A 144,179-nucleotide genomic window follows, 5' to 3' on the forward strand; every position below is an offset into this window, starting at 1 on the left:
TTGTAAAATAATAATAAGTAAATAAACATCAAAATCACTTCGCTGAGAATGAAACACCACTTACCAGCTTGCCACGGTGTTGAAAACAACCTCTAGCATTAAAAAATGCACGTGTGAAGTGAGGGAATCGTTGTCAGGTGAAAGGTCATCATGTTGGTACATTTTTATTTACGGCTAAATTATTATTAATAAATTGTACTAGTATTATGATTGGGCGTGGGCAGGCATTCACAAAAGTGAATGTTAGTTTAAAAAAAAAACTCGAGGAAATTTTGCTTTGACAAGAGGGCACTTAAAGGGTTAGTTCACCCGATAGCAAATTATGTAATTAATAACTTACCCTCATGTTGTTTCAAACCCGTAACTTTGGAACACAGTTTAAGATATTTTAGATTTAGTCCGAGAGCTCTCAGTCCCTCCATTAAAGCTGTGTGTACGGTCTCACTGTCCATGTCCATTAAAGGTAAGAAAAAACGTAGTCCATGTGACAATCAGAGGGGTCAGTTAGAATTTTTGAAGCATCGAAAATACATTTTGGCCCAAAAATAGCAAAACAGACGACTTTATTCAGCATTGTCTTCTCTTCCATGTCTGTTGTGAGAGAGAGTTCAAATCAAAAGCAGTCTGGATATCCGGTTCGTGAACGAATCATTCAGTTCACCAAATCGAACTGAATCGTTTTAAACGATTCGTATCTCTAATACACATTAATCCACAATTGACTTAAGCTGTTAACTTTTTTAATGTGACTGGACACTTCCTCTGAGTTCAAAACAAACCAATATCCCGGAGTAATTCATGTACTCAAACATTACACTGACTGAACTGCTGTGAAGAGAGAACTGAAGATGAACAAAAAGCCTTTTGCACTTGATGTAATGTCATTGGCGATGACTGCCCTTCATTCAAGCCATCGGTTTACCCGCGCTTAAAACATTAGCACAGAATCAGTTCAGAATAAATCACCAAAAGGATCAGACAGAAACGGTTCTCGGTTCAGTGTACGAATAAATGTCGAAATAATTATTATTTATTATTGTTCTGTGTAGTTTGAAGAGAAACATTTTTTTATCTTTATCGGATATATATATATATATTTTTAATCAGGAAGAGAGTGGGGGGTCAAATGGGTTGTCAAGGCATTTTTTGGCAGGGTCTTGAGACCCCCCAAGACCCCCTCTGGCGCCGCCGGTGATTACAGACTTATTTTTTTTTAAACATTTATAAAATCCCACAAAACCCTAAACTCTTGAACAGTAGCGTGGGCTACAATACTGTCTCTCTAACATGCAAATAAATTATTGTATTTAATAAAGATCCACAGTGGCTACAACATCCATTTCTATTTTGCCATAATTGCCCTGGAAGTGGAGATTTCATTCTCTTCAACATGTGCAATGAAAACAGTTCACGGGAACATACGGCAAGTAATGACATTATCATCTCAATGTCTCATGACCACTTACAACTGACATAAAAATCTGTTGTGTCAATTTTTGGGTGAATGATTCCTTTAATTTTCTGCAATTTTGCACATTTCATTTGCTACTGTTTAAACTATAATACAGTATAAAAGGATTCAATTCTAAATCAGCCACTGAAAACCCCCTCTTCTGACCACCAAGCTGAATCACTCTTCTGTTAAACGCTCTTCTGTTTGTCTAAAGGAACTGGGCTACATATGAATCTAGACATAAAATGAGGAGCTGATGGATTTCCTGAAATAATACATGAAACGATGAGACCTTGGTTTTTGAGGTGATAGCGAGCGGCGTTAGTGTGATGAGAAAGCACAAGTTCAGAAGGGAGCCAACTGCTTCCTTAAGGACCATCAGCGGGATTTACCTCTCTAATGGCTGCACATTACTTATGACTAAATAGAAAAGAGTCAGGCCAAAGAAAAGTCCAAGGCCCTTTGTGACAAAATAGCCAATTACTTTTCAAAAACCGGTGGCCGCAGGGCAGGTTTCACAGAGGGTCCGCACCAAGAAAGAGAGGAAAATTCATTATGGTACAATAAACTCCGGCCAGGTTCTGACATTTAATCACCTTCCATCATAGGAAATCTAATCTTTCAACCTCACAGGATAAGTTAGTGCTTTTTACTGCTGTCCATTAACAACACAGCCTTTTGTTCTGTATAGAACTTTTTATGACGCAAAAAAAGTCCGGGTTTTAATACGACAATGGACATTGTCCATTTCTGTGAAACCTGAAAGGCAACATTCAAAAGTGTATTTTTGGACAATATTGGCAGAAATCTTTATAATTTCTTGCCAATATTGAATTAAAGTAATTTGAAATTACCAGTAAATTCCAGAAATTCATTTTCATTACATAATATTGGCAATACATTCATATGAATTTCAGGAGTGATGCCTGATTACTGGATTAAATTAATTAAATTTGACTCAGGTTTCTTTTTGTAAGATTTTATTGTTTTTTGTTTTTAACACCTTTTAGCTTTAAAAATAAAGATTAGTACACAACAGACCAATACAAAATTAAAATTAAAAACATTTGAAACACACTGAATGAAATTGAATTACCTATTTTCTAGTAAGACGTACTATTTTATTTCAGTGCTGTCAAACAATTAATTGCGATTAATCATATAATATATGTATGTGTACTGTGTATATTTATTATGTATACACACACAAACATACATATACAGTATATATTTTGAAAATATTTACATGTATTTACATTTATATATTTATATTAATATATAAATATCTTTAATCTATAACACTGTATAACACTTTTTTCTTAAATATATACATGCATACTGTAATATACATAATAAATATTAACAGTACACTCATATATGTTATCTAAACAAAAACTTTATTTGATTAATCGTTTGACAGCACTATTCTATTTACAACTACATTTTTTAATTAGAGCACATTTTGTATTTCCTTGAAGAAAAGCTCTTCTCAAACCAATCTTAGCTGGTTTGCTGGACTTAGATGGTCTAAACTAGATTTGACTGGTTAAAGATAAACTCTACCACCCTGGCCAAGGTGTTTAGCTGGTTGATTAGCTGGTTTGAGCAGCTAAAATTGCCCAAAACCACTCTAAAACCAGTCAGACTAGACTGAGAGACAAGCCAACTAGATTTAGCAGTTTTAGGATGGCTTTTTGAACATTAAGATATTTTTAAGATGTTATTATTATCAGTATTTTAATGATTAATTTATTACTTTATTAACCGCCCCAATAATAATCTTTCCGCTGAAAAAAGACCTCACCATAATCAAATGCTGATTGGTCAACACAGTCTTGCAGTTGTTCTAAAATACACAATATAGCAACATCCACTTGCTTTGTCAGTGCAATACAATTAACACACAATTATGTGACTCTTGCTCGGCTATCGAGTACAGCTCCTCTTGGTCACTTTCTGATTGGCTAAGCTAGAAAGAGACAGAATGAGTGAAACAATTTCAAGCCCGGTGGCAGTTTTAAATGAAAAACACTCTTTTAATGGATCTGAAGTGGTCTGATATCTCATACCAGTTTGAAAAAGATTCTCGCCACCAGGCGAGTCGGTGGGGATCCGGCCATGCTTGCTTCTGAAGGGTGAACATGAGGATAAAGCATAGAATAAATAAAGAGTTTTCACAAACAAATAAATATGATGAAATTACACATCTTCAATCAGAACGTGCTTTCTGTGTGGTCTCCCTTTAGAGGGAACTATGATTAAAGACCGCCCTACTATAACAGAAAGACAAAGACAAACTTGACAACCATGATTGCCTGGAGAGAACGGCACTGGTTTGAAAGTGACAGCTTTGCTATTTTAGAGCAGCATGATGTCTAGTTTTGAAAGATTGGATGTTCATGAACTGTAAAGACTTCTGCAGAGCTTGTGAAAGACACATTAAAGAGATATTTCACTCCAAAAATGAATTCTGTCATGATTTACACCTCACGTCATTTCCCAACCTGAATGACTTTCTTTCTTCTGTGGTTAGCAGAACGCTCATGCTGCTCTTTAAAACAGCATAGCGTGAAAAATAAGGAAGGACAAAGTCCATTATGACTCTTCTGAAGTTTTACGATAGCTTTGTGTGAGGAGCAGAACAATATTTAATACGTTATTGACTTAAAATCCAGATTTTGAGCGGATCTTACCTTTTGGCCATATAAATATAAGCAACTGCACCAAATGTTTGCTGATATTTTTTCTCCTCGATATTTAACTTGTCAGGCTTTACAGAGTTAAAGGACAGTAATACAGAAAAATCCTGTGAATGTGAACATGTTCCACAGGTGTATGGCTCCAAGCACCAAATACTTCTGACGGAAAGTCACACTGGACCTCATGCAGGAGTTTCCAATAACTGCCGGTTAAAAAAAGAAAAGAAAAAACCTGAAGAATTTTAATGACATTATACAGAGTTTTGATAGACAGTAAAATTCTACATAAAGCAAAATGACTGTATCAAATTCCACAGGACACGTGCATGACATTTAAATATCTGAATTTCACTCTATAGTTTTCCATTCTGCCACAGAAACCTGCAAAAAATATTTATAGTAAACATAATTAAAATACATCAACTTAATGCATTACAGAGTGTTACTGATTTAAGATGTTTTTGTTTAAAATTATGTATTTTAAATGCAAAACTTTCTTCATGTTTTATGTGTGAAATCGTGATTGCTGAACACAGTTTCAATTCCACAATTATTGTTCTTTTACTTGAAAGTGTGATTAAATGCAATCTATTCAAAAAAGTTACATTTTAAAATAGATACAAAAAAATATATTTAAAACAATGGTATGTAGCTCGTCAGTTTTTTTTATTTCAAGTTAACTGAACAATGCATATGTTTCTTTCAAGTAATTATTCTATTTCTAGTAAATAGTCTAGTAAACAAAAATATTAGAAGGAGAACGTAGTTTTCTCTGCTATGAACATTTATTATTTAATATTATAAACAGCTCTATTAGGCTGCTTTTACATTGCAAGGTCTCTGCCATAGACAAAACATTAAATTAAATACAATTAAATTAAATAGCTTTATCTAGGTTGCTGATATGACTGGAATATTCATCTCATGTGAGTGCATATCACTTTAAGCATTTGTCAAAAGCACTAGGTGCAAAACCTTATGTGGAAAAACTGAAAGTAATCTTTCCGCTGAAAAAAGACCTCACCATAATCTTGTCTGGAAAGCTCTCTGATGACAGCTTGTGTGAAGAGCTCTTACCTGACACTGAACGCTGCAATACCTCTGTTAAGAATAAAGGAGACAGAATTAACATCAGCCTCAGTGCTTTGTGTATTCTCAAGAAACTACATCCTCAGGCTGAAAAGGAGAAAGTCTGGTTTGATTTACAAGGCTTATAATGAAGCATTCCTGTCCTGACTAAACATCACTTGCTTTAAAGTATATGTCTAATGACCACCTTTGCTTTGGGGCTTAGTCTATAACATATAAGCTTGAAGTGAGGAATGTGGTTAACATGCAGAGATCAGATGCATAGAACATACTGAACACAAAAGGTTAAGGTATATCTATAAATGTCAAATAATCTCTTTAAAAATAAAATGAGTTTAATGAGCTAATGTTGCGTCTGAACATGCATGAGTCAAACATATTAAACACTTAGTGTTTAGTGTGTACGTAGTTATGTCTCAGCTTTATTTGTTACAATTTTTTTCTTCTTTTTTTTTTTTTACTGTTTGATGCAGTCAAGAGTTCATTTTTAAAACAGATCGTTTTAAACATTTCACCATACAAACAAATTGCATGGGGAAATCAAGCAATAACTGAATAAATGCATTGAATTAAAAATGATTCATAATCTTTCCTGTGCTGTATATATTGTGATGTTTCCCATAGATACTTACAATCAAAACACTAAAAAGTGTGTGTCTGTCTTCCTCTGCCCTTATCTATATTGCTCCTTCCTGAGTGAACATAATCACAGGGAGTTTAGTATGAAATACCACCAGATTCTTCATCTTACCACCCTGGTGTCTGGAGGTGGTGTGATTTTTGAACAGGCCCTTGACAAATCACTTCAGAGGGATTTTTAGTGTCAATCTCCTAAAAGAAGCTGAAGAGTGTCAGACACAAATTATAGTGGAGTTCTATACGAATGGACCCTCTGACCCATCCCTATAACATTTTTACTCTTTTAATGTGTGATATATATATCATATATATACTATTTTCACAATCTAAAAAAAAATGTAATTTTTTAAAAAGTAATTTTTTCTATCTTTTGCTGTAGTGTCAATAGGAAATATCAGTTTACATTTCCAAACATTGATTTTGCCATGAATAGAAATAATCCAGTAAAACAACAGCCAGTGCTATACACATCTAAGCTCATCATCATCCTGTCTGTCTGAAATGGCATGAAGAAACAGAACAAACTGAGACAGAAAACCAACCAACAAATCAAGAAAAAACACATATAAAACACATATAAAAGTTAGAAATTTATTTGCATTTCAGTGAGTGAAATAAGTATTTGTTCCCCAAGCAAAACATGACTTAGTACTTGGTACAGAAACCGTTGTTGGCAAGCACAGACCTTACCTTAACCTTAATCCTCTCAGTGCCAGGAGGTGAATAAGGCATGCAAATTTTTTCTCTGCTTTTCACTGCTTCCTGTCTTTGGCTGCTTGTCTGGCTCTCTCCCATGAAGGCCACCTTTCTCCATCTCTTTACTTTTCAGCAGTTCTACACCATGTTGTTTTTGGCAGTCCTTTTCTTCTCCTTCCTTCTGGACTCCAATCCAAGGCAATAGCACAGTCACTAGTTGGATGTTTCCTCAGCAAGTGTCCAATCCAGGTCCATCTTCTCCTCCTCACTTCATCTCGGACTCTCTCAGTCTCTGCCAATTCCAGTACCCTCTCTTTGGTGACATGTTGTTGCCAGTATTTTTCTGAGGCACTTATTCTTTAGGGTATCCATTTTTTTCACCTCCCTTTTAGTCAGCTTCCAAGTTCCACACACCCATACAGTAGTGTACGAAGTACCAAGGTCTTGAACAATGTCACTTTGGTCTATAAAATTCTTCGGCCAACTTGTGAAAAGATGCACTGGCCAGAGCTATTCTCCTCTGTATGTCAGCTGTGCCACCTCTATCATGGGTCACATTCGCTTCAAGGTATGTGAAGCACTCCACCTCCTCCATACCATTTTGCCCTACTCACAGTGCATCTTTCTTTTTGATGTTCAACTTCATCACCTTACACTTCTGGGAGTACAGTACAGAATCCTACTATTACTGCATTTTATTCTAATCTTGTGGTCTTCGTCTGCAGCTGGTCGAATGTCGATGATAGTAGGGCTATGCTTTCCAAAGGCATCCAACAACTCCATCCTCAATTCTTCTGATCAAAATCATCACAACCACTTTGCTGGATAACAGTAAGAGGGTCACCCTTCTCCAATTTCCGCAGTCTTGTAGGTTTCCTTTCTTTGGGATCTTGAAGATCAGTCCCTGTTTCCAGATATGGTCTAGAATTTGTTTAAATTCTTTACAAGAACCCGGTTTATCCCGGATGCCTTGCCAGTTCGCATAGACTGGATTGCCCTCTTGATTTCTTGCTTTGTAGGCACTTTTTACTACAATCTGAAGAGTTTCTTCCCTCTCACTCTTCATCTTGTGGTGGTTTCTAGAGGACTTTCCCTATTAAGCACTTTTTGGAAGTGCTCTTTCCATCTGCTTAATCGTTCTTCTTTTCTCTTCAGCAGTTTCCCATCTTTACTCTTAACTGCAACCGTCTTCTTGTGTGACACTGACCTGTTTGTATTTCTGTTTTATCACTTGATAGAAAGTCTAAGGTCTTCCCAAATTGAAGGGCTAACTCATCTAATCTGCGGCCTATTATGCATCAAACTAAGATTGCATTTTTTGCATTTTTTTTAAGATTGCAAGTTAGCATTTTTATACATTCGCTCACTAAAAAAATTAATAATTTTGAATCAATAACTCAATAACAACAAACAATCTGGATTTTATGTTTCTAAAAGAAACCCTCATAACTTTAATTTTATGAGTGTCTGCAGGACTGTTAGGAGAAGTGGAGGTGTAGCTGCTCTATTTAAAGATGTCTATCAATGCAAGCAAGTGTCATTTGGTCAGTACTTGTCTTTTGAATATCTAGGGATTGTGTTGAAAGGTCATTATTTACAGGCCTCCAAAATACTCTCCAGCCTTTGTTGAAGAGTTCACAGAAATGTTATCACTGATTTCCTCAGAGTTTGACTCTTTGCTATTGCAGGGGATAATATTCACATAGATAATGCAGAAAACACAATTACAAAAGTAATGATAACTGTTTTAAACACTTTTTACCTGATTCAGATAGTAGAGGTCTAAACAATTCATCCATTGTTATAAAGGATAGCACTATCTGATCACTTCTGTATTTTCTTTGATATATTGCTCTCTGCTACCACTGTATCTAGATCTGTCTCTGTCAGAAAGAGATTAATGAGAACACTAGTGTGCTATTTATGGAGGCTATATCTTTAACACCAAGCATTTCTGCTGACTCTGTTGATCTACTTGATTCCTTTAACTCAAAAGTTAAGAATGTTATTGATGATATTGCTCCTGAAATAGTGAGTAAGAAGTCTGGCAGACAGAAATCAGCTTCGAGAAAATCAACAGCAGTTCAGAGTATGAAAAGACAATGGAGAAGAGCTGAGCGGATGTGGCGGAAGACGAAACTTGAAATTCACTATATCATCTATAAAGATAGCCTTTGTGCTTTCAATGTGGAACTAGCCACAGCTAGACAGAATTTCTTTTCAAAACTTATAAACAGTAACTTAAACAACACTCACACTCTCTTTGCTACTGCTGAGAGACTGACAAACCCCCCAAATCAGACTTGGTCAGGCTTTCTGGGATGGTACTCAAATGTTTCAGGTCATACTTAGAACGGAGGGGTTATTATGTGAGTATAGGAGAGCATAGGTATAAGTGGACGTCCATGACATGTGGAGTCCCACAAGGCTCAATTCTTGCACCACTCTCATTTAGTCTGTATGTGCTCCCACTAAGTCAAATAATGAGAAAGAAACTAATTGCCTATCACAGCTATGCTGATGATACCCAGATTTACCTAGTCTTATCTCCAAATGACTACATCCCCATTGACCCACCCTATGCCAATGCATCAATCAAATTAACAGTTGGATGTGCCAGAACTTTCTTCAGTTCAGTTTCTTCAGAGCCTGTCCTTGATTCTTTCAGATTTTGTGCTGTGGACTTTTCCCTTTATCTCTTTTCTATCATCAATAAGCTGCCACATTGCCTCATTCATCTATGGTTTATCCTTTCATTTCCAGTAACCAAGGACTTCCTCTGCAGCACCTACATAAAGCCTTCCTCTGCTGTTCCCACGTTGCATTTCTGTCCTCACTGTCACCACTCTCATCCTTTATTTTGGTCAGCTTACGTCTGACTGCATCAGTGTATTTCTTCCTGTTTTCCTCATCCTTCAGTTGCTCAATGTCCAGACTTGGTTTGACTTTCTTCTGGTTCCTGATGGTGCCAAGTCACAGCCTTGTTTTCGTTTTCACTAAATAATGGTCACTGTTAACATCAGCACCTCTCTGCACTATGGAGTCCAAGATGGAGGACCTCCACTGCCCACTGATCATAATGTGGTTTATTGGTTTTTCACTGTTCCATCTGCTGATACCCATGTTCTTGTGAGCAAGAGATGTGCCAGTTATGAAGAGATCATTTATCTCACAGAATTCACACTTGCAAGTACAGAGATAAGACATTTTAATAGGTGGTCACCAGGTTTGCACACTCCTCAGGAGGGATTTTGGTCCGCTTCTCATTTGGCAACTCGAAGCTTCAGCTCCTTCCACAGGTTTACTATAGGATTGAGATCTTGTGACTGGCTAGGCCACTCCATGTCCTTAATGTGCTTCTTCTTGTGCCACTCCTTTGAAAAAAGTGAAAGTGACGTGACATGACATGACGTTGCCAAGTATGATGACCCATACTCAAAATTAGTGCTGTGCATTTATCCCATCCAAAGTCCACAAACACCCAGCAGTGATCATACACACCGTGAACACACACCCGGAGAAGTGGGCAAACATTTTTACTCTCCAGCGCCCAGGGAGCATTTGGGGTTCGGTGCCTTGCTCAAAGGCACCTCTGTCATTGTACTGAAGGTGGGAGAGAGTGCTGTAAAATTACTCCCCCCCACCTAAAATCACTGCCTGTAGGAGACTTAAACCTGCAACCTTTGGGTTACGAGTCCAACTCTCTAACCATTAGGCCTTGTTGCCTTGGCTGTATGTTTTGGTTCATTGTCATGCTGGAACACTGTGATAAAGTCACATTAGCTTTAGTCCGGGTGGCACCTTCCACTGCTTTATTCCACTCCTTCTATGGCACGTCTTCAGTGTTCTGGCTGAGCAAAGGAGGTTCTCGTCCAAGATTTTACAGTACTTGGCCCCGTCCATTTGCCCCTCAATGCGGTGAAATCGTCCTGTACCCTTAGCAGAAAAACAGCCCCAAAGCATAATGTTTCCACCTCCGTGCTTGACTGTAGTGATGGTGTTCTTGGGGTCACAATCAGCTTTTCTTTCTCTCCACAGCACAGCAAGACGAGTTAATGCCAAAGAGCTCAATTTTGGTCTCATCTGATCACAGCACTTTCTCCCAATCCTTCAATGAATCATTTAGATGTTCATTGGCAAACTTTATAAAGGCCTGTACATGTGCCTTCTTGAGCAGGAGACCCTTGCGGGCGCTGCAGGATTTCAGTCCATTGTGGCATAGTGTGTTACCAATGTTTGGCTTGGTGACTGTGATCCCAGCTATTGATCATTAACAATAAAAATGTCTCCACGATCAACTTTTGAAGAAATAGCATAGTATCATTCTACACTGCATTCTCGCACCTCTGTCTCAAGATACTGTACAACACGACATACAATCACATCAGTGTTAACTCTGGTAGAGTGGTAGAGTTACTCTTATAGGACACGGTACTTATTCCCACTCACAAAAGTACATTATTTGCATCTGCATTAGAGCTAGGGTTGCCAGGTTTTCACAAGAAAACCTGCCCAATAATTACTCATAACTAGCCCAAAACTAGCCCAATTGCATTTAGAGGGGGTCCTCAGTTTTAAAAAATGCATTCCGGTGGATAAATATCATGTTATTGGAGTCGCTTCAACCTGCGGTCATGAAAATAGAAAATAGACAAAGAATTGTGAAAAAATCTTGATATTTAATTTTAAATAGTGATTTGGTATTTTTGCTGTATCACCCACCACTACAATCTATTGTGGTGACATTCACAAACAAATAATTGAATGCTTTCTAACATCGTGCCATGATCTCCAGAACCCTTATGAGATTCAGAAGAGTGCAGGAGTCTGATCATGATCAGACATCCATGCCTGTGGGTATCTGCTGATTTAACTTTGAAAGAAAGAACTGCATCACATTGTGAAAAAAAAAACTAAAAACTAAATGTGCAGACACACAAGCAGAGAGGAACTGAAGATGTTATCAGAACAACAATCATGCAGTCAGAGCCAAGGTCATGTTGAAAAATGAAAATAAATCATTCAGGCTTACATTACAATTCTGAACTGACAGTTCCATTTTTCACTCAGAAATTACTAGAAAAGTTCACAAACAATTACAAAGCCAGAAACAGCTTGTAACACACTAAATTAATTGTGCAATTTGAAGTAGAAAATCTATATTTTCTTGTAAACATATAATCAATGCTTGGGTATATTTTAAACTTCAAAATTATGTATTTATTTTACAGTGTGGAGTTTAACTCAAATTGCAAGTCACGCTGGTCATGTAATCTCCAACTGGAGTGGCCTGAAAGAAAAGTCACTTTTTTCTTGGTCATGTCTATGACTGTAGTTTCATATCATGTGAGTCTACATCATTTTGCAAAATTAGCATGTTTATCAAATATTTTACTACAGTTGGTTGAAAAAAAAATGACTCAATGCAACTTTAATTAGAGGGATATTTCTTAAGAAAGTACAGTTAGCTTAACAAAGCAAAAAATAATATCTAGACAGATGATGAAACAATAAGAAATACTAAACTTTTGCTTAATCTGGAGATTAAAGCATTGTATGGGCCTGTGGGCTCCTATGAAAAATGCTGATGTTTGAGAAGGTACGAGTCATTGGTCGTAATGGAATACACAGAGTCTGGTGCTGTCCAAAACTAAAGCACAGGCCGTAGTCACAGCAAAACACTAGAGTCCTACGGCAACAGAGCAGCCATAAAGCTGCCCTCATTACTGCACACGGGATATGACAGACAGAGAACGCATCATCATGATCTCCACTGGACACACTGAAACTGAGACAAAACTAAACAGCTGATCTGAATGTGCAGCTATTTCTGGATTTGAACAAAGTAGTATTATTACATTAAAATAAATGAAAAATACTATTAATTCATATTAATAAAGTATAATTAAAATATTTTCAATAAAATAAAACAAACTAAAATATTTAATATGTTAAATATTATTATTATTCAAATATTTAAAATTATTATATAATTATTACACTAAATACACTTAAAAAAAATTAAGTAAAATAATATAGTATTGAGACAAATAATATAAAATAAAATTATTTTATTTTATTTCTGGATTAGGGAAAAATTTAATAAAATAGTATTAATAAACTAAACTAAACTAAATTAAAATCACAAAATAAAAACTTATTCATTTCTAGATTTGGGAAAACTAGCAATATTAAAACAAAGAAAATAAACTAGAATTCATAAAGAAAATTATAAAATAAAGTAGAATTCTTAAAATATATATATATAAAATAAAATAGTTGACTGCTGACCTGAATGTGCAGCTATTTCTGGATATGAGAAAGTTATGAGTTTTTAATGGTCCGACTCAAATCTGCCATAAAAGCAGGCACTTGGATTCCTCAGAGTATTGATTCTGAGATACAGACAGTAAGTGTTTCCCTACAGATAAGAACCAGCCAGAAAAGCAGCATTCTCACAAAGCACTCTAATACAGCAATATACTGCAGAGCAGAAACTGATCTACAGATTCATAAGACCATGATTAATATCTATGCAAATTTGGCAAGGTTCAGGGAATTTAATAATTGCCATATGTGTGGACTGTACAAGCAGTGAGAAAGAGCCAGGCCTTTAATAATGATAAAAAAAGTCAAATGATAATATGCCTTAAATATGTCATCAAACAACCGCTGATTCAAGCTCACTGAGTTTCACAAAGAAATATGTCCTCATTTCTCCAAACAATGAGTCAGATCTATTTGCCTCTAATATTACTCACACAATTTTATTCCCAGCATGCACACTAATGTTTTATTAAACCATTTTATCTATTTTGAATTGACATTCACATTACCAAATTATAAAACATCAGCCAGAACATTTTGTTAACTGATTCACTTTTCAATAAACTAACTGTAGTGATTGTTCACAACAAAAAAATGATTAAGTAATACATTTTGTGATTGCACACAAAAGCAGTAGGCTAATGACAACAACAACAATTAACAGGACAATTTATTAATATTATTATGTATTTTTCCTGACTCAATTAGTCAAATCATACACTTTTTTTTACAGAATGATGCAAAAGCGTATCTTTTACCCAAAACCAAACAAAAGTCTGTTCCCTAAAGGTCTGGCAGAGATGGATTTGAAGGCTCAAGGTGTGGAGGAGAAACACTGCGCTCCAGTGGCCAGACACTCACCACTTCAGAGCTCAGAATCAGCTGGCCAACAGACCTTCGTCTTACGTGAAACCGTGGAATGGAAAAATAATTTTACTTTTCATTAACAATAGCAACAGACAAATATCCTGAGGCGGATCCCTTTAGATCAAAACCAGCAGAGGAACGGAGTCAAACCGCCATCCACAGGGAGACAAAAATCTGATTATCCCTACAGCTGATGTCTAATCGGATTTCTGTATGTGGCCGAACACAAAACAAGGTTTCCTAATTTCAAAAACTGACATTAATTCCACATAAAAATGGCATCCTAACATTATCAGCAAATTCATTTTTTCAGGTTCCATGTCCACATATAAAACTATCCTGGAATGACTCTGAGAGCTATTATTAGACAAAGACAAGCATCCGGACCAGACCCAGAGGAAGAGACAGACAAACAAACCTCTCTATTTGTATTAATAAAACTACATTTGATTTTTAAAAACTTTATAACATGCATTTGTGGTTTAACTCATTTTTATATTCTTTAATTTATTCATTTATTTATTCGTTTTTGTACATCTTCATATAATTATTTGGAAATGTGAAACCATTTTATTCCAAAGCTGTTAACCATTTAGCAACACCCATTTAGTTACCACCAACATAATGCCAGCATCATCTGAAAGTTATAAAATAAATATATGAAGAAAAAAAAAACTTTCCTCTAGAGTGATTTGCATGTGGTATTAATCTGATTGGTTTACAGGAGGCTGTGTTGGTCTGTCCAGGATAGTAATCACATGACGAGAGCATCTTTTGCTTCTTATTGAAGGTTTTGCCTGATTACATCCAAAAACCCTCAAGTCTAATGGCATCTCTGCAGTTTCCACAGTCTCTGTGACCCTGGACCGTGGAAACATTAAAGCTGAAGTCATGGAGCCTATGAGATTTATTTACTTTTTAATAAGTGGTTACAACAAATGAAGGTCTTCTCTAATAATTCAAACCACTCTTCGTGTGTTGTGACAAATAGGATTACACACTATGATGGTGATACTAATGATTTTCTGCCTGGAAAGGTCACAGTCTCGTATCAGTGCTATGAATGTATGAATATGCCACATCAAATGCCATATCAACTGAAAAGCCATGGAAGCTCACGACAAAATCCTTCCCTGCCATGCATTTCAGAGGATGAAGTTTTGTTTTTGCACCTTGACCTAATCTTACACAGGTAGACTGCTGGCACGGTTAGCGTGTGTGTGTGTGTGTGTGTGTGTGTGTGTGTGTGTACTTGCTTCAGTGCTTGAGTAATTAATTCCTGCTGTAAGCTGTAGCACCAGTAGCTCTGGTAATTATTCAGCCTGTTTGTGGCTCGTTGTACCCGAGCAGGTTTCTCATTTCCAGGATTAGTGACTATTGGCTCCTTTTCCCCACTTCCCGTCTTATTTTGGTGTGACAGCTCTGATTTGGGTTATTGCAAGCTTTTATCCTCAGAAACTGGCTGATATGAGGCTGGTCTAAGGATCACAGCTGAGTAAAGCATTCATTATTTTGTTACACTGGACCACAAAACCACTTATAAGGGTCAATTTTTTGAATTTGAGATTTCTATATCATATGAAAACTGATTAAATAAGCATTACATTGATGTATGTTTTATTAGAATATGACAATATCTGTCCAAGATACAACTATATCTGGAATCTGAAGATCACCTTTGAAGTTGTCCAAATAAAGTTCTTAGCAATGCATATTATTAATCAAAAATTAAGTTTTGATATATTAACTGTAGGAAATTTACAAAGTATCTTCATGGAACATGATCTTTACTTCACATCCTAATGATTTTTGGCATAAAAGCTAAATCTATAATTTTGACCCATACAGTGTATTTTTCTCTATTGCTACAAATATACCCCAGTGATTTAAGACTTGTGTGGTCCTGGGTCATATATATACTGTATATAGACACAGTAGGTAAGAGGAATTCTATCTGATATGTGAAAAATATTAAACCGATGTGACTAATAAATAGTGCATGGTGTAATAAATTACTACAATAAAAAGGTGAAAAAAATGAAGCTGGAATAATCTTTTATGTCTTCTTGAGCCTGGCTCATGTACCACAGCCCTGCCATTTCTGTTTAAACGCTCTGGAATATCACATCTCATAATCTCATAGTCAGAAGAGGCCTTCATGCCTCAGCAGGAGAAGTGTGAGTGATATTTTCCAGACAACCGATCAAAACCTGGGCAGTGTTTCTAGCCAGCGCACTCAAAATCACTAGAGGTATGTGGCTGAGGATAAATACAGGTTTTATTCTGCTATTGACTTTCAATCAGAGTGAGGACGAGACATAAACAGCAGTGCTCTGCAGCAGAAGGACAAATGCAGGACGACCCAAACATGATGCTCAAGGTCACAGGTTTGTTCTCTTTCAGCGGCTCTTAGTTGCATGATGGATGTTTTCACAAACACATTTTCTCACGATACAATTTTACAAAGTCTTGTTGTCATGGCTCTTAGTGCATCTTGTTGAAATGAGTTCAAAAGGGGCACTGGAAAGTAATCCAACAAGTCATTCAAGACAAAAGAGCAGATCGATGGCATTATCCTGATCTGACTGCCGGAGAGACCAGAGGAGAAGAAACTGTTCTCCAGGACTTTAGGAAATATGACAGATGAACACGAATGATAAAATGATTAAACCACACCATGATGCCTTTCAGTACAATTTAGACACCATATGGTACTCATAAGAAAAATGCATTGACAGAAACTACAGATTTTTGTTTTATTTTTATTATGAAAATGTACATATTTAATTCTTAAATAAATAAATAGAATAATACTGTCTGAGGTTAATCATATTTATTGGTTCTCTTCTCTTTCTTAAGATAACCAATAAACAAATGTTTATTACATATTATATTTCCTTTATATACGGTATATGACAGTCACACACACACAAACACACACATTAATCTGGTAAATTAATTAACTAATATTAGTTAGTGAATTAACTTATTTTAATATTCTTAAAAATGGCCAGATTCTGAACAATGATTTAACAATATTCAGGTTTATTTGTAATTTATTTTATTTACGTTCAAACATTCATAGAAATATTTAAAACATTTAGATAAAAAAAATTCTGCAAATAAAATTATTTTAATAATATTAAAATAGAAAGATTCTGATTAATTTTTACAATATTTAGGTTGATTTCTTATTTATATTATTTAGGTTGAATCATTCATATAAATATTTAAATGTAAATTATTACATTTTAAAAAAAAAAAATGTTTTATGCCTTTTTTTCCCCGCAAATAAATAAATAGCCAGAATAAACACATCAAGTTAAGTGCTTTCTGGGAAACAATAAACTGGCTATATTTAATAATTTATTGGTTAACTTTCTATTTATTTGTTTATTTATCTATCTATCTATTTTTTTTAATATTTTTATTTAAAAAAATCTGGTAAACCTACAAAAAAAGTGCTTTGTGGAGGACAACTATTTATTTATTTATTTATTTATTATTATTATTAATCTAATTTTAAATTTTTCATAATAGGACAGTGGAGATCTGACATAAAGTGAGGGGGGGGGGGGGGGGGTGTAGGATCGGGAAAGGTCCAAGAGGCGGGTTTGGGGATGATTTAACTAGGTTTAGTAAAAAGAAAAAAAAAACTATTCTGCAACATGAAGTGTCTGTGAATTAAACTGGCATCAGCAAGCTGGGCTTTAAACTTTCATGTTTGGCTTTCATGTCACGCTTCGTGTTTACGTCCTTCTAATCAATCTTACATTTAGATTGAAGCAGCTACACACGTTTCACGGCTGGCTTTCATCACACAAGCCTGTCTGTTATGGCTAATGCATAGATAAATTATATATTCATGAATTTATGGAAGGTATTTGCATCTGATTTCCACAGCGCAAATGCTGCACACGCAAAAAACCTTCCTCCAGCTTGTTTGCCTTATAATTCTGTAATGAATGATTCGAGAACAGATGTTTGCTGACAAAACTGCACAGAACAAATCAGTGAAGTTAATCACAGAGACGGCGCCGCTGGTCCACAGCTCGTACAGGAAGAGAGGTCTGGAATGGAAGAGCATCGCTCCATGAGAACAGATGGCGGATTTAAAGAACAGGCACAGACGGAAGCATCAAAGCAACTGGTGACCAGTGACCTGCACTGCAAAAATGGCTCAATTCTGCTTTACAGACACATTTTCTGTGACGTCTGAAATGGAACCAACCAACTATTTTGATAGCCTCATAATAGCAGGCATCAAAGAGCACAGGAAGGTGCGATAAGACATAACCATTTCACTGATAAGACACGAGGAGCCTTTGAATAAGAGCATAGCTTTGAATTTCTTTATGATGTGCGTCTTCTGCAGGTGCATGAAAAACCAATAATTCATAAAGACCTAAAACGCCTAATAAAAGACCCAGCATATGCATAAATTACTCCATTACACACCTCCATACGTCCTATATTGTAATGGTTTGTTTATTTGCTGACCTGTGGCTACTGGACACACACTGGGACGGGGAGGAACACATTAACCAACTCCTTAATGTTTCCACTCTCAGTCATTAGTGCTCGTTAGAAATAAACAGACATTCAACAGAGGCGACTAGCAATTACCCTCATCTTTGATGTTGTCCTAATTTCCTAAAATGCCCCTCTTGGTTTCTCAAATAAACAAACCCAAGTGATTAGTTTTTGCGCAAGCAGCTCCATGGGATTTTTATATATATGTATATATATATATATATATATATATATATATATATATATATATATATATATATATATATATATATATATATATATATATATATATATATATATATATATATATATGGAAATATTTTAGTATTTTAATATAGAAAATATATTTCTAAAATATACAATTATAATACAGTTGCTGATGTTATTACTTAATTTATATTCATTATTCCAAATATAATATATCTATTAAATTGAGACATTACAAAAGTTTTATGTTTCTTATTCTTATTCTGATTATTTTAAATCTAAGCAAATATGTATGAAATATAACCATATAACCATGTCAAATTTATACACCATATAATAATCATCATCATCAAAATAATAATGAGCTGTGTGGAGAATTTATAATAATAATAATAATACTATCACTAACAATAATTATGGTTATTGTCATTATTTAAAATATTAATAATAAATTATATATAATAAAATCCTCTATGTACTGCTTTAAAATGTATAATAATAATAATAATAATAATAATAATAATAATAATAAACAGTGGGTAATTTATATTTAAAAAAAAACACTGACAATAATAATAGTTATTATAACTATTGAATTATTATTATTATTATTATTGTTGAAAATATTAATAATACGATATATAATAAAATGTATCATGTATAACAAATCCTCTAGGTAATACTTTAAAATGTATAATAATAATAATAATAATAATAATAATGATGATGATAATGATGATGAACAGTGGAGAATTTATAAAAAAAACTTACAATAACAATGGTTATAATTGCTATTGTATTATTATTGTTAGTAGTAGTAGTAGTAATAGTATGATTTTTATTATTATTTAAAATATAAATAATATATGATATATAATAAAATGTATAATATATAACAAATCCTCTATATACTACTTTAAAATGTATAATAATAATAATAATAATAATAATAATAATAGTAATGCCCCTTTGGTTATCAATTCACTGTAAACCAGGGCTTTTTGGGCTTATTGCTTTGATATAACAAACACTGCTTTAAAATATAATAATAATAATAATTATTATTATTATTATAAACAATAAATACATTGTATTTAATAAAATGTATAATATATCACAAGCACGGCATGTACTGTTTTAAAATACATAATAATAATAATAATAATACTGCACTATATAATTCGATTTTTTGTAAAATGATTAAGCAAACATTATTATATGAAGTAAGCAATGAAATGGCTTTATAAAGCTGTAAAAAATTGTTACAGCACTCACAGACATGTATTATTCATTCTGAAATGCATTTTGCAGCCCTCTGGCGCTTTGAAATGCTTTAAAATTAATGTGAGCATCAACAAAACACATGGTTTCACAGCTGAACAGAACTGCAGCTGAGATTTCAGCATGACTCCCGGCTACTGTAATTGAAAATGAGTATTTCAATAGTGGAGCAGTCATGCATTACACACGGTTTACTTTGGCTTTAACCAAGGTCAAGAGATATTGCAATGTCATCAACAGGGTGTAACTGTCTCGACACGCTGCTGAAGGATCTGACACATGCTGCAAGACTGACAGTGGCAAATATGCTTTAATTGTTTTGCACTGGAAGCCCATTACAAGCACGGGATCATGCACAAGGCTTGACTAAAGCAATGCATCTAAATGTCCCTGAACTGGTCCTGAGAAATACATCTTCTATAGCATGTACACCACATTAACCTTTACTGTGCATAGTTATTAATATTCATCTAAATGCATACGACTCATTTTATATTAAAAAAATAACTCTCTGTATGATGTGTCATGGACCTCATTATTCCTAAATTAAGCCCAGGAGAACAAGTCTACCTCTGTTGCATTGCTTTCAGCAGAATAGCATAAAAAAGAGCAGTTTAATCTATCATGATTAGGACCGAATGATGTTACAACACAACATCAATGCCACGCATCTGAGGGATTCTCAGCAGTAAAATTAATATTGATTCATATTTTACTTTAACCCATTCATGTCATTAACAATTTATCCATACATTAACCCTGCTGGAGTTGTGGCATAGTAGTTAGCACATGTACATACTGAGCCCTGGGTGCACACATGGGTGATATACAGGACAAACAAACAAACCAACCAACAAATAAATACTCATTTAACAGTAATTTATTACATATTTATAATGAAAATGTAATAAATATAATACGTTACATGTTTTATATACATATATGTCATTTTGAATATTGCACGCTTAAGAAAAATATAGGAATAGAAATACATCTAAAATATAATAAAAACATGATGTAAAAAGATTACGATTTTTTAATATTTAATAATATCGAAACATTGAAATATACATAACAACATACATATTACAGTTATATGACTATACTTATTCAAAATTCTCTACATACATAAATGTATGACAAAAAGATTCAATTCAACTGACATTATTTATATAGTAATTTAGAAAATTATATTTTAAAAAAATATGTAAAATACATTCATATATAATATTAATGTAAATATTTTTTTAACATTTGATGGTAATATTTTGAAAAATGAAAAATTTATAGACATAAATATATAATAATATATAAATATGTTAATTAGAATTATATGAAGATGCTAAATATGGTAAAATTAAGAAAACATTTATTTTACATAATATTATTTTGAATATTGCATCCTTTTAATAGTTTTATTTTTTTAAATCTTGTTACTAACTTATTTTCATGGTATATTTTAGAATAGTAGTACCATCTGACTCCTTCATCTGTATAGAGTTAAAGTGCTCATTTCTGAACATATTGTAAAATAAGCTCTTTGAGCTCTGCGACAGCACAAGCATCTTTGGGTTTATTCAGAGCAGCAGTCAGGGACCATCACAATACAGAGCTCTTCTGAGCGGATTATTAACGTTCTGTTTCCATGGCGTTTCTTTTCATCCCCAGTGTTCTCCTGGGTGAGTCCACGCAGACGGCTCTCTGTAGATGAGCCAGGTTATCAGCAGGACTGAAGCACTAATCCCCGGCCAGAAATGACTGTCTTCCGAGCCTGTTTGTCTGCTTTTTTCCTTCCCTCTCAAGTGGAAAGATCCACTCCACAAGGTCACGCTCAGAAAAGCATTGAGCCGCAGTCTGGAAAATGACATACCTGAAATATGATGAATGGCCGGCCCGACCAGCCAAACAGCAAAAAGCAGATGGTGGTTAATACATAGACAGGGAATGGATGAATAAGAGAGCAGGAGGAGGGAGAGAACCGGAAAAAGGGCGAGAATGGATACCTTAGGGTGCGTGTGTTTACTCAACTCCAGAACATGACACTAGAAACAAGTGCACGGGAGAATTAGCACAACCTTGTTTAAAAATATTTGAATAAATAAAGTAGGCCTACTTAAATTACCTGTGAGAAATATTTGATGTTCTGTGACTGACACTTTGGAGTCACAGCACACAAAGAAAGAACTCTATGAAATTAATGATGGCTCTAACCACCACAGACAGGCATCTTTTTGCCAGTGATTTCTATTTTTGACACATCTGTGAACTTATAATATCTATATATGTGCACAACAAAGAGTAATCTACACCGATTCCAAATATATATATATATATATATATATATATATATATATATATATATATATATATATATATATATAATAGTGTGGAAGACACAGATATCGTCATTTATGGTTCATACAAATGTTACAAAATGAACATTTGCTGAAAATGTATCCTCAGGCCATCCAAGATATAGATGAGTTTGTTTCTTCGTCTGAACAGATTTGGAGAAATGTAGCATTACACAGGTGCATCTAAATAAAAATTTATATCATTGGAAAGTTCTTTATTTTTTGTAATTTAATTCAAAGAGCAAACTTTCTTATATTCTAGATTCATTGCTCACAAACTGAAATATTTCAAGAGTTTGGTTTTTGTTTTAATTCTGATGGTTAAGACTTACAGCTTATATTCTAATCAAGCTCAGAATGGAATATTCAAATTTTTGAGATACTGAATTTTTTATTTTCCTAAGCAGTAAGTCGTAACCATCACAATGAAAACGTGAAATATTTCAGTTTGTGTGCAATGAATCTAGAATATATAAGAAATTTTGCTTTTTTAAATTAAATTACAAAAAATAAAGACCTTTTCCATGATATTCAAATTTTTTGAGATGCACCAGTTGCTCACCAATGGATCCTCTGCATTGAATGGGTGCCGTCAGAATGAGAGTCCAAACAGCTGATAAAAACATCATCATAATCCACAACATGACTCCAGTCCATCAATTAACATCTTGTGAAGTGAAAATCTGTGTGTTTGCAAGAAACAAATATGTAATTAAGATGTTTTTTGTAACTTCAAATGGTTTCTTTTAGCTAAAATATGAATCCTTTATCCATAATATTGCTTAATCTCATCTTAATCAGGACAGGAATATGCACAGATCAAGCACTGTTCATAGGCGAAAACAGATGCCTTTGAAGCAATGAATTTGTTTCTTACAAACAAGCTTTTCACTTCACGATTAATTGATGGACTGATGGAGTGGTGTGGATAACTTGTGGATTATGATGATGTTTTTATCAACTATTCGGACTCTCATCCTGACGGCACCCATTCACTATAGAGGATCCACTGGTGAGCAAGTGATGGCATGCTAAATTTCTCCAAATCTGTTCTGATGAAGAAACAAACTCACCTACATCTGAGATGGCCTGAAAGAGAGCAAATGTGGGTGAACTATTCCTTTAAACATCACTAAAGATGTTAGTTTTATAAGATACTAGATGCAGCTTTCAGTCAAAGAGAATGATAAAACCAGCAGAAAAATACAATCGACTTACATCTAAAGATTTTTGTGCAATGATAAGTTTCCATGGATTTTAAAGGTTCTTCATGGAACCACGAATGTCAATTTTCACTGAAGTACAGAAACAATCTCAACATTTATGCACTGCCTGACTGCTGAGAACTACTATATGATTTTCTCGACACACACCATGCAGGAGTATTTGTGAGCTCTGAGAGTTTTGTAGACTCTAATCAAGTGTCAGGAATGATCAGGCTACAGAGAGGGCATGAAAAACTGGTGTGAATTAAATCACAGCAGATCTGTTAGAAATGTCAGTACAGCATCATCCTACACACACTTTCTGCTCGGTGGGAGGAAAATGAAAATACAGTATGTGTCTGAAATGAATAGCAATGATGACAACAAACAAGCCAGACTGCCACGAGAAGAAACCTGTAACAAAATGACTTATGACAGTGATACTGATGAAAACTGATGATGCTCTCAACAACAAACCTTGTTTTTCAGATTCGCAACATAGTAAAGTAAGGAGTATATTTTAATTTGGCCTGTATTTGAATACACATTAATGCTTAACTGCTCTGTCAGTGTTGGTTAAACTTGAGTAAAATGGTGAATTAGTTCTGACTCTTGAGGTAATTGGTTTCTGTGAACTTCACTGAATGTATATGTACTCCCTAGGCCATGTTACAAAACAGATGCAGTGCAATCATCTAAAAAAAAAGTAGTATGTCATATAGCCCACACCATGCAATAACAAAAATGTCAAATGGTAGCAAGCTATATATTTAGACAGCCATAAACTAAGACTATGATAAAACACACACACACACACACACACACACACACACACACACACACACACACACACATTTGTATATATTATAATATATATATATATATATATATATATATATATATATATATATATATATATATAAGTTGGCTATATTATATATACACACACACACACATTTGTATATATTATAATATATATATATATATATATATATATATATATATATATATATATATATATAAGTTGGCTATATTATATATAAATCTAACATATTTTTCCTTAAAGGTGTAATGTGTAATATTTACATCAATCTGTTTATAGAAATGCAATATAATATAAATAACTATGTTTTCAGAGGTGTATAAAGACCTTACTTAATGAGCTGTTATGTTTTTATTACCTTAGATACATGCACCTCGGGTCCCCTTACACGGAAGTCGCCATCATCATGTTTCTACAGTAGCTCTACAGAGTGCGTTTCGTAACTTTGTTCTTGCGAATAAAACACCGACACAATGATGAACAAAGTAAATATAATTCCATAATTTAACTTTGCAAAGATATCTCATTGCTCTCTGCTGTCTTCATCAAGGACATCTTTACCTGTGGCGTCCACCGTAACTTCTCTAATATAAAGGGAGGGGTGAGCGGGGGACTGAGCCGCTGGTTGCAGTTCTCAACCTCACCGCTAGATGTCGCTAAAATCTACACACTCCACCTTTAATATACACACATAAGATGTGTGTGTATTTATATAAACATAATAAATATACAAGACACTATAACCATATAGTATGTAAACAAACGTTTACGTTGAATTAGATTAATCGCTCTGCTGAATGCAATGTATATCTTACATTTCTTTAAATAATTATTTTTATTTAGGCAACGATGAGTTAAGGCTATCATAAAAAGAAATTCTGTCTTATATATATATATATATATATATATATATATATATATATATATATATACACACACATATATATATATATATATATATACACACACATATATATATATACACACACACACACACACATTTAGACTGAATTAAAAATATCTACAGTATACATGTATTTTATATCAAATCTTATGTGTAGCCATTTTAACTAATATTTATGATCATCTAAAAAAAGTTTTTAATTTAAGTTTTTAATTTAGTTACCATTTTTATCATAGAAGAATTACATATTACCACTGTTGATATGACATAGTCCAACTGAAATGGAAAGTCAAATTAAGCTAAATATCTATATTGTCTCTTTCACAGCAGATGGTTATAATGCTGTTCTGAACAGTGTCTAACTTCTAACTTTACACAAGCTACTCAAAAGACTTCAAGCTGTGTGGAGTCATTATACATAAAAATGCACAAAACGATAGTGTCAATCAATTAATTACATTTGCATTAATTAATAAAAAAAAACCTGCCAAAAATATGAATGCGTCGGATGTGCAGTGAAAACTTATTAATTCTGCTAATTAGCTAAAACTGCCTTCACTAAAAGTAACGTTTGGCAATTTAAAAGCAGTTTAGAGGTATTTTTCTCATTCAAAAGATGTGTTAAGTCTTTATACAATAGATTCGTTTATTTTAGGTAGCCAATGTAAACAGCACTTTAATGTCGGACACACATTATTAGCCAATTAGCTGTAAAATAGTGAGTGCAGCAACGTCAGTGAAAGAGCAACAGCGCCCCCTAGAGACCACACTCAGACGTGTCATGCAGAACTCGTGCATTTTATCCTCCATCAGTTTATGACTGCTTTGAATCCATTGATCAAACTCATTTCATATCACAAAAACATGGGTTAAATGGCAGAAGAGAAGAGAAGCATGCAGAGATTTCTGCTTTTTACTTTAGCTTTTTTAGTAATGCCACAAATACCATGGTATTGCAGTGCATATATGTCATTTACATACCAGTGGCCTTCACAGACCTGAGGGGCAGGGGCAAAGCGACGATGGGGGTTTCAAACGGTAGAAATGCACTGCATTATTTTTATTATTATTATTATTTATTGATTTATTTAGCATTTAAATGCAAAATATTTCAGTTTGTGTGCAATGAATCTAGAATATAAGAAATTTTGCTTTTTTTTTTTTTATTAAATTACAAAAAATAAAGACCTTTTCCATGATATTAATTTTTTTTGATTTGCACCTGTACATTAGTTGCTCACCAATGGATCCTCTGCAATGAATGGGTGCCGTCAGAATGAGAGTCCAAACAGCTGATAAAAACATCATCATAATCCACAACATGACTCCAGTCCATCAATTAACATCTTGTGAAGTGAAAAGCTGTGTGTTTGCAAGAAACAAATCCATAATTAAGATGTTTTTTGTAACTTCAAATGGTTTCTTATAGCTAAAATATGAATCCTTTATCCATAATATTGCTTAATCTCATCTTAATCAGGACAGGAATATGCACAGATCAAGCACTGTTCATAGGCGAAAACAGATGCCTTTGAAGCAATGAATTTTTTTCTCACAAACAAGCTTTTCACTTCACGATTAATTGATGGACTGGTGGAGTGGTGTGGATAACTTGTGGATTATGATGATGTTTTTATCAACTATTCGGACTCTCATTCTGACGGCACCCATTCACTGCAGAGGATCCATTGATGAGCAAGTGATGGAATGCCAAATTTCTCCAAATCTGTTCTGATGAAGAAACAAACTCATCTATATCTTAGATGGCCTGAAAGAGAGCAAAATAGTGAGTGCAGCAACGTCAGTGAAAGAGCAACAGACGTGTCATGCAGAACTCGTGCATTTTATCCTCCATCAGTTTATGACTGCTTTGAATCCATTAATCAAACTCATTTCATATCACAAAAACATGGGTAAAACGGCAGAAGAGAAGAGAAGCATGCAGAGATTTCTGCTTTTTACTTTAGCTTGTTTAGTAATGCCACAAATACCATGGTATTGCAGTGCATATATGTCATTTACATACCAGTGGCCTTCACAGACCTCCTGAGTGGCAGGGGCAAAGTGACGTTGCTGGGGGTTTCAAACGGTAGAAATGCACTGCATTATTTTTATTATTATAATTATTTATTTATTTAGCATTTAAATGCAATATTTCCTTCGTTCAATAAACTATACTGTGCGTTGGTCAGTAAGAATTCTCTTAGGTGCCTGAAACCTTTAAAAAAGAAAAAATGCAGTGAGAGAAAACTTATTCAGATTTATTCAGATTCAGATTTATACCTGTAAAACAAGTTCTTGTCAATGTGCTAGTTCCTTCAAATCAGTTAAGTATAGTTCTTTGACAAGCATTGACTTTTTGTCAGGATCAAGTCTTGGTGTATCACTATGCCTCACTTCACTATGAGTAAACTTCAGTGTAGAGGATTTATCACTTAAAGTGGTTTGCTTACCATCAACTTGAAACTGAAGGAACATCTGCAAATGAAATATTTCAACTTTTTTATGACAAATGGATAAACATCTCGAGTTTTGTCATCTAGAATTTCCTCATTGGATCCATTGCTTTCATATGCCAACAAGAACAGTAATTCAGGTGACAACATTTTGTGGTCATCTCCCAAATTTGTAACTGAGTTATTCTGAATGATTGATTGTTTCATCTGGTGCACTCTGAGATTTAAATTGCAAGCCAATTACAATTACAACATCATGTTCCACACTTGGATCTTGTATGCAAGGCTTTTGTGAAGAAAAAATAATAATAACGTTTGGATAAGTGGTCAGATTAAATATATTCCACTGTATCAGTAAGAAGGTCAACAGATTAATCAGAAAGAATATTTATTAAAATGTATTTTTGCTCTATGGAAACAGTAATAGTTTATGCCCTGAGTTTGAACGCCAGTACGGACAGATAACACTAATTTGCATAAACCAAAAATAAAATAAAATAAAAATAGGAACACTTGCAAAATGATTTAAAAATACGGACCATTACCTGGAGTTTGACAATTATTTTTTACTATGTGTAGAAAAACATTTGGCCCTTTGTGTTTCAATACATCCTGTTTTCACCACATCTGATATTTTCATAATTATTTATATACTTTATACATTTAGACGAATGTTTCCTGCATATAATAATATTAGAATAACAGAATAACAAATAATAGAATAATAATATTAATGCATCCAAGAATGCGCAAAACTGGCGCGTCGCGGCAACATGACGTACATTGTGCGCCGCACCAATAGGATTGCGGCACTATCGGGTCAACAACATGCGGGGTTCAATGTCACAGATGCGCGTGATGCGCAGCTTTGAGCTTTCATTAATGTAGATCTCGTGGTCAAGAACCGTGTTATTTGAGGTTAGTTTGAGTTCAGATTATCTATAGATGTGTAGCCAATAATCTGCATGTGTTTAATTTATCACGACAGTAAACGAGTAACATTACATTTCTCTGCCACAGCATTGAGCAATAATACGTTATGTGATGCATTTAACCAAGGTTCAAATGTGCATTTACAGAGTTATTTCCAGTAAATTATATTAGAGTTACGCGAAGAAAATTTCTGATCATAATATACTTATATAACCACGTGAAATTGCTACATTGATGGCTATCTAGTCATTTAAACCAAGGAAATATCAGATTTTTAACACGTTTTTCTAGTAAATTTTCAACTAAAAAACATTTTATCTGTTGAAAATTGCTTATTGTGTTTACAGTCTCTATAAAATTACTTTATTGGAATGCATATTATAAATAATTTATAACATTTTAAAGTTTTTTAAAGGGCTTGAAAACCCTATTATATTTTTTATTTAACATGCACTATATAATATTAATATATTATTTATAATATGAATATATAATGCATATATTGTAAATGCAACAGTATTGCATAAAAAAAAATGAATTGGTGAGGTTTGGATTTACTATTTTTATTGCATATTATATGATTTCAGGCTTCAAGCGTGTTGGTCATCATGGCAGCGTGTGGAGGATGTCGTTTTTTTGTCCTGACTTTAAGAACACTCTGTGGAACATCAAAATCTGCAGCACACTTTGCTCTGCCTTTAACTAAGCACAGGACTTTGTCCACCTCACTGAGAACTTTCTCTCTAGACCCATTCCCCTCCGGGTCAAGGAAGACCCCGGCTCAGGTGGGCAAACCAGAGCGAATTTCTCCATCCTCAGGAGGCGTTCAGAGGAACCTCTCTGCTGTCGCCGTGCCCCTGCAGGGACAGTTTCGCCCCCTCTGCCGGTATGATCCTTTAGATTTGGGTGATGTGGAGGAGAACACACAGAAAGCACTGGCCTGTAAACACCTGAGACGGTTCATAGTAGACCCTTCCCTCGCAAGAATCGTGACTGACCACCTCGCTGGAGACATTGATGATGGGAAAGCTGTTATATTTGAGTGTAACCCAGGTGTGTGTTGCTCAACTAATAATTAAATGCTGTCAGTATTTTTAAATATATTAATTTGGGTTTTGTCTCTTGTCCGCAGGTCCTGGGGTGTTGACACGCGCTCTGCTGAACCGTGGGGCTCAAAGAATAGTTGCTCTGGAAAGTGATACAAACTTCCTTCCTGAGCTGAAGGTAGACGTCTGAAATGATCTCATCTCATTCTGCTCCCTCTCAGCTTTTATTTCTTTAATAAATATGGCAAAAATATCAAGGCACAGTATTTCTCAGGCAGGATGACAATCCACTGTCTTATTCTTTATTCTTTTTTTAATGTTGGTTTTTAGACTATTTTGCAAGTTAATCAACTTATTTTCCTATTAAATTCCCTATTTCCCCTACTGAATTAAGTAAATAAATTTTGGATTGTTATTAGAACTACATCAGTTATTCAGAACTCACCCTGATGCCGTCCAAGATGAGTTTGTTCTTCATCAGAACGGATTTGGAGAAATGCATTACATCACTTTCTCACCAATGGATCCTCTGCAGTGAATGGGTGCCGTCAGAATGAGAGTCCAAACAGCTGATAAAAACATCATCATAATCTGCGCAACCCCAGTCCATTAGTTAACATCTCAGGAATTAAAAAGCTTCATGTTTATTTAAATAAGAACCTTAACTTCAAACTGTTGCATCCACTTAAAATAGTCAACTGTCCGTAATATTGCTTTCTCCAGTGAAAAAAGTAATCTCATCTAAATCAGGAAAGAAATATTTATTCACAGATTAAGTGTTGTTTACTAGACGAAGCATTATAATGGATTATGAACTGGTATTTTGACCAGAAGAGATGGTTTAAAAACATCTTAACAATGGCTCTGCAGCTTTTCATTTCGCAAGACATTGTTTTTAAAAGCTATTTGAACTCTCATTCTGACGGCACCCATTCACTACAGAGGATCCATTGGTGAATTAATTTACGTAATGCTAAACCAATCTAATACTACCGTAATGCTAAACCAAAAAAATAAACCAAGACCCACATCCAGCTGCTCCTCCTCCCAGCTGTTTACTTTTATTTGATTACGAAGAACATCAATGTCAATGTAACCGCGATAGATATGAATCAAAAACAGCACACCTCTAAAATAACCTTTGATCTTAAAGGACCTGGAGCACAGACTGGAAGGGCAGCTGGATGTGGTTCATTGTGACTTCTTTAAACTGGATCCCATCGGCCAGGGCAGCATGAAACCTCCGGCCATGTACTCCGAGAAGCTCTTTTCTGACCTTGCCATCTCCGAGGTTCCTTGGTCAGCAGGTTAGTGGCCTAAACATTCAGAGTATTGTGAAAGGGCAGAAAGAAGGAAAATAACATGAGAATGAGGAAACAATCCTTTTAATCAAGGAATAAATGTGTGATTTAAATGTTTTTTGATTTCTTCCCATTTCTTGAGCAGATGTCCCAGTCAAAATTGTGGGCATCTTCTCACAAAGGAATGAGAAGAACATACTGTGGAAGCTGATTTACAACCTGTTTGAACGCCGCTCCATTTTCCAGTACGGACGTGTGGAGCTGATCATGTTTATCAGCCAGAAAGAATACACTGTGAGTTTGCATATCTCCATCTACGATATATAAGTAGCAGTGGTTTGAGCTTTCAAGCTGGATCCAAGTATGAATTAGGATTTATTTCTCTTTCAGAAACTAGTGACCCGTCCAAGAGATTATAAGAACTACCAGGCTTTCAGTGTCCTCTGGCAGATGGCCTGTGATATTGAGTTACTGCACGAGGTGAGACATTTTAATCATTATTAATTATCAATTAATGATTGGTGTGTTTGTGCATGGTACTGTATTTGTGCATTTCTGCTTTTTCATTACCAGGAGCCATTGTCATCCTTTCTAACTGTAACCAAGAAGACTGGAAGGCCCTCCTCAAAGAAGACTGTAAGTATTGGCACACAGGTACTATCACTATTGTATTATTGTACTATTGTGTCATCACATCCTTCTTTCTAATGAATTTGATTGTAAGTCTTCTTAATCAATAACTTGAAATCATTAGTAAAAATTAGTCTGAATTGATCAATGAGTCACTGGTCTGAGCCAGACTGAATGAACGTAGATTTATCTCTCACTCACTTAATTACAGGTTATGTTCACTATCAAAACATGAGCTGAGAAACTCCCAAGTTTTTCATTTACACGTTTTTTTTTCTCCCCAGCAATCCCAGAGTGATAACCTTTGCTTAGTGCGGATAACTCCACGTGAGGACTTGTTTAACTCTCACCTGACTCCCTTGAACGGCAGCACTCTGGTTATGATGGTGAAACAATGCCTCGCCAAAAGGAAAAGCAGACTGATAGAACAAATTAAGTAAGTTTATGAACTCTGGCCTCTATTTCAATACAGACTAGAGTTTGTGATGCTCTAAACCTATAGAAAGGCGGCTGTGTCCATACTTTCCTTTTGTATTCTGTGTTTTCAAAGCTCATGGAGTCCCGGCAGTGGATCAGAACTCATTTCAAAGCTGGGCTTCCTTGACGACACAATGACAGGCGATGTGTATCCTGGTGAGTTCAAGCGTCTGTTTGAGCTAATGGAGCAGTCCGGAAACTTCACTCAGAGCTGGCTTTATGAAGAGACGCTGGAAACCTCAAACACTGGTCACGCATAACACCGCCATGTACAGACATGCAGAGCTAATCATGGATGAAGAACAATAGACATTGTTTTATATGGAAGAGACAGCTAAAGAATTGCTTAAAGAAACTCAAATCCTTAATGATGACTAAAAGCCTATTTAGACTGTCTTGTCTTTACATTGTGTTTGGTCATAAAATGTGGACTGGAGGAGCTGGTTTCATCAGTGCTTGTTTTGGTTGTCGGTGACTGCCTTTCGGATACCTTTTGGATGAGTTTGAAGATGTTTTACGGTATCAAAAATAAAGAAATCGATACCGTCACATTTTCAGAAAGGTATTGTTGCCATGCTGAAGCCATGAAGACACTAACCATTAAGTGTGTTACTACAAGTACACCAAACACCCGCTTGATCTCTGACAGTAAGTAGGAAATATAACATTTGAACATTACAGGAATAAAAACTATTTGTAATTCTAATGATTACATTACCAAACCCATTAACGATGAATTTTTGACTGTTTCCTTGTTTTTGTCTTTTTTTTTTTTTATGTGTGTTGTATTTAAATATATGAATTTTTAATAAACAACAAATAAATTACTACATGAATGTAAGAATTGCTTGGTTTAAAAAAAAAGGAGAAAATAGTCATGCACTTAGTATCTATCTATCTATCTATCTATCTATCTATCTATCTATCTATCTATCTATCTATCTATCTATCTATCTATCTATCTATCCATCTATCTCTCTGTCTGTCTATCTATTTATCCATCTATCCATCTATCTATCAGAATATTATGAAGAACCAAACCTGTAGAAAGAAAGAAATGTAATCAAAGGGGAGTAAATGACTTGCTAAAATAGATGCAACTGTTTCAATAAATTTAATTTAGTTCAGAATTGTCCTTACTTTTCCCTCAATATTTTCTTTTTCTTTTGTTTTTTCATTATTTTTATTTAGATTTTTCACAGATTATGTTATGAAATGTATATAATGTATGTACGTATAATCTCATCCACAAGGTGGCGTAGAGTACTAATATAATGATCAATGATCCCCTACAGATTTACAAATCCTACTATGACAAGACTTGGTTGATGAATAGACATGTATAAATGTATGTATAAACTAATTATTTTATATTTAGGTATATTTTATATTTATTAAATATTTAGGTTCATATACAATACACTTAATATTCATGAGATACAGTCCTTGAGCTGAAGTACCCGGATAGTGGCGGGAGGGAGGAGTTGCGCAGGCGGCTGAAAAACCCGGATGAGTGACAGGAAAGAGCTGCGCAGACGTCCAGCAGGAACACAAGCACACATCAGCCGACAGTCAAGAGCGCGGTTGCCTGTTCATCCGAATTTAACCACCTGCCCTATCGATCTGTAAGTGCTGCTGCCTCTTATTTTGAATACATTATTCATGAAAGATAATATCCGCGTTTAAAAAACAAAATGAAATGTGCACTTTGTTGCAATAAATGCTTGCTTCACTTATGATGCTATGCATGTTAGCGATTGAATTAATGACAGCTCTCTCTGCACTATCCGCACCACTGGCACCTAATGTGATAACACTTTTGATAGAATTTTACACAAATGTGATGTGAGAAATGATGAAAGCGGCTCTTATAGAGCTTTACCCTGCTCTTATAAATAAATGTGACTGATTTTTTTTATGCACGTAGAATCGTGTGTGTGTCCGACCTATAGCTTATATGTGATGATGGACACACTGTATTACATAATATCAACATCTTTTATTTATCCAGCTGCAGAACGACCTGTGTTGGTCTCTCTTAGTTTATAAGCATTATGTTGTGATAGAATATAATCTTTAAAAGTGAATGGTTTCTTAAGTTTAAATAATTATTTCAAGTCGTCATGTGTCAAAACAGAATGATGAGTTTTGTCTGGTTTGTTTTGCTTCCCTGAGCGAGAGATATGCATATGCAAATGTTGTTTATGTGTTAAATAACTTTCTTTGTGCTCCATATACAGGGAAATAGGTCACGATTAGGCTAGGAAAGGAATGTCATTTCAATGCATTGACTCTCCATAGAGGTCACAACCCCTCCCAAAGGTCATATTTTGAGTTTACTGTTTCTAGCCTGGACTTTTCTGGTATTATCATTAATTATTATTACATAATAAGCTATAATATAGAGTCACTTGGCCATTATCATACAATAAACAATTTCGAGGTGATGCATCATGATCCTGAACACCATGACAGGAGTTTGTTTTGTCATAATGACAGCAGCCTTAAACAGAAAATACTCGGAAAAGTTTGTTACTAAAATGTACCATTTAGGCACAAATATGTACACTGTAGGTAATGATAAGTACCTTTAAGACAAATATGCACTCTTTAGGGGAAGATAAGGTATAAATGTGTACCAACATAACAGCTTTTTTTATCTTTTTTTTTCTAAAAGTATAGAATGCAACAGTCCACTTTTTTCTATATCATTGGTTCTGTAGGATTTAAAAAAATGAGTCTTAGTTTAAGAGTTATAAACCTTGAACCAAACTAATTCTCCCACGAGGTAAATCACAACATTACAAACATTAATTTGAAGCAAAAAAAGTATTTGAAAGTCACCTAAAAACAAAAGGTTCAATGTGAACTTAATGGCTTTAAATTGATGAGGAAAAGAATTACAATCCCATAAAACATTGCGAATGGCATAATCAAAATGAATTTTTTAAAATACAAAATATATATATATAAAAGTTAGTTGAAATAAGAAAATAAATAAAATTAGTTGAAATAACACAGACTAATGGCTTTAACAAAAGCATATACCATCAGTTAACAACCTCATATCTCACAATAGGTCTCTCATTAAAGATTTATAAATGATTGTTAAAAATCAATTATAGAGAAAATGAATTTTTTATTTTTAAATCCGGAGCTCAAGTGCTGCACTCTATTGCCGAGACTAACCAATTAGAATACAAACAAATTATTCCATAGAGCAAAAGTATATTTAAATATATATATAAAACATTCAGAAGGAAGTTTCAGTTTTACTTCAGTTTAGAATAGAGGAAGTCAGAATAGAGGACTGATGTTAATTTCACAGATGGTTCTGATGAACACTGTGTGCGTACGGGACACATTTGTTTCTAGCTACTCCAGTCTTGCTTGTTTTTCAGGATGAATAAACCCATCTCTCATCTCTCTCTCTCTCTCTCTCTCTCTCTCTCTCTCATTCACCCCTCAGGCTTTAATGTTGTTAAAGGAGCTAATGAGAGAGTGCAGCTGCCTTTGATTATTAATGAGCTCTCTCTTAAAAGAGGATGAAGGAGCATAGCAGCTCACATACCCAAATTTGTGCTTGCCACAATGTGACTGACCTCATGTTATTGTGGCTGTACCCTTTAAAGTCTCAACTATTAACATAAAGATCTTCTGGTGAGCTTTTTTGAATTTGGATTTTGAAATGTAAGCGGTCACAAACCCGAGACAATAGCTAGTTGTTATCGCTTCTAGTCACTCAGAATTGATAGAAAGCCCACATTCTCGTTGATTTGGTTTGGATGTGCGTAGGTGGTCACACACCGCAGGCACAGATCCAGTGGTCCTCGGCTCACTGAGTCACTGTGTTATCAGAAAAGCCAATGAACGCCTGAGGTCTGCTGTGAGTCAGTCTACACTTCTAGAGCCAAATAACATCAGGATCAGGTCCTCTTCACAAACAGCCAAGTTCTTTCTGTCTGTAGCGCCCTGGTAAATAATGAGTCATTGGTTCATCTTGTGAATTGCAACATAATGGCATTTCTAATGTATATATGCAAGACATGGCACGTTTAATTATAGGCTATATCACATTTTATCCACAATAGTAATTCAAAGTACTTAAAAAATATAAAAGATGAAAAATAAATCCAAATACTACATTAAAAAGTAAAAATAAATAAATAAATAAATAAAAAGAATGTCAGCTAAAAAAATGGTACTGTGTTTGTGGTTTTTAGTCCATGTCTATTAGCTTGTTAGTCATCTATAAAACTTAACTTATATTATTTAAGACTCGTATTGCAGTAGTTACATTCGTTTGTGGCCAGCTCTTAACATTTCCTTTATTTCCTGTCTTTGATATATATTTGGCAAAGAAAAGGTTAAAAAGCAGAAATTTAAATGACTTTAGAATTGTAATTTACTTACATTATTTATCAGCCAAAGCCTTATAATATAACTTTAAATATCTAATTCTCATAACTCTGACCTGAAAACAATTAACACAAATTGACAGTAATTTCAATATTTGAGTGATTTGAGTATTTTAGTGGATTATATTATTGTAATTATAATCATTTATTGTTAAAACAAAACAGTGAATTAAGATTTTTGGAGTGTTTAACAATAAAATAAAAAATATTGCAGTCAGTTTCAAAACTGCAGGTTTAAATCAGTGTTACTTGATTTTTTTATTTATTATTATTTGTAAAAATGTAATAAAAATGTACAATTGCTTCAAAAGAAGTCCTATAATAAGGGTAGTATTTTATTAATTATTCAGTTTTCATTTAGGTTTTAGATTGTTTTAGTAATTTTGTCTTGCGTTTTTATCATCTTTACATATTTCTATTTATCTTGAAGTACTTCAACTTCAACTTTATATTTCAGTTAGTTGCCAACATTTATTTATTTATTTATTTAAATTTTACCTCTTTTTTTTAATACCCAGTATTTTTATATTTGTTGTTGTTTCAGCTTTTTAACAGGAATAGTATTTTACATTTTTAGTTTTTAGACAGTAATGACATTGGATTCAGCTTAGTTTGTTCACTTAATGCACATTGAACTGCCTTAAGCGTTGTCATCATACGCAGTGACCTATAAGTGTTGTAGTATTTATTCATTCATTCAGTCTGCAGCTCCAGAATCCCCCTGAGCAGATGAAAAACAAACAGCAAGTCTGCGTTAAGATCTGTAAGATGCTGGATGATATTGCGTAAGCTCTGTCATGAGACAGAATGGTAATAAGCATGATGCTTTTTCTTTTATAAAAACCCAGTGGGGACTATTATGGAAAATCTCTATGGTGTACGAATTCACTATTCAGGGGAACCAAACAATCAGTGTGTGAGTGAGTGTGAGAGAGAGAGAGAGCATATAGACTTAAGAGCATTTCCTAATTCAGTATATTACAGCTTACACAGGGCAGCAGTTTGGTGATATAATGTATAATTGTATTCCTTAAAATGTGTAATTTTTACAATGTATATTATACATTTTAAAATACATTACTTTTAAATATAATATTTAGCATATTGTGACGAGTCAGCTGCCTCCTCCCTGATTATCACCGGCACCCCGTCCTAAATCGCCGCCCTTCACCAGGCTCCCGACTGGAGTGGGTGTGTGAGAGGAGGGGCGCTGGACGAGTCAGGGCTGGCGGCGTGTGATGGGGCACACCTGAAGGAAGTGGAGCCTCATTACCGCCGCTGTTTAAAAGCCCAACGCGCCTCTCCTCAGGAGACCGGTCTCTTCCCCGTGCATGCACACTGGTGTCCTCGTGGGTCCAGGAAGGGTGCGTTGAGGGACTCCCGCGCCACCAAGACGTGAGCTGCCGGACCCGCGATCCGGATGGGAACCGCACCCGTATACACGGCCGACGGGCCAGGATGCCGGGCCGTCCATCCCCTACCAGCGCCGCGGCCAACGAGAGAGACGCGGCCGCTAGGAGAAGCCGCCGCCCCTCGCGCCCCGGACCAAGGAGGGGAGCGCGTGCGGCCGCCGGACTCCGCCCCTTGCCTGGACCCTTCCTTGATGAACACTGCCCGACCTACACAAATCCCACAGCACGACGAGGACACCAGATTCCCTGTTATTTTGGACACTTTCCCCCTTTTGGCCACTTTTATTCCTTTTGTTTTATGATTTCTGTTAATAAAAGCCTCTCCGAGGCCTGACGCCACGCCCACTGTGTCTGTCTTGTGCTCCTCCCGCGACACTGGTGGAGAATGCGGGCAGGCGGAGCCTAGACAGCGCAGTTGGGAAACGTCTGGTGACGTCGCTCCCTCTCGCTTGCAAACGTTCGTGAGAACCCAGACTGGGACAGAGGAAAACTGGGGACAGCCTCCCAGCCACACAAGGGGTAAGTGACACTTCCATTGTCATTTTACCCTGTGGTTGGTTGAGGCTGTCACTAAAACCCGGTTTCTCTGTCCCTGTTCTGGTGCGCTGCGAGAGGGAGGACCGCCCGGAGAGGAAGCCCCGCCCACTCCGACCGTTTGGAGCCTGGTTGAGGATGGTAGCACTCCCGTGTGGGCGGCGCCCTGATGACGGGGATGTCGCTTGGGAGGGGGAATGTGACGAGTCAGCTGCCTCCTCCCTGATTATCACCGGCACCCCGTCCTAAATCGCCGCCCTTCACCAGGCTCCCGACTGGAGTGGGTGTGTGAGAGGAGGGGCGCTGGACGAGTCAGGGCTGGCGGCGTGTGATGGGGCACACCTGAAGGAAGTGGAGCCTCATTACCGCCGCTGTTTAAAAGCCCAACGCGCCTCTCCTCAGGAGACCGGTCTCTTCCCCGTGCATGCACACTGGTGTCCTCGTGGGTCCAGGAAGGGTGCGTTGAGGGTCTCCCGCGCCACCAAGACGTGAGCTGCCGGACCCGCGATCCGGATGGGAACCGCACCCGTATACACGGCCGACGGGCCAGGATGCCGGGCCGTCCATCCCCTACCAGCGCCGCGGCCAACGAGAGAGACGCGGCCGCTAGGAGAAGCCGCCGCCCCTCGCGCCCCAGACCAAGGAGGGGAGCGCGTGCGGCCGCCGGACTCCGCCCCTTGCCTGGACCCTTCCTTGATGAACACTGCCCGACCTACACAAATCCCACAGCACGACGAGGACACCAGATTCCCTGTTATTTTGGACACTTTCCCCCTTTTGGCCACTTTTATTCCCTTTGTTTTATGATTTCTGTTAATAAAAGCCTCTCCGAGGCCTGACGCCACGCCCACTGTGTCTGTCTTGTGCTCCTCCCGTGACAATATGCATTCATTTATATATATGACCGTTAATGAAACCTTTTTTTTTTTGAAAGAGTCTCTAATGATATCATGTGAAATGATACCAGAGCTGTACAGCTAAACAAAACATTAGCTAAAATCTATTTTGCCTTTGGCCTCTGATTAATACAGCTATAAACAAATGCAAAAATTTCTAAACAGACAAAGGGACAAATCTCAAGTGTTTTGATTCATAAACTGCTCTCAGATAGCCTGAAGTAAGATCATGGGTAAACTATGAGTCAGTTCTCTTAAAGGCCAACGAGCTCTTTACTTTTCATGATGGATCACGTCCATTAACGTGTCCCACTGATTTGTTCTCCAGCGTCGTTGAGTGGCTGCGAAGTCTGCAGGGGTTCGAGTTTATCTTCATGCTCTCGGTCAGCGGGATCTCATGGATGACGGACAGTGGCAGAGCGATGGCCCAGTGAGGCGGGGAGGAGTAACTGACCCCGAGCTCCTAAATGACTCTGACTCTAGCTGCAGCCCGGTTGAGAACCTGAACCGACTGGTGGAGGAAGCGGAGGAGGTCGAACAGGGGCCCCGTGGTGGACAGAGGCCCCTCCGACAGGAAAACACTAACAACAATGGTGATGACGAAGACTATGACAGCTCCAAGGTGGAGGATGAAGAAGATGAGGAGGAGGAAGAGGTGGATAGTAGCAGTAGAGCCTACTCTCCAGAGCTGGAGGGACACATCCGAGACTCACCAGCACCCAGCCCCAGTCCCACAGGTAACAGACAATATCTGAGTTCCAGACCACGGTTTGAGAAACAGCCTGCAGCATTAGCATAGATTAAGCCTTTGTTACTCATATCTGTGTGTGGTTTAGCTTTTACTTCACATTTCTGGAAAATTTCATGGACAAACAACAAGATCGTCAAAATGTTCCCCATTCACAAGGACCCACAAAAACAACTAAAATTTTGTATTATGTGACTTTTACAAATAAATCAGTTTTGATTGATGATAACAGTATCGCTTTCAAAAACTTGCATTTTGAAACCCATTTTTTTTTTTTTTAGAAATGTGAAGTTTCAGGCCTCCAAAATGCTGTTTTCATGTAAATGAACAGCCATAAACCATAAAAGATTTCCATCTTTAGTCGAAAACAGTGTAATGTAAACAACCCCTTAAACTATTTTTAACAAATTGTAATTGAAATAAAGAGGAAATAAATAAATATTAAGTGCTTAACTTCAGGTTAACTAAAAATAAATAAATGAATAATAAAAATAGAAAATAAATAGATTAATTAGAGGGAAATGGTTTTCGTTTAAGATTTATTTCAGCTTATATAATTTCAGAAATTAGAAATGAAATAAAATAAAAAAATAAGTTGAAGTGCTAAAATTACTAATTCCAAAACTGCAATAAAAATAGATTACAGCTAAATAGAAATAATTAAAAATAAATAAAAACAAAAATGACTAAAACCTGAACTAAAATTCAAAATTCAAATTGAGAATATATAAAAAAATTATAATTACAAATTTTAATATTATAATAGTATTGAAATAACACAGAATCAGTATTTTGTACCCAACCCAAAATGTGAATTTATTTAGCTTTCATACAGCAAAATTCTGTTTTTTGATGTGCCATGTGCCATGACTAAACAAATTAATAAATAAAAAACAGGTCCTATAGTACATCAAGGGAGAAACAGCTAATTACACACACACACACATGCACACACACACACACACAATTATAAAAAATAACTTGACTTAATTAACTAACTGGAAATCTTTAAAAAAGTAAAGATATTCAGAATATTAAACAAAAGAAGTGTATAAATGGCACTAAAATAACACTAAACTACATTAATACAGTAAAATAAGAAGTCTATTGGTAATAATTAGCATACAGTTAGTGTCAGTGCCACCACTCAAAGAGGATGTGTTATTTGTGTTTTCAGTGTCAGAGGGGCTTGTGAGTCCTGAAGGGACGCCTCACGCTGATGCTGGATCTCCCCAGGGCTTCGCTCGCTCCCTGCTGGCGTCTCTGCAGGAGCTGGAGGAGCAGGGAGAACACCCTCTTCTGCCACAGTGCCTCCATCAGGTCTCGTACTCCTGTTCTACATCAGCTCCTCTGAGTGTGTGTGTGTATGTCTGCTCCAAATTACTAAATGAGGTGTTAAATCGAAAGGAAATGTGAGAGATTGTGAGAAAACTAAATGTCTCATCATTCATTTGCAAACACTTGTCTGCTACTAATAGACTTTCAAACTAAAAATAAAGCATACGGCAAAAACAGTAATATTATGAAACATTATTACAATTGAAGTGGCTGTTGAGTATATTTTAAAATGCAATTTATTTCTGATGCAAAGCTGAATTTTCAGCATCACTACTCCAGTTTTCAGTGTCACATGATCCTTCAAAAATCATTCGAATATACTGATTTTATTTAATGCGTACCCTAACACTTTTGAACGGTAGTGTACTTTATCTTTAGCTAGCAAAACAATGAAAAATGTATTTCTGCAATATACATTTGACAAAAATATGTAAAAAAAAAACCTTGATTCTGAAAATGATGTGTGACCTAGTAACAGTTTGTGTGGGCATCTGTTCGTTGCCAGTAGATGGTGCAAACCTCTTATAACTTCAGTCTGCTTCGCTATTGTGTGTGTGCCAGAACAAGAGATGAATTCTCCTGTGCTGTTCCACATTGTTCATTAATAAGCTCATGTTAATCTGTTGTTGCTGCTGGCCCGTGCTGATAACACTGACTGATAGCGGTACATGATGAATCTGATAGGAAGCCGGCACCTTAAAAGGTTTATTTGAGCTTGACGTTATTCAACATCTTTTACAAGAACTTCTTTGCTCAGCTGGTTTAGTTTCATCCTGGGGAGAGATTTATGTGAAGCTGCAAGACGACTCTGCTGGAACTGCTCTCATTTATTCCCCCTGTGGATTTTGTTCTTAAAAGAGGTTTTAAAGGCAACAAATTGGATAACTGGATTTTCTTTTGACTTTCTAAGTGCTCTGTGTAAACTCAAACATGAACAACAAAGCCCCTTCCTCAGCTCACCCAGACCACTTATTAAAAGTAAGCTGCAAAAGCAGGTCAGAAATAGTCATATGATTCATAATTATGTTAACATAGGATCAGTAAAGTATATATGGCTGTTTAGGCTGTGAACGGCAATTTGAACTATAACAAAAGACAGGATTTATTTTAATAATGCTTTTCAGTCTCACACTTTGTACACTGTTTTGCAATTCTTTGACAAAACCAGAATTGTTCATTTGCAGTTCTGAGAAGAAAATTGAGAACTGTGAGATATATACTACCTTTTTTAATTTTTATTCCATGGTGGGGAAAAAATAAAGGGTGAAAAACAACAACAAATTTGAAGATGTAAACTCAAAATTCAAAGAGGGAGTGAGAATTTTAAATTACCTTTATTTTATTTTTTTCCTGTGGTGAAAACAGGCTCGCATAATGTACATTTAGATTTTAGAAGATTTTAATAATGTGTGTGTGTGTGTTCTTGTTTTATTGTCATATGAGGACACAACTCTGTATAATGACATGGGTATGACACAGGTATTACAAGGAGAGGGTGACTTATGAGGACATAACCCATGTCCCCATTTTTCAAAACACTTATAAATCATACAGAATTTTTTTTTTTTTGAGAAAGTAAAAATGCAAGTTTCCTGTGAGGTTAGGGTTAGGTGTAGGGTTGGTGTAGGGCCATAGAATATACAGTTTGTACAGTATAAAAACCATTACGCCTATGAGATATCCCCACGTTTCAGAAAAACAAACTTGTGTAATTTTTATTAGTTTTTTTTTATTTAGTAAAAATTTTATTAGAATTATTTTTGATAACAGTATTTCAACCTATTTCAGTAATTTTATTCTGTTTCCTATCATGAGCTGCTATCAGTCAATGTTATCAACACATGCCAACACACTAACACAAGCTTACTAACGAACAAAAAAAGTTTAAAATGGAGTCTGTAAATTAAGCGTTTTGGACTGAATTTATTAAAAAAAACAGTAGAGAACCAAACAAAGAAAAGCAATGTTTTTGAATATCAGTGCTGAAAAAAAAAAAATTCTAGAAAAACAAAGAATTAGTGCCTCGTTTATGTAGATCTCTTAGTCGTGAGCAGCCTCATGAAGATTAGATGGATGAGGAATGAAAGAGACGTGTTACTGCCACCCACTCGGTGAGACATCTCTCATGTCCACACTCAGAGAGATACACGCTGTAGTGATTTTCATCCTGCCTCTTCACTTCAACTTTACCCTGCAAGACGTCTGAAGAGAGCTGATGTCAGGAGTCTTTGCACCTCAGATAACAATAATATACATGCAGGTGTAGCAGAATAAATCACTTTAAAAATGTACTTTAATTAATGACCTGTTTTATTTAATGTAATACATTAGAGTTATTGTACAGTGTTACCTAATGATGCTTTTCATTGTGTAATGTATAATAACTCTGGGCTAAACTCTCTTTTTTACAGATTGCAGAGTCATATATGCGTGAGGAGGACTGTATCCTTAATATTATTGTTTTTCAATTATATGATAATATAGAGGAAATGTGTAATGGTGTGTTTAAACAGCCTTTGACGCTTTTTCCATTATAGCTCCTATTTTATACCCTATTGCCTTTGTTATTGTAACTGAATCGGGGATGCTTGCGATGTTTATGGATATAATGCTGTTTATTGTATTAGATTCAGTGCATTACCGCAGCCTGTCATTGTCTTATATGATAGTATTTCACTGTTGTAAAGTGCACTGGTGCTTTGGGGTTTTCCGCTTCTTGTAGATTTTCCTCAACCAGAGCATTTTCCAGATGAGAGAGCAGTCAGGTTCATACAGTTAGAGAGACTCTATCACGAGCGTCTGCTGTCCAACCTCAACGCCCTACAGCAGCAGTGGGGTAAGTGGATTCTGGTAAACTGTTACCCAGACAGAACACCTTTTAACCTCGTCTTTATGTGATCAGAGAGGAGATGGAGTTTGGTAGGCCAGTGTCAGGACGGTCCAGAAGACAGAGACACTGAGCTGGATGCTGAACACCTGGAGAAACTGAGACACATCTGCAGAACACACAGACAGTGAGTGCACACTGCACATGAACACTACATTAGTCTGCCACACAGATCAGGTCAACATTGTATATTTCTTTATTTGTTATTTTATTACATACTCCATTAGTTAAGCCACACAGATCAGCTCAACACTATTTTATTTTTAATTCACACCTTTTTATGCAGAAATTATTTTCTTTTATTGCACTTTACAATAGGTTAGCCACACATATTAGGTCAAAAATATTTTATATAATTTTATATTTTATAATTTTAAACATTTATATGTGTGTATATATATATATATACAGTATATGTGTGTGTGTGTGTGTGTGTGCGTGTGTGTGTGTGTGTGTGTGTGTGTGTGTGTGTGTCAGCCACAAAGATCAGGGCAACATTATTATTATTATGTTATATTATTATGTTTTTATCTATTTATTGTATTTTAATTTTTTTCATTGCACACATTATTAGTTCAGCTAAACAGATCAAGTCTTGTGATCAACTTTTTATTTTTTATTTACTTTGTTTTTATTATTTTTTTATATTGCTCTCTACAATAGATTAGCCACTTTTTATTTTATTTATATATATATTATATATAATTTTTTTTTTATTAATATTGTTTACATTTTATACTTTCTTTTGTTCCACAATTCATTACTTCAGCCACACAGATTGGGTCAACAATATTTTATTTTATACATGTTTTTGCTTCCCTATAAGTAAGTATTTTTCTCCACTCTTTTATAATGCATAATTTCCTAGATCAGATGTCTTACAGAGCTCTATAAAAATATGTTAGCAGTGTTGTAAATGGAGTACAAGTAAATATTTAACCTTTCGAGCCACTACCAAATTTAAGTACGGGGTAAAAGCTGTGTCTTTCTGTCCCGTTCCTCCGGGCCAGACACTTTCACGGGCAGCCACACCTGAGCTTCTCTCTTTCCCCTCCTAAATTTAGCTCGCCTGTGTCTCATTTCTGTGCTCTGGCTGCAGTTTGTAGTCCTGTAATGGTTTAAGCATATGGCCCTTTGCTGTGCTTTCAGCAATTTGAGACAAGTGCTAGAGTTTCAGTCAGGGAAATGTGCCGCGCTAATATTAGATTCCCGCTGAGCGGAGCGACCTTAGATTTGCGTCCCCTTTTAATGCATGTTGTCCCGCTACGAGAGAGATGGAGCGAGATAAAAAAAAAATACAGATAGCTCCTTAAGATGATTTTGACTGACACTTCACTGTTTCTTGTCTTTTTTCAGACCTGCATGGAGCGCTGAGAAGGTAAGATTGCCTCTTTGATGCTCACTTTTGAAACAGTGTGTGTATATGTATGTAACTGTAATAAGAAAAAAAGAAATCCATGTTTAAAGACCAGAGGGTGAATGTCAGTGTTGTCTGCGTGCGTTCATAGTGCGAGCTGTCCAAAGTGCAAAGGAACAGTGTGATCAGAGAAACACAGGGAGGAGAGCAACACCTCAACACGCAAGAGCTTTCCTACAGCTCAGGTGAGTTTATTTCTTCAATGACAGGCCAGACCATCTAATATAGACCATCAACTACAGAAAAACACATCATCTTGGATTTAATACTTTATATGTGCTAGATATATTTATTTCAATTTAACAGGTTAATTATAAATAAATAAAAAACTACAAAAAAAAAAAACGATCTCCCTACCATCAGAGTAATTTCCATAATATGATGTCTGTATTTATGTATTTATTCAGTGTGAAATAACACCATCCTGCATCATATTTACTAAAGGAAATCCAATACTTGTTTCTTACTAATTTTGGGGTGCTGATTCCAAAAGTAGTTCCTGATTTGCTCAAGAACGAAACAGTTTCTCACAAAATATAATATGAGTCGTCTTATATTATAGCTTATGCAGAAGTAATTCCTATTTTACTCTGATCCGGGTTACAACTATGTCGAATTTTCATATGATTCATAATAATTCTGTAGATATTATTTTATTCTTAATCCTTTCAACTTTTTACTTTTGAAAGGTTTTGTCATTGAAATTTTTCATATTTGAGTGCTCTTGTATATAGGTGTAATATTAAATTTTTTTCAATATTTTTTCTAAAACCTTCCATCAAGTACAGTTTTCACACAGAATAGGTATTAAGATTTAGATTTTACAAAAAGTATGTGCATACATGCATTACATATTATATATTATTATATGCATATATTATTATTTCCAAATATATACAGTACGGTTTTTTAAAAAAATCTTAATTTCTATTTTGTGAGAAGACACGATGGAATTTATATTGTTGGTCTCACTGTGGTTACCTCAACAGTTGTTTCAGAAAAATGTTTATTAAAAAGTAAATTCTTATGGCAAATAAAACTACTTAACATGTATTAAGTACCTAAATTGGATCAGTTTTAATTTTCTTTTAATATTAGTTGTGTACACCTAGTCACCTAGAAAGATTCTTGCATCATCCATGGACGAGGCAAACCCCATGTCCCCTTCTTCAAGCGCACACACACACACACACACACACACACACACACACACACACACACACACACACACACACACACAGAGTTAGAGTTCCCTCCTGTCCCTCCAGATCATGTCTTATTGATGAGACTATCTTTCTCAGTGGCTCTCGCAGCTGATGTGCTGCTGGGGTATGTTACCTGAACACTGCGTTTCTCGCATTGAGTTCCTTGACCCGGTTTCACTTTTACATGCCAGGCATGGCAGCACCACACACACACACACACACACACACACACACATCCTCTACCCAGCCACCTGTTCTGGAGTGTGTTGAGCAGGCTGCTTGGCCGGGACTCCTGCAGCAGGTGCATCTTGTGCTGCACCGGTAACATCCCAGACGCACCAGTTAGAGATTGATTGCATTCACTCGTACTGCTTGTTCATGCAGAATCCTGATCCAAAAGTTCATCATAATATCATGCCCTCTGTTAGATGTCGACCTGAACTATGGTTTCTGATTGTCTGATGTTTAAATTGATCATAAAGTCATTCTAAAAATAAAATCGGTGTTTTTCGACAATTACTGAAAAAGAATATTTAGTTCAATACAGAATATGTGAATATGAATATGTCTTAAGTGTAAATTTTTCGAAATTGAGATTTATACATAATATGAAACCTGAATAAATAAGCTTTCCATTGATGTATCAGACAATATTTGGCTGATACACAACTATTTTAAAATCTGGATTCTGAGGGAGCAAAATAGTCAAAATACTGAGAAAATCCCATTTGAAATTATCCAAATGTACACTTAGCAATGCATGTTACTAATCAAAAATTACATTTTGATAAATTTACAGTAGGAAAATATCTTCATCAAACATGATCTTTACTAAATATCCTAATGATTTAGGATCATTTTGACCCATACAATGTTTTTTTGGGCGATTGATAAAAATATATCCCACCGACTCTAGAATGGCTTTGTGACACACACACACACACATATTAAAAAGCAATTATTTTAATGTTATGGCTATTAAAAATACAATGACCTTTCATAAAAATAAATAGATAACTAAAAGATAAATAAAACCTTAATCTAAAATAAACATGCTAATTTGCTAAAATATTTAACGCAATTAAAGCAGGGGCGGAGCTACAGTGAGGGAGAGTGCAGTTTTTATAAACTGACTATCAGACTGTATCGGCCTGGCACTGGTTGTTGTGTGTCTTTCTCTGATCTCTGACAGTGACCTGTCATCACTTAGATCCTGTCTCTGAGCAGCACAGCGCCCCCTGTGCGTTAATGACCGCCAAGGGAGCAGAGAAACAGTCAACAGTGGAGTCCTGCATTATTGATTCACAGGGCTTCAGGCAGCAGGCTCAGGAAGCATCTATAGTGATTGATCGTCTGCCATCGATCTGTTCTGTTGTACACAAGGCTCTGATGGTCATATGACCACGCCGCCATTCAATCCAAAGAAATCAGACATAGTACACCATACTATTCATGCTATTTTTTCCAGCATTTTTCATATATTTATTATAATTTATTATAAGTATATTAATATACTAATTAATATTTTAATAATATTTATTTATTATTTATTTATTTTGAGTTAAATAATGTATAATTATTGTTTGTTTTTATTTTAAAATAATTGCATTAAAAAAAACTAATATATTCTAAAACGTTATAGTTATATATTAGGGGTGTAACGATTATTCGTTATGGATCGATACATAGATACGATGCATCGATGCCACACCTAAAATATTGATATCTGTCATTTAAATGGCACTGTCCACATTTTCATAAAATGTCCGTCCAACGCGTGCATGCTCACTCAAACTCATTTATCAGGAATCAATATAAGGACTGCCCGAAGGGAAAAGGTGAGCATTAAAACACTCTGGTTTATTGGCGGAGCAGTTGAATGCTGTGTGAGAAGTTTTCAGCGCAGAAGTGCTAGCTCGCAAACAGACAGCTGCATCTAGACCGTGTGAATGCTAAATTGTAAAACCTGAAAAGCACTGTTTATTGAACTTGTGTTTTTGTTGTACTGTATTTATTTTCTGATAAATGATAAATGTTCTTGTTTTATATTTTGGTTGCAGGTGCGAGTTAATAAAAATGTAGATGGTTGTTTATAATAGATATATAATATCAAAATATCGATATCGGTCGATATACTCCTGTATCGAGTTGAATCGTAATCATATCGTATAATATTTTGAGATATCGAAAAATATCATATTGCTGGGTATGAGAATCGATATCGTATCGTGACGAACCATCCGATTTCACCCCTTATATAATACAAAATGTAAGGTTTCTTTAAATAGTTGTAATTTTTATCATATTTAATTAATAATTAGTATATATTAATTATTATAAAAATTAACTTTGTATTGTTTTATATGCAGTATATAAAATAATAAATATATATTAAACAAAAATATTTTAACAATATTCTCAAATAATAGTAACAATAATTATTACAAATATTAAACCTAAAAAAATAGTTTTTTTTTTTATTCAAATTAAATATTTGTAATAAAAAAAAAGTTATAATTAGTTTCATATAAACCATCTTCTCTCTTAATCTAAAACAGGGAAGGTTATGGAGGATCGGAGTACATCTGAGGCACAACAGGAAGTCATCCAGCATGAAGATTGTAACAGCACCGCCCCACAATCCAACCAGAGTGAACAGCAGCATGACCCCCTCCTCCTCCTCCTCCTCGGCTGTGACGGACAGCTCCTCCTCTCCAGCCTGTGAGGATGCAGGAGCAGAAGAAGAGAGTGTAAGCATGGAAGCTTCCCACAGGGATGCAACACCAATGGACACTGCTCTACCAGGCAACATGGAGGCCAAGCCCGTGACGGAGGAAACGGGGGACACTGTGGATACGGGGCAGGATATGGTGGAGTCCGTCCAACACACTAAGCAGGAAGATGGAGGGGAGGAAGAGGAGGCTTTGATGCTGGAGGAAGGAGGAGCAGATCAGCTGCCTCTGGAGCGGGAAACTCCTGAGAAAACTGCAGAGTTGGATCTAGAGGAGAATGGGAACGGGGTGGAGTCGCTTGATATTATGAATGTGTCCATGCTGGATGACTTGGCCAAACGCATACAGGTGGAAGAGGTAAGTGACAGATTTTCACTCAATTTAGTTCAAATGACAGAGGCTTATTTGTTGTTTTGTGCTTGGCATGGCTTTGTTTTGAGAATTGGTTTGATTTCTGACCAGATTAGTTTTAAAGGTCTTTCTAATTAGGCCCTTAAAGCACTTTGCTGATTCTTAGAGTGGTAACACTTAATATTCTGCATATGTTGTGAGTAGTATGCAAATCTAAGAGATATTTATTATAGGGAAAGTGTGTCCCTGTACTGCTAGCGACAGTTTAGCGTTTAGTTTAATCAATAAAAATACAACAACCTATAAATGACTTAAATAACTGTCCATATTGTAAGTTGGGATAATGGAAAGTGTATTCATTGACAGAAAAAAATGGCATACCTCACCCTTTAAAGTGCATTGTTGTGGAACTTGAACTATGAAACTATGATAACATCCAGTGATGTCATAGTGATGTCATCTTACATCACCTCTTGCTACTTTAGTCAATGACTGAATGGAATATTCCAGGTATCATAAATCCCTTTCCAACTATAACAGTATTACCAATGTTAAAAGGACAATTTTGCATCTAATAATATCTTAAAATAAGACCATTTATTTAAATTATCTGTACAAAAAGAATCTAAAGAAGTTCAAGCATAATATTTTTTGTTTTAGTAACACAATTGCATGATTTTATTTAACACAAGAGACATAACATAGACTCATATTATTTATATAATTGATAATTTATTTAGATAATTGTAAAAAACAAATCTGTACAAGTCATAATTGTCTGTGATAACCGACCGCTTGTCTCAATGGTTCTTAAAGTGATAGTTCACTCAAAAAAAATGTTAATTCTGTCATTTACTCACCCTCATGTTATTCCAAACCTGTACAAGTTGTTTTCTGCAGAACATAAAAGAATGTTTTGAAGAACGTTGGTAACTAAACCATTTTGGTGACCGATGACTTCTATAAAGATATCTTTTTTTATGTTCCACTGAAGAAAGAACGTGCAGAAGTGATGACAGAAATCACTTTTTGGGTGAACTGTCCCTTTAACTTGTAATGAACCAAGAACACATCATTAGCGACTCACATAGAAGCGTGATGCGTTTTTGGATTATTTTCTTGGTGTGCTTGTTTTTTTTAAGCTCAGCTTGTATGATCTCAAGTCCCGGCCCCTCTTTTATTTCTTGTAAGTTATGGAGGTAAGAAGGCGTCTGATAAGAGCATACATAATAGATGTCGGAATCTCAGTAGTGATTGGGAGAGCTGGGTGACCTGAAGGGTGACCTTTCCCCTGAATGTCAGAGCTGAATGAAAATGTAAAAGCAGCAGTGTGATGATGTCATAATGACACTTCCACCCTCAATGAGACAATCAACAATGGAATCTGGACCACTGATCTCTGCCAGCACAATACAGGCTTTCATGAAGCCAATATCCTGTGTCTTAAACGCTTTTGTGCTCTGTTCCCAAACATGTGATGTGCTGTTTCTTGGCGGGGGGGATCTTGATTTCAGGACTAGTATATAACGCGGCATCTTGTGTTAGTTTAGTGCTTTCAATATAAAACTGTTATTCAAACGTTTGAGGTCGGTAAGATAAAAGAAAAAAAAACATTTGTGTAACATTTTTACAGTTTAAAGTAACTTTTATAATCAAATATATTTTTACATGTAATTTATTCCTGTAATGTAAAGCTGAATTTTCAGCATCATTACATGATCTTTCAGAAATCAATATGCTGATCTGCTGCTCAAGAAACATTTCTTATTATTATCAATGTTGAAAACAGTTGTGCTGCTTAATATGTTTGTGGAGCAGTGATAAAAAAGTATTAATATCGTAAAAAAAAAAAAAAAAAAAAAAACTTTCTGGTTGCAGCTGTCATAGATGTCACCCCCCCCCTAAATAAATAAATAAAATAAAAGATAAATACAATTAAATTAAATATATATATTTAAAAAAATTATGTAACCTGTTTGACTCTCTTTATTGTGTGGAATACAAAAGAGGATATTTTGAAGAATGTTGTGGTGCCGTTGACTTTTAAGACATTTCTAAAAATATCTTCTTTTGTGTGCAAGAATAGATGTTGCATGAGAGTTGTGATTCAACAATGATAGCGCTTATCAGCACACACGTGGATTATGACCTTCAGCCTGCACCGTCAATTGTCAAATCTGTTGAGTTCGTTAAAATGGTTTGACTTTTGAACATTTGTCTGAGCTTTCCCTTTTCCCTTTTGATGCTTTTTAACCAGATAGAACCTACTGACCTGGAAAACCATGCATTAAAACATGCAATACTCATTATTTATCGGTTCATTTGTAGTAGACTTGTCCAGAACAAGTACACAGCACTGCCAGAGTATGATATCCCATCAGCACTGCTGACATTTGTCCAAGCACATTCAAAAGGTTAGCCTGTGAGATTTGTTTTTAAACGTTTTTTAAATCTCACTAAGGCTGTATTTATTTGATCAAAACTAAAGTAAAAAGAGTCATATTGTGAAATATTATTACAATATTGTTGTTACAGTTTTCTATTTTAATACATATCATCACATGATCAAATAACTGTTCATTCTATCTTTAATTCCAAGTATCTCTGCTGTATCTGTTCACTCAGTAATGAATGATGCAGCAGTGGACATGGATTTAATCTGAAGCTCTACAGCTGACCCAATGTGTTGTAGATTTACACAATCTTGTCTTGCATGTCTGGTCAGTGATGGAGTTACTATGGCCATTTGTGATTTATAATGCTGAATGACCACAGAGAGAGCAAACATTGGTGACATTGGAGCAAACGTGATGTTTTTTCTATACAGGTGCGTCATCCGAGTGCATTCGAGGAGCTGGAAACTTTCATTAGCGATGATAAGCATGTGTTATTCTTGGGCTGTTCTGCTGATTGCTCACAGTTAATGGTCCACTTCGTGATAGGCTCACCACATTGTGGTGTGTTTAGAAGTCTAATTACTCAAGTGTCATTTACTCAAGTGATTAATGCATCTGTAATTAGTCCTATTAATTTGTCACACTGATGATGCACTTTGTACTTCCTAAAATAAGTTATTTTATGAGAGATTTAAAGCAAAACATTTTGAGTTTAACATCCAAGCCTATAGTTAAGTGTTAAAGTATAGTTAACCTCTACTTTGTTACATCAATGTATTTAAGCTTTTTAATGAAACAGATAGTTCTGTCGCTAAAGTTGGATTAGAGATCTTCAAAGAACATTAGAGATGAACAACACCCTTTACCATGGTAAAACACATCCTCATGTGCCTTATTGCTTTAGTAGTTTTATTTTGGACATTTAATAAGTGTTTAGTGGTACAGTGAGCTCTGCTCTCCTGCTTTTTAAAGTCTTTGTGGAATTGAGTCATTCTGTTCTGTTTGGCTTCAGTCTCTCCTGATAAATGTAACTGCTATGATATGATGGAGCAAAAATAGAGAACTATAATTGCAGTGCTTGAAAATTTGTTTTCATTGGGACAGATCCTGCCAAATATGGAAGCTGTCAGGGTGAAATAAGTGGACAGCAAGGGTTTTAATGAAAAACAAGCCTGCTAGTCTTTTACAAATGAGAATGAAATAAGAAAACAACCTAATGGTGTCAATGTAAAGTAGTTCCTCTGTTAATTAAGTGTTTTTTTTTCTCTTTATTTTGTTGTTTACTTAGTGACTCTCTAACTTTTATTTTATTATTTTATTTTACCTTTTAGTAATTTTATGTGCTTTTGTATGTATATATATTTCTGAATTAAAAATATAACAGAAAATAAAATAAAGCTAACAAAATGTAGATTAAAATTTTTATATATATATATATATATATATATATATATATAAATATAAATATATATATATATATATATATATATATATATATATATATATATATATATATATATATATATATATATATATATATATAGCTTTATTTTATTTTCTGTTTTAGTATATTTAGAAATTTAGCGTACACATTTTATTTCAATAAATTTCATTTATTTATTTTTTCCATTTCTAATTTTTAAGTTTTCATTTATTGATATTTTATTTCAGCTCATTTCAATTCAAATATATTTTTTATTGTTTAACTTATAGTTTAAGTTAACAATAATGACACTATGCAGCCTCTCTCACGTCATTATATATTCAGATTTATTCATGGAATTCAGTATTGATTGGTCAGACCACAGCTCTTCAGAATGTCCACTCATTCTCAGTGCTGATTGGTCTTTAACAGTTTGACCTCTCTGTGACCTTTTCCATTCCTTGGTGGCCGATGTATAACATTACTGAATCTCTTTCCTCACCATCTACAATACTTTCATTCTAATGTCTATAATTTATGAAGAGGGGTAAAGCCAATGGATTCCAGCTCTTTCCTGAATAGTAAAGAACATGTATAATGTATTGTTTTATTTTTTAAAACAGCAGCACTTATTTAGTATTATAATTTATTTTATCCCATTAAGAATGACTCAGCATAATTTTTATTCCATTCAGAATATTTACTTAATGAACGATGATTCTGATACATCATTATTTTGTATGTAAAGAGAGTACAACTTGAAATTAAATGTCTCAAAAATGTTTCTAATGTTTTAATGCATTTAAGAAAAAGCATTCATTTTAGTATAATTAAGATACCATTATAGTTTTTGTGCTTTTTTTATACATTTATATTTTTTGTCTGTATATTTTTTATAAATTTATAAAGTTATTTTTTAGTTTTTCTTATGACATCAGGTTAAACTAAGTGTAAATGAGAAATGTAGCCTTGTCCATTTGCTGAATTAAATTAAGTTTAATCAGTGTATTTTAATAAACCTGATTTGCATAAACTCTTTAAAATATTGTCTTTTTCACTGTGATATACAACTATCAAATAAAAGAAAATATTAAATCTTAAATATAAATAAATGTTACAATTATAAACTGTAGATCTTCATGTGGGTTTGTAGTTTTTATATTTATTTTAACATTTATTTATATTTTAGTAAACAAATTAATAAAACCTAAAAAGCATTTATATAAGAAAGTGCTTATTCTATGTAAGTCTGACAATTGGGAATTTTTCTTCTTAAATCAGAAAGAAAAAAAACACTAATAATAGTAATTTGGTAAAACGCTGTATTTTACACACTGAACCCTACATCCAGGCAGCCAAAAAAATACATTAAAAAAGGCTAAGTCTTACATACACGAGCAATGCATTTCCTGCCCACTCAGCTCATAGTGACATCTAGTGGGTGAAGTATGTTAGTGGAGAACACTTCCTAATTTTCAGGATACACTATGAGCCTGTAAATCCAGGAATCTTTCTCAGTAACCTGCCCTCTGTCTTTCAGATCACTCCAGCTGCTGGTCTTGTGTCGATCTTGAAGAGAAGAGCCTCTCTGGAAGGAGCCACCAGCTCTGTCCCTGCCGCCCCTAAACCCATTTCGAAGCGTAAAGTCCGTTTCCGAGAGCCTGACGAGGGCCTGGACCACGGTAAGAACTGCTATTGGTTTCTAAAAACTCATTTTTGCAGTATTCAAACTGACCATGTTCTGATTCTATACTGATTTGCTTATTTGCAATATGCAGATGAGGTGGGCGGAGACTCCTGGCTGCTCCTCCTTTTGTTGTGCTTGGCTACCGTGGTGATCAGTGTGGGCGGGACTGCGCTCTACTGCACTTTCGGAGACGCCCAATCCAGTGTGTGCACAGACTTTTTCCATAACATGGATTTCTACATCGGACGAGTGCAGAGAGGCATGGATGAGCTCAAACACTGGCTGTCCCCGAGCTCATAGCAGGACGGGGCGACTCGTTTCTTCTTCTCTGTAGCCTCCGTGATCTTTAATGCTGAGATATCCTGGTACGTAGGCCTTTGCTGGGTCACGCTGTCACGGATGAAGCCCAATCGAGGCGATGTCCGGCCCCTGGAAGGCACAGGAAACCACTTTGGCCAGTTTTTGACTCAAGTAGCCCACTGTTTACTGCCATCAACTGAACCTCATGTTAAAAGACTTCATTTCTAGTGTCTTAAATCAAAACCTTAACACTTGGTTGACAGAGTTTTGTCTTTTATTCATTGGAAAAGTGAATGACCATCATGGTACTTAAGATATAATAATGGACATAATCATCTGTAGCCTGGACGTAGCATTTTCCTGTGATGGGCTTGAATGGACTTATGGAAAGATGTTTTTAGGTACAGGAAAGCAATACATGTATATTGAGGAATTACAGATATAGATATAGTTATAGATAGATATAAAGTCAGCAAAGAGGCAAATCTCGGTTATCATAGTTACTCAATTATTAATCAAGGGGGGGAAATAATTTTCCAGTAGATTCTACAATATTTTGATCATTAATAAAAAGTTAAATCACTGAAGATGATCAATATATTTTATTTCAAACAGTTGAGCCGGTCATATACCATCCATCAAACTGAATTTCCTTTGTATGTTTTAATTATTATTATTTTATGTAATTATTATTACTGAATGATTTGTATTTATGCGTAATTTATTCGGTGTGCTGGTTGAAATAAATTATGATAAAATCATAACTAGTAAATATTAAAATTAAAATTATATATATATATATATATATATATATATATATGTTATAGTTATGGTTATTGAATTATAAGTGTATTTCATATTTTACATAAAAATATATTTGATCATATTTTATATAAATTGCACACAATTTATTATTATATATATATGTGTGTGTGTGTGTGTGTGTGTGTGTGTGTTTTATGGGGTAAAACAGCCAAATCTATTAAATATGTCACTTTCCACATAGAAATGAATTGGCAACTATGCTAACCAGGATTTGTTTTCTCCGAGTTAAACCAGGCCTCCAGTATATAACCGTATTTGGCAATGGGAAGCTTTTAAGATGAAACTGGTACTAGAACGAGAATGTCATATGATTTTGATATCATTTGCTCAGGCATGTCTCTTAACAGTTATTGCAATCATGATGTTTAAATCCATTTTCTTTTTGTTCTAAACCATGACCTCCTGTGTTATTTCTTCTTTGGTTATTGTTATCAGTGCACCCTGTGTTTATTCTACCGAATCTGTGTCTTGAACTTCTTTTATGTTTCCTTCTGAAGCACAGTCTTACTATGGTAATGTCAACATAAGTCTGCAGTAAATGAAGTTAAATTAATGTGTAGATTTAACACATAGATGTCAGTTTGCTGTGTTCTGCTCAAGTGCATGAACGTACTTGGCGAGAACTGTACAAGTTTATTGTTTTTTATTTGCATGTTGTCTGGCTGGTTCAGATGACTGTTGAATGTCTTTATTGTGTGAGTTTTCAGTATTTATTTAATGCAAAGCCAGGTCTTTTAGAATCACACGTTCTGGTGCATGCACTCTTTTACTGTCTGTACAGAGACAATTTGAGACTTTGCAACTTATATTTGTTTTACTTCCTTTTGATTTTGTGTATATATCATGTGATGGTTGTTGTATTTCTTAATTGTATGGTTCAAATCTGTTTAGTTATTGTCTCGGGGGGAATTTCAAAAGAGGAGATCTCTTTTGACCAAAAAATGCCTCGTGAATAAATCTTATTGTTGAGATTGAGGAGTTTCTGTATCATTTAAATGAAGTTCAGAAGCTTAGAATGGAGTTTTCTTATATATATATAAAGAAAACTCCATTCATTTTTTTTATTAAATTTCTATTTTTCATATTGAATATCCTGACAAAATGTCGCATTACAGAAGAAAATGGGTTTTGAATGTGCTGACTAAATTATGTACCTGCATACCAAAGTCTGTTCTAACAATTAAAATATAACAATTATGTAATTTATCTTATTATGACATAGTGGATATATTAAATATTTAAAAATACACTAATGAAAATAAGTCAATTGCTGTGATAATACAAACACGTTATTGCATTCCCAAGAAAGTTATAATAATACATATATGAAAAGTTTATTTGAAAATGCAGATAACCCCATTTTTATTAATTTTCATAAATCACGTTTTATTGTTTTAATTGAGTTATTTTTTATTTTTTCAGTTATTATTATTTGATCAAAACAAGCAGTGTGATTGATATTAATTGGAATGCAGGATAAAAAATAAATAAAATAAAAACTATTAAAACGGAGTTATCTGTTTGTGCAAATTCACACAATTATGTAATTTATCTAACATTAACAATAAAAATATTGTGTGTGTGTGTGTGTTAACTTTTGTGTTAGATTCATTTCAAATTCCAATTATAACAATGCAAACAACATAAATCATATCATACTGTAATCCCAAGAATGTTTTTTTCCCCCAAACCCGTTCCGCCCACAAGAAATGCACATCGATGACGCTCTTGAAAAGAACCTCGACTTGTAGGCGTTAGCGGAAGTGGCGCGAGTCTCGGTCAGTGTGTCAGCTGTTCGTCGCGCGCTGATCGCAGTCTGTCTCTTCCAGGCTCAGCATCAGTCCAGACGATCAGCAGCTCGACAGCGCTATGGCGTCGTTCAGTACCTCATCCAGCAGGCCCTACCACATCATCATCTTCGGAGCTTCTGGTTTCACGGGGCAGTTCGTGGTGGAGGAGGTGGCCCGCACCGCGTCCGAGGGTCCCGAGGGGAGTCTGAAATGGGCCGTAGCCGGCAGGAACAGAACCAAGCTGGAGAAAGTTTTGGAGCAGGCCGCCGGAGCTCTAAGTGCGTGATGCCTCCTTCAGTTATTCTAGAGTTGCTTTGAACGTCTACATTTGAATTTAGTGAACTGATATAACTCTCGCGCTCCAAAAATACCATAGTTTCCGGAAAAATACCATTGTACAGTTATTTATTAGTTTTGTAAATTCATAAAAAGTGTTACAGAAATGTTCTTGGCTTGTTTCCTTCATTGGTTGATGATTGCTGTAACTGGTATTTGATGACAATGGTATTTTTGTAATGCAATAGATGTTGCAAGACTAAAAACAACAACAACAAAAAAACATTTGAATTGTTACTGCGTGCATGCACTGATGTCTGTGAATGATATGTATTCATTTTGCATGTAAGTAAGACAATGACAAGGTTATTATTGTTAAGTAAAACTTTTAGAGTTAGTTTAATATGGAAATAAAATATAAAGTAGAAATATTCGATTAAAGACTTAAAAAACTAAATGAAGAAGAGAAATGTTGCCTTGAATGAATAACAAATCCATTTCATACACAAATGACTACTGTAAATTACTAACTGTATTGAAAACTTAAAAATATATAAGTAATATTTAAAATTATTTAAAATGACAAAAGGACATCGTGTAATAAAAATCATTTTAAGCAATATTTTAAGTTAAATTGCATTGTATAACCTTATTATCCTTATTTGACCTAATGCTCAGCAGATGTCACATATTTATATAAGCTAATTTCCAGGATAGCTGAGCAGAACGAGCTGTCGAAAACATCTGCGTTTCAATTTTGTTGTGCTTTTTAGCAGAAGTACAAAAGGAAGCATCATAGAGTGTAGGAGCAGCAAACTTGGCAATGACTTGAGAATGTTAGAAAGGTTGCACTGACCCAACTATATTGGATTAGACTTGACTTTGACCCACATCGTGGCAATCAGCAGTGAACTGTTTTTCTTTAATGCTTGATACTGTTCTCCTAATAAAAGCCTTTGTGTGGGACCATGCATTGTTTAGCATTTTTTAAACAATGGTCTCTTTGGTCATAGTGGTCTTCAGAGACGGTTTAATTAAACCCTTAACAGCTGATGGAAAATTATATTCCAGTGACATATTTAATGCCTTTAATCATGTAGCTTTGAATGGATGGGCTCAAGCAGAACATTTGCTCAGAAGTATATTTAGATTTCAATAAGAATTCATTTAGCCAGACGGGTCACTGAATAAAGATAGGAGCGTTTAGGATTCCTTTTAGTGAAAGTTATCTGATCTTAGTGGACAAACTGAATTATTTATGACATGGAGTTTGGCCTAGACCGTTTTGCATTTTTGCAGTAAATCGTAATCTTGAATAACTTACAGTCTCGCCAGTTTGCATTAAATATGACACATAAGTTAACCCTGCAGAGTTTGTGTAAATAATATTGTAACATGTTTGTTCTCAGGTAAGCCGGAGCTGAAGTCCGAGGTAGATATTCTCATCGCAGATGTCAGCGATCTAGATTCCCTGGCTGTGATGTGCAAACAGGCTGTTATTGTGCTCAGCTGTGTGGGCCCTGTAAGTACACAAGACTGTAGAACAAAGAATCCCTTGTATATGAGCTGTATTATAAATCATATATGTCGTAAAACCTCAGGCTATTGATTAATGACTTTTTGCAATATAACACTCTGATGTTTACCCAGCTTGCTACATCAGGTTGATAACTGTATGTGACTTTATGTGGTTATGCAATACCGTCCTTCAAACAAGATAATCACATTTGTACACTGAGCATCAGGTGATCTTGTATTAAGGATTGGTCACAATAAACTTTTCATTCCATTGAATTCCATTCATACGCATGCAAATGCTGGAGCCCGGAAATGCAAGATCATGCAATTTCAGATGCTTGAAGTCTAGTGTGACTACAGCTTTAGATCATTTATTTATTTTTATATTTTTTAAATAACTGTCAAGTTGACCTTTTGTATAGAATATTGTATACATTTTCATTTAGGCTACCATTTAAACGTTTGGGGTCAGTAAGACGGGTTTTATGCTAAGCAAGGCTGCATTAACTTGATCAAAAATGTCAGAAACCATTCTAATATGCTAAATTGCTGCTGAAGAAATAGTGTCATTATATTACTAATTCAGATCTTTGATATTTTTCTACAGTACAGATTTTTTGGGGAACCTGTTGTCAAGTCGTGTGTGGAGAACGGAGCACACTGCATTGATATCTCCGGAGAACCACAGGTGCTTCTCCTGACACATTGTTCTATTATCATGATCAAAATAACAATAAAACAATAAACTGGCATTGATCTGTTTGCTGTAGTTCCTGGAGAGTATGCAGCTGAACTATCATGACCAGGCTGCTGAAAAGGGCGTCTACATTGTGGGAAGCTGTGGTTTTGACTCCATTCCTGCAGACATGGGTGTCATTTATACCAGGGACCAGTTTAAAGGTATGTTTGTCATGCTATATCATGTCCTTAATTATGTACATTTACATATTAAAACATTTCATGCTTTGTTTCCATTACCAGGGACACTAACATCCGTTGAGAGCTTTTTGACTGCAAGTACAGGGCCAGAGGTCAGTGTTCTTAAGTTTTAAACGTAAAAAGCTCCGAACACTGAAATAGTCTGTGTTTTTAAAAGGCCTTTGTGTTTAAGTGACTGACCCAGATTCTGGTGTGTGCTCGTAGGGAGGCTGCATCCATGATGGCACCTGGCAGTCGGCCATCTTTGGCTTAGCCGACAGCAACAAGTTGCGGAGCCTCAGGAAGAAGTTCGGTCACAAGCCTCTCCCTGTAGTGGGGCCTAAAATTAAAAGGAGGTATGTATGACAACCATTAGAATTTGTGTATCGTCCGCAGTATTTCAAGAAGTCCATAATGCTTTTGAATAACCGTTTTCAACTCTTTGGGGTCAATTTTGACCTTTTTGGTAGGGGTAAGAATTTTTATTGTTTTGAAGGAAGTCTCTCATGCTTACCAAGGCTGCATTTTTAAAATAAAAATATAGTCAAACAAGTAATATTCTGGAATGTTATGGTGCTCATGAATATGCTCATATCTGTTTTTAACTTAATGAATTTCTATCTACAGGGGCACGCTGTTTTATAGTAACGAGTTGCAGCAATATGCAATTCCCTTCATGGGTACCGACCCATCAGTGGTGAAAAGGACCCAGCGTTACCTAACTGAAGAACTCAAGGAGTCTCCGGTAAGTAAATAAAAATAATGCTGTGTATATATACCCAGTTTTCTGGACTATAAGTCACACTTTTTTTCATAGTTTGGCTGGTCCTGCAACTTATAGTCAGGTGCAACTTATTTATCAAAATTAATTTGACATGAACCGAGAGAAATGAACCAATAGAAAACATTACCTTCTCCAGCCGCGAGAGGGCGCTCGCTCTCGTGGCTGTAGACGGTAATGCTTTCTCTTGGTTCTTGGTTCTAAATAAATGCGACTTATAGTCCAGTGCGATGTATATGTTTTTTCCTTATCATGACGTATTTTTGGACTGATGCGACTTATACTCAGGTGCGACTTATAGTCCGAAAAATACGGTGTGTGTGTGTGTGTGTAAATATAAAAATAAATATTATCTTAGTGCTAAAATGACTAAAACAAAGCAAAAAAAAAATATATATATTTTACAAAAGCACATTAAAAAAATTGTTTAGGATCAATTAACAATCCTGCATACTTATCATTTTCATTAAGAATTATTAAAAAAACATTACAAATGGGAGTGTCAGAGTTTAACTTAACAGTGAACCAGTGAAACTGGACTGAAACAGTAAACGTCCGAGGTTTTAGAAGAATGAGAACATCGACTTATTAAACAAGAGTAATTCATAAAATTCATAGACTTTGTTTTGATAGTCTTTTCTTATAAGTCAGCGTAATTCAGATGTGAAGGCAGTTCAGCCAGTTGTGCACCTGAAAATCAGTTATCAGTTCTTAATAAACAAAACTCCCCACACACAACATGAGTGTTGCCCCCTGATGGAAATGTGTGGAATAAAAATGTTTATAAATATATATTTATATATAGATATACCTGTAGATAGATAGATATAGGCCTCTACCTTGACTAAAGCCTATACAAAATAACGTGAATTACTATAAAATTACCTGCATTGCCATAAATATTTTGATACGGTTTACATGTACTGACACTCGGTGCATGTTTCATACAGGTTCAGTATGGGGCGTATGTTGGCATCGGCGGTATTTCCAACGTTTTCAAACTTGTCTTCGCTGGACTGATGTTCTTTTTCCTTGTAAAGTTCAGCTTTGGCAGAAATCTCCTCATTAAGGTAAAACTTATCGTGTTGTGAACTCTACAGTATATCGAATGCAAAAATCAGTGCATTTAATATGATGCCTACATTTTAATTAATGGATCTTGTGTAATCAAATATATACTTTGTCTGCAGTTTCCAGAGTTTTTCTCATTCGGCTTCTTCTCCAAAGCAGGTCCAACCAGAAAACAGGTATTATATTCACCTTATCATCATCTAGGCTATCAACTCTATTTTTTAAAATTGTTTTTTATTTAAACGTGGTATCTGCAGATGGAGGGCTCCTCTTTCCATTTCATATTTCTCGGAGAGGGTTACACTGAAGGTTCAGACCCTAGTGAGGGCAAACCCAATGGCAAGATCCGCACACTAGTCAAAGGACCAGGTAACATATTCAGATCTGCCTCATATTAATGGAGCTACATCAGTGCATATTTCCCTTATCGATTATTTTTGCGTGTGTTTTCCAGAGGTAGGATATGTCGCCACACCAATCGCTATGGTTCAGGCGGCTCTTACCATGTTAAAAGAATCGGATTCTCTTCCAAACACGTGAGTCCAGCCATATATGAGGTCAAAACGAAACCTAAATAAACATTTTGTACTGTTAGTTCACCCAAAGCTGAAAATTCTCACCCTCAAGCTGTTCAAAACCTGGAGCAATTCTTCTGTTGCTAACAAATTTTAAGATACTTTGAAGAATGTTGATAAATTAACAGTTGCTGGCCCCCATTGACTTCCATAGTGTTGAAGAAAATGCTATGGAAGTCAATTGGGGCCAGCAACTGTATGGTTACCAACATTGTTCTTTTGCGTTCAGCATACAAAAGAAACGTATACAGGTTTGGAACTGTTTGAGTGATGACAGAATTAACATTTTTTGGGTGATCTGTCTTTTAAGTGGCAAATTCTGAATGTATATTAATGGGTGATTCTCCACAGCGGCGGTGTTTACACTCCAGGAGCGACGTTTGCCAAGACCACCCTCATCGACCGCCTCAACAAACATGGCATTCAGTTCTCCGTCCTTTAAGTGGGAGATTAAACAGGGCTCACCAGCTTACTTTAACATCAGAATTTTAATTTACTTGCTTGAGCATAGAGAAGTCTTGCTGCTATTTAAAGCTTTCCTTACAGTGTTACTGTTTTCTGGTTTAGTGTCCTCGCTTGTGCATGCTACACTGGGATGGGGTTGTTAGCATGCACTCAAATGGCTGAGAAATTTGCACTAGGGAGGTGGAGCAAAAAACACTCCCTCCATTTTATCACGTTCTGTTTGAAAATGTGACTTCTTTTTTTTCCCCATTTACAGAAATGCTAATTCTCACAGATGACAGACATCTCTAAAAACATACTTAAAAGCACACCCAGAGTTGAGAGAAATATAGTTTGAGTAAGAGAAAGAACTAGTTTTTGTAATAGTGTCATGAGTTGTTATATTTGTGAATACTGTAGCAGAAAAGTTTAACTAACACAAGAAATGAGAGAAAAAATGTTTTAGAGACCAATGAATCTGAGTTAGGCCTATTTGAAAGATTGTAGAATGTTGTTCTGGTTTGTTTCTAACTGAATAAAGAGTATATCAAACTGTATTCTGTGTCTAATATTATGTAACTGAAATGTAGTTGCTTAGTGTAAATGGCCTACTTTTATAAATCTAAGAAGAGTTAACAAACTTTCCACTGCATACTGCCAGCACTGATCCAGGCCTCTTTAACCTGGCGTAGGCCACAGCACTGATCCAAGACCAGCTAAAGGTCCAGTCGTTTCCCAAGTAGCTCTGACGGGTCTAGGATGCAGTCTTCACCCATGGGGCCTACAATATATAAATATCACAGAACCACTAATATTTAGCAGCAAAAAGTCGCCTGTTTAAATATAAGGGTCAGAGAAAGGGTTGAAATAGGCATGTAAAATTAAATAAGGACTGCTTTTAATGCACATATATGTATATATTTTTTTTTTAAGTGAACCTAAGGGTAATTAAAATGGATTGCTAAAAAAATGGTTCCTTCCGAAACTTGTATGGGTTTCTTTCTTCTGTTGAACACAAAAGAAGATATTTTGAAGAATATTGGTAGCCATTGACCTGTTTAGTATTTTGTCCATATGATGGAAGTCGATCGCTACCAGCTACTTGTTACCAATATTCTTAAAAATATCTTCTTTTGAAAGGAACTCATACAGGTTTGAAACAACATGAGATTGAGTAAAGCATGACACAGTTTGTATTTTAGGGGGAAATTATGACTTTAATTTCAGGAGGGATCCAGAACATTTTTGTGCATGCTCTGAGATAATAAAACATCAGCAGCCTCGTGCTTCGGCTCTACATCTGATGCTGTAATTTCATTAGTCTCTTATTCAATTACACTAGCCCGTGTTTTCAAAAACATCTAATTACATTTTGGAAGTTCTACTTTCTTCTGTACTCTGAGAAAGAGACTATTCGCGTTGACATTCTTACTTTTGCTCTTATGCATCATGCATATCCAAAAAAGAAAGAAGCTTTATCTGTAATTAAATCAATCACAAATCTCTCAGCTGTTTTCTCTCCACAGATGTCACTCTCACGACAGTGACCTTCTCTTCTCTTAAGAGTCTGACATTGCCAAGTTCTTGATTTCCAGTTTAAATTAAACAGTTCTTGATTTCTAATTTAAATTAAACTCCCTGAAAAATAAGTATCACGATTGAAAGGTGCATGTTTTTTTTAAGTTTTGTTACAATATGAAAGCCTTGAACTTATACCAGCATATTAAATACAGTAGTGTTTTTAGTTAAAACTTCCATTGTAGAAATGTCAAATGGCAGATAAAGATTATTTCACTCAAAAACTGAAAGAATAGGGTAATAAGAGTCATAGTAAAGTAAGCAGCATTTGACTGGCCTAAATGTATTTTTTAAGTACTTTATATTTATTTAATTTAATTTAATTTATTATAAGGGTAAAACTGTATTTTTGTATGAATTTCTTTTGGCTGTTTAAAATAAAATTAGACACATTGAAGACTGTGTGTTACAAACAGTTTCTGATCAACATTGACTTCTACAGACTTTTTCCATAATATGGAAGTCAATGGGGACCAGCAACTGTCTGGTTAGCAACATTCTTCAAAATATCAAATAAGTTCAACAGAAACTCATACAGGTTTAAATCAACTTCAGAATCAGTGCACGATCATATAATTCTCATTTTGGGGTGATTTCCTTTTAACCTCCATTTCATACTAAGAGGTATTTTTAGCTATTGCTTGCCAAAAATGAATAAAAAATAGACATTTCAATCAATTTAACACTGATCTTCACACAGAGACTAAATGTGGAAGCCCTCATCTACTGCCAGCTCAGACGCCGAAGAACAGAACACACAGAATCCCCTCGGCTGGATTTTGATAACCTGAGCACAGTTTCCGGCCAACACATTTCCTTGGGCAGCTGTATCTTAATGGTAAGCGCATCGGACTTGTAACCTGAAGGTTGCAGGTTCGTTGTAGGTGGGGGGAGTGAATGAACAGCACTCTCTTCCACCCTCAATACCCATGGCTGAAGTGAAGTGAAGATGGGTTAAATACAAAGCACCAATTCAGAGTATGGGTTACCATACTAGGCAAATGTCACATCTTAAAATGTTTCACTTTCACAGTTTGGGGTGCCACACAAGTCAAGAAAACATTATCCCATAAATATCAGCAAGTCATGATTTAGCAGGCGGTTTCATCCCAAGTAAACTTATTACAAATTAACTGGGGACTGAACCTTTGGAACTGTGAAATATGAATTCATAAGCATCAGATAAAGATTAATTCTGACCCCTTTCATTGTAAATTTCCAAGATGCTGAAAAATACCTGTATTTGGTTTAAAAAAATAAAAAAGTTTTTTTTTTTGCATGCATGGTTTATTATTTGAGACTAAATTTAAGCATTTATGTGGTGGCTGACAGAGCTCAACGCGTTTCAAAAAACACAAAAAAAAAAACACATGTAAATAGAAAAAGCACCAGCAAATTAAGAAAACATCTTCGTCAGTTTGACAGCACATGTGCTGCAAACACTTGCAAAACAAATACAGAAAAGCACTGCAAATACTCATAACGCGCATACACGCACACACACACACACACAAAATCGTGCTTCAAGTAGAACAGACCACGAAGGGAAAGATAGCAAATAACCATGATTTTATTATAGTAAAATTAGTAACCATGAATTGATGACCATTTGTATAACCACAGTTGTACAAATACCATGGTTAAACTAGGTTAGTGTGGTTATTTTACAATGGTTTAAACTATAGTAACCATTTGTTTTTGTTTATTTTTAATTATAACAAACCGTTTCAAAAGACAAAGCCAAGTTAAGGATGATCTGTTCCTTCTCAAAACTCTGTGTAAAGATGTAATACATTAAAGCCAGACTTAAGCCTGCATTGAACCAGCTAATATCAATGTGTACGGTTATCACTGCTGTGTAAAAGCATTCATGCCACCTCTTAGCATCATTAACCAGTCTTTTTATAAAGACACATAAATGCCACTTCAGAAGCGCCTCTGAGCCACCACTGCAGTGTAAATTCTGCAAAACAGTAAGATGTTATGTAGATGTAATTGACCAACCTGACACTGCCTGCTGTCTTGCATGCTTCTGATAGACTGAAACAGTCTCTCGCAAAGGGTGGGTATCAGGCCTTTGTTATCATATGCCAGTAACGTGGTATTGTAGCCCTGCAGTGTACCAAAAAAATGCCCTGCCTCAAATCCGGAAACACACTCGCCTGATAATGACCAGAGGGAAAAGAGGGATTGAACTAAATATAGAGTTAGTTTAGCCACTATCAGTTAATCAGACTCCACAAAACCAATGACACCATCAAAATAAATACAGCAGCAACTGTAGTCTGATGCAAGATTTTAAAAAGCACATTCCTTTTACAACCTTTGTAAGCATGAACAGATGCATACTCTTATGCAAGGTGAGATATCCTCTATATAACCAGATATCTGTTATCTGGCCAGTGTAGCGCCCACCTGTCTCCTCTGGTACAAACAGAACATCTTTGTTCCTTCTGAAGCCACCGTGAGACCAGTAAGTGTAGTCAAAAGTGAAAATGCAAGTCTGCAATTTGTGCTATAATCTAGCCGTACCAACCTTATTGAAGGGTCTGACCTGGACTGCCATTTTCACAGTCCTTGCTGGCCATTTCCATTCCTCTCACCCTCATGATCCCGTGGATACGCTGGACACAGAAAACACAGTATGAGTGACAGGCTGAAACCTGGGTACTTTGTTACGCTTACTTTCTACCAGGGGCCAGCATGATGAATAATTCAGTAGCCTTGGTTTCTCTAAAGATCACTTCCACTGTCTCCATGCTGTAATAATGGAGAAGTGCTCTTTTCTCGTTTAGGTCACTACGGAGGGTTTTTAGATGAACAATTACTTGTCCAAGTATTCAACAGCTGTTTATACAACTGCCTGGTTATCAGTAGCGACTGCTAAAACAAACATACAGTATTGTTCAAAATAATAGCAGTACAATGTGACTAACCAGAATAATCAAGGTTTTTCGTATATTTTTTTTATTGCTACGTGGCAAACAAGTTACCAGTATGTTCAGTAGATTCTCAGAAAACAAATGAGACCCAGCATTCATGATATGCACGCTCTTAAGGCTGTGCAATTGGGCAATTAGTTGAATTAGTTGAAAGGGGTGTGTTCAAAAAAATAGCAGTGTGGCATTCAATCACTGAGGTCATCAATTTTGTGAAGAAACAGGTGTGAATCAGGTGGCCCCTATTTAAGGATGAAGCCAACACTTGTTGAACATGCATTTGAAAGCTGAGGAAAATGGGTCGTTCAAGACATTGTTCAGAAGAACAGCGTACTTTGATTAAAAAGTTGATTAGAGAGGGGAAAACCTATAAAGAGGTGCAAAAAATGATAGGCTGTTCAGCTAAAATGATCTCCAATGCCTTAAAATGGAGAGCAAAACCAGAGAGACGTGGAAGAAAACGGAAGACAACCATCAAAATGGATAGAAGAATAACCAGAATGGCAAAGGCTCAGCCAATGATCACCTCCAGGATGATCAAAGACAGTCTGGAGTTACCTGTAAGTACTGTGACAGTTAGAAGACGTCTGTGTGAAGCTAATCTATTTTCAAGAATCCCCCGCAAAGTCCCTCTGTTAAAAAAAAGGCATGTGCAGAAGAGGTTACAATTTGCCAAAGAACACATCAACTGGCCTAAAGAGAAATGGAGGAACATTTTGTGGACTGATGAGAGTAAAATTGTTCTTTTTGGGTCCAAGGGCCACAGGCAGTTTGTGAGACGACCCCCAAACTCTGAATTCAAGCCACAGTACACAGTGAAGACAGTGAAGCATGGAGGTGCAAGCATCATGATATGGGCATGTTTCTCCTACTATGGTGTTGGGCCTATTTATCGCATACCAGGGATCATGGATCAGTTTGCATATGTTAAAATACTTGAAGAGGTCATGTTGCCCTATGCTGAAGAGGACATGCCCTTGAAATGGTTGTTTCAACAAGACAATGACCCAAAACACACTAGTAAACGGGCAAAGTCTTGATTCCAAACCAACAAAATTAATGTTATGGAGTGGCCAGCCCAATCTCCAGACCTTAATCCAATTGAGAACTTGTGGGGTGATATCAAAAATGCTTTTTCTGAAGCAAAACCAAGAAATGTGAATGAATTGTGGAATGTTGTTAAAGAATCATGGAGTGGAATAACAGCTAAGAGGTGCCACAAGTTGGTTGACTCCATGCCACACAGATGTCAAGCAGTTTTAAAAAACTGTGGTCATACAACTAAATATTAGTTTAGTGATTCACAGGATTGCTAAATCCCAGAAAAAAAAAATGTTTGTACAAAATAGTTTTGAGTTTGTACAGTCAAAGGTAGACACTGCTATTTTTTTGAACACACCCCTTTCAACTAATTGCCCAATTGCACAGCCTTAAGAGCGTGCATATCATGAATGCTGGGTCTTGTTTTCTGACAATCTACTGAACCTACTGGTAACTTGTTTGCCACGTAGCAATAAAAAATATTCTAAAAACCTTGATTATTCTGGTTAGTCACATTGTACTGCTATTATTTTGAACAATACTGTACCTGTTACTGCTATTGCATAAACTTAAGAGTTACAGTTTTGACTTGGACTGGTAATTATTCTAGAACACCATTGCCACACTCTAAATAGTTTTATAAAAGCAATGCACATATATTGCATTTTGGTTAGTCATTTTACATTTTTAAGGAAAACAACTGAAGTGAAGTGACATACAGTCAAGTATGGTGACCCATACTCAAAATTTGTGCTCTGCATTTAACCCATTCAAAGTGCACACACACAGCAGTGAACGAACACACACAAACACACACACACACACAAACCAAAACCACTGTGAAGAACTACAATACATCAAAGATTGTAAACTCTTCTGTATTTGAAAGCAAACAGGCATTACAAATACGTTTACAATGCAGTTCAAAATAAAACTGATGCATTTTAAGGAAAATAAATGTACATTATTATCTGCAAGGAACAAATAATGCTGTGTTCACCAGCTTAAGACCTCAAGATAGTGGAGACCAAGTGCCAAGCATCAAAGCAAGAAGTTCATCCAAGCAATATGGATGATTTTATTACACTTTCAACCACTGTAAAGTATCCAACTATACGAAATGTTTCCCAAGTAGTACAACCATAAACCTTATAATTGTTTGATCTGACTTTAAACATTGCAAAATCTTTCCTGTAAACAAAACAAGTAACAAAATAATTCACAAGTATCAAATTTTATTTATAACATGGCTAAAAGGCTATTTACATTGGCATCAATTAGTAGAAACACATTTAAAAACTAAACCTTTCTTTTTTGGTGCTCAAGTCCCTCAGTGCTCCTTACGGTAAACGGCATAATTTATTATACAAAATTATTTATCCCAAATTAGAGGTTTATTTATTCCAAACATTATCCACTGATCATCTTAATTAGAAAACAGCAGGTTGCAGAGCTCTTATGAAAAAAGGAGAGCAGAAAAAAGAAATAAAATTGGGAAATGAGTCCAGATTAAACGATTCACAATCAAAGCTTCTTCCTCCTCGTTACAGGTTTAGGAAAAATGGCATCCATCATGCGTTTGCGACGTAAGTTCATCCTCAGGGAAGGGGTTTCCTTTTCTTCTGTTCTCTTCTCAGTTTTAGCGATTGGTTCAGCCGGACTGGCGAGGGGAGAGAGGAAACTGATCTCAACCGGAGGTGGAGGTTCTGGAGCAGCTTTTGCTCTGTTAAAAAGACGACAGAAAATTAGGGTAAGATCATCAAACTAGGGCTGGGCGATTTTTAAGATTTTTTCTTTATAGAAATCAAGGAATCGCGATTTTGAATAGAAATATTTCCAAATGTTAATATTAGACACTTCAACAATATGGCAATCATAACAGTAAAGAGAAAAGAACAATCCAACCGCACAAGTGATGCGCTGTTTACACAGAATGCGATTATGTGTTGACAAAGGTGCATCATGGACAAGTGGAATAGAAAAAACATTCAATAAGATGTGATTGAACTTTTAATTTGAGCGTTGCATTTTTACAATGCCGTTTCATGCCTGAGATGCTGCAAGAGATGCTAGTGCAACAGTTAAACGTGTCAATTTTTACACAGAAATAAGCGCAATCGAATAAAACATCTGTAAAGAACTACTGTGTGTCTAATATTTCATGTTTGCATTATGGTGACAGGCAGAAAGCTGCTGCTCATGGTTTTCACAGAGCATTTATTGTTAATAGTTTACTTATGTTATAACTTAAGAAGTCAGAAAGGGTCTTATTACCAAGTATGTTTACACAGACAAGGAATTTGACTTAGTGACAGGAGCTTCCAATGGAGAAGAAAGGATGGACATAGCGCAAACTAATGCAGCTTAGTGTAGCAGACACTAGCAACAGTAATATAAGAAAAACAGAAAATTAAAATAATTAAATAATTAATATTATAAATAATAATAATTAAATAATGCACTATATACAGAAGTAGAAATATAGTGATATGTAACTGTTTGAATGAATTTACAGATATATTTACAAGTACGCAGTTTAGAAATGTACAATTTTCTGATTCTATGTATAAAAGCAGTCAGTTTGAATTTGAATTACCTTGACTACTGAGAATCTTTTGAAGCATTTTCATTGTAGCCTTTAACTTCTGAACATATAACGTAGGCTTTAAGACATTTATATAGGATGTAGTTTTAATTCATGCTTTTCTGCAAAGTTATTTAACAAGTGATGTGTTTAACATTTACATCCTGTTGACAACGTCGTGTGCTGCACTTAGAATATAATTTAACTAGAGGGTTAATAAAGAAAAAGTTATTTGAATCATGTTGTAATAAGAGTTTTTAATTTAAAAATCAAAACTTTGCCAAATCGCCCAGCCATAAAACAAACTAAGGCAAGGTGATGCACAACCAACACATTATTCAGTTGCTAATTTCGTAGTTATAGCTTGTCAACGCAAAAACCTGCTTGAATTATAACCATGCACATAAGCAGCTACTTAAAACAATATCAATAGAACTACTTGTGACCATTCACCTGGTTGTCCTCTTCTTTCTGGGTTTGACAACCTCAGTTTCAACTGCAACATCATCTAGAGGGCCATTGTCCTACAACAAAAGGAAGAATTTATGAAGTTTAAAGTGTGATGAAGCACACATGAAAACTGCATTAGTACTTAAACTTTAGAAAGTTCTGCTTGCCTCTTTGGAATGAGAATCACCTTCACCTCCTGAGCTATGGGTTTGAGGCACTGAAGATGACAACAAAACCTCTGGAAGTTCAACTTCATTTCGCACAACAGTTTCTTTTCTCCTTCCTAAAATTAAAGGATTGCAGATAAAATGGATTGTAGGCACATTAAAGTGTTATAAAATACTGCAAATTTGTGGCATTACATTATAGACTACCTCTTGTTCTTTTCAAATCAGCTATGGGAGTAACTGAATCATTGACAGCCGTAGAGTTTTGTTCTGCTACCTTGCTCACTCGTGTACGTCTAGCACTTGCAAGTGACTTGCTTGCATGTTCCTGTATTTCATTGGACACTGCCAATGTTGATTCTTCAATGTCTGCCATTTTAGTTTCATTCTGTGAAGGAGGTGCTGCAGATCTAGTAGGTCTTCTCTTGGCACGTATAATTTCAGTTACAACAGGAACAGTCTCCTCCCTTGCTTCTTCATCTTTAAGTCGCTGTAAAAGGGCATCAGTTTGGGACGCTTCAGTCTCCACTTTTAAAGGAGTCAAATCGGGTCTTTCTTTATCAAGATCTTCACCTTGATTCCAGTGCCGGCTTCTCGTAAGTCTTCTTGAAACACTCTGAAGTTGTGCATCGTCAATAATAAAGGTTGCATTGTTCACTTTTTCTGCAGTGCTGGCCACGGTCTTCTTCCTGCTTCTTGGAGGAGTTCTAAGAGGTTGATTTAGGATAGTGGCTTCTTCTGCAGGATCTTGTTGGAAACTTTCTAACGCTAGTCCTCTGGTAGACTTGCGTGTAACCCTACTAGGGCTACTATGTGTTTTGGCTGGCTGCATCGTCTCCTCTGGGACTTCTTGATGAGCTTCTGGAACTTCAACACTTGGTGCTTGGGATTTTCTGGTACTGTGCCTGGTCTGCGTTTCTGAGTCATCACTGGCAACAGGAACAGTGGACAGGGCCTCATCATCATCATCATCAACAACTGTGCTTCTGGTTCGTCGAGATCCTTTCCTAGGTGTTGCTTTCTGTGGGGTCTTTCGTGCCGGACTTGCAGGCTTTGATACTTTCTCAGAAGGCATGTCTTGGTCATTCTCATTAGCATGCTGTTCCGAACCTGCTTTTCTTGTGCTTCTTCTGGGTGTAACAGGAACTTGATAATCTTGGAGCTGTTTGCCACTCCTTGTAATGCGTCTTGGTGTTGAAGGTACTTGAGAATCCATTTGCTCCTCTTCAGTAAGATCTTTCTCTCCATCAAGGATAGGTAAAGGGAATGTTACGGTTTTCCTAGTTCTCCGTGATGGACTGTGCTGAGCCTCTTTAATATTCTCCAGAACTTCCTCAGTAGCTTTTCCAGATCTTTCAACTTTTGTTCTAGAAGGTGACTTGGTTCTTCCTGGTGACTTTGGCCTTCCTGGTGACTTTGGCCTTCCCATTTGTTTGGTTGTGGAAAGTTCCTCAACTTCTCCATCCAATAAGAGTGTAGTGTCTATTTGGTTAGACTCAGTTATTTTATCTTTTGCAGCGGCTGACACCTCTGTGTCCAATTTAGTAACTTCATTGACCATCCCTAAAACATTCTTCTGAAGGCAAGACTTTCTCTGGCAGAGAAGACTCCAACACTTCCCCATGAAGAGGAGTATGTGCTTCTTCCTGCATCTCACAAGGACCAGATTCTATCCCATCACCATTGGAAAGATCTTTTGTTTCTTGAAGAGAAGATTCTGCTTCTGGCGTGACTATTTGTTCCACCATCTGGAGGACCTCAGCTGGTTGGTCTTCGATTTTAGGAGCACCCATGACAACAGGTTCAATGTCAGATACCAAGTCTTTTATGTCTTCCAATCTGTTGTCTGGAACTTGAACCATATGCTCCAAGATGACAACATCAGAGTTAGTTGTGAGCTGATTCTCCACATCCTGAGGTTGTTCTGGTTCATGTAGAGGTAGCAATGCTGCATTGTGGTCCAACTCTGAAACATCAGGCAGTTCCTCTACATCTGGATCAAGCATGAGCGTGAAGCCATCAGACTCTTCTGGCATTGTACCATCCGGTGCACTGCTGAGGTTCTGTAAAGTTCCTCCATCTACAAGATGTGTATCCTGCCCCGTAGCCAGCTCTACGGGTACCAGGAGAGTGGTGGATGGCTTAAGCTCAGTATAACACATTGCATCTTCCTCGTCTAGATCTGCAGGGGCAAGGCCAACCATTACAACTTCACCTTCTTCCTCTGGGATGTCAGTGTCTTGAACCTGCAGAGTAAAAACAAGCAAACAAATCTAAGTCTATGTACAACAGGTCAGTGTTTTAACAAAGTAAGATTTAAGTGATGCACTTACTTTCAGATGAGCCTCAGGTGTAACCAGTGACAGCACAGCATTGGCTTGTTCCTGAAGGTACTGTTCATGCAGTGGGGGTTCCTCCATGTAAAGAGCAGGAGCAGGCCGGTGGTTACTGCTGCCATTACCCTTTACTTCATCTATGATCTCAACCTCACTACCTGAGTCCTCCACCTTCTCATCTTCAGACTCTTCTTCATCCTCTGACGATTCAGCACTGGAGAGCTCATCAGTGTCATTCAAGCTCACTACAGCTATAGGAAGAATCCTGAGGTTAGTTTTGGATCATTATGTTGTTTTACTATAATGTTAAACCTGAGAAGGACTTACATCTGGACTCTGAGGTAGCAGGCTCTGATGTCTGTGTTTTCAGATCTGCTGCATTCTCAGAAGTGGGCTGCACTTCCTTAATGTCACTACCTGGTTCTCTATAGGGTGTAGACAACACCAACAAAAGTAAAAAATTTTTTTAAAATGTCAGGACATGACAAACATGCATAAAGCAGCACCCAGAAAGCATGACGGGTAAGTCATTAACAAGCACCTTTTGAGTGATCCCTCTCTAATACTGGACCGGTTTAAAGTTGGAGACCGATCTGGGCCAAATAAATGCTGTTCCACAAAGGCATCCAAATCTAAAATATAAATCCATTAGAAATTAAATTTCTTACCAGTGCAATTATCAGTCAAAAAACGACAGTTACAGTACAGTTTAAAAGTTTGGGGTCAGAATATGTTTTAAATGTTTTTGAAAGTCTCATGTTCACAAAAGCTGCAATTACTTGTAAATAAAATACAGCAATATTGTGAAATATTCTTACAATTAAAATAATCCATTATCTGTTTTAATACACATTAAAATGCAAGTTTTCACGTAATAGCAAAGCTGGATTTTCAGCCAATAACACTGTATGCTGATGGTGCTCGAGAAACATTTCTTTTTCTTGTCAGTGTTGAAAAAAGCTGTGCTGACTAATAATTTTGTAGAAATGAGATACATTTTTTTCAGGATTCTTGATGAATAGAAAGTTTAAAGAACAGCATTTAAAACAGAAATTTGTGTAACATTTACTGTCACTTCAATTTTAAACAATTCAATGCAATTAAAAGCCACATATGTAAAACTAAAAACTCTTACTGAACCCAAACTTTTGAAAGGTATTGCATGTCCAAAATAAATGAATAAATAATAAAAATCCAAAGTACCTGATGTTTCCATAGATTCCTCTTTACATTCTTCATTAATCTCAGGTTCACTAGTCATTTGTTTGTGTTTCACCAACTCAACCGCTGGAATCTCAGATACAGAAGCCTCACAAACTAGCTGTTCTGGTACTGCCTCTGATATATTGGTGACATCTGGTTCATCAATAGTGTCATAAGCAGCATTTTCTTCCATATACTTGTTCACAGGCTCTATAGTAGGAGGAAAACTGAGAGCTTCAACAAAAATGGAGGATGTGTTTTGTGATTCTTCAGCTGGCTCCTGGATTTCCTGATCAGCCAAAGATTCTGAGCTTTGTTCCTGAACTGGAACAACAAGCTTTGGCTCCGTAACTACATCCGGCTTGAGAACATGAGCTTCTGAAGTTTCCTCAAGCTCCTCCTCAATTACTTGCCTCACATGATCGTTCTCAATATCGACATGCACCTCAAGCTTTCCTCTCCTACTTTGGGCTTCATGTGCATCTGAAGGTGTCTTTCCATGGGACGAGTCTTCCTCTGTATTGCTTTCATGAGGTATTTTCAGCTCTTCCTCGGGTAGCTTAACGGAAGCATAATTCTGCCGTTGTGTTGTCTTCTACAGGAGGCTCACATTCCTCTGAAGTGTCTGGAAGTCTTACGGTCACCTCCCGATCCACACTGCTGTTTGCCTGTGTTGCCATAAAATCCTCAGGAGCATCATGAAACTCAAGAGTTGTATCTGACTGATTGGACACAAGACTTGCTTCCTGCCCCAGACTAGGTCGTCGCACAAGAGTGGGAAGCACTTGTTTGGATTCCGTTGCAGGGATCTCTTTGACAGAGGATCCACTGTGAGATTCTACATCAGGATTTTCTTTCTCTTCCAGTGAGGACATGTACGTCCTCTTTAGATCTGCTTCTTCCTCTTCAGCATCTGAATGTTCACTCCAGGCTGCAAAACTTGCTTTAGGAGGTGGAGAAGATCTCTTAGGTGTATTAAGTTCCCTGTTAATCGCAATCTGTAAAGAACCACAACCATATTATTAAAACTAAAAAAATATTTTATTACTTTTCATGGAAACTCATCTTAATTTCATTTTAGACGTAAAAGAGGTATGTTACCCCATTGTTCCAGTGGACAAAGCCCTTGGGAGATTCCAGAGAATCAGCCTCCTCTATGAAGGTAATTCGGCTCTCTTTGGAGCGGAAAGGAGGAGTGACTGATCGGCCCGGGGAGGCAGAAGGGGTGGCCACAGGAGTGGGACGTAGGCTGCTCCTCAGAATAGACTGTGGGGTGAAGGCTGAGAAAACCGGGCCTGATGCCAAAGCTCGAGCTCTCTGAAAACCAGAGTTCAAAATTGTGTTGGGTAATTTCCTAAAACACTAGAGGAAGTACATGCTGCACATTTAAAGTTACAAACAAGTCTGTGAGCATTTGTGAAAAAGTTTCACAAACCATGCGGTCTCACCTTTACCACTTGCGGAGTTTGCAGCAGACTAAGCTCAGGAGCTTTGGTGACACTCTGCGGTCCAGCCCATGAAGTAATGGACCTTGTAGGAGTGCCAGGTAAATTAGAGCTCTCTGGAGAATTCTGGGAAGACGGCTGCACAACCAAATCAAGGAGCCTGGTGACAAAGCCAGTGAAATGTTACTAGTGTCTTCTGAGACACAAATAAAAGAAACTTTCAAAAACACCAAGACCAGTCTTTGACTGTTTTACCTGGACATTCTTTTGGTTAGCATGTTTATGGGAGTTCCTACAAAAGCCTCTGGTTTATATGGAGAGGAAGGATGTAGGATAGGCACTTGCATTTCAGACTCTTTGGGGCTTCACAGGAAAGCCAGCAAAAAAAAAAAAAAAAGGATTATTTCAAAATAGGTATCATCCGCTTAACTGTAGAAAAGAAATCAGCTACGACCCAAGATCGTCATTTGACTTTAACAGCACATTAACATCATACTGTATCTGGACAAACTGTGAATCAGTAGAAAGAACAAAAGACACACATTACAAATACACATAAATAAACAGTTTTTTGCAGGTACAATAGTATTTAGCAAGAGCATTCAAAAATTTAATGAACAAGTAAAAAAAAAAAATATTATTTACAAATTACATTTGTACCCTGACAATTGCTTACGGCTATGATTTTACTAACAAAGTTGTCGGATTCATTTTATAGTCTCAAGTATTCAGAAATGACACAAGAAAATTTTACTTAAAAAAAAAAACCAGGATTCGTTTTTGTAAGGGTTGTGATGTCCACATGTTTTTGTTGAAGAAATTATACAGGCTAGTATTTCTATCGCAAAAAGGTGGTCAAAAATGAAAGATTAAGTGGATATTTGAATAGAATTAATTAAACGGAACATTAAAACTCTAAGAATGGCGCGTCACGTATGCTTCGCCTATCTACGGTCTTCACTGTGAAACATTTTTTATAATTATGTTTGTTTATTTACGTATACGTTGATATAAAACAAAATGTGTTTTTTTTTTGAGCAACTGGGATGGTGCCCCCCTGGGAGTTGGTGCTTTACTGCGTACTCTGTGTGGGAGCAGCGGTACTGGACATAGACAAATACCTATGTCTATGGTACTGGATATGTCGGCTGTTGCAGTATATTCATTTAGTGGCGCCAAAACTGCAGCTGATAGAACGTGAGCTGCTGCATAATACAACTATATTTCTTCAAAAGCAGATAGTGCAGATATATTTAAATCATCCACGATCAAAAATATTCATGTTGCACACCCTTCCCTTCAGAAGAAATCGCCGAACGGTGGCAGACCGCAAGGGCACTTTAGCATATTTTTTTCTCCCCTCCGATCTAGCGTTCTGGGTCAGTATCTGCACGATACCGATGTCATGGATCAGAACAGGACAACCCTAATTTGTGTTCCAAGTGATAGGTCTTGGTAATTCCAGAATAAAAGCTATAGTGGCTGAATAAAAAAAAAAAAAAGATTACTAATAAAGGAATAATGAGCATTGTGGCCTGGCGGAGGTGTGAAAGTTTCAACATGTGAGAACAACAGAATCATGAATGGGGCAGTTTCCCGGGAGAGACATGGGGCGACAGCATGCAGGAGAGCTTACAGGGGGCCATAAACTCTTATGGCATGATCTCACAAAATGTTTCATAAAATGCACAGTTTTAGAGAATGTCCTCAGATTTTAAATGAAGCATGTGTAGAATTGTGGCTTTAGCTAATTTAGCTAAAAACATTTACCACAGCAACAATTTTTTATACATTTAAATATGTACATTCTTTACATATAAATATAATGCTGATTATGTATCCATCTCCATGCCATGCAAAGGTATTAAAGAAAACATTTCACATAGAAGCTGGGAAAAACTACTTGTAGTACCTTTTGAAAGGAGATGAATTGGGAGTGGTGTTCTTGCCAACCCATACTTCCTCGATCTTTGAGAGGACATTATTGATAAAGGCTGCTCTGGTCATCACATTTTCAGAGGCTGAACGTTTAGCTACAGTTGACAGAGGCTGAGGTCTTTTAACTAATAGTGGGAAAAAAAGCAGCATTTGGCATTTATCATAACAACTTGAAATTCTAACACACAGACCAAGTGAGTAAGACCATCATCAGTACCTTCTCTGTGAATAGTAGCAGGGTGTTGGTATGGTTTTGCTCGCTCAATGGCTAATTTCCGTTGAACCCGAGGAAGAACCTTCCCATACTGATTGAGAATGGAGTTCCTTGTGTTTGACCTTTCCTTCATTTTAGGATCCCGATCAGCCTGAATTCAACCAAATTATATCAACTTTTTTTTTCTTTTTTACAAAACATGAAATACAGATGCAGGCTATAATATGAAATTGAACATACTGCTAGGTTCACTTTGAGGCTCTGGTTGAGTTGAAGTGCAGGCACATAATTTGCCTGTTGGAGGTAGTGAACCATGAGCAGCTCCCGATTCTGGAAACCTCCAGTGCTTTGAAGGAACCTCTCCAAACACTCCTAAAAGGGTACATTTGAGGTAAAGGTAAGGATAAAGCAGTGTTAATATACACTATTGTTCAAAGGTTTTTGTGCAAGAACTCTTCTGCTCATCAAGGCTATACTTAAGTGCTACAGAGATTTGCACACACCTGTTCTGCAAGTCCAAGGGGCAGTTTCAGCAGCTCTTTCATCAGTCCGAGGTCCTGACAGGTCTCAAAAAGAAACTTCATCATCTCTTCCATGTTCAATTTGTTACAATGCTGCCTTAGCAAAGCCCAGGCCTCCACAATACACCTGGTCAGCACAAAACAATCAAAGAGTAGAGTTTAAAAACTACAAGAGAGCCCAATTTAACATGACATATTACTCCCAATGGTACATTACAAACATACCTGTTATGAAGCAGGACAGAGAGGCACAATTTGGCTTGGTTGGTAGTGCACAGGGGAGGCTTCATCACATGCAGATAGCGCAGGGCGACGCTGTGTTTCTGTTGACACATCAAAGCCTGCAGGACACGCTCGTGCTGCCAGCTCCACAGAGAGTGACTGGTGGCTGGGTGCAACAGCAGCTCCAGAGAGCTCTGAGGGAGATGAAAACCATTCCATACAAATTATTCATAAAGTATTAGTTTGTAAGTACCTCTGGCATTCACTACACTAAAAGCAGTGTTTAAACTGATATGGCTCTTACATCTGCTAGTAGATCATTTAATGTTGTCACTATTCAAACCATTTATAAATTAAGCAAAAATCAGAATGTTTCTTTTAAAAATACTAGCGTAAGTGCAAACACTTAGATTTTTATATATATACCTCATGATCATGATGATCTAGCAACCACAGGCCTTGAACCAGTTTCACCAGCCCAATGGGAATGGCAAACGCTGTGGGAAAAGACTCCACAGATGCCCCACTTTTATTAGGAAATGAGTACATCACATCCAGTAGCAAATAAATAACCTAAGAGCCTGAGTCAAGGAATAATCTTTAGTAACCAACAATAAACAACACAATATGTATGGCAAGATTTAGTAGAGAACCCAAAAAGGATACAATAGCATGTTTGGTAGATTCTTCAATGTTTTCCAGGAGGTAAATATCCAGCAAGGCCTGTACCAGGAACAGATTTCCAAAAATTAAAAAAAAAAGCAAGCGCAGTTGAGGGCAGAAACGTTGTACCAAATCTTGACTTACATGAAGTGAAGGGGGAGGATACTGTCCTGTTCCACCCTCGTCCCTTTTCCAGATTTCTGTAAGGCGTTCCCCACATTGACTCACCAAGCCATCAATCATGAGGCAATCTGCACACCACTTGTCCCTATTGGAAAGAAAGGGCGTTTTTTGTACCTTGTGACATCTGGTGATTTAAATATCAATTTATGCACTTTTTAGTAAACATGAATAAATAAAATTGACTAAATACAAATAATGTTAAATAAATAAAAGCCTTCAGAAAGTTCTTCAGAATTTCAGCCACTTACTTGGCTTGTCTCCGCAGCTCCTCCCTCTGGCTGATGTAATAATTCTTTATAATAGAATGACTGTAAAAGGGCCTTGAAATCTGCAGCACATCATCTTCCTCTGTTGACAGTGAACAATTTGAGTTCATCATAAGCAATGCACAGTTGTTTTTCAAAGAATCTGAGTGAACCAGAACCATACCAGAGCCCTCTGGAAGGAGACCAGTCCGGCAGAACCACAGCACCACCTGAGCGTACTGAGAGATCAAGCTAGACACCATGCATTTATTCATGAGTCCAATCAACCCTGCAAGTAACCAAAAATAAGTCAGTCATTCTAGTAATTTCCAACTTCACATATAAAAGCACAGAACAGTGTGATGTCTGTTCACACTCCCGACACCTTTCTGTGTGAGCTCCTGAGCCTCATTTAGCAAACAGTGGAAAACGGTGCTGAGGTTTGCCAGCAAGCGCTGACTGTGCTGTAGCAGCTGCAGTGTCTGGGGATCCGTGAAGTTTGCAGAGCTGTCAAAGAGCGGAGCACCTGGAGAAAAAGAGAAAAGCACAATCAGAACGCTGTTAAATTGGCAATAAAACCATATTCAGAGAAATGGGTGCAGAAAACTCACATATTTCATCCAGTTCTTCTTTGGTGCGCACAACCTTATTCCAGGCCCACTCCAATATGTAGCGCAGATTGACGGCTGACCCTGGTTGCTCTTGTGTGAGGAAAATTAGCAGGAAGATATTAAAGATATTAGTTTTTAATTACAATACTAATTCACAATTTTACTGCTTTTACTGCAAGCTGATTTGGTGAGAATAATAAACTGAAAAAAAAAAAAAAAAAAAAAACATACTACTTCTGATCAGCAGTGTAAATTATTGGTAATTAAAGTTTTCTAGACTACAAATGCATTACTTCTCCCAATCTCACCTTCAGTGGTCCATTGTTTAATACAGCCAGTGATGAGTCCCAATGAGCTTGTTTCCACAGCAGTGCACAAAATAGCATCAAGCTGCTCCTCCTAAATGCAAATTACAATGTAATCAATTAAAAAATGTGAATTACTGGTATAAATACTCTAATACCACTAGTTCTACACGTGAGTGAGATCTATTAAGCACACAAATAAAACTAGTGTATATTTACTCCTGTACAATGTTTAATTGATACCTGTGAGAGGCTGGAGGGCTGGACATCAGCCAGACGAGAGGATAGGAGGCCAGACATGAGACAGCGTGAGTATCCATTAGAAATGCTGTCACCTAAAATTGGTGCCGCCTTCTTCAAGTAGCTCAAGGTCTGAGAGTAGAGAAAGACTTTAACAGACCAAAAATAATAGACTAGTATAAGCATAGTATACTGAAGGGCCAAAATCTAACCTCTTTCTGATAGCCAGAGCATGTAAAGTGCACAATTCCAGCATTAAGCAAACAACTTCCATCTAGAATAGAAAAGAAATACAGAGGTTATGACATATTAAATGGGGTCACATAACAGCTATTACACATGCAAGTTAATAATCATATAAAAAAAATGAACATGTCTTGCCAAAGTTGTAGGTTGTGGGATTGAAGAACTGTTCTGGTGGAGGACAGGTGTAGGGCAGACCCCTACTTAGACTGCGCTCATGAATCAGGATGTCCAACAGTGTACAGGGAGCTGACGTTTCAATCGCACAGTCAAGAGACCACACTGCCAGATACGGACAGTTTCGTAAGGATTCGCCCGTTCTGAATGGGAAAGAGGAAGTCTATTTACATGTCCCTCACCACACATCTGACCGTATTTTCAACCTTTACTAGAAGCATACACACCTTAATGAATCTGGCATCTGAGCATGGTACCATCGGTTAATGTCAAAAACACCAATGAAGGTCGATGGCTGGCCTTGTCCATACGATTTAACTTGCCAGCTGAAAACTGACACACTTGTATCAGGAGAAGTCACTAAAAACAGAAAAACAAATGTTACAAAAAACATTCAGTGTCAATCACTCTGCAAAGCATGATTTGGATATACAAAGACACCTTCATTCATGCTGTCGTCACGATCAGGGTGGTGGCGAAACTTCTCTATGGACTGACAGCTGATCAGACGGGTATTGATGGCCTGAGCTCTTAGAGGAAAAGCTGTACCATTCAAGTCCTGACTGTAACGTTCCTCACAATACTCCAGACCCTGAGAGTCAAGCATCACACATTGAACAGATACAAAAACTGTAACATTCAAATAAATTTGAGAATGAAGAATCCTGAATAACTCTGTACCTCATAAATAATTTTCCCTGAAGCCAAGCACTTTCTCTCCCCAAAAGCCAGTTGTAATAAATGGATGCTGACTACGTCCCCCTCACTGCAAAGACAAAAATACACCCGAATAAATCTGAACCAAACCAGACAAAGTCAGATTATTTCGATAGCAGCACACGAAACGGCAAACTTACTGATCCTGTGCAGACTGCACTGCCCACAGATAGCAGCAGTTCCGTGGGTCATTCTCTGGCTCCTGGAAGGTAAATGCATAGACAGGCACCCTGCCACCCTCTAGCTGTGAGTGATATCTGAAGAACAAGAGGGTATGTTCAGAATCAAATTCATTGGTTCATCAATAGATTATAGCCGCAACAATACAGAAGTAGCGACAGATCTCTTCTTCCATAACGTGACATACATCTTGAGTAAAACAGATACCGTATTTTCCGCACACTAAGGTGCACCAGATTATAAGGTGCACCTTCAATGAATGGCCTATTTTTAGAACTGTTTTCATATATAAAGCGCACCGGATTATAAAGCGCATAGAATAGAAGATACTGCAGTCAAACGTTTGACTGGGTTTGCATTATGCATCCACTAGATGGAGCTGTGCTAAAGGGAATGTCAACATTTTGAAGAGCACCTTGACCCATATATAAGGCGCACTGTTGTTTTTTTGAGAAAGTTAAAAAATATGTGCAGAAAATACGGTAACTGAGAAAAGAAATATGTAGGGTGGGATCCATTGATTGTATGGAGGCAGATCTGAATTTGAGCTTGCAGTGGATTCTAAGAATGTGTCAAGGTTTAAGCAGACTAAATAACTGGAAAAGTCAGGTATGTATCAACGTAGAAAAGTCTGTAATTTTTACTGGAATATGAAATTGCGTTATGAAATTGATTAAGAACTACAAGGTCAAAAAAATTAATGAATTGTTCATAATATAATCAACAACATGCATTTAGAAAATAGACGGTGAGTTTTCATTTCATGTCAAATTTAACATACAATTACATTCAATTGGGAAAAAAGTCAGCTTGTTTTAAGTCTTTTACTCACTCTTTTTTCAGGGTCTTCATGTTCCAGAGCTGTAGGTTGCCATCTGAAAAGCCCACAGCGAGCTGGTTGGTGCGCTGGATGTACTGCAGGGCTGTCGCTCCAGTACCTGTGGGGCTGCTGAGCTGAAGACACAGGTGTCTGCCCTGCTGCGTCACACCTTCCCGTAATCGTGGGATCTCAGACGGAGACTTATTGACCACCTCCAGATCTGTGGCCAAAACAAATGAAAAATGTTTGAGACTATTGAAAAGTTTTTATTTATTTATTTTACAGTTCACATGAAAGCTTTTGCTAAAAACAACAACAACAACAACAGTCCCACCTGAAGCCTCAAGTTCACTCTGACTACAGGACAGGTCATCCAGACAGAGATCAACCAGCATTACATGACCGACGTCTGTGACCACAGCAGCCACACCAAAGAACCAGCGCAAACTCTGGTGCAGATGCTGAGTGTTAGCGCTGGCTCCTCCATAACTAACAAGGGGATCAATGGCTGTGATCTGCAGAAAAAGCAGATGCTCTTTTCAATCACATGATCATTCATAGTAGTGTCATTAAAACAACAGATGTGGAATAATTACAAGATTACAGCCAGGATGCCTTTTAAGAAATCAATTACATAATCAAATTACATAATAAACCTGTTTACACTGAGGTTTATTGTAGTTAGAAATATAATTGAAATATGGAAATACAAACTTAATTTAAGCAACATTTCTCATTTCAATTTAGTTAAAAAAAAATTACTAAAGAAATAATAAAAAAATAAACAAGAGCAAAAAAGATCTATAAACTGAAAACAAAATATAGCAATATGTATATTTTTTCAATTATATATATATATATATATATATATATATATACATATAAAACAAAAAAACACTGCACTCACTCTGCCTGGAATGACCACAGCCTTGACAACACGAGAGATACCAAGATCATACAGACACAACAAGCTGCCCTCGGCTTCCTCCAGACCGATGAGCAGCCCGGTTCGCTTCAGCCAACAGAAGTCTCGCACGGCCAGCACTGTGGGCGGGTGTTCGGACACCCCGCTGAAGCGGTAGGCAGAGACACGCTCTCCAGTAACAGCATGGACCACTTCCAATTGAGGCCCACAGGCAAGCCAGGCCAGTCCACTTTTTTCTGCATCAAATAAATAAGAGATGTCAGAGAAACACAAGAGGAGAACTGAAGATCTAATACTAACCTAGGAAACATACATGAAACATCTAAAACATGACACTGGTGATGATAAGGACATGCCATCAGAGAAAAAAAAACTACTCACCAAAAGTAAATCTCCCATGGAGCACAGAGTCCAGCGTAACTTCATCCTCCCCTAGAGCGTCTATCGTCACCTCTGGGAAGCGCAGCAAGCTGCTGGTGACTTGGGCTGCCAGGTCACGCATACTTACTGAAGAGAAAAAAACACAGTAAAAATCAATCTGCCTGCCCTGAAACATCAAGCAAATAATGTGATTTAAAAAAAACTTAATACAAACAGAATGTTTTAAATTAGTACAAAAATCATGCTAAAATATCACTGATAACATTATGGACAAAGAACTTCATATACAACAGCAGTTGTCAGCACTTTTGTGCCTCAAATGGAGCAGTTGGCACAAACATATCCGCCAGTGATGCGTGGGTCAATGTATAAACAACCCGCACCGGACAGAATGTTTTCAAGTAACTCGCCTAACAACTCAGACCGCAAAAAAGAAAAAGAAAATATTGTACACGAACCCACATTTTTTTTACAAGTAGTAAATGCATCACCCCTTTATATTAATTTCATTACTTAGGCTATAGCCTACAGGATAATACGCGTTATGACAGTACACAAAGTTTGCCACAAAGAAAGGGTAATGATTATGAATGTGTCTAAATTAGCAAGGAGACATTTAATTGTTTAGTAATAAACTGGTGTTTTCTGTGTCGCTGCTAAGATGAAGTTGACGATGTGGACTAGCCATGAACACCAGAGAGAAATGCACATTTCATATGGATTAAATAATAAGAGAGTAGCCTAATTTTTAGTTTGAATGTTTTAATTTAAAAGTAGACATTTCAAGCTTTCTGTAATATATTGCCTATATTTCTTTTTAAACCTACCGACTAAAAGATTAAGACACTACCTGACCCAAAATATCACCCAAAGTATCAGCTGTTCCTTCATCTTGGCTGAGCTTTCAACGTTGTTACAGAAAAGGTGAGGAAGCTACATGACCTGCGGTGCGCTTGCGGCATTCTGAAAAGTTGAGATGTTTTTAACTCGATGCGGTGCAGATGCGCCTGGAAAAAACGAGCCATTTTAATACCGGGTTTCGGTACCCATCCCTAGATATGAATGTGTGTGATGTACGGCATGATAAATGTTAGTCACTACTGCCGAAACTTTGTCAGCCTGTGGGTCATTTGGTTTATTGAAAAACGATTGCACTGATTTGCATGTTTCTTGATGACGTGCTTTTTTTCTGTGGTTCTCACTCACATGCACCATTTCGCTAAAAGTGCATCTTCTGTTTTTCATGGCCATGGCTGCTTAACCTCAAAATTGTGTCTTTCTATATCAATTACAAAGGTTTAGTTGGCATCTTTATTACAAACGACAAGACCGACCGCAACCCGAATATCATTAAAAATATTTTGGGATGACTCGTAACCGCGGGTAACCGCTCAGTTCAGATCTACCCGTGCATCACTGATATCCGCCACATTTCTGTTTCCTCCAAACATACAATATAAGAGTGATAATAAATCAACCGGTGGGTCTGTTCAGATGAGCGTATGATGAGTATGGACTGTCAGCCATAAAAAAGCAACTGTTCATTTAATTGTGCATAGTTAGGATACATTAAAAGGCTCTACACCCAATCATGCCTTTTTCCAAATATTTTGATGCATTATATTATTCATCTGGTAGTGATGCTATTTTAATCAAACTCATCAAACTTATTTTCTGTAATTGAAATAAAGCTGAAGTAAAAAATAAATCTATATGAAAATAAAATAAGCTACGGATATTAGAAAAATTACTAAAACAGAAATAAAAAGTTATATAGAAACACACATACATACATATATATACACACACACAAAAATGTATTTTGTGCAGTGAACTATTCAAAATATTAAAAAACATAATTGTAAATCATTTTGCAGTTTATGGTAATATTTTGATTTTTTTTTAATAAACAATACTTATGTTTCTTATAGATCATTTCCATATTCTATGCAGTTAAAAATAGAATCAGTACACACTATTCTCACTGAACTGGCATTTATGAATTTCTATAAGATGCATATTTATAAAGAAAAAAAAAAATCAAAATCCTTCAGAACATACATACACACACACAAAATGATTTAGTTTTGACTATCCTAGTATAGTCTACCAGGATGTTTACATATATTTTATGTTTACCAACTTTAAGAAGTGGTACAGGCATGATAACACTATCTTGTAACAACACAACGTGACTAATAAATTTAACTGAAAATCTGAATTACATGATTACGTCCAGACTAGAGAAAGATTTCCCACGATGACAACAACTATTTTACTCTCGTGAAACGACAACATTAATGACATTTCAAACCATCTAAACATAACTCGCTGACGGTAGTAAGATATTATAAAAAGCTATTATGTTTCAACGAAAGTAATTATTAAGTTTGCTGGAGTCCCTGGATTTGCTGACAGTCTGGATCTGTAAATTTACAAACCATTTGGTTCATGCAATAGTGCCCCCTGGAAAAGCATGGTCATCTAATGAAAACAGCCTATAGGACTCATCCATGTGCCCGCGCAGACTACAGTAATGTTACCACCCATGCGTGAGACTCACGTGGAGAAACCTAATCTGAAATCAGAGCTCACAGCTCAGTTTTATTAAATACTTACTAGGTAAAGTACACAAACACTGAACAAACATGCTTCTGCGGTAATATTTGCTTCTAAATATCACTATATATATATATATATGATAAATATGACGTAAGGCAACATCATTACATGCACTGTCACTTAAAATCTTCGTAGACGGGGCAAAGATTTCATTCAAATTACCACTGACAAACACAGCTTCTTTTTCAAGAAAAAACAAAAGCATCCATTCTCTTGCAAAGTTTACATAAAACACCACTGCATGGTCTGTATTATTATAACAACTGTTTTCAACCACAGCACGTCTGTAGCACCGCTAGCGTGGATTGTTACTGTTACCGGACAGAGCATGTAAAAACAAACAAGAGACTCAAAATACATCGACCACAGGTGAATAAAAAGTTTAAAAAGCTAAGTACGATGTGTAATAAAACATAAAGCGGGTAAAATGTCTCATACAGAGCCGTGTTGTGGCATGAGTTGAGCCCACGCAGGCTGTTACCATGAGCCCTTCAGATTAGCCGAACAAGCTAACGGTCACAGCACGAGACTAACGTTAACTCACAATAGCTTTAAATACTAAACAATCCAAAAAAGAGGACTAAATGATATTGAGCTGTAGAAACACGTAAAATGATCTAAAATACATCCTAATGTGACATATATAGCCAAAAAAATTACCACAGACAACAGCGTTGTAACGTACCTGCGCGCTGAGGACGAGGATGGCCCTCAAGAAAACTGGATATACGTTACTTCAAACACGACTTTGGTGGCAACTCTTTTCCGGACATAATCCGGACTCGGTTCGCATGAATAAACTCTCGTAGTCGAGAAGTGCTGAACTTTAAAGTAGTCGCAAAGTGAAACCTTGAATTCCCGTGAGCTCAATGTGTAAATCGTTATAAGTGCCGACTACTGCTACTTGAACGCAGGCGCCATTTCCATAGCGCTGCAGAACGACTACTGCGCATTCATCTGCTTCAGCCAAATCGCGCGCCACAAAGAGTATCGCGAGATTTCAAGCAGCTGCCCTTGACCAGGGAAATCACGGGGTTTTCATATTCTGTCTGCAAAATTGTTATTGCATTAATTTACTAAAAGATATGAGAGCGTCTTTCATAATCGCGAGACCACATCTGTGCAAATTATAAAATGTTAATGTTATTTGTCTTTTGTTTGTTTTACTAATATCGAATCCTGATATTAATTATTCCACTCATAAATCATAAATAAATAACTAGCCGAGTATATCTTTACAAAAAATAAATACTACCTCTTCTAATAATAATACAACTATGTGCACTTCAAGAGGACACATAAAACATAGTAACAATTCAAGTTGCCCGGTTTCATGTCATAATTATAGACTAATCTTTACCTAGTGATTTAAAAAAAATCACAGTGCCTCCGTTTTTGTATTAATAATTAATATATTGTGCTTGTAAATGAAACATTAAGAAGCTGCTTAGTTAGTAGCTAACTGCTCCTCTTTGACCACTAGCTGTCAGTCTACACTAACATATCTCATCTGCAAACACATACCCTTATGAAAATAAAATATGGTTTTGTTATAGTAAAAATGAACAGGTTTTGATGTAATGATTACCATTTACGACAGTTTTACTACAAACACAGATGGTGAAATTTAGTATATTAAAACAATGGTAAAAATAAGCTATAGTTATGCATTTTTTAATTAACACTGTGATGTAAAGCGATGGAAAATTGTTTATGTTATTCATTAATTTTACAACAATAAATAATAATGAACATTAACGTAATTCACTATAATAGCAAGTATCTTCTCCAGTGCATATGTCTTTTTATTCTGCATTTATTGACACTTTCTGCGTTTATTGACCTTTTTCGTGGTGGGAGGAGCTAAACTGTAGTTTATTTTTGGTACTGTGAATATAATTTGCACTTTGGAACCACGTATTTGCTCTTTGTACAAGTAGCCTACATCGTTGTCCCAGTCATCCTGTTTCCACACCTCTGGTTGTAGCCTAATTTAGAATTTTTCCACGTTTCAATATAAAGTTAAAGAGCAAATGGAGACTCTTTCCTTCTCCTCTTCCCTCTTCTTAATGCTAAGACTGAGCTCGGAGGTTATGCAATTCACATTTCCCTTCCCCCACACATCCTCGCTCTTGCCCATACATCACTCGATTGTCAAAGTGAATAAATATGAACCCCTGAAGAGATGAACTAACGCGTCCATCACAACAGTGTTTATAGTAAGCTTTACAAGTAGGGGTACTATGTGTGCAATATGTATTCAGATGATTATTCAAATAATATCTGATGTACAAATGCATTCAGACCGTCACAAAAAGCCAGTGAGTCAGAGTTAGAGAGCCTTTGGAGCTGCTGTCAGTGTTTGTTAATGGGTTCTGGCTAAAGGACGCTGGAGACGGTGTGTGTACAGAAGCGTGAACAGAGGATGAGGAGGAGCTGGGTTGGGGGATGAAGAAGAACAGGCCAGCAGAGGGCTGTGACTCAGAAGAGAGGGTGCTGAGACTGAGAGTGGGTGTCAATCGCTGAATAATGATCCAGTTCAATCAGCACCTGCGCTGAAGAGCCAATTATGTATCAAAGAATTGTCACATCCCATCTGCTTCACAGCTAAATAAGGTTATCGAGCACAGGTGGAAAATCTGCCTGAGAGAGCGGGAGCGTTAAAATACGCTAGAAATCCCTGGCAGATACGCAATTAAGAATATTAAGAAAAATGAATCTGCTAATGCATTTAAAGAGACTGTGAAATGCATTTCACGTGGAGTTTTGTGGCTTTTAGTCTTTGTGTTAATTTTTGAGGCCATCTATGTACCTCAGAATGTTCTGGAACGGTTGACTTAAAGGTCTGGTCAAACAATGTTTACAGAATGCTCATTCAAAGTTACTTAATATCTTTCTTAAAACATCAGCACAAAAACACTGTTTGTTGTTTAAAAAATAATAATGTTTGCAAAAAATAAAATAAAACATTGCCCTTGTCTTAAACATTCACATAACCAAGAAAAATGTTCAGAAACATCTATTATAACTCCATGAGAACAATAAAGACGTAAAACATATTTTATGTAAGCTAAAAGTAAACCTTAAAAAAGTAAAACTATATGAACACAAAATATGCAGATATGCATTTAAAAATGATAAACTGCTTACTTTAATGAGAATATTTTTTTATGTAAACACTGCCTGCTTTTGATTAGAAAGTTACAAATAGCCTATCCAATGCATGTTTTATTTTGTTTTATTATATTATTAATAAAAATATTATTATTATTATTATTATTATTATTATTATACAATTATTAATATATTATACATTTTTACTTGTTTTCCTGAAAAGAAATCAACAAAATAATTAAACTATAACATATAAAATACGATTTTATTATATAATATGAATATTAAAATTGATTATTAATATAAAAAATTCTATTCATAGATTGTATGTTGAATTTAAGCATACAAAATGTATTTTTTTAAAATATACTAACAGTCTAGTTAATCATTAAGAATAAGATGTCTTTTGCGGAGTGGCTGTGACTTAAATTGACTATATAATAAACAACTATTTTCCAACGGAAATTTGTCAACACAAAGGAAGCTGTGCTTTTGTCAAGGGATTTCACAAGCTCTTTAGAGGCTTTTTATAATGTCCAGTCAGTCTCCAGAAATGAAAATGGAACCTCTTGATTATTGTACTCATATGAACTCATTCAGCATCCTCTACTCACCGTTTTCTAACTCAGCAGTGTAAAATACTGTATCAGTGTACATCTAGAAGTCACTGATGCATATCTGCCAAATGCATTTCCACAAATGTGCCAGAAGAAAATCATCAAGAGATTGCAGAGCAGTATGAAGCATGTCTCCGATAAGAGCAGAAAGATATTGCAGTCTTGGCTGATGATGCTTTCTTGTGTGTTTTGCTTTTGAGGATGTGCGACAAGTGTGTCATGTGAAAGTCAGGACTCAGGCTACGCTTGAGAACATCTCTTTCAGCTTGGACAACAGAGGACATTATCTCCATCTGATGAGAGCAGCATTGTGCTTCTCCACAACAAAGAGAAAAACAAAAATGGATTCATATTTCTGGATTTATATTTTGGTTGATTTGCTTCTCAGCCTGGTTGTTTAATAGTATCAAAAGTGAGACCATGTTTCTTGACCACTGAACATTTTGAACTCTGTAACATGAATATGCTCTTGTTGTAAGAAGTATTTCTAGGGTGCATTTCTGTTTCAGAAAAGAACAGAAATGCAATATGTAATAAAATTTCTGAATAGGGATAAAATACAGAGCTGATATTAGTAATTTCTCAGTGAGGGACTGAAAATTGGTGTATAGGAGGGTAATTTAAAATTTTTTAAAGCTTTGAAATTGAAAGAATGCAATTTTATCAAATGTTTTAATGTTTTCAGATGAGACAAACCATCTAATAGCCACAAAAATCAACAAAAATAATTAATCAAATCTAAAACTTACTGACCTTTGTGCTATTTTCCAACCAAAAAGTTTGTCACTTCCTGGACAGTGATATTTTAATAATTTAAGGGAAATTGCAAAAAAGACTACCAATTATTCTAAAACAAACAAAAAAACTTTTTTATTTCATTAATTCTATATAATTCATTCATACAATTGCAAAAACAACCAATCATTATATTTTCTTTGAAGATAGACTTGAATGTGCATGGTACAAACCTACATTTTTATAATTCATGACTGAAAACATTTTGTAACATGATATTGAGGTACCATTCACATAGTAATGCAATGTCTGATTTTAAAATGGGTTTTAAAGGATGAATTTTGCAATTTGAAGTTTTCAACTTCTGATGATTTCTAAAATGTGATAGAGAAAAAGGCAACGAATAAGTCTTTTTTTAAACAAAGGTCAAAACTCCTTTTATAATTTAGATTTTTTTAGGGTGCACTCTTGTCATAAATGAATCTATTACTTTTCCTACATCATTTTTTTAACAAAAAACATTGGTAAAATATATATTTGGGAGTCTTAGACCTTTCCAACGATATATAGTTTGTCAAGATTTGATTAGATTTGATTGTAATATAGTGAGGTAACCGTAGGCGTCCCGTATTCGGGACGGTGTGACAGATAAGGGGTTAATCACAGGCCAACATGTTAGGTCAATATAATATATATTTATTTAATTTGGCTTTAAACAACTTCATTTCACCATAAGCAAAATTAGCTGTAATATGACAGAATTTTTCATTTAGGATAATAGTAAAAACATTTTGTGAGTCAACGTTTTATTTGGTTTACTATAAATAAAAACTTAAAAAGACCTTAATGTTAAATGTGATGATTTTTTTTTTTTAATATGCATGTTTTTGTTACGTACAAACCAGAAAAAAAATCACCATACCCATAACAATTAATGCAATCAGTAAAGCGAGCCAGAAAATACAAAAAATAAAATAAAAATAAAGAAATAAAGAAATGTATATATATATATATATATATATATATATATATATATATATATATATATATATATATATATATATACACGTTATTATTACTATTATATTATTTAAATTATTTTTAGAGAAGTGTTTGTTGCTTTTAGAAAATGTGACCATATGAAAAGCAGATTTAAACTTTTTATTTTTTTTTATTTTTTTTTTGAAAAACTTTTGATAAGGGAAACCTTTTTTTTTCAAGTATATTATATGGTTAGAAATTAGTGCACTACACAAGCAACATCTGTTCAAAATTCACCCCATGTGCACATAATTAAGCTGTTATATATAATTGTATACATAATTAATTAATTTGTAATATAACTAATTATTTAAAAATTTTTAGTTTAATGTTTTAACCAATATATTAAGCCTTGTTTACTATGACCTGTCCATTATGCTGTGTAATCTTCTCACATAATTGACATTTTTCCAGCCTGTTAATAATGTTGCTGTACATTACTGGCAGCTGACTTCAATAATCACGATTGGCCAGCCGTCCCCTAACACCCAGGTTTACATTTGTTTGTGTTTATCCATTTTGAATGTATTGCACCAGTGTGTGTGTATTTGTGTTATCAGCATTTGGAAGTACTTAGTGACGTTGCCAGGCATAATCCACGTAAAGCCCCTGGTTCAAAGAGGATCTGGGTTAGCACAGCACACAGCTACTCTAACACTCATGAATCAACAGCAAACACTTGCTATTGTCTCTGCATTGGGAAGATATTAAATCAGATACGAAACATCACACAAAAGAACCGATGCAGAAAACAATAGATTCAGGTTTATTTAGTTTTTATTGGCATTTAATTCCAATTTTACATCAACTGACACATTTTGCAGATGTATAGAAATAAAAAGTGGCACTATCGTGATGTTGCTTCAAACCGAATTCATATACATGCCCATGCTGTATGGTAATGTCTACACTTAGTGAACGACGCAGGTAAGAATACGTGAAAGTGACAAGCTGTATACAGTACATATGTTTACCACTTTAGGTGGAATAATCATTGCTGAACACTGTCTAAAGGCGATTACAAAATGGCAGGCTAAGATAAGCAATCGGTCATGTGATCTCCTGCACCTCACAGTCTAATTCGTCTCCTGTCTCGCTACATCTGAATATGAAGCATGGCTTATATTGAGTAAAACACAGAGCATGGACACACAGATGACTGAAAACCTTTAAGAAACTTCATCCTAAAAATGTGTGTATATGTATATTTAATAAATATACACTTTAAAAAAACATAAAGAAACCAACAAAAAGAAGAAGAAGAAACTTCACGTGAGCTCTAGCCATCAAATATGCACAAATGTACATTTAACCTTTGGAGAGAAAGATACAGAGTAAATGTGACCATTTACTAGACTATCAGTCAAGACAGACGCACAACGACACTTCCTAGATAGAGCGTAGAGGGGCTGATAAGTGCATGAGTGCAAACCGGTCGGGTGAAAAGCACACGTGCACTGTTGCAGGTATACAGCAGGGAGGGGAGAGGAAGCCAAAGCACTTCTCGCAGGGGTTTAGCCGCTGCCCAACATCTTTGTGGCGCGCTGGTTGGCTTCGTCGATCCTGGTTTTGTTAGAATCGGCCTAGAAGACAGAAATAATAGATACAGATACAATAAGTGTTTTAATACAGTAATTTATCAAATATTTTGATGTTTAAATTAGTAAAATATTACAATAAATATTACCTAGTTTATTACTTTAAAATGTAAACAATATATACATTTTTTATTGTATTATATTGTGATTGATTGTCATGAAAATAATGATTTGAATATATAAGAAAGTGCAACAAATGCTACCTGATATATTACTTTACAGGTTTTACTTTAAAATATTGGAGTACTGTCAGATTAAATTAATAAGAAAAAATAATGATGATTATTATTATTTATGATTATATATATATATATGCTTTATAGTGCTGAAAATTGGTCATGCTTGATTGTCTTAATATTTATTAATAATTTAAAATGATTAATTTTGTGATTCCAGAACTTTTATACCTGTTATTCAATTAATGAATAATAAATATAATTTATTTTAATATCTTAACATATTATATTTTATTACTGATTCATAGTTATGTATTTATTTAAGCCCTGAAGGAGAATCACAATTCATTTGGTAATTTATGAAGCTTCATGAACTGCTGGTCAGTAAAATTAATATTTATTGAAAAGAAAACTAACTTGATTTTAGTTTTTTTAGTATTTTAATGGAGTTAGACTACTTTAATATATTAATATGAATAATAATATTAATTATGTTTATAGTAATATATTAACTGAAATCCTAGAATCAAGTTGAGAAGAAAAAATATTATTAATTTTTTCTTAGCATTATGTTACATTAGCATTAACATTAACAATTATATTTATTATATTCATTATAATATATTAATTGTAATTATTTAAATAAATAATTAATATATTAATTTAATCAATTTCATGCTGCAGCCCCCTTGGAAATTTGTTGAAGATACCAGATTGAAAACTAATCTTCTGAGTGAGAAATAGCAATAAAAATGCACAATAATGATGAATACAGATGCCCTTATAAAATGCATTTATGATCCAAAATTCATAATTGCTCTATTCCAAACAAATATTGATCTCAGAAGGTATTTTTGCAGTGGGATGTGACATTACAAGCACAATCAAGCATCTTGTGGTATGATTAGAAGCTCTTATCTCATGACAGAGTTTGCAGTCTCTATTGATGCTCTTGTGTTGAGGAATAATTTCTCCAATATTACAGTATCATGATCTTACCATGTCCATAATCCTGTCGATTTGACGGTTCTGGGTGTCGATCTCATTGCCCATGTCGAGAGCCATGTGGCGGAGGTTACCGATGATACTTCCCACCTGCTCCAAATTCTCATCCATTTCATTCTCTCGTGCGTCATTTGTTACCCTGAAGACAAAAAAACAAACAAAAGAAAAAAACAAAAAACAGACTGGGTTTATTGAGAGCACTGATTGAGATGGACACAATATCCTCAGGATGATTTTTACATCAAAGTCAACATAGAAATGCATTCACAACCCATTTTACTTCCATAATGTGACATAAAGCATTATGAAATAGACAGGAAAAGATTTTAAAACCCTTTTTTTCCCCCATGAACTAACATGCACTAATGAATCACAAACGTAATAAAAAGTAATAAAAGTAATATTTGATTTCATAGTAATCCTAATCTGTCCAATATGGAAGCCGTGTCATAGATAGAAAAAGAAGAAGGTATTTTTGACTTTTTATTTTATGCTTTATACTATGCAATTATGATGGGTTTTTTTTATGTTATCTCAGAATTGTTTTAGAACTGAGTTAATTAAACTCAGTAATGAGAAAAAAATAGTGACATTTTATCGCACAATTCCAAGTTTTTATTTATTTTTTAATTTTTTTATTGCATGATATAAGGTCCGAATTGTGAGACAAAATGTCACAGTTAGCTTTTAAATTTTTTTTATTCTGTTGCGGAAACATGCATCCATAGTCTGAAAGGTTTTCAGGACAGAAAAAGGACATTAAGCACGTGATAATACAGTGGGCGATTCTGTTTACTCACATTACCTAAGCCAAGGATCTGTCTACACGAGAATGACTAGAACAACTGTCTAAAACAATTAAGTTGTATATGGACTCTAGCTAAACATTTCATTTTGTTTGTGGACTGACGGGATATTTTGAGACAGCAGACCAACAACAGCTCAGTGGTTTCATGACCATTCCTGACGTGCCTGAAGCTACAGTCTGGCACAGAGCGGACATTCGTCTTCAACAGACAATAACAGAGTTCCTCGTGACTCACTGACAAGTGAAGCACGGTGTACTTACTGCTAATACACTAGACAGATGAAAACAACCGCAGCATAATTAGCTTTCGCTCATACAGTCAGAGTTTGGAACTGACAAGGGTATTTAACATGTCGCTCAAATTGATCTGTCCACACAACAGCAGACAAGAGCTAATGATCGAAAAATGTCTGTACTAGCAGGTAACTGAAGTCAATACACTGCTCTAATTGGCAGGTGATGCCTGTAACCATATCAACAAATAACAATAGTAAACACCAAGAATTTATATCACGATTTTATTTTGATACCAAATATTTTGGAATATTTCTGCTGCTTTCATCTTCTCTAAAACTCTTTAGTTTCATTTTTTTTCTTGCATTGTACCTAAAATAAACCTGAGCATTCTCAGAAGCTGATAGTAAATTTCATAAATAATGACAAGTCTGTATTGAATTAAATGAGAAAATCTGATTTAGAAAAAAAATGAAAAAGTATCTTCTTAAATCAAATACTCTGCAATAATCTTTGTTTTATTTACAACTTTGAAAAATCATTTTACAGTGTACACTACATATCACACTGATACAGTAATTAATACAATTATATGTTACAATTTAAAAATATATAATTATTTTTGGATTACATTAATGAACAAAATTTTACCAACATTACCATTAATAATAATAATAATAACAATAATAATAATAATAATACAGTTTTGCATTACTGTAGCATACTACAAACTAGTGATTTGCTTAATTGTCTTGAAAATTATGTTGCAATGCAAAGAAGTCTTAATGAATTTTAATATATTATATAAGACAGTAAGACTTAATATATAAGGCAGTACAACAAATATTACCTGATGTATTACTTTACAATTTAAATAATATCTGAGTATTTCGTCACATTAAATTAATGAATTAAAATATAATAATACATTTTAAATAATTAAATATTATAATTATATATGATTGTTGTTATTATTATGCATTTCCATACTAAAAACTGGTGTGACAACAGACTACATACATTGGTATACATTTTTCCCAGTTGGAATCAAATTCATGATGTTGGTTAACAACAAGGTTATAAAGTAAAATTAAAAATTGATATAATTTGTCAAAATATAAGAAAAGGACAACCTCAAAAGTCTACTCACCAAAGTCCACTGAACTCTTCTGTATTTGCAGTAATCTCTCCTAAGTAACTGACCTGCGGATGAATCCTCCGCTGATGGCCATCTGCTCACGTTCATCAACCACACGGGCCGGCTGGCTGGACACCACCCCATCCTGGTTATTACCCCATGACTGGCCACCACCTTTCAGCCTGAACAACCACAGGAAGTGAGAAGGACAGTGTGAGAAGACGAACAGTGTTCAGTACCACTATAAAGCACTAAACATGCACTGACAGGAACTACATGCAGATAGAGAACACTTAAGACAGGAAACGGTGGTCAGGATTAACTGCATGTTATGGAATTACATGCATTAAAGGTGCTCATGAATAAATGAACAACACTTTCCTGGAACTAACGTAGACATGTCACGTACAGTGGGGTGTGACAGACAATTACATAGACACTGATGGAGATGTGACAGTTAATTAGAGGAGGTTCACAACAATTATCAAGGTGAAGAGACAAAGAGAAGCATTCAGAAGTAACATGTTCTCAGTGAGAACATTCCAAATGTCTAAAATCTGTTCGATTAAACATTTAGATACAGCATGTTATCATACAGCAGTTAGCATACAAGACTTTGTTCACACTGCACCCACTTTTAAAATGCAATCTTTAGTAAGTGATTCTGTAAGTGATGAAATCGGGACTGCTTGTTCAGATAGTCAATATCCAGTATGTAACAGTCACAATAGTACAAAACTTAAAGACATACCTTTTTTTTTTTTAATTCTGCCACCATTTACTCATCCTCATGTAATTTCAAACTTCTGTCTTCAGTGGAACACATAAGAATTTTTTTTTGTCCTTATAACTGCTGTTATTGTTCAATGAACAAAAATAAATAATTAAGATGAGACACTGCAGGCAAAAACACTGTTTTTTTCAAGCACCTGTCAATTTTGAGATTTTGGGCTTTTTGGTTTTTCATAAAGTGCTTTTTCAAACTAGTGGAGGGAAAACATCCAAAAGACACTGTTAAGTGTTTCTTTTATAGCACTTTATCTGTTTGTGTCAATAGATTTCAATTACAATACATATTTTTAAAGGACATTTTCTCAAAATGAGTTTTTTCTTCAACACTGAGCCATAAATCTCCACTTCAGTAGCACTTACACACACCAAACTTGTCATTTTTATTCCTGTCTATATTCTGAAGGTTTTTACAGAGGGATTTGTTCATATATATTTTCCTTGATTATATACAACATTTTATTCCCCCCAAAATTGTGAAAATATAGTGTTTTCTGCAATAATCAATGCAATCAATCAACTGGGTAAGTAAGGTGATAACTATTAGTTTTTTTTTTTTTTTGCCCTATTCACCTGCAGTGTCTCGCCTTAATAATCTTTAAATAAAATAAAGGCAAAATTAAAAATAAATACTAATGAAAGGCTTATATTAAAATCAAATATATAATATATATAAAATGATTATATATAAAATATTATAAGTAATAAGTTTAAGTACTAAAATAAAAACTGACATGAAAATAAATTAAAGCTTAATAAAAAAAATGACTAAAACTTATAATTAGATAAATAAATAAAAGCTAATCAAATATATTGTAATACATACTATAACAGTACATAAATAATACTGCCACTGATTTAAAATGAATAGAAACAGTTTTTTTTTTTTGTGTGTTCCACAGATGGAAACTCATACAGGTTTGAAACAACATGAGGGTGAGTATGACATAACATTCATGCTGGTGTGAACGATCCCTTTAACTGTTACATTATCTCAAGAGAATTTCTAACACTAAACTGAGAAATGTTGCAAAAATTCAAGAGGACCAGCATATATGTATTTTTTATTGGTGAGCCCACCCTCCCACAGGTTCTTTGAGAAGGCTGTACAATAATGGACCTTAGTAATTCCCCCTCACATGGCCCAAAAACGTTTACCCACAACGACATCCCCATATTTTTTTTGAAAGTTTTGCTCCATCTCCTTTGGTACTCATGTGTACTAAACACATTTTAAAATCTGATTTGAAACAATATATGACTGTGATTTGAATGGGGCTTTTCAAAACTTGTTTTTAACAGGTTTGAGGTCCAGATACAAACGTACCTAAAAAATAAGATTATTTTTCTGCTTGTCTGAACAAAGCTCACAGCAACTCTCTAAGCAATGCAGGTGATTTCCTATAAGCTATCACCTTTCATTTCAACCTTTTATGTAAGATAGGGCTGTTTCTACAGTATATGGATATTTTATGGTACTCATCGCCTTATGCCACTGCCATTGTGACTACAGGAGCTGATATTAAAAGCTCTGACCAGAGGCAGTGAGACTCAACCATGACCTTAATCCTTATGGACACAGGTGCGTGTTTTAAAAAAAAAAAACATTAATAAAAGTACTAAGGTTAGTCAAAATCTCCTTTACATTCATCTGCGCATGCTTTAAAGTCAACATGAAATCAAAATTGACCTTGTTTACCTTCTTAATACACGTTCTTGTAGTACTGTGCATGATAAATCATCTTTCATTAAATGTAATAACTTGCATCACCCTTGAAATGACATTTCTTTTCGGCTTACAAGCCCTCTAATCAAGTCACCTGTCATAAAAAGACCAGTTTCCCAACCTAATCAATTTCTGATGCATAAAATCAAGCTCCCACTCAACATTTTCCCACTGGATATTCATTACACACGCGTTCCTTTCATGTTGACTTTGAAAGTAAAAATAAATAAATAAAGCAATTTACTGTTTTGCTCCGTTACATTTTGATTACTTCAACCCCAAATACATAAAAGGAATAAGCATCTACCCAATAGTTAATATTCATAAATATTTGATCAAACAACTGGCGTTTGACGATTGCCTGCATTACCGTTGATGGCGGTTCAACACTTTTCAGCCAGTGACAGTTGCTCACATGAGTATTTATGCAGTGCTTGCGCCATTATGCAAGAGTTGGTCACACAGAATATTATTAGCATAATATTTGCAACTCATGAAACAGAGAATAATAAGAACCAATGTCTGTGCCCACTTTGATACTGTTGAAAACTTGATTGAATGAGCTTGTACATTTACGAGGTTTAAGGGTACACAAAGTCATTTTTTCCTTTTAAATAACAAATCATTTTAAAGTTGATTACAAAATTCCCAGTGAAGATTGAATCCACCCATAATGAGCAAATATGTTAAACAGTGACCGTCTATTCCTAAATAAAGCATTACTTCATTAACTTATCTTCCTATACAATGTATATAACCATGTAAACATTTAATCATTTATTCAAATAATCTTTGTATGCCATTTAAAAAAATAAGAAGTTCCTACACTAAATACTGATTGGACGAGCCATACAGTATTTGAAGCCATACAGTTCTGCAAGCTCATACTGTTGTTTTCTGCATCAGCAGTGGCTTTCTGATATTGCTAGTCAGTTTTTTCTTTTCTGATTAAATCAGTGTTTTTGAACGGATTGGTTGCTAAGTTAATTAGTTACTTAGCTAAATGATTCAAGGACTGACTCAAAAGCAGTCCCTAGTTTAGTTCCTGGATGAATCTTTTTTTTATTTTTTATGAACCAACAATTCAGTGACTCTCAAACCATTTCAGTAAATGATTTAGTGACTCACTGACAAGAGAGTCACTTGTTTTGTTCCTGAATGAATCCGTGATTTTGAACAAATCTGTTGAGAAAATGATTCACTGACTCACTTTCGGTCAATTGTTTCCTTCCTGAACGAATCAATGAATTGTTTTTTTTTTAAATGAAGTGACTCACTCAAAGAGAGTCATTTTATTGTCCCTAAATGAATCAGTATTTTTGAACAAATCCATAAAAAATCATACAGTGACTCACACATTGTTAGTCTCTTGTTTCAAGAGTACATCAGTGCCTATGAATGAATCACTGAACAAATAACCAGCAGATGGAGTCACTGGAAAATCCTCACTGTCTGATTGTCTGTGTAACACACGAACATTGAGGATACAAACAAAGAAATGTCCCACTGCTGATGGACAGTTTATGTTCATTCTTGGAGTGCCACTTAACCAATCAAATTTCGTAGACTAGAACTAAATGACTTAGTCCACCTTTAAGGTATGAATAGCACAAAATTATCAATCAGCTGTACTATAATCAGTTACACAGACCACCATGTTACCCCAATGCAGTGACATGCTTTGCCTTTCAGGAAACCAGCTCTGCCAGCCTCAAGTAAATAAAGCGTGAATTTCTAATCTGCGGTCCACAAAGTTCGTTCATGCAGTGTGTAATGCTTGCATTTCAAAAAGTAGCACATGCATATTAAGCAGGCACTTAACATTTGCGAACAACAGTCCTTGACCAACGGATCAGTGAAGCATAGAGCCCAGCATATTTGCGCATTCAGCCGGCAGAGTGTAGGGCCTACAACTATAACTATGGGTTAAACAGTGGCACCGCAGACGGACTTAGCTCTAATACCATCCCCATGCACAGAGAAGTAGTCCAGGCAGAGTGCAGTGGGGGGAAATGGCAGCTACAGAGCGAGCAAGAGCGAGCGTGCAAACTGGCCACGTGCATTTTTTCCTATTTGTCGGGTTCAGGCAGGCAAGCAGGCAGGCAGGCGACAGGCATCACCTACTTGTTACATGGACATGGACATAGACCACAGAGATTTCCTAGATCCGTCAAATTCTTTTCTGCTTCTTTCATGTCCTTATTGATCTGATCCATTCCCTCTTCGATGCGCTCCAGTTGCTCTGATTTAAACATTAGTCAATTACGCCCCCAAAAGAAATAAAGAGTGCGGAAAAGCAACAAGGAGAGAAAGAGAAAGGGAAGGCAAGGAGGGAAAGAGGGACAAAAAGAAAGAGAGAGGCTTAAACATTCACAGTGACAAGAGACAGTCAGACAGCAGCAGACAGGTGAGAGCCTTGGACGCTTCACCAGTACCTACTTGTCGCAGGGACATACAAGTCCACAGCATTTGCCTACATCTTTTAAACTTTTCTCAGCTTCCGTCATGTCTTTGTTGATATGGTTCATGCCATCTTCAACACGCTCGAGTTGTTCTGGTCAGGACAAAGGGGTGACAGTAATGAAATGAGACTTTGCATTCTTGCAGACAAACGATGATGACAGATGACATCTAAGTTGTCCAGAAACACATCAACTCAAAACGTGAGACATTTGAATGATGCAGTGGGTGGCTAGGTAGGTTAGGTCATGCCAAGAACATGGGCTATGAGACGTAGAGCACATATACAAACAAAAAAAGACTTTTCAACCCACATGCATTTAACTGTTTAATTCGTGCTCAACTGACAATATGGATCAATTACAGCAATAATTAAATAAATAGTTCACCCAAAATTAAAAATCGTCGTTTACATCGTCCCAAACCAACACAAGTTCTTTGTCCTCCACAAAACACACACAAAAAATATTTTTTTCATCTATAGTTTCATGAAGAACCTTTCCATTCCATAAAAGGTCCTTTAGATTTTTTTTTTATATTCTTCATTCTAGGAAAACACTTTTTTTCCACACTTTTTTTAAAGAAGAAGAAGAAGAACCAAAACTTGTTCTTCTGTGGCATCGCTGTGGAAACCCCCTTTTGTAACCTTTATTTTTGAAAGTCAAAATAAAATTGAAAGGGGAAAGACTTGAGCTGTCAAGCTCTAAAATCAGCACTGTATAAGACATTATAATCATTCAGTGGAAGAAGGTTCAGGTTCAGAACAACATAAGAGTGACTTTATTTTTGGGTAAACTATCCCTTTAAAATCAAAAAGCATATGCTAATATTTTGTAACAGGGATGCTCTTCTGAGCCTTAAGGGAATCCAGTGGTTGTTGGCATGCATGCTTGGCATCACTGGGCACTTGCTCACTGTAACTGAGCCACCACTGTCTGAGCTAAACTGAAAAAAGAAACAGTCAGGATGATTATGAATGTGTGAACATCGTTAGCATATGCCGAGAAAGAAAAAAGATGATTAGAAACAGAACAGAAATAAAAAGCAAAAGAAAATTTGGAGCAGAAATATTAGTTATTGCGTGGTAAAGGGAAGTAAACTGAAGAATTTCATGGTTGATCCTTTATGAACTGAAATGAACAACAGACTGAAGGGATACGCATTCCTGTAGGGCTTTAGAAAACTGTAAAATCCCTGGGGGAGCACAACAGATGTTGCAAGTTTATAAAAATGAGCAAATATGATACTATGATTCAAGTGTCTGTTCATTTGTCCTTAATTTAGCATAAAAGCTGAACTAAATTTTTTATTCTACTTTTATTCTTTATGCTATTTTAAGTACAACTGACAGCGTCTAGTGTGAGGTTTCCACCATTTACCGACAACAAGCCAAATGGCTAATTGGGTTATACTGCTAATCTCATGAGCAAGAGCCGCGTGACTGAAGAAAGAGGGGGAAGGAGGCAAGAAAAAGATGGTGGGGGCCTCGTCTCATCATTGGTTGACAGTGATATGAAGCATATCATCACTTTTTTGCATCTTGAGTAGAATAACACCAGGACTGACCTAGTGTGCATTGCATCCACTGAGCTATTTTAGTGCCTTTCCAAACTACTAACCAGGATGCAGAGTGGTTAAGGCGTTGGATTTAAGATCCAGACGACAAATGTCCTTGTGGGTTTAAATCCCCCTTCTGGTAGCAGAATTATTTCTATATCAATTTAATTTTCTGCAAATGGTACTCAACATGAGAGCAGGTAGGTCAATTTGTCTGTCATGACAGGGATTCCGAAATTATTCTGATTATCATCAATATCTGAATTTATGACATTGAAGTAAGTGGCCAAGTGGTTAAAGCATTGGACTTATGATCCAGGGGACAAAGGTTCTTGTGTTTGAGCCCCACTCCTGCTAAATAAATGTAAATTTGATGTAGAACAGTAATGCAGCTGTATGTGGTTGTTACCATACCAACAAACTGGTTTGTCAAAACTGTCCATCGATATTATGAAGTTTTTCTAAAACTAATAAAGCGGGATTTGTCACGAGGATTTGCTGATTAAGGCGTCAGAGAGAGCAACCAGGATGGCCGAGTGGTTAAGGCGTTGGACTTAAGATCCAATGGACTAATGTCCTCGTGGGTTCGATCCCCACTCCTGGTAGATAAATGTCAATTTTAAGTTAATGCAGTTGTATGGGTCATTATACCAGCTTTCTTAAAACTGATTGTGAAGTACTTCTAAAAGGAATAAAGAGGGTTTGACTTTCACAAAGTCACCAGGATGACTGAGTGGTTACGGTGTAGGGCATAAGCTCTTATTAACAAATGTTCTGGGGGGTAAAACCACACTTGTGGTAGTAAATGTCTATTCTAGCATGAATTGACAGAAAACAGACCTTTGCAACCATATTAGAGGAGCAGTCACTTCAACTACCTCCTTGCAAAACAACCAGGATGGTTGAATGGTTAAGGTTTTGGACTTTAGATTTAATGGATGTATGTCCTTATGGGTTCGAACCCCACTCCTGACAATTAAGCTTATTTCAAACATTACAATTTGTGCTTGGTTAATGTTTATGTCATGACATATTCTATCTGCAAATAAAACAGATGGAGAACCATGCCTTTTGGGACAGTTAACACTGTAGGCTGATACCCAGAGGTTGTTGATTTGAAGTGCTGAAAATATGTTTAATGAGCTACCGTTGCTGTGCCCTTGAGTTAGACAACTGACTTTATGTAGTTCTTTAGTTAAATGAGGTACATTCCATATAAGTCTCTTTATATGTCTCCTGAAGTGGACTTCTAACTGGAAGTCTTCTGAGCTCTAGGAGACTATTACATCCAGCAATCAGAGCACAGCTTTACGAGACATGCTGTTGTTCTGCTCTAAAACTGGAGGCAAGAAAGGTAGCAAGATCATTTAAAGTAAGAAATGGATTGTCCTGAGGCAGTCTGAGAAACACAACATCCATAATTTAACACAACTATAAGAAGGACTGTGTGTTGTTTTGACAGACTAATTAAACATTCTCTTCCATGTGGAAAGGAACTCAAAATTTCTTATTATCCACATACAACCGTATAAAGCCTCAAGCATTATAAAGGCTTAATTTATCGTTGTTATGTTATTACTATTGATAAATCAATTATAGTTTTACTTTTTTGATATATAAATGTCTACGCTGTTTGTTTGTCTAATTATCCTAAAATAGCATTGAGTGTTAACTGGAAAGTCTTTCGCCCCAGGGATTGTACAGATATATTTCATCTGGTGAAGAGGAAAGCTGTTTGTCATTACCAGCAACATCGATCGTTCAATTTACCTCTTCACATGACTCTCAAAGCTTTACTTTTGACATGACTGCCTGACGTTTATAATTGTTTCAGATCATTTCTTTAATGAGTAGCCTATAGACAGTTAAGTTAAAATAAGCAAATACTGCATGACCTCATTAAATGATTCCATGAGTTTTTCGCCGTAACTTACCTCCCTGTTCATCCAGCATAACCAAAGTTCTGATACCAGCATCTTTACTCTAATCCATCAAGAATGGAAAAGCAAGAGAAAAGAGGAAATAAACAAGTGAGAGAAGCCTACAGGTGAACAGAAAAGAGATTCACGCAGGTATAAGATGAGAAAAGCACAGTAGGGAATAAAATAGCTTTTCAGCAGAGGACAGATTAGCGCACAGCATTATTACAACTATTGAAATTCAAGAGTGCTTTATTCACTTGGCAGGTAATTATAAGAAGGCAATGAGGTGGCAGACAGTATGGAGCTAAAATTAACTCAGAATTGTAAACAGAGCACTGGATTGAACTTTGAAGGTATGAAAGCATGTGTGTGTGCAATATGGTGAGTAGTTCTCTGAGGCACGTGCAGGTTCTATTGACCTAAATAGAACAGCTGATTATCTTATTCCGAATCCCACATCACCTCAGTATTTTAACTAGATGATTGAGCACTGCTGAGGTTTGTTATCACAGCACCAAGTACCTAAAGGAATCTTTATATGTAATGAAAAACAAATATTAATACTCAATTTAGTAAAATATTCCCACTTATCAGCTTAATATATCAAAATGTCAAAATATTTTATACTAATAATGATAGGTATGTGCATTTGCTCAGCATTTAATCAAAGTGACATATGGCATAATGGAAACTGTAAACCTGATGGGAACATTATATTTGTTCAGCACCGCTAACCTTTGAAGTTCATTAGCAGCCCAAGTGTGCGATTTTCTTCCAGCAATGGCAAAAATGAAGCGGGAGAATGATTTGTTCATAACTTTGTATCACCAACTTCGAGATGTAATTCACAAAACTGGGTACTGATCCTATTTTTTTAAGAATCATTAAGATATAGAAATCCAAAAATATTATGCATCTTGGCTGCAATAACCCAAATGGAACTTTCATATTATACTAACAATACCATTCAAAAGTTGGGGTCTTTATTTTTTTTTAAATATATATATATATATATATATATATATATATATACATATATAAGAAAAGATGCATTAAATGGATTTTAAATACAGTAATTATTTTAACTTTGCTGCAAAAAAAAAAAAACTATTTTTAAATAACTAATTAATGTAAAAAAATATTTTGTTGATCTCCAAATCAGCACATTAGAATGGTTTTTGAAGGATCATGTGACAATGAAGACTGGAGTAAAAAACAATTACGATTATACATTGCTTTTCTGATCATGTAAATGTAACCTTGGTGAAGAAAACATTTAATAAAACAAAGAAAATAAATAAATAAATAAACAATATGATTTATACTCGCTATCATACTAAAACTAAAATGTAGGTTTCTAATCTTTATAATGCCAAAGCAAACCCCATTTTTTCTCAACACCATCCTTCATCTCCACGTGTGGTCAAGAGTGTTTGATCTCTATTAGACACTAGAAAGACTCGTTTTCTCTCCTTTGTCTCGCCGCTGCCCTATCAGTAACACATATAGATGGAGTTTCTCTGAAATCATTATTGATTTTTATCACAGAGCGGAAATTCGGTGCTATTTCACCGTCTCCATTTCTGACCTTCAGCGGGCCATGAAAACAAGCAGTGCACCGAACTCTGTGTAAATACGGCTTTTCATATACAGCCAAACCGATGAGCAAGAATTTCTCCTAGTGATCACAGTGTATCATTTCCAGGTATATGACTTCAGTCTATTTTTTTGTATCCTCAATATGCGATATGTAACTGAATATGTTGACAGAACAGCATGATGGTTTTCTGCTGTTTACTGAATTAAATCGATATCTTACCTCTTCGACCAGCTGCAGCATGCGGCGAGTACTTTCCAAAGACTGTAAAAAGAAAAATACACTTCTTATTACTCACAATGCACTCAACAGCTAATATGTTCCTGCTTGTTGTCAGGTTCTTTGTGTTGTCATTTGAACGCTATGTGTCGAGCACCACAGTTGGCACGAGGCCATAATGTTCATAATGTCAGTTCCGACAGCATGTTACTAATGGCTGCCAAGTTCAGACTGAGCTGAATGTACAGCCATTTCTGTTCCCCCTCCTTTCCTTCCTGTTCCTTCAAAGAAAGCTCAAGATAGCATTATCCACTCATGAATATTTAAAGCTCTCCCATTCCAGTCCAGTGTATATATCTGAGCTGAAGAAATATGACTCAATAGCAGGCTAGGATTAAAGATCATTATTGAGATCATGATTTTCTTTTTAGAGAGCTATTACCAAGAGTCATACCATAGATCATGTGGAAGCATGCACCACCTCATCATTGTGAGGCTATAATGAAGGTGAATAGTGTCATTTTTTTGTGTGTAAATTCTGTCTCATGTGCCAATTTAATGCACTAACAAGTTGTCAAGACAAACAGTCAACTAGCTGGCAAGTACATTTTTATATTACACAATGATTACCTTGTTTATCAATGCTATTTAATTGAGAGAAAATGTTGAAAACGCCTCTGGAAAATGTTTGTTTACTTTTGTAAGCATCCTGGCTTGTTTGTGAATGCTTCAAACTGACCAGACAATTTTAGAAGCCTGGTTATCAGTGTGCATATATTGTGAATGCGAGGTTCTCCAATTTTAGTCTATTTTCACATTTACGTAACTTAAAATATATCAGTTGTGGCATGTCACCACACATAACAAATGACAACTTTTTTTTTTTTCAAATAGAACATTCTATAGACTATGGAAGCCCGTTTCCAGTACTGAATATAAAATAAAACCATTTTGTTCCCATTTGTTACCCCTCCCACATGCAGTTGTGTGTCAAAGTTCTGATTGTTCAGCAGGAGATCTGTGTGATTAGAGGTCTATCAAAGCCAGTGCAGAACCCCCACTGGGCAGGCGCTGTGAGGGAGGCTGTTTCTGTCTGAAATAAGTGGAGAACCTCTCACTCATCACCACTGCTTCTGCCTGGAGATATCCAAGCATCCTCCACCGCTCCATGACAAATAGATGAGAAGTCTTAATATAGAGCTGCTTCATTTTGCTCAAGTGAATTTATTAATTCAGAGATGCTCTTTAGAGTGGTTCTGTCTTCTACTGCACGTCTGGAAGTCATGGTGTGTTCATTCTCCTTCACGCTGGGACATGTCTAATTATAAACACAAGCTGTCGTATTTAGGGTTTATTTTTAGACGTTCATCTCCCATGCATGTTAAAGGTGTACTTACCTCATCGCCCAGCTGATCAGCTCTGGCCTGCATGTCTGTCAGCTCATTGCGCATGTCGGCCTCGTCTGCCATGGCTGTTGGAGGGATGAGGTGTTCGCCTCTAAATGGGAAGTGTAGCTCTTGAAGGCTGGAAAGGAGAGGGAAAATGCTTTGTTTTAGGCTATGCCAAAGAAGACACACTAAAGCGAGCTATCCAGACAGATATGGTACAGAAATGCACAAAAAAATTTAAATAATATATTGTTTAATGAACAAACAGAATTCATAAGTGCATTGCATGTACGTCTCTGCATTTTATTTTATTTCCATTTGAAGGCAATAATCGACCGAGTATTGCATGGCAGTCAATATATCTAGACTCATTCTCAGGAACTGACTCATCAATTCAAGGACTCAGGTTACTCAAAGCTAAAAATGATAGAAAAATGATAGGCATAGAAGATGTGTACTGAGAATTACTTTATGAATTCATTGCTACTTCTAAAAATAATGCAGGAAATGAAAAGGAATTGCTGAAAATTTACTCTCAGCCCATCCAAGAGTTTCCAAGAGAAATTTAGCATTACCAATTCACTTGCTTACCAATGGATCCTCTGCAGTGAATGGGTGCCACAGAATGAGTGCAAACAGCTGATAAAAACATCATAATGATAATCCACATGATTCCAGTTCATAAATTAACATCTTGTGGAGTGAAAAGCAATTGTTGGAGTGCTTGTGGACTATTGTAGTGTTTTTATCAACTGTTTGGACTCTCATTTTGACGGCACCCATTCACTGCAGAGGACCCATTGGTGAACAATGATTTATTTTCTAAATGCAATGTATAATGGATAAAATAAAGTACCATCCTACATATCTTCTAAAAACACATCTAAGCTCATAAGTAAAACGGTCATGAGCACCTTTTAATGTTGACTTCAAAGACAAATGCTCTTTCTAGACTGACCACAGGGTCATTTTAAAGAGAGTTCACTGAAATTATACATATGTCACATCCATCTGCATCTTGGATGCTTTCATAAAAGCCAGTGTGTCTCATGAACCTTGAGATCATTTATTCTTTTTACTGAAACTCAAGCACAAACATATAAAGATGCTTTTATAATCTAGTTTATCTCAAAGCATTGGACACAAGTGTGTCATGTAGGCTGAAGCATCATCTTGGCATCCAGGCACTGGCATGTTTCCCTTATATTCCTCATCTCCTGGCACAGAAAACACTTAATCTGCCCACTGTTGATCAACATAGGGACCAATCAGAGATTTTGTCAAAATCTACCACTTTAGCACTACAGAATGTCTTTTAAACAGACTGTAGATTGTGTTTCTTTTATGCATTTAACATTTCTTTCCGAAAACTGCTTACAATGCTTTCAAATTAGTCATTTTATCTGTTATCTGCGAACCAAAGCCATGACCTTTGCATTGCTCGCACTGTGCCAGTTGAGCTAGAGACAAAAAGAGTCACTTTTTTTCATGGTTGGATGGTGCCAGAATTACATGACCACCAGTCCATGCAATGTTACTTTAATCAAGTGTAAGTTGGCATCAAGTCATGTAAATATATTGGCAGAAATCTGCTGGAACTGCTGCCGGTGCTCCCTGTCATTAGCCATTTCATCTTACGCCAACTGGAAAAGGCAGCGGACCTCTGATACTCCATCTTCTCCCTGGCTGCTCTATCTATCTCTCTTTCAGCACTCCAGTGGTGAGAGGTCCAGAGAAAACATGAGTAATTCACTTATTCTCTTTTCTATTATAAGAAAATTTGATTAACTAAAGAACCACATTTATATAGAGCTGAAGCTGAAAGCCTGCTGATCTGTGGCACACTTGTGACTTCTTGCTTTTATTATTGTGTTCTAATGTCTCTCGTTTGTTTTACTAATTAAAAAATCAATTAACTATCAACAGTTCTATTGTGTTTCTAAAATGCCATACTGTTTGATTCTATAATTGGGATTAATGGATGGGATTCTAAAAATGGCATATACAGTGACCAAGACAGTGTAAAATGTACACTATTATGATTGTTAGTATTAAGATATAAAAAATGATAATAAATAAACAAAGGCAAACTGTGAGGTCATTTGTGAGGAAAGGCTAACAGAAGTTACATTCATATTTATCGAACCTAAAACAATTGGAGCAGGTTTTATGTTCATATATGTAGCCTACTGATAAATGTTCCCCCATATACATATCTCCATGATATCTTAGTAAAGTCCGATTGACAGAGGTGGAAAGTAACGAATTACATTTACTCACGTTACTGTAATTGAGTAGCTTTTTTGTGTACTTCTACTTTTTAAAGTAATTTTTAAAATCTGTAATTGTACTTTTACTTAAGTATATTTTGTTTGAAATATTGTACTTTGCTACATTTGAAAACACATTAATTACTGAGTAAAAAAGAAAAAAAAAGAAAATCGCTCCCTGGAAACTACAGCAGTAAATAATGGGCAGGAGGGTAAACTGGCGCTAAAATAACAAGAAAGATGTAGACGGACAAAACAGGCGTTAGTGGTGCAGACACCGCTGAAAACGAAACCCCGTCATATTCTGAAGTTGAACTCGAAGGAAATGAAGTGAACCCTTGGCCATATTTATGCTCTATTATTCAGTGTAAGCTGTGCTTACCTAGAGACACCAACTAGCAGCTTATCAAATCTCGACATCAACCCTTCGCAAGCATGTAGAGGTAATCTAAATAATTGCATCGTTGCATTGGTGGTTAAAATGAAGATTTGACATTTTAGCAAGAGGTTTTGCACAAATTAGCCAAAAAGACTGGTGCGGAGTGTGCGATATAGGTATATGGTCTGCGATAATATCATTGTTGTTTTAACAATGTGCGCGCGCATTTACAGTGCGTTCTTTCACTGTGTGATTCAGTCTTGTAAAGCGCATTTAGAATGATCACAAAATTGAAGATATAGGGGCAGAAATTTACATATTTATATAATTTCATATATTAAATCAAAATCACACAAAGAATGCCGTCTTTTCCTCCAAAAATCATGATTATATGTATATATATATATATATATATATAATTTTAACAAGTTAATTAAGAGACTTGCGTTTTAGACACCATATAGCCTGTTTTTGCTCTATTTTTACAACAAAAAATAATTCCAAACAGCCACCAAAGCACAGTTTTGCGTCTCTGAGCAACATAACAGTTTTTCGTTCCTGAATAAATCAACCCTTTAAATGATTCAGTTCAATCCGAGTGACTCACTTATTAACAGTGACTTGCTGACACATACTGGCCATTTTAATTTCACATTTAAAGTATCTTTAGATTTCTTTTTTTACTATAATGTCTTATCATTTCAAATGAGTATTCAACATTTTATGCCTTGTATATCTGCACAACCTTCATTGTGGCAGATTTAAATTTATTACATATTCAGTTGTATTTCATCAACATTTTGCCTAAATTTAAAGTTTCTCTTTGACCTGTTTTCTTAATCGAACATGTAGCCTATTTGGTGATGCTCTAATGCGGTACTGAAATCTCTAACAATGATTGGTTATGCAAATTTAATATCCATCCTTGATTGGTCAGTTGGTAATAGGCAGAGCTTTTTAGCCACTTCTTGTAACATTTGTGTAGCGATAAAAGCTAGTGTGGGCTACTGCATATAAAAGAAAAAACAACAACAATATTTCACCATATTTATCAGAATTATGTCTATAGACTTGTAAATTAAAACAAAAGCTTCACTTATGAGGCTCAGTCTGCCCAATATGATATTTTGCTTGTGAAAGACTCGATGCTATTGAAAAGACTCGTTCATAATATTCATTTGCTTAAGTTATTCGTCGCCACCTAGTTTTGTAATAATGTAACATACAGAGGGATTCACCGAATTAAACGGCAAACAAGTCTGAGAAAATATCTTTGGTGAACTGAATCAACTGATTCAAAGTCATCGATGAATCAAAATCATTGCAACGTTCCAAGCCCTTCAGTAGAGTTGATTCCTTTATAGAGTCGACTCTTGATTCTCAACACCAAAGAATCGACTCTTTTTGGAATCAACTCTCAGGTTTACTAAAAATGGACCACATATGGTATTAAGATTCCCACACACTGCATCATCCTTTATAGCTCTTTTTTTTTTATTCCAGTTCTTTCTATAAAAGCTGTTATAAAAGAATCATGTTCTAAAAGAATCACAGTGAGGATACCTCAGACTGCCATGTCTCACACTTTCACTATCACACTAGAAAAGCAATGCCTCAAAAGAAATTGTCAAGCCTCCTCGAGTGCCAGTTATGTTTAGAAAGAGCCGCATATCTTAAGGTGGAAAAAATAACATTTCTTAAGAAAATCTTAATAACTCAAAGCTTACAAAACTACATGAAGATAAAGTGACAGCATGAGGTCACACATTCATGACAAATAGTATGTGTAAACGACGCTACACAAATTAATCTAAATGTAAAAGCAACCCAGAAGCCTTCAGCGAAGTTTGTCATTGCGATTTTATAATGTGTGAGGACTCTGAGGTCAAGCCCATGACGTGCTTTGCAGACTGATGTCAATGTACCGTGGGCAGAGGGTTCAGAACTATATTTGCTTCATGCCTCACCAGATATTTAATGTTTCATGTCCATAAAACATAGCATGGAGTGCAGTGCATGAAAAATAAATTACGCTTTTATTTTGTTCTTTTGTGAGTGCAGTGAACGCCAGCTGAAAATAATTGTGAGCACGTCATTTGTGGATCTGTCACCATCTAACACAATATAATGAAACATTTTTCAGATGTTGGAGTAAAAATAATCACACACTCCCAAGTGTGGCATCACAGAGTGCACAGTTCGAACACCTCCACTCAGTTGTAATGAACCAGTGAAGTTATATATTCATCTGTGACCTGTATCTGAAGGGCTGCTGTACATCTCTTCGAACCCTGGAGAGAACAACAGTACTTGTTAGTTATTTAAAGCACTCTTGTTGTAACTTGACATTTACTAATAGTAACAATTAAATTTGAAGGTCACAAATGACTTTGTCCAAGCACGTCAATGAAATGTGCTGTTCAGAATAGCGTGCTTCTTACTCTTTAGTGTCCTTTGCATAATATAATATAATATAATATAATATAATATAATATAATATAATATAATATAAAAACTAAATATTGTTATTTTATTTATTTTATCTATATATTGTGCTTGAAATCTTTACAAGGATCACAAAAAGACATAATTCCTTTAAATACACAACATAACTATGTATTTCATCTTAAAAATGCAATTATAAGAACATGGCAACCTAAAATATTAATTCTTAAAACATCCAACAGACGTGAGCTTGCATGGTCTTTAAGGAGGACAATAACATGATTTATCTCTTACAGTATAATGGAAACTGCATATCTTTCAGGTGATAAACAAGAAATTAGAGATCCAGTTACACTGTATATGATGTCAGTATCATTGACGTGCTTTCTCTCCATCTCTCTCTCCATTACTATCTCTCCTGAGCCAACCTAATTCAGTATTCCATTAATAATGGATGACGTGTCAGATAAGGAACAAGAGCAATGGCTTTCTCATTGGCGAGCATTTTCTTCTAGCCTTGTCTCTACGGTGCCATGGATGCACAGGTCATCTTGTAAATCATTGTTCTTCAAGGACGTGGATTATCTGCCGAACCAGAGTTACTCCACAAGCCAAGAGAAAAACTACATCGCCACCCAAACATGCCAGCTGTAGGCGTACTTTCCTTTTCCTGTCATGAAAAAAAATGGCCTGGACTGATATATCAGGGCCAATTTTGGCAGGCAGCATCACAAACAGATGCATTAGTCCAAAGCAACTTTCATTGCATTCAAGCATTCAGGGAACAAAGTACAATGTTTTTGGTTTACCTGGGTATATGACCTTGTCAGCAGCAAGGGTTTTACTGTTTGAGTCACCGGGGCTTACTGCAATTTATTTTTAATTTTTTAATTTTTTGCATTCATCAACTTAAACTGCACTGAAAAAAATATTGCAAAAACTGTTTTGACTCAGAAATTGCTAGTAAATTAAAAAAATTATGCATATATTAACATATAAACATATATTAAAAGTGAGATTTTAAAGTAGAAAAACTTCAAAATGTTTTCTTGTAAAATGTGCTCCAATAATTTATATTATTACTTTCAATAATCTTTTTATTTACAACCTCAAAAACATAACTTTTACAGTGCACTGAAAAAAAAAAAGTAGTTTAATACTCAGAAATTGCTATTAAATTTCACAAATAATTGCAAAGAAACGGCAAGTAACACACTGAATTAAATGTGAAACTTTGAAGTATATAGAAAGTCTAAAATATTATTTTCTTGCCAAATGTACTCCAATAATCTTTTTTATTTACAGCTAAATTTGTGTGTGTGTGTGTGTGTGTGTGTGTGTGTGTGTGTGTGTGTGTGTGTGTGTGTGTGTGTTTACAAGGACCTGTGCATTGCATTTTTCTCTTTAGCATGCAAAAGTTCATCTCGTTTAGCCCTTTGGCAAGTGTTGTGTTGTGCTGTGTTGTGTTGTGCAAACCACCTCTGACGTGAAGGGCAAGTACAAGGTTGATATATACTGTCTTGACATTGAAGAACAGGTTTGTTGAACTTTGATTACATAAAAAACAGGAACATGGCTTTATTACATACTTGATTATTAATTTGAGAGAAATTGCCTTTTTATATTCATGAGTGAAAACATGACATATTGTTGCACAAAATGACAAACTATGAATCCATTTATACAGTAATAGAAAAAAAGAAAAACCTTCTCTGAGTATGTTTCTTATTACCTTTGTGCTGTTGTCTCTAAACAATATTTGCCATCTCCATTTGTATTTAATGTGATGGTGATGCATCTTGATTATTATAAATAAAGAACTAGCACAGAACAAAAACATGGGTCACGAGGCTTGGTTCTGAAATATTTTGATGAGCATAATCAGATCTATCTGGACTGAAAAGGACATAATTTCATTTCTGCATTAAAAAGTAACCCCCAGTTCAACGTTTTAGCAGATTTTCCATCTAGACACCTTTGATGAGAACTAGCTGATGCAAAAACGACCCTCGCAATGTGATGCTTAATGTAACGCCAAACCAAAACCACATTAATGACTCAGCTTCTATTGTGAATATAAAATAAGCAGAATAATTAACAGAGTACTGTGACATGTAGAGTGAACTGACATTTACACAGAACATTTACAATATGTGAAAAACAGCATCCAGCTGAGTCTGCCTTTGAGATATTTATGCAATTATATAACAAAAAAATAAATAAATCACACTAAAAAAGCAGCAGCATATGATGAATGAAATACAGTCAAAAACACTGTTATTTAAAAAAATATTTTTATATGGAAATATTTCTGCTACTGCATATGAATATAATATGGCTGTTAAAGGGACAGTTTACCCAAAAATAAAAAATTCTGTCATTAATTATGCTCCCTCATGTCATTCAAAACCTGTGAGACTTTCGTTCATCTTCAGAAGACAAATTAAGATATTTTGGAAGAATTCTGAGAGCTCTCTGACCCTTCCAAAGACAGCAAGGATCCTTACACCATCAAGGCTCAGAAACGTGGAAAGGACATCGTTAAAAAATAAAATTTGAATGACTGAAGTCATTATTTTAAAGATGTCCTTGCTATGTTTCTGAACCCTTTCTGCATTTCTTTAGACTTTATGCAAGATTTTATTTTAGCTTATGACAGATTAACCTCCAAAGAGCACATTTTAAGCAAATCTTCATGTTGCTAGCAATTTCAGGTAAGCGCTGACAAAGAAAAGAGCAGGTGCTTCTTTATAACACGTCCCAGTACAAATCCCAAAAGCACATTGCTCGGCAGGATTTGTCACCCAGCACATTTAAGAATAGCTGGCAATGGTGAAACATTGAATAAAGAGTCTGCCTAATAAATGGATGTTAATGAAAGTTCATTGAGCATTCAACACAATGTGAAGAAGAAGATGAATGTGACCCCAGTCATCTACGACCAGATGTTACCATGTCCTCCTCCACATCTCATGAAGAGAGCAATGAATTTTATATCAAAATGAAGTCCATAAAAAGAAAATGATGTTTTGGATAGAGGTCAGTGAGATAAACAGAGCAGTCACTCATCATTTCAGTGTATCCTTCAAAAGAGATCGAACTGCCTCCCCTCCAGAGACCTGCTGCCTGATGTGTGTTAAAACCGTCAGGCTGCGTCACATCGGCCATGCAGGGCGACATGGGGCTACGGATTAAACCCACTACTCAAAGAGGATTTATGGCCCACTGGCTCTCTTTACACCAAGCTTACTGCGTTGTCCCGCCTCTTCTCTTAAATTCATTAACAAGAAATCTCTCAAATATTTATATGTCAATTCAACCGATTTATTTAGCTGAGTGCATGATTTTTTCTTTATTTAATTTGGGACAAGGCCATGTTTACCACTGTGTGGCATCCCCTCTTCTTTTTATAACAGTTTGCAAACGTCTGGGGACTGAGGAGACAAGTTGCTCAAGTTTAGGAATAGGAATGTTGTCCCATTCTTGTCTAATACAGGCTTCTAGTTGCTCAACCATCTTAGGTCTTCTTTGTCACATCTTCCTCTTTATGATGTGGCAAATGTTTTCTATGGGGGAAAGATCTGGGCTGCAGGCTGGCCATTTCAGTACCCGGATCCTTCTTCTACGCAGCCGTGATGTTGTAATTGATGCAGTATGTGGTCTGGCATCGTCACGTTGGAAAATGCAAGGTCTTCCCTGAAAGAGACGACGTCTGGATGGGCGCATATGTTGTTCTAGAACTTGGATATACCTTTCAGCATTGATGGTGCCTTTGATGTGTAAGCTGCCCATGCCACACACACTCATGCAACCTTATACCATCAGAGATAACAACTTGGGTTATCTTTGTCTTCTTTAGTCCGGAAGACATGGTGTCCCAGTTTTCCAAAAAGAACTTCAAATTTTGATTCGTCTGACCACAGAACAGTTTTCCACTTTGCCACAGTACTTTTTAAATGAGCCTTGGCCTAGTGAAAATGCCTGCGCTTCTAGATCATGTTTAGATATGGCTTCTTTTTGACTTTTAGAGTTTTAGCTGGCAACAGCGAATGGCACGGTGGATTGTGTTCACCGACAATGTTTTCTGTAAGTATTCCTGAGCCCATGTTGTGATTTCCATTACAGTAACATTCCTGTATTTGATGCAGTGCCATCTAAGGGCCCGAAGATCACAGGCATCCAGTATGGTTTTCCAGCCTTGACCCTTACGCACAGAAATTGTTCCAGATTTTCTGAATCTTTGGATGATATTATCCACTGTAGATAATGATAACTTTTTAATGATAAGCAATTTTTCTCTGAGAAACTCCTTTCTGATATTGCTCCACTATTTTTCGCCGCAGCATTGGGGGAAGTGGTGATCCTCTGCCCATCTTGACTTCTGAGAGACACTGCCACATTGAGAGGCTCTTTTCATACCCAGTCATGTTGCCAATTGACCTAAGAAGTTGCAAGTTGGTCCTCCAGCTGTTCCTTATATGTACATTTAACTTTTGCGGCCTCTTATTGCTACCTGTCCCAACTTTTTTTGGAATGTGTAGCTCTCATGAAATCCAAAATGAGTCAATATTTGCATGACATTTCAAAATTTCTCACTTTCAACCTTTGATATGTTATCTATATTCTATTGTGAATAAAATATAAGTTTATAAAATTTGTAAATTATTCCATTCCTTTTTTACTCACAATTTGTGTCCCAAAGTTTTTGGAATCATGTTTGTGTATATGTATATATATGTATATGTATATATATATATATATATAACAAAAACTAATAATTTTTTTTATTAAGGTATTAATAAAAAAAACTATAATAGTGTCTCTCTCTCTCTCATATATATATATATATATATATATATATATATATACACACACACACATACGTATATATATATATATATATATATATATATATATATATATATATATATATACGTATACATATTTATATATATATATATATATACACACACACTATAAATAAAAAATCTCAAAGACACCAAAATGACACTGAGAGACAGACAGACAGATGGATAGATCGATAGTTAGATAGATAATCATAAAGGTCTAAGAACGAAGCAGCATGAATCTGTATAGGGATCGTGTATAATACAAAATAATTTAGTGTATTTTTACATAAATCTGTTCTGTAATATTGCATTTATTGAATAAATGCTCTATAAAAACATTTGAGATTATCCTGCTTGGCATAATGATGGGCTGTGACCCCGTGGGGAAACTTTTACTAAAGATTTTACTCCCCAGAAAACACTTCCAGCACAGTCTTATCTGGCCCAGGTCTAATTATAGTCATATGTGATGTTTACTCTTGCAGAAGTGCCTTTATGCATGATTTAGTCTCATGCCACACCAAATGTTCCCTTAATATGCAGCATAATCAGATCTCATTCTGCTCAAAGCCGTGTCTCTGGATATTCCAGCTGTGACCTCCAGCTTGAAGCTGATACTTCCTTGTATATCAGAAAAAGCAAAGGTCTTTCCACTCCTCTACCATTACCTGGTCTCACATTCACTAGACAGCCATTAGAAAGCAAATCTCATTCAGTTTAAAGCTTGATAACCATGACAACCAGAAAAGAGGGAGAGAATGAGAGGAGAAACAAAGCAAAACCAAACTTGATTTCAAACATAATATATCTACATGTTTACAAGCCAACTCAAATAACAGTAAGGCACAGTAAAGGACAGAAATAGAGAGAAAGAGAAAGAGAAAATGGTGGGACATCCAAACAGCACAGACAAGTGCTGGGTAATTTGCAAGTTACCAAGCAACCTGAAGAACCATAAAATCACAGAAAGCAGATTTCCATCCAACCTATCCATCTTATTCCACATTGAATAAAGAGATCATCTGTTTTACATATTAAAGGAAAAGATCCCCTCAAAATGAAAATCTTCTTAAGATTTACTCACTCACAGATTACTCAAGATGTAGATGTGTTTGCTTCTTCGTCAGAACAGATTTGGAGAAATTCAGCATTTCACTTGCCCACCAGTGGATCCTCTGCAGTGAATGGGTGCCGTCCCCTGTTGTCCTCTCACATCAAAATCCACCAACATATTTATTGAGGACTGTTTTTGATTGTTTTTGCTTGTAATTGTGCTTGGTCTGTGCATATTTCCCTCCTGATTCAGATGAGATGGCCTTTTCAATCAAGCAATGGTTTATCTCCAATCTTAATAATGAATTTGTTTATTTCAAACATGCACCTTTTCACTATAATATCTACTTAAGATATTAAAGGGGTCATATGATCTGATTTTAAGTTTTCCTTTCTCTTTGGAGTGTTACAAGCTGTTCGTGAATAGATAAGATCCCAAAAGTTGCAAAGACTAAAGTCTCAAACCCAACAGATATTCTATTTAAAAGCTAAGACTCGTCCACACCCTCCTAAAATCATTTAAACATGAACACTTGCCAAGCAGTTGCAACGCGTTTTACGGAGGAATTTTCCTAAACCTGGTGGAGAAGCTTACAATGCCGGCTGTTCTGACTCACAGACTGTAAGTATGTTTTCATATTTAAGCGATTTGCCACTGATGATTCAAATGCAAGTTTTTAGCAGTGTAGAGTAGCACTAGTTGTTTGTAATTTCTCTGATCACAAATGCAGACATATTTTTATGTTTAACGCGTAAAAACACAGTATAAGTCATTATAAAAAAGTAATTTTGGTCCCCACTGGATGCAACAAATTCCTCGTTTATAATGGGTTTTATTGTTTTTGTATCATCACTATATGGTAAGAGGCGTAACATTTCCATCACACTCTTGAGGTATTCGGCCAATCACAATGCACTAGATAGCTGGCCAATCAGAGTACACTTCGCTTTTCAGAACAATGAGCTTTATAAAAATCAACGCATTTCAGAAAGGCTGGGTATAGAGGAGAAACAATAATGTACAGTATGTGGAATAAATGTGTTTTTTAAACATAAACTGCATAAACACCTTTCATTACACCAAATACACCAAATAATGTTATTTTTTAGCAACATCATATGATCCCTTTAATGTACTGGCACCATGTAGGTTTCCTTTGGATGTTTTATCAGCTGTTTGGACTCTCATTCTGATGGCACCCATTCACTCCAGAGGATCCATTGGTAAGCAAGTGATAATGTTCAATTTCTCCAATGAATGTTCCAATGAAGCAACAAACTCATTTCCATTGCCTGGGGTTAAGTACATTTTCATTAAGTACATTTTCAGCAAACTTTCATTTTTAGATGAACTGTTCCTGTAAGAGTGCGAATGCATCTGCTTTTTTTTGTTCAACAGAAAAAAAGGAAGTCATACTGATTTGGAACGACATGAGGGGGAATAAACGATACCAGGATTTTCATCTGTTAGGTGAACGATCTCTTTAAAAATAGACTGCATCAATTGCACCATGTAAGACTGTCAGAAGAAGAGAAAATCAACTCCATGTAACTCCCCCAAGAGCCCTTTTAACTTTAATAATCAACTATTAAATCCTGCTCATTACAAAAGAACAGCTCATCAAACCTAATCAGCCATTCCAACACCTTCCAGAAGACAACAGTTCTCCAAGGTGTGATAAAAAACCGAGAGAGTGGGGTATAGTTAGCATGAGTCAGTGCTGTGAAGTGTGTGATTAAATATTTGAACATAACTGTCACGAAAACGACAGGTTCCATTCCGCACAACAAGGTTGAATGCACAGGTCAGCTACAACCGATCCCCAAATGTACACGTCTATAAAATTACGGAAATGTCAGGAGAACTGAATCCTGTAACTCCAGAGGAGGTATGTTAGCAGGAAGTGAGTTGGCAGTGTTAATTTCCTAAAGTCAACAGAATTTCAGTTAAGGCTGATATAATACCTCTATTTGGAAAACACGCTGAAGCACATTAATCATGCTCGGCGTTGCACTTGAGGAGGCGTAGTCAACTCTGAAAGTAGGGCACACGATCATGATCTCAGCCCTGTGATGGAGAGGATGTCACGTACAGCTGCTCGTCTTTGTTTCAGTAAAAATGCATTGAAGCCAATATTTTTATACTTCTTCTAATATGATACTTCCCATGCTCATCTAAAACAGATTTGATACAAAAATAAGGCTTGAATATTATTATATTCCTCATTATTTTGAGGCTTTTCCATCATTAACATCACAATGGTCTCCAATTTCTGATCCCGTTGCATTTAAAATGAGTCTTTAATTCAAAATGTTTTGAAGACGCAAGCTTGGAGCATGTGCTATAAGATGGAGAATCCTTCAAAAGTGCATTGTGGCTTTCAGATGCACAGCTGTTTCGGTCAAGGACAGTGGAAATGTCAGTGCTGCACACTGGCACATCTGTATCTGCCTTTATACTGCAGATATACATTATTCACTGAGATCTATGAGGTCAAGATTATTAATGCAACACTGTTGTTGTGTAGAGACACGGGGCTGAACATAGACATGATTGGATCTTATAAAATCCACAATGTACTAGGAATAAATAGGACCAGATTATGTTGTGTAATGATATTACATCTATCATAAAATGCATAGTTTTGAATCTAAAGTCTGTTTATTAATTTAAAGCTATTGTAATATCAATTTTTTCTTTTGTGGAAAAAAAATATTTTCATGTAATTAAAATGAATGGGAGCTAGTGCTTTCAAGCTTGAATTTCCATAATAATAGCTTAATTTTTTGGAGTTTCACAGTATCAGTCTTTATTCACTTTCATTATATTGAAAAGAGTGGCCAAGATTTATTACACCAAGATAATAATACAAATCCAGGTAAAGTAAATGACAGATTTTCATTTTTAAAAATCAATATTTCTTTAATGCAAGCTGAAATATATTTCAAAATGTAGACTATACTCTGAATGCACTCTTTATGTCAGTTTCTAAAATTATTGATCCATATAGCTGCTTCTGCTTTTTTTTCTTTACCTGTTGTAAAAGCAGTGTAACACACAGCCTCTCATAGCTTATCACTAGACATCTTACTTTTATAAGACTTCACCTTGTATCATATGTCTTATGTCTTTACTTTTTAAATATGATGAGGTGACCATAATGAAGCTGATTGTTGAGAGGCTTGTTTTTCTTCTTTTATTAGTTTGTTTGAACCAAGGACATTGATAATACCTGGAGAGATCTATCTGTTAGTCCATTCATCTCAAACCCTTCACTAGTCACTGTCCTCAGCTGTGACGTCAAAGACAGCAGACTTTATAAAAATATAAGTCCATTCCACGCTTTTAAGAGCCCTTCAATCTGCAAAATCAGCACTGCAAAAACATCTCATCTCATCTCATCTCTAACAAACTATTTACAATGTAAGAGACATAGCTGGAAGCTAGTGTAGTTACAACAAAAAAACAAAAACTTTTTTTTGCTAATTAAAATAAAATCACACACACACGCATATAAATAAATAAACAAACAATACTAAAAATAACCCTTTTCCTTTAGGGTGTATTGTTTTATGGCCATTGATCATTTAATTCAATTATATAACATGTTATATAAAACTAACCAAACGTCAAATAAAGCGGATGGATTGTAACTCAAAATCCCTGTGTTAACCTCATTGACCAAAATGTCTTTGTCAACATATTTAACCTGACCCTGTGCTTCCAAAGGTCCCTCCCTCCAATGCTATCCCATGATTCCTTCATATGACACAGTTCACAAGGGACCATCTGGTCACATATGACCATTCAACCCCCGGGATATACCTCCAACACTCCACAGGCTTATCTCCATTAAAACCCTGATCCCAGGATCAAGGAGAGTCCCTCGAGCAGCGGCCGGCCCTCTGCTGAGAAATGGTCTTCATCAGAGCGATCCAAACCACCATGCTCCTATGTGTTGCTTTGGAGATATTGTGTATGTAATTAAAATCTGACATCAGTTTTGTATTTTTCTTGTTATGTTTGCAGACAGAATCCATGGGAGGGGAATTGGTCCTAAATCAGTGGCAAAATGGAGAGTTTAACCCAAGGCCATATTTGTGATATGAGTCTATTTCCTTTCTCCTTGCCAAAGGCAAAAATGGGGATGAGAAGCAAATGTGAGGTAGAAAGGTTTGAATTCATTTCTGACACAGCCTATTTGTGTTCGGTAATTCTTGTTTTTTACTATTTACATTTTTTCTTTGACTGTGCATCAAATAGCTTTACTAAAAGGAGGGAATGCATTCAATGTGCCAGAGGTGAGGAGATGAACTATTTCTCAGGTTTTCTGCATGGAATTCATGAATAAAGCTCAAAATGCAACAAGGGATCTGTATCTCAATGCATCACATTTTCTCTAAAATATATGAACATCTGACCTTTTAAGCCTTTAGGAGGCACAACAACACATACTTAACGATACCCAGAGTGTGAATGGAGCTTCATATTTAAAACTCTACAGCAACACACATGCAAAAACTGTTCGAGTCTGTCAGACCATGGAAAAATCCATGGCAGGCATATTAAAAGTGAAGAAAGGTTGAATAAAACATGAAGCCAAATGTACAGCAGCAAAAATAGGCCAAAAAGACTACTATAAGAAGCCATGCATGGGCCATAGCCGATATGGCATTAAAACAACAGAGCACTATTAAAATGTATCCTCTATGAATGTATGAATTAATAAATGCATGTAATGGACCTTTTTTGAATTTCGGTGGTTCTCAGAAGTCATCATAGTTGGGTTAACAAATATAGCGGTGAAAAGAAACTACTGTCCAACAGCAAAAGAAAGACGTTTTTACAGTACATACTCTTAATTTAAGATTAATTTAACTTAAAATGTTGCTTCTGTATTTTCATGGTAAAGTTCTGGCAATCACATCTGCTGTTTTTACAGTATATTTGAAAGTTGAAAATTGAAAATGTAGAACATTTAAATATTAAAAACCTCACTATTTGGATGTTAATAACTGTTTAAATGTGTCACAGTCTATGGAAATGGTCCACATAAAAAAAAGGAGAAGAAGAAAATAAATATATGTATATTTACTTTGTCAAAGCACATTTCGGGTCTTATTGTGCACAATGCATCAGTGCACATTATATTAAATAAAAAAATGGCTTGTGTTTGTAATCTTTAATCAGAAAGTAATATCCTGTTCTACCTCTGCAACTATATTTCTTTTCGCCTGCTATCACAAAACCCCTCACCTCCGGCTGCTTGGCTCCAAATGGGATATTTTTCACAAGCCAAACAATTCACAAAGAAAGTGACACACGTTTCTTCTCATAGAAATGAGAAGTCATATTTAATTTAGAAATACATCAGTGTGTAGAAATAAAATGGGTTGTGACTGACATTCAAAGCATAAAAAAAAACGTAGTCCTCGGTCAAATTTTTTTCCAAAACTCTTTAAAAATGAAGTTTCCAAAAGGAGGTTTTGACAGCAATGCCATAAAATAACAATTTTTAGGTTCTGCAAAGAACCTTTCAGTGAACAAATCTTAAAGGAACCACTTTTTCTTAGTGTGAAGAACAGTTTAATAACCTAAAGAACCTTTTTCCCCTATTGTGCAATTGATGGTCGTTCTTTATGGAACCATTAATGCCCTTGAAAAATCTTTATTTTTAACGGTTACTATTAAAAGATTCTTCTCAGCTGTAAGCCAGCATGGAATGACAACACAACATGACAAGAAGCGGCAGCTAAAACATTCATAAAAGCAAACCGCATATACTTTTCAAGGATGTTACCCGTGTTTTGCCCCGTGACAAGCAGAAGAGGCACAGCAGACATGATAGGGTTACAAAGAACAAGCCGTGAAATGTGCTGTGTTATCAAAGGCCACATGTCCTTTTTTGAAAAGAGGGAAAAAAGATGACAGTCTGCCCCTAGAAAATGTTGCTATTCTGGGTAAATGCCAGATTGCACACAGACAAGAGAAGCAACCCTAAGGATGCCACAAAACCTGCTGGATACAGCCACCTTAAAAGCATATCAAGTTTGAAATGATTATTTGAAAACTTCAGGATTATATATTTGTCATATTTGTGTCAGAGCGTTGGCTGTGTAGTGCAGCAGCGTTCGGGAGGTTCAAAGCAATCATCTTTACCAGAGGGGATTACCGCTTTAAAACCAAAGTGAGTGTCCCATTCAGGAAGGGATAAAGCCCAGTGTACTAATCTGATGGAGCGGAGGTAGCTTGTACTAAGCCATCCATTAAAGCCACCAGCCATAGTCATTTCTGCGGGCTGCTAACTTTCTCTCTGACCCTACAGAGGAGCCTGAACATGTTAGCATTGCACGCCTAGAGCAGAACATGAGCCTGTCATCTGCACAGCCCATATGCACAGCATGGACGGCATTAGTCACCACCAGAGTCAACGAGAGAAGAGAACTTTACAGCAAACAGACAATTTGCATTCGACTGTTTGACATACGGCGCATCCACACAGCCAGTAAAGTCATTTGCAGCCTAAGGAGCGTGTTATATCATAATCTCTGACTGATGTGATGTTTCTGTACATGTCACAATGTAAAATCACTGCTGAATCACACAACATGAAGTGATTTAGAAACAAATTTCTATATATATATATATATTTAGTTGTGAATAAAACATCAATTACTGGATTAAGTTTAACAAGAAAAAGATTAGTTAATATTTCCTTTGAGGTCTGTAAATAATGCTCCAAATCCTTTTCAGACAAATGTATCACTGTTTTCATTAAATTTTTAAACACCATGTGTTAGGAAAAGCAGCGCTAGACTTCACACTGTGGAACACCCTTGGAACAAAATGCATACAGGTATAGGGTGTGCCCAACATATTCATTTCCACCTGCATCAAGCGCCTCAATTATTTTCTAAAACTGGATCATTTTGACACCAACCTAAAAATAAAGCAACAATACAACAATTTCCTCCAGCATCCACACATGAACCCCTAAACAAAGTGTCTTTCTGTTCAATGTCACTAGCCTCTCCGAGGGATGAGTTCGTTGCCAACACCCCGTTAGAAAATATAAAGCTGTAAACAGACCTGATGACAACGAAAACGCACCCTGGCCTAGATAAACAGTTATGCAATCTGCACTGGGCACTTCCCCCCAAAACAGAAGAGCAATGTCAACATTACAAGTCCCAAGGCTCTCCTTGAACATCGATGTCTGCTGGCTCACTGCACATGGAGAGGTGTGACAAACTTTTGGCAGTGTTAATTTAATTTATATAGAAAACAGCTATACCTTTAAATGCAATTATGGTCAGGGCCCAGCTGCCCTTCAATGTGACTTCAATCATATTTATCATCTATCAACAAGCTCATCTTACATTCAATCAATGTCTTATGATTTAGTATTGCATTAACATAAGAGCAAGTTAACATAACACCATGGAGGATAGGCTTATAAAGATTTTAAAAAAAAAATATATATATATATATATATTTTTTTTTTAATATTAATAACAAAAATGTAAAGTAAAAAGGACAGCTATGATTGCCAGAGTTTTGTTGCAAAATTACCGTGACAATATTTCTGGCATTATGAAATGGCATTATTTGACTATATATGTCATTAAATAATTTAACGTTGATGAACCAACTTATAGGAACCTTTAAAATGCAACAAGATAATGAAAATTGGTCTCTTCATCAACTGTGGTCAATGATAACATGAAGACAAAGCACAACAATAAACTCCTTCATTAAAATCACAAAGTAAATAATGCAATAAATATCAATTAAATATACTAAATCTCATTAAAATGTGGTTCCTCACACAGGGAATTTTTGGAACGCCCCTTTTTCCTAAATAAAAGAAGATTTCATATTTCATAGATATATTTTACCTTAAAGGTATTTTGCTTTGTTATGTGTATTTGCATTTATGCATGCATTTTATATTTATATTTAACAAATGCATACTGAAGATCTTTAAATTTTTCTCCATAAATATAGAATAAAATGCATGTTTTTTTCTTTTAGAATATATTAATTTAACTTGCAGTTGATTATATAAGATAATTTTTCTATATTTCCATTACAGTCACTTACATTTTTAAAGTGCACTCAACCATTATATGGAAAAATATTCCACCCCTACGGTATATAGTTGCAAAATATAGTCCAGAATAACCTTAGTTGTTGTTTGAGTAAATATTCTTTTAATAATGAACGTCTTGCAGGTATATAAAAAATAAATAAAAAATTACCTGGAGATGAATTATTTCAATCTGCTCAAAAACTAGGACACATCTATGATTTATTCAAAAGAAAACGGGTAGTTTGTACCAGTGATGCTTGACTTTCACAAAAGCGTTAATTAAATGCTAAAATAAGTAGTTTTGTCTTTGTTCGGTGTATTTTTAATGTTTTGACGGGCGCGTCTCTTAATGAGCGCTGTCCGCGGTGCTGAAATACACACAACAGGCATGAGCACGAACCAACGCTTTGAATCGATCAGTTACAGTTCTGATATCTATTTGAAACTTCATCGAAGTAAAAACGCTAACTACACTATGAATTTTTTTAAAATAAATTAACGAAGTGAACCTGTGAGAGTTGAGCGCCTACAGCTCATGCAAAAAGCTGTGCAAACAAATCAAAACACCTACCTCGCACTCGATGAACCACGTTGGAGATGTTACTATCGCCTTGCCTCCTTCAGCACTGATTTGGGTCACCTAATGCGCGTGCACACAGCTCTGGAGTGAGTGAGTGAGTGAAAAAAACCTCATCCCTCATCAAAGATGGCGTGCCCCTCTGACGTCATAATGAGCCTCAATAGGGCGTGCCCATACAGCCCCTGTGTGAGTGTAAATGTCCCCGCCCTAATCCAGGATGACGAGATGTTCTAGCGCTGATTTAGCGCTCATTGATCCCTGCTTTATGTTATATTGGAATGTATGGGTTATTTGACTCCATCTGATTTATTGTGATTGTGAAATTAAGCAGTTCTCCTTTAAAATGCTAGGAAATTACCTTGGGAATCACCTAATAGACTGTGGCCTCAGAGTTGTTGAAATGCCAAATTAAAAGTTTGTCCATTTTGTTTGAATCTGACCATGTCATCAGTTTACAAGGCCTCATTAATGGATAATATAAAAATAAACTTGTATAAGGAAGCGTCTGAAAATGGGGGGACAATTGTATTGGTAAAGGCATAGTACACCAATATATGAAAAGTATTAGAAAATGTACTTACCCTCAGGACATTCAAGATGAAGATGAGTTTGTTTGTTCATGCGAACATATTTGGAGAAATTTAACATTACATCACTTGCTCATCAATGCATCCTCTGCCGTCAGAGTGAGAGCTGATAAAAACATAATAATAATCCACTAGTAATCCATTATTTAACATCTTGTGAAGTGAAAAGCCATCAAGGGATTTTAACTTTAAACCATCACTTCTGGCCAAAATACCAGTCTGTAAGTCATAATATCGCTTCCTCGAATGATGGATTTGTTCACTACAAACATGCAGCTTTTTGGATGAACTACTCCTTTAATCTATTCAAAATGCAAGGGTAAAATATCAAGTGGAACAGAAGTTTGCAGAAGTCCCTTGATTTTCCCATTTTTCTACATATACATTGGGGTTTGAAATGGGTGCCTTGTTTGTATTTCCAATAAAAATAAACAAAAGAAAAACATTGCTTGTTTGTGTCTTGCCCCGAGCATCAAGTCAGCCTGATTTTCTAATGGGAGCAAGATCAGATAAAAGTGCTTTAGCTATATATACTTACAGATTCAGATAACGGGCACGGATCAATAGCACTTATTTCATTATTTAATGGCTTTTAGACTTCTAAAGGTTCTTGCTTACTGTTCTTTTGGTTTGTATTTGTAACTAGAGTGTGTTTCGAGGATGTGTTAGACAAGGTTATTGTGACTTTGGCGAAGGAGGACCTGAAAAAGAAAGCAACAGAAGGCTAGTAGTACAAAACAATCTGGCAAAGTGCTTCACTACATTAAAACAAATCAAGACATAAAATCTGGATACTTAACTCAGCAGGACAGATGAAGGTCAAGAATCTCCTGAGATAAAATACTGTCCGGCCAAGAGGCAAAAAACAGTTTGACTGTTTAAACATGCAATGTAAAACAAATCACACACACCCCATTAGACAGCAGAGGAGAAAATAACTGCTGGAGGGTATGGATATTGACTCAGCACATACAAATGAGACAGTAATGCTAGTCAGTGCAACATCCAACAAACAGAAAAACCCTGCTAAATATATTGATTTACACTTACAAGATTATTAGTCTTTAGCACCCAAGTCTTGTTTACTGTCTGAAGATGCCATTGTTATCTAGAATGAAGTCTGTCACACTGATGTATTGATAACATTTAAATTCAGATTAGGTTGTGAATTGGGTTTTTAATATGAGATGTGATTTACATATCATTGCAGCTCCTTTCTGTTCGCATTTACAGGACCCATACTGTTACCAATTAAAGCTCATTTATTTAAGCCAGATTCTCTTCAGTTTTTCTTGTCAATCAGCACTGCCAGAACCCACCCCCACAACATATCAGAAAGAGCCCTTGTTGCTCATGAAAAAAAAAAAAGGTGGGAAATCTGTCATTAACCTCATCATCTGCCTACCATCGATGATTGCATGCTGAACTGTGAATAAGCAGCAGAAACAATATCCCATCTTTGTGTAGGGTTAATGGCACTGCTGCAGATGCAGATAATTATATAGGAGAAAATACATGTGAAGTAATAAAAAGAGGCACATTTAGAGAGAGCCACCTTTCTAAATATCATGTGCGCATCTTAATGATTCAAATACATATGACATTCAGCATATTTCAGCAGCATGGAACATCACAGTTTTTAAAGGACTCACTCTCAAATATCTGATGAGGTCAAACTGGATCCACTAACTTGAACATGCAAATTAACCATTAATTATGATCTTTTACAATTTGGTATTTTAGACCATAATTGGAATAACCACAAAATATATGAAAGGCTGTCATATATTAAAGACAGAGAATGGAATACAAGCTTTACTGCACAGTACTATACACTGTGGAAGTCTGTTTTCACACACTTAAAAATAAAGGTTCAATATTTGATTCCATGGTACTGACCTGTTTCGACCGTAAACACATTTTGTCCTATTGAAAGTGTATTCTATACACTTAAAAATAAGAACAATTCTTAAAAGAACATTTTGACAGCTTTGTACCATTTTTCTAACAGTGTAGATCTTTCTCTTTAGAGTCACTAGAATGCTGATTTGAGCAACTGGCATTCAAGACTGGAATTATAAATACAGTTCAATTTATTTAAAACTAATAAGTGTCCTAAAAACGGAATGTTATGTTATATTATGTTATGATAACATTTGGACTTGATACTTGTTTCACCTTCATTTATTGAATAACCTTCATCTGCTTTTCTACATATTCCTCCCACCTCATTTGTGGGACACCTTTCTCCTTTCCCCCCTCCTCTTCCTTTTTCCTTTGAAGCTATAGATTAGGAGCTGAGGTGAGTGTGTCTGTGAGTGCCACATCATCAAGGCAATTACCTCCAGCACTGGAGCCGATTATCAGTTCCTCATCCTTTTAAGGCCTTGCGCTTTAACAGTCCTGGTGTACAGTATGAATTAATTATTTAATAATATCGAATCTAACATGTCTATTGATTGCCCTGCTTCTGTCTGTAGTGCAGAAGAATTTATATCTTCAGTGTCTTGTCCTTGCTGCAACGGCCACTTGAACTATCATCACATCCGGCTGCACATATAGAGTTCCAGCTGACTCCTCTGTGTCTCCTTTCATGCGAACGTGCCGAGTCAGAGCCTGTGAACAACAATGTGCAGGTGTTCTGAATTTCTATTGAGCTTTGCAGAATTTACATTCAATGGAGACGAACAGCATTTAAAAGTACATTTTAGACATAGAGTGAGCTGTCTGGTTTTTAGGGTCTTGTAAAAGAAATAGTTAATCCAAAAAGGAAGATTTGCTTAAAATTGACTTACCTTCAGGCCATCCATAAAAAAAAAAAAAAAGATGGATTTGTTGCAATTTGAAATAGATTTGGAGAAATTTAGCATTGCATCACTTTCTCACCAGTGGATCCTCTGCAGTGAATGGGTGCCGTCAGAATGAAAGCAGCTGATAAAAAAAGAAAAATCACAATAATCCACAAATAAACCACACCACTCCAGTCCATCATTCTTGTGAATTGAGAAACTGTGTTTGTAATATACAAATCCATTAAATAATTTAACTCCAAACCATTGCTTCTAAAATATGATTAATCCATATTCAATATCCAAATTTTTCAATCAGAAGAGAAATATGCACAGATCAAACACTGTGACAAAAGACCAAAACAGCTCTCTCTCTCTCTCTCTATATATATATATAAATAAACTTTGCACTAGAGGAAGTGTTATTATGATTTATCAACTCATTCTGATGGCACCCATTCACTGCAAAGGATCCATTGTTGGTCAAGTAACGGAATGCTAAATTTCTATTCTGATGAAGACACAAACTCACCTACATCTTTAATGACCAGGGGTTGAATACATATTAGTTTTCAGGACAATTATTTATTTAAACACCTCTAAACAGAGTCATAGTACAACACCTATGTGCTGTGCACATTATTTCTTGTACACAACATTTTATATCTAGCCTACATTAAAAAATAAACTTTTTAGTGTTTCCTTTAACATATCCAGACAAAATTCTAATGTTAATCTTTAAATACATAAGCAGACCTATTATTAATGTCTTGTTGTCAACCAAAATGTTGTCCCAAGTTAAAATGGTGCATTAAATTATGCATTATTGTGTCTGACTGCCCCCTACTGGCCAATGTGATGATTTAAATCATGCACGTGTTCATGCATATTTCAATAAGAATGACACAATCACTTACAATGATTAATGTGTTACCTTGAAACATATGACTGACATCTCCTTTTCCTGTGTTCAGTGGGGGTTGGTGATTAGAGCCAAAATCACAGGAGAAGCGCAAAGGAAAAAGGCTTATAGAGCAGGTGGTGCTCTCAGTCAGGGGTTTGTACAGCAGTATCCCAAATGGCAGAACACTAAGGTGACCACTGTGCATCTCAGTGACTGATTATGAAAGGTTATTTTTATCCACTGTCAAGAAAAGGGATTTTTACATGGTTTTTCTGTGGTCCTTCTTTCATTTTTTTCTCGAATGACAAAAGACGAACAAGTCTTGGAAAGACACATTTTTCAGAAATAAAAGACAGACAGTAGCTCTGAATGCAAAGCAGGTTTTGCACAGAGACATTTAATTTATTCCACCCCAGTCATTCAATCCCATTCAGCTCTGGGATGCTCTGTTGAAGTGTATGAAGTCCTTGAGAAGCGTCTTTTTGTCAAAGTGTTCCCTTCTACTTCTCAGTGTGTTGCGAACTGTTGGTAAGATGTTTCCCCCAAAGCTAGAATGCAGAAAACATCAGAAATTCTCAGTGTCTATCGAACATTAGAAATTTTATTTTTATATTATATTTATATTATCTTACGGTTTTGGGAACAAAGCTGATGTCAGACTTGTTGGTGCCACTTCTAATCTTGAACTTTGGGTTCTTAACTATGATATTGTCTCTCAGGTCTTTTTTCACAGCTGCTGAAACCAATGGTGCTGGTGACCGAATACGCATCTGCAAAAACAGAATATAACTCATTAAACATCCAAACTATAGCTATAGAAAGAAGGGCATTTCCCCTTTTACCTTTTCTTGTGCTGAAGAGGCTGTTTTTAAAGTTGGTTTTTCTTTGTCCTTTCTGCTGAATTTGGCCATGAGCAAAGCAATGATTCTTGCATCGCCATAATTTATAGCAATGTCCAAGCAATTCTGGTCTGTGTATACAAAAACATTGAATTGTTTTTTAAATAAATGAAGAAAAATATACAAATAGTAGACTACTGTTACAAAAGTTTTCTATTTCAAATTAAATTTGAACTTTCAATTCTTCAAAGAATCCAGATTTTTTTTAAATATGGACTCCACAAAATTAATCAGCATATTAGATTTCTGAAGGATCATGTGACACTAAAGACTAGATTAAAGGCTGCTGAAAATTCTGTTTTTCACCCTATATCACATGAATAAATTACATTTAAAAATATTTACATAATATATATATATTATGTAACATTTAATTTATTCCTATATTTTTTCAAATATCCTTAAAATTCTTAATTTAACTCTTAATGACATTAAACTTTCGAAAAATAATATAATGTAGAAAAAATAGAGGCATTTCAATATCAAACCCAGCACCTCTCTTGTTTTTTGCCATGACATTGGCTCCAGCTTTGATGAGATACTCTACACAGCTGAATCGACAGCTTTCAATAGCTCTCATGAGTGGAGTTGCTCCATTCATTGCCACTGCATCCACCACGGCTCCAGATTGCACCAGCATGATGGTAATGTCTACATGACCTGCATGGCAAGCATGGTGGAGGGGCGTCCAGTTAAACTGGTCAGCTGCATTGACATCAGCCCTACAGAGGAGTCAAATAAACAATGTTTTTTTTTTTTTTTTTTTTTTACACAGTCTAATGGTCCTCCAATTACATTAAATCTGCAGTTTTCTTTTAGCATTACCTCAGTGAAATGAGGAATTTCGCTACTTGGTAGTTGCCACAGCTGCACGCTGTCATGAGTGGCGTCTTAAAGAACTGATCCTTGACATCAACAGGCACTTGTTGGGTAAACGCCAGGCTGAGAGATTCTAGATCTCCAGTCTTCACACAATAATGGATGTTGGTATAGGTCTTTTCAGACTCATCGATATACCAAGCCGAATCATTCTCAATGGGGTGAATTGGTGGCCGGTCTGGGTTGAACCGGTTGCTGTCAGTAAATGGCTGGTAGATCTCGATCAGGTAGTAAGGTAGTCCACTGTCCTCTCTTATTGAGATTTGCTCAGGTGGCATTATGCATATGGGTAACGATGGGGCAGATTTGCCACTCTTCTTTTCCTTGCTACCCTTTTCCTTCTTAGCCTGCTTCGGAGCGTAGGATGAGATGACAAAGGCCTTCTGGAGGTACTTGAGGCCTTTGAAAAAGTCATTTATGTTGACGACACTTTCACGGTTTTTGTCATGTTCCATGATGATCCTTTGTAGGTTCTCATTACTTACAGGAGCTTGATGCGCTTGAAGCGAAGACACAAAATTTTCCACAGAAATGTTTTCAACACGTTTGTCGAGTCCCTCAGCCATTTCAAAGGCTTTGCGCAAGGTTGTCTCATGCTCACAGGACCAGTCGTGAAGGGTGACGGCCCAGAGTTCATTGGGGTTTATAGCATCGGCTGCAGAAAGCTTCACATGCATCTTCTCTGCTTTTTTGAGCTCCTTCAGGGCAGCTTTGTGGCCATTGCTTTTGGCGACTTGGCTTGGAAGTTGACCTTCCAGATTCTTCAGTTTAGGATTACATCCTGTTGTAGACAAAAGAGAGGACTCCCATGAATAAAGGTGCGGTCACATTTACCATTGTTCTGCAAGATTTTGTTGGTAAAATCCAGACATTCCAATAGAAATTTGATGTGATGTGAAACAAGTTCATTTCACTGATAAGCAGCTCTACTGAAGACAGTAGTGTGTCGGTATTCAGCTTGAATCAGGTCAATGTTTATTTAATTTAGACAGTAATTGTTTTGGGGAAAATGGAAAGACATTAGACCCAGCCTACCTCTTTGGGCCAGGAATCTACAGCACTCATTAAAGCTGCCAGCCGCAGCGAAGTGCAGTGGTGTGTTACCCTTAGTCGAGCTGATACCCAAGTCAGCAGAGTATGCAGACAGCACCTGTAAAACCTGAACAAAGCAGAGACAGTAATAGTCTCCAAAGTGAAACAAAGGTGAATGTGCTATTGTGCTATTCAGAATGCCATGGCATAACCTCAAGGAAACCTCCTTCTGCGGCAAAGTGGGCAGCACATCGTCCTTCCTGATCAAGCATGTCAGGATTCCCTCCTTTTTGTAAAATGGCTCTGACAAGCTTCACAGCACCAGCCTTAGATGCCTCCATGAGCGCAGAGCATCCTGTCAACTTTGGAGAGCCAAAACATAACAAATATACTGATTCAACTCGAAATCCACATTTTCAAGCTGACCTATTAAACAGACTGTCTCATATTTTATATGGAAAATTCGAAAGACTCCAAATTACCAATATGATCAAAACTTTGCTGAAAAAACATAACTTTTGTCATCTGATCGATAGTTACTACTTTTTTTTAGCAATTAAAAGGCCTTTTAGTATTATTCTAAAAACGTAGTCTTTTTGATATATAAATCTTAATTGATTTAAGAATAACCTTACATTGTAAGCAATATTTCTAAATCATGTTAAAATGATATATTAGGCTTCTGGGGAACTTTTTTTTCATCTCTCAGTCATCATTGTATTGCATTGTATTATATATTTTACCTGCCACAATAAAGTCTAATCTACAGAACTTTAATCATAAAGCTAAATATTTAATCTTACTAAGACAAATTATTGAAAGAGAGAGTGACAATTAATATTTATATGCATTTTATGTAAGTAGCCTATGACACCGTTATAAAGATCTCATTGACCTACATTACAAGCTATGAAGCTATCAGATTTTTTGGCCATATAAATAATAATTTATGGCCATTAGCAACTGCGAAATATTGCTCAGTTTGGACATCTAAATAAAGCTTCAAAGTCCTAATATGAGCTCCATGTTGTCACTATATCATACTATATGAGCTATAAAAGTAGTTGTAATATTATGTATTTGTAAAAGAGAACTTTGAATCATCTATGCATACAATTTTGGATTCTTGCTGTGTCAAACATATAAGGGAACATTAATCTGATTCTGTGCTATGATTTGAGGACAGATCTCCAACCTGATTCACTGCATTTGGATCAGCTCCTTTCTCCAAAATGTTTATGCACAGATTTTCACAGTCCTTCGCATGCTCACAGGCGAACACAAGCAGTGGCTTCCCTGAGTCAGAAACATTGTTGACATCTGCGTTGCAGCCGAGCGCCATCTGCAGGCAGAGAGCATGTTCTTTAGCTGGAGATATGCAGTAGAACAGCACCCCTACAAATGAAGAGGATAATTAGTAAAAGCAATACTAAATATAACCGAGGAAATTACAATAAAAAAATATTTCAAAGAACAAAAGCATTACCTTTTTTTTGTACCTATATAATAATTTTAACGTATCGGTATAGGTAAATACACTGTAAACAAGTTCGATTAAAATTGTAGAGAACATAAAAAGATGTTCTTGCCTTTTCCCTCTTCATCTGTGAGATTCACATTTGCATGATTTGTGATCAAAAGAAACACAATATTGAAGTAGCCCAACTGTGCAGCCAGCATCAGTGGTGTGCAGCCCTTCTTGTCCTGTATGTCAGGGTGGGCTCCCAGTGACAGAAGGAACCGTACCAAGTCTTCATCACGGTCCAGAGAGGCTTGGTATAAGGCACCGAGTCCTTGTTTGGGTTCGGTCAGATTTAGCAGATTGGATACACCCACGTCGACCATCTTATTTATCTGTGCTTTGTTTTTCTCCCGCACATATTGCAGGAGTTTATAGATCTGGAGGACCTCGAGGGTGCCTTCCGCCACCCAGTTTACCACACTTGCTGAAGTCTCCTCCATTCTCTTATCTATTAGTCTTCAAAAATAATAAATCATATTAAAAACATGGCAGTGGGGCAACTGAAAGCCTGTCAGATCATGTGTACATTCAAATATTTAAACAACAAATGCGTTTTTAGAACTTACTACAAAAACGTAACTGACAGCAAAGTCTCGGCTGCACTCGGTAAAAATCGGAAATCATCGTGTTCAGCTCGCGCTGACACTTTCGGCCACACTCGGTAAAAGCCGTTAGACTTCGTGTCATGTTTACGCTCTCCAGTTCACTGAAAGATAAACGTTCTCCCGTTCCTGTGCGGAACAGTGTAACGTCATGACCTTTCGTCTCGTGTCCATAGTTCAGGATTTCGTTCTGCAGGAAGAATATGGGAGACAAAAAGATACTCAGCATTGGTTTGGTGTGTCTAGATATCATCAATGTTGTTGATAAATACCCGGAAGAAGATACTGATACCAGGTAAGAAATTCTGAAAATAATGTAGGCCTATGATAGCTAATTATTTATTTTAATGCACTTTTAGCGTTAGCGTTCCGAACGCATAATCAGACCATAAAGAGCATGTATATAAGTGTTATACAATAACGTGCAGCTGGTTGGTAGGTGTTTGTCTCAGAGATGGCAGAGGGGAGGAAATGCATCAAACACGTGCACAGTTTTGTCTCTTCTTGGGGCCCCGTGTGCTTTTATGGGGTCCTTGGCTCCTGGACCAGTAGCTGAGTAAGTGTTTTTATACCTACTATTATGCAACAACATTTTAAAAATATTATGTATACTTTATATATACATGCATGATTATTAGGAGTTCCTTATTTTCAGCAATGACGTGTATTTGGTCAAAATACAACACAAAAAGTAATGTTGAAAAATATTGTTACAGTTTAATAGAACTATTTTTTTCTATTATTAATTATTATATGTTATTGTATGTACTTGATATATGCATTGTAATTTATCCCCATGATAGCAAAGCTGAATTTCATCATGATCCTTCAAAATTCATTCAAATATTCTGATTTTGCACTTAAGAAATATTTATTATCAATGTTGAAAACAGTTGCACTGTTAATTTTTTTTGCCAAAACCATACTTTTTTTTCTCCAGAATTCTTTGAATCTTGCATTTATTTGAAAAAAGAAAATCTTTTGTAATAGCAAATTATATTTACTGTAACATTTGATCAATTTAATGCATCCTTGCTAAATAAAAGTATTAATTTATTTGAAAATAATCTTACTTTTCCCAGACTTTTGAATGGTAATACATTGGTTTTCCCAAAATATTATGTAAATCAACTGTTTTCAACATTGATAATAAGAAATGTCCCGAGCATCAAATTATTATATTAGAATGATTTCTGAAAGGTCATGTGACACACTCAAATTTTCTTACTCCTGCAACTACAATTTCCTGCCCGTCACACAACTTGAGTTTATATACACTGCACACATACATTCTGTATAGATATACTTTTCCTTGGTAATTTGTTCTTCTAGCTTCATCTTGAATGACTTTCAAATGTACAAGATTGACATCTCTCTTCTTCTGGAGCATGCTGAATGCTCCTTTCCAGCTTCTGTAGTAATCAGCAGTGTGACGACAGGAAGCCGTACAATTCTGCATATGAACAGGTTTGTGTGCGAGTTTGTGTGTACTGTAAGTACTATGAAGCTCTTTCCTCACAGGATGGCTGTCACAGCAGATCACATCAAAACAAGGAAAATATACTAACTGCTCAAAGTGGTAATGCTTTTTCCCTTTAAAGGGTGCGCTAAAGGTGAATGGTTCAAAGTTCTGGCACGCTTTGTGAGCCTGTTGTATGTTTTTCTTCGCAAATCACTCAGTAGTGCATATGGGTCACTGCAATGCCTCTCTATTTGCTGCACTAGTTTCATCGTGGGGGATTTTGCACGGCGTGGGGTGGACATATCTGGTGTGGCTTGGCAGCCGTGGGGTGAGACCCCGTGTGCCTGTTGTGTGGTGTGTCCTACCAAGGGCTCGCGCACTGTCGTGCTCTCGGACACGTAAGAGTAGCATCCAAAGTTACAACAATCATAACATAGCCAAAGTTAGATGGGAACCTGGTAAATTACCATTTCCCATTCTCTAACATAATCTAAGAAAGTCTTTCCGCAATGGCACTGCTGTAATTGACAATAATTTAGACTTAAAGTAGCTGCCATTAACAAATCATGACAATTTGACATTGCATGCATTAATTTGAGTGCTTAATTTTTGTTGGGAATTTGTTATTTTCAGTTTATTTATGTTTTACTATTAAATGTCTGTTTTATAAAAGATTATTAAACAACACACAACAGCACACAATGTCAAAGCATACTAACTAACTAGCTTATTCCACGGCTTTCTGACTTTTCAGAATTACATGATTCTGAAAGATCAGTTGCTACATTCTATGGCCAAATATTTAAAATGGAATATGTATATGATAACCACTAAACTATATAAATGAATTTTTATATCATTATGAAGCTTACATCATCATGTAAATTTATTTGATAAGCACCCGTGTAATAAGTTGTGTAACGTCCAGTCATTCAGTGAGCTTGTTTCCTTAAAAAAGGTCATTGTGAGTTTTCTCACAGTTTTGGCATTTTCCTCAGAATTGAAAAATATAATATAATCTCAGTTAAAGATATAAATATCTTGCAATTCTGACTTTATATGTAAACGCATGACTTTATAGATACAGTATAAACGCACAATTCTGAAAAGGAAAGTTTAAATTGTGTGATAAACCAGCAATTGTGAGAAAAAGTTGCGAATAGCTTTTTATTTGGAATTCTGTAAAAAAAAAAAAAGAAAAAAAAGAATTGTGATTCAGAATTTTGAGGAAAAAGTCAGAATTCTGAGGGGAAAAAAATCTGAATGGTGATATTTTTTCACAGAATTTTTGATTTGTGAAGATAAAATATCACCTGGTTAAGGTTTATCTCCGTGGTTAAGAATGTATATTGTCCTCACTTTCAATTGCTTTGTTTGTTTTTTAATATATAAAACAACACTTATTTTTACCTAGGCCTTGAATAATATCTCTAGTCTAAAACCTTTTCTTTTTCTTTTTTTTTGAGAACTTCCAAAATATTTTCCGCCTTTGGTTTAGTATATAATCACAATTATCTTGTAATCACAGCACAAAGCTGACTATTTGTACTGATGATTGTTATCAAATGCTTACCGTATACAAACCGACAGGCATCCGGTCTAGGGCAATAATCTTGGGTTTTTCCACTATACAGACCTTTCACTGATTCAGTTTGTGACTGTAAACAGTTTTTAATAATATGATTATAGCAGATCATGTCAAAATAATGGATAGTGACCTATCATGTACACAAAGTACAATTTTTATTTACTGATCGTTCTTTAAACACTGATTGTTGTAGTCTGAAATACAAGAGAACTTTCATCAGCTATTCTCTCTGCTTAATCAGAAACTTACCAGATGTTTCTGTAGAAGATTTTTCAAAGGTGGACCTGAGCCAGTACAAGTGGATCCACTGGGAGGTGAGAGTGTCTGCCAAATATCTTTCACTTGCTTCATAGTAACACTCCAAGTTCACACTAGTCACACTGAAACACTATTTAGGTTATATATATATAATATAATAGCTTTATTCCAGAGAATAATGAGAAAACTAAAGCTGATTGTTTTATGAATGCATTGTCAGGGCCGTAATGCTGACGAACAAGTGAAGATGATTGAGAGGGTGAGAGAGTATAACAGCAAACAGGAAGAGAAGAACAGAATCACCATCTCTGTGGAAATAGAGAAGACCAGGGAACCCCTCTATCAGCTCTTCCCTCTTGGTGATTTGGTATGATTTTTTACATGATTTAAACAAGCTTCACATGAATAAAACACATTTTGTTAACGTGGATTAACCACATCGTCAAATGTTCTTTGTAAACTGGTTTTGGACTGTCAGATCACTAAATATTTACATTTTGAACATTTATTCAAAATATTTTGTGTATATTATAATGTATGTATACTACCGTTCAAATGTTTGGGGTGAGAATGATTATTTTATGATTATTGTTTTATTATTATGATCATTTAAGGAAGCATTAAATTGATCAGAATGTATAATTTTATAAAAGATTTTGATTTCAAATTGTTTAAAATTCAGCTTTGTGACCGTATGAAAAAAATACATTTAAAATGTTAATAATATTGCTTAATAGTATTGTTTTTATTGTATTAAATATATTACATAAATATATTTAAATAAGACTATTTTAAATATATTTAAAAATGTCAAAATATATGACTTATAAGTAGGTCCTATACACAATCTGGATTCCACAAATATTTCTTTTTTTTTTTTGCTTTGATTTTTAAAAAACTGGGAGCTGAAGTCCTAATATATGATAATAACAAAATTCAACAAAATATTTAATAAATGAACATGCAATCAGCAGAAGATTTAAAGGAGCAGTGCATTTAAATTCTGTTGAAATCTGAGTGTGCCGATTATATATGCAGGTCAGGTAAAAAC

At 35.8% G+C, this 144,179-nt stretch overlaps 7 protein-coding genes and 1 non-coding gene across 13 annotated transcripts in view; 5 read left to right on the forward strand and 3 right to left on the reverse strand.

Moving 5' to 3' along the window:
• Nucleotides 1-28,318: 28,318 nt before the first annotated feature.
• LOC113117639 (dimethyladenosine transferase 2, mitochondrial-like) lies at nt 28,319-32,727 on the forward strand. Its single transcript, XM_026286442.1, has 9 exons — nt 28,319-28,451; nt 29,054-29,519; nt 29,599-29,690; nt 30,666-30,819; nt 30,959-31,107; nt 31,204-31,293; nt 31,387-31,449; nt 31,728-31,879; nt 31,994-32,727. The coding sequence occupies exons 2-9, from the start codon at nt 29,075-29,077 to the stop codon at nt 32,178-32,180; spliced, it is 1,332 nt and encodes a 443-aa protein (XP_026142227.1). The 5' UTR covers nt 28,319-28,451; nt 29,054-29,074; the 3' UTR covers nt 32,181-32,727.
• Nucleotides 32,728-33,456: 729 nt separating this feature from the next.
• Nucleotides 33,457-56,423, forward strand: LOC113117640 (consortin-like). Of its 2 annotated transcripts, XM_026286443.1 has the most exons (9): nt 33,457-33,545; nt 39,509-39,917; nt 41,106-41,248; nt 43,678-43,708; nt 44,016-44,102; nt 44,169-44,280; nt 45,510-45,531; nt 45,662-45,755; nt 49,334-49,703. In XM_026286443.1, exons 2-9 carry the CDS (start codon nt 39,578-39,580, stop codon nt 49,498-49,500), a joined length of 996 nt encoding a protein of 331 aa, XP_026142228.1. In that variant the 5' UTR covers nt 33,457-33,545; nt 39,509-39,577; the 3' UTR covers nt 49,501-49,703. The 2 variants fall into 2 exon arrangements, with proteins under 2 accessions (XP_026142228.1, XP_026142229.1); XM_026286444.1 differs by lacking the exons at nt 33,457-33,545; nt 39,509-39,917; nt 41,106-41,248; ... (1 more) ...; nt 44,016-44,102; nt 44,169-44,280 and adding exons at nt 55,218-55,359; nt 55,456-56,423 and having other exon boundaries at nt 45,282-45,531; nt 49,334-49,864.
• A 1,813-nt stretch (nt 56,424-58,236) lies between these two features.
• LOC113117641 (saccharopine dehydrogenase-like oxidoreductase) lies at nt 58,237-64,419 on the forward strand. Its single transcript, XM_026286446.1, has 12 exons — nt 58,237-58,557; nt 59,965-60,077; nt 60,681-60,761; nt 60,844-60,973; nt 61,055-61,104; nt 61,217-61,347; nt 61,619-61,736; nt 62,723-62,842; nt 62,963-63,019; nt 63,101-63,212; nt 63,298-63,379; nt 63,770-64,419. The coding sequence occupies exons 1-12, from the start codon at nt 58,359-58,361 to the stop codon at nt 63,858-63,860; spliced, it is 1,284 nt and encodes a 427-aa protein (XP_026142231.1). The 5' UTR covers nt 58,237-58,358; the 3' UTR covers nt 63,861-64,419.
• A 6,219-nt stretch (nt 64,420-70,638) lies between these two features.
• LOC113117642 (protein ELYS-like) lies at nt 70,639-89,769 on the reverse strand. Its single transcript, XM_026286447.1, is given in 38 exon segments — nt 70,639-71,143; nt 72,458-72,528; nt 72,622-72,737; nt 72,829-74,194; nt 74,196-74,867; nt 74,955-75,208; nt 75,285-75,382; nt 75,499-75,589; nt 76,161-76,725; nt 76,727-77,158; nt 77,262-77,477; nt 77,609-77,765; nt 77,861-77,968; nt 79,518-79,668; nt 79,761-79,908; nt 79,998-80,129; nt 80,261-80,405; nt 80,504-80,694; nt 80,927-81,073; nt 81,167-81,223; nt 81,308-81,431; nt 81,595-81,694; nt 81,776-81,880; nt 81,977-82,117; nt 82,203-82,292; nt 82,511-82,601; nt 82,751-82,879; nt 82,960-83,021; nt 83,129-83,310; nt 83,395-83,527; nt 83,609-83,759; nt 83,849-83,933; nt 84,025-84,141; nt 84,897-85,104; nt 85,219-85,399; nt 85,792-86,045; nt 86,191-86,316; nt 89,498-89,769. Coding segments are annotated over 37 exon segments (7,590 nt in total). The 5' UTR covers nt 86,312-86,316; nt 89,498-89,769; the 3' UTR covers nt 70,639-70,944.
• A 5,309-nt stretch (nt 89,770-95,078) lies between these two features.
• On the reverse strand, nt 95,079-130,724 carry LOC113117643 (synaptosomal-associated protein 25-B-like). 2 transcript variants are annotated; one of them, XM_026286449.1, is made up of 8 exons: nt 130,598-130,724; nt 110,946-111,072; nt 109,552-109,593; nt 107,745-107,793; nt 104,233-104,347; nt 99,344-99,460; nt 97,093-97,237; nt 95,079-95,902 (listed from the first exon to the last, which is right to left on the reverse strand). In XM_026286449.1, the coding sequence occupies exons 2-8, from the start codon at nt 111,015-111,017 to the stop codon at nt 95,834-95,836; spliced, it is 609 nt and encodes a 202-aa protein (XP_026142234.1). In that variant the 5' UTR covers nt 111,018-111,072; nt 130,598-130,724; the 3' UTR covers nt 95,079-95,833. The 2 variants fall into 2 exon arrangements, with proteins under 2 accessions (XP_026142234.1, XP_026142233.1); XM_026286448.1 differs by lacking the exon at nt 104,233-104,347 and adding an exon at nt 103,918-104,035 and having other exon boundaries at nt 130,598-130,718.
• Nucleotides 106,333-106,415, forward strand: trnal-uaa (transfer RNA leucine (anticodon UAA)). The gene has a single exon. It is a non-coding gene; the product is annotated as a tRNA-Leu (tRNA).
• Nucleotides 130,725-135,265: 4,541 nt separating the features above from the next.
• Nucleotides 135,266-139,917, reverse strand: LOC113117644 (ankyrin repeat and EF-hand domain-containing protein 1-like). Of its 2 annotated transcripts, XM_026286451.1 has the most exons (10): nt 139,785-139,917; nt 139,286-139,674; nt 138,892-139,091; nt 137,909-138,058; nt 137,700-137,823; nt 136,611-137,445; nt 136,281-136,507; nt 135,729-135,856; nt 135,519-135,656; nt 135,266-135,434 (listed from the first exon to the last, which is right to left on the reverse strand). In XM_026286451.1, exons 2-10 carry the CDS (start codon nt 139,656-139,658, stop codon nt 135,387-135,389), a joined length of 2,223 nt encoding a protein of 740 aa, XP_026142236.1. In that variant the 5' UTR covers nt 139,659-139,674; nt 139,785-139,917; the 3' UTR covers nt 135,266-135,386. The 2 variants fall into 2 exon arrangements, with proteins under 2 accessions (XP_026142236.1, XP_026142235.1); XM_026286450.1 differs by lacking the exon at nt 139,785-139,917 and having other exon boundaries at nt 139,286-139,759.
• A 56-nt stretch (nt 139,918-139,973) lies between these two features.
• The window catches only part of LOC113117645 (ketohexokinase-like), a 5,069-nt gene continuing 863 nt past the window's right edge, over nt 139,974-144,179 (forward strand). Inside the window, exons 1-5 of one of the 3 annotated variants that reach the window (XM_026286452.1) lie at nt 139,974-140,115; nt 140,260-140,376; nt 141,153-141,287; nt 143,112-143,184; nt 143,349-143,495. In XM_026286452.1, coding sequence (XP_026142237.1) covers nt 140,024-140,115; nt 140,260-140,376; nt 141,153-141,287; nt 143,112-143,184; nt 143,349-143,495 — 564 coding nt within the window. In that variant the 5' untranslated portion in view covers nt 139,974-140,023. Of the gene's footprint in view, nt 140,116-140,259; nt 140,377-141,152; nt 141,288-141,545; nt 141,681-143,111; nt 143,185-143,348; nt 143,496-144,179 lie in introns of all 3 variants that reach the window. The other 2 variants (XM_026286453.1, XM_026286455.1) reach the window with 2 other exon arrangements.

The sequence above is a fragment of the Carassius auratus genome, chromosome 17, assembly GCF_003368295.1.
Source record: "Carassius auratus strain Wakin chromosome 17, ASM336829v1, whole genome shotgun sequence".
Lineage (NCBI taxonomy): Eukaryota > Metazoa > Chordata > Actinopteri > Cypriniformes > Cyprinidae > Carassius > Carassius auratus.

Bases quoted from the DNA above. Each gene is read 5' to 3' on its own strand.
- LOC113117641 (XM_026286446.1), top strand. From the start codon at position 58,359: ATGGCGTCGTTCAGTACCTCATCCAGCAGGCCCTACCACATCATCATC. The intron at 60,078-60,680 runs GTAAGTACACAA...ATTTTTCTACAG, and splicing joins TGCTCAGCTGTGTGGGCCCT to TACAGATTTTTTGGGGAACC. The intron at 63,213-63,297 runs GTAACATATTCA...TGTGTTTTCCAG, and splicing joins CACACTAGTCAAAGGACCAG to AGGTAGGATATGTCGCCACA.
- LOC113117644 (XM_026286451.1), bottom strand. From the start codon at position 139,658: ATGGAGGAGACTTCAGCAAGTGTGGTAAACTGGGTGGCGGAAGGCACC. The intron at 135,857-136,280 runs GTGCTGGGTTTG...TTGTATACACAG, and splicing joins CATGGCAAAAAACAAGAGAG to ACCAGAATTGCTTGGACATT. The intron at 135,657-135,728 runs GTAAAAGGGGAA...CTGTTTTTGCAG, and splicing joins CCTCTTCAGCACAAGAAAAG to ATGCGTATTCGGTCACCAGC.
- LOC113117643 (XM_026286448.1), bottom strand. From the start codon at position 111,017: ATGGCAGACGAGGCCGACATGCGCAATGAGCTGACAGACATGCAGGCC. The intron at 107,794-109,551 runs GTAAGATATCGA...TTGATGGATTAG, and splicing joins TGCTGCAGCTGGTCGAAGAG to AGTAAAGATGCTGGTATCAG. The intron at 99,461-103,917 runs GTAGGTGATGCC...GTGGTTGTTCAG, and splicing joins TGTCCATGTCCATGTAACAA to GCTGAAAGGTGGTGGCCAGT.
- LOC113117639 (XM_026286442.1), top strand. From the start codon at position 29,075: ATGGCAGCGTGTGGAGGATGTCGTTTTTTTGTCCTGACTTTAAGAACA. The intron at 30,820-30,958 runs GTTAGTGGCCTA...TTTCTTGAGCAG, and splicing joins CGAGGTTCCTTGGTCAGCAG to ATGTCCCAGTCAAAATTGTG. The intron at 31,880-31,993 runs GTAAGTTTATGA...GTGTTTTCAAAG, and splicing joins AGACTGATAGAACAAATTAA to CTCATGGAGTCCCGGCAGTG.
- LOC113117640 (XM_026286443.1), top strand. From the start codon at position 39,578: ATGGATGACGGACAGTGGCAGAGCGATGGCCCAGTGAGGCGGGGAGGA. The intron at 44,103-44,168 runs GTAAGTGGATTC...TTATGTGATCAG, and splicing joins CGCCCTACAGCAGCAGTGGG to AGAGGAGATGGAGTTTGGTA. The intron at 44,281-45,509 runs GTGAGTGCACAC...GTCTTTTTTCAG, and splicing joins ATCTGCAGAACACACAGACA to ACCTGCATGGAGCGCTGAGA.